The sequence below is a fragment of the Chenopodium album genome, chromosome 15, assembly GCF_948465745.1.
Source record: "Chenopodium album chromosome 15, dcCheAlbu1.1, whole genome shotgun sequence".
NCBI lineage: Eukaryota > Viridiplantae > Streptophyta > Magnoliopsida > Caryophyllales > Amaranthaceae > Chenopodium > Chenopodium album.
In genome coordinates, this window is record NC_137848.1 from 34,534,329 (window position 1) to 34,678,507 (window position 144,179).

Here is a 144,179-nt window from a genome sequence, read left to right on the forward strand (position 1 = left end):
ACTCACAACTCATGGTGAGTAACATGCAAAGTAACAAGTTAGGGTTCTAAGTAGCTCTAAAATTGGGGAATAATGATTTATGAAAGATACAACTAACATGCAACATCAAATTAACAAGATCAATAGAGATTCAGAAAGCTTGCAATAACAAAATAAAAGCAGAAAATGAATAGAGAAAAGTGAAAGAAGTTACTAAGTTCAAGCTTCAATGTTGAGTACAATTGCTGAAAGTTAGAGAATAAACTTTGAATTCACTTCCACAATGTTTAAAATTGAGAGTTTCTACACTAAATCATCAACTAATTTAATGAACTAAGTTGCTAACTAAGAGAAATGTTGCTGAAACCTATTCTAAAACTGTTGTCTCTAATATGAACAAAAGAGATAGTATTTATACTCCCCGAATTACATAGGTTAATCCGTAAAAAAAGAAGTCAGTTTCCTGGTTAGGAGCGCCCGCTCAAAAAACAGGAGCACCTGCTACAGATAAATTGCGCGCCCGCTCCTGTGTCTTTAAATGGTGGCAAATTCAGCACAGGGGAAGAGCGCTCGATCCTAGGAAGGTGCTCGCCCGCTCCTCAGAGAGGATCAAATTGTAGGAGCTTATGTAGGAGTGCCCGCTCCCTCGTGAGTGCATGCCCGCTTATAGTAAAATCAATCATTTTAAGAGGTTGACCTTGTGTGGAAGATCCTTTTATGAAAAAGGTGGCACAAAAGGACTTTATATGAAGATTGGGTTGTGAGGAGGGTCCGTTGACCGAATTCCGGCGTTGACCAAAGTTTTCTGGCCACTTAAAATCACGTGCGACTACTTAAGTGACCTAATTTTTTTTTTCTTTTTTTCCTTTCCCCTCTTTTTTCCTTCCCTTTCGTCACTTCAACTCCTCTGATGTGACTTGCTGCTACCCATTAATGGCGAATTAATGGTGAAAATGAATGTGGTTGGCGATTAACCCCATTAGGTAAGGCTTTAACTCTCTTCCTCTTTTGTCTCTTTCATAGTAGTAAAAAGTGTCAATATTTTTTTCCAAAAGAAGCTTATTTTGTTCTGTAAAAATGGTGAAGAGCAATCCGAAACGAAATAGCAAGGCAAAAGGGAAGAGCAAGTGTCACATCTTTTCATTCAAGCGTATAACCAGGTTCAGGTACATTTGTTCCAATTTTTAATTCTGTATTTTTTTGGCAAATTGCGTATTAAAATACTCAATGTTGGGAAAAAGCCAAACAATTAGGGTTAATTACCTAATTAAATAGTTGAATTAGTCTTTTATACTGTTTTAAGTGGTTGGATGTTGTTATTTTGTTGAAAATGTTCCCTTTTTTTTTGTGTATTTTCATAAAATTCGAAACCCTAGAATTGCTTTGTTGATTTTGTTGTGGTTAATTGTGTTGAAATGAGTACTTTGATGCTTGTTTATGTGATTGGTTGTTCAGGTTTAACTGCTCAGTTGAAGTGTTGAAAATGTGAAATCCAATTAATATAAGACTATATTGTGTTGGTAATTTTGTGACTAGAAAGGGGAAAAGAACTTATGAGTATGGTGATAGTGAGTATTATGGTTGGCATTGCACCCTAATGTCGAGGAAGTGTGTTACTTTGAATTTGTGGACAGGGTTAAGAAGGAATTAGGGTACATAGAAATGGGTGAGTTATGGTTTAGGAAGCATGGGTATAGCCTTTTCACATGGAGGGAGAGGTTGAAAGATGATAATGACATACCAAAATTCTTGTGTGCACCTGAGAAAGATGGCTGGTATCACCTTTATTTGGTACATGTGGCTGAATATGTAGACCCCAGGTTGCTTTTGTATGGTCCAGGTGTAGGATTCTACACTAATTTGAGGGTGGGTCCACATCATTAGGTAGTTATATATTAGGGTTGTCAAACGGGTCGTGTCGTGTCGGGTTCGTGTTCGTGTCGATATTAAACGGGTTGAAAAACCCTTAACCCAAACCTAACCCGTTTATTAAACGGGTTGAAAACCCTGACCCAAACCTAACCCGCTTATTAAACAGATTACCCGTGTAACCTTTTACCCACATAGTATGTAATAAACTAATTAATATTCAATTAAAAAAAAAAAAAAAACAGACATCATTAGTTCATTAAAGATACTACAACAATTTTAAGTTAGTAATTTTAACAATATATACCACAAGGGTTTAAAGTTAGTAGTTTTAACTATAACCATACATAAGAATTGTTTCAAATTAACCGCAAAATTAGATTTAATTTACAAAAGATGAAAATTATAATTTTTTTGCCAAATTAACCGCCAAAAGATTACCAAAATATATAAATGGTGTCAAGGTAATTTACAAAATCACAAGTTTTGAATAAAAATTTTCAGTTTTTTTTTACTACTCAATTAATAGATTAAGCGTGTCGAGTTCGGGTTGTCGTTCAACCCATTTATATAATCGGGTTATGCGTGTCAGTTTCGGGTTGAAAATTTCAACCCAAACCTAACCCGTTTGCTTTCATGTTGTGTCCGTGTCGACCCAATTATGTAAATGGGTTGAGAATTCTTGACCCAAATCCGCTAATTTCGGTTCGGGTTATCGTGTCGTGTCACCTTTTGACAGCCCTATTTTATATGTGCTGACTCACTTGCCACATCATTAGATAAGGATAGGGTATCTGTTGGGGGTGGGGGTGAGGGTGAGTCACAGTCAGGTCAAATTGATGACATAGGCCAGAAACAGAGTGCTTTAAATGAGGGAGCACATGGTAGTGACTGCAGGAACCCTAGATCTGGAAATATAAGCACACCCATTCCCACTTCTTCTCACAACCCTGTCATGAACAACAATGAAACTGCTGCCCCTCATTTGATAAACACACCCAGCCAACAGCCACCTCTTTCAACCCAGAAAAAAAAAAAAAAAAAAAAAGGAAGTTAGTCATCAATACACTCAACATCCACCTCTTTCTCTTGAATCCATTCCAAAACTAGGTGAAGAGAACCCTGGTATTCACAGTGATGAAGATGAGGATTCTGATGTGGTTTTGAGTGATCTTGATTTTGAAGATGAAAGTGATGATGACTTGTTTGCTGCCAATGTTGATGAGGAGATTACTGAAGATGTGAATAGAAGTTTAGGGAGTATTCAAACTAGGCAGCACATTCATAGAGGTGATGAGGGTGAAGCAGAAGTTGAAGATGATGATGAGTTAAATGATAGTCAGGATGAATTGGATAATCTAGTGGGTTTAAATGATGAAGAAGTAAGGTACCCTGTTTTTAACTTTGATGTGGAGTTCAAGAGTAAGATTAACCTTACTGTTGGGTTGAAGTTTGCTTCAAATGAGGTGTTTAGAAAGGCACTCAGACACCATGCAATAGAGAATGAATATAATTACATGTTTTTGCACAACAAGAGTAAGAGGATAACTGTGTTATGTGCCAAAAGGTGTGCATGTTATTTTGTTTCTGGAAAAATTTATGCTTGTAATTGTCCAACTAGAAGGAAGTGTTTGTTTAGGATACATGCTAAGAAATTGAAAGAGGAGGAGACTTTTCAAATTAAAAGTCTTATGCCGGAACATAAATGTGGGCATCAACACATAAATCCACAAATTACTAGTGAGTATTTGGCTGAGAGATACTTGGAGGATTGGAGGGATGACCCCACATATAAAATGAGTTCTTTTATGAAGAGAGTTAGAAGAGAATTAGGTGTAGAAGTTGGGTACTACAAGTGTTATTATGCAAAAAAGTTGGCATTGCAAATGATTCATGGGAATGCAAATTATGTTGAAGCAATAAAGAGGTTTAATCTAGGTAGTACTGCAGTTGTGAAAGTTCAAAACATAGACAACCCTCCACCCATATTTCAAAGAATGTACATTTGCTTGCAACCATGTAAAGAGGGATTCATGGCTGGTTACAGGCCAATTTTAGGTGTAGATGGATGTCACTTAAAAGGACCTTGGCCTGGTATTTTGCTTACTGCTGTAGCCAAAGATGGTAACAACAATATTTTCCCAGTTACCTGGGCTGTTGTAGAGACAGAGAGCTCAGAAACCTGGACTTGGTTTCTTGAGTTGCTAGTCAATGACATAAGCTATGTTGCTGCATTAGTGACCTGGGTGCATGAGGTAAGATCCGGTTACATTCATGAGTGACAGACAAAAGGTAACTTAAATGCTTTACTAAAATTGCTACCCAAGTGTGTAAATCCAATTTGTAACTTGATGAATGTTGCTTGCAGGGGCTGATTGATGCTTTCAAAACAGTTCTCCCAAATGCAGAAACAAGGTTTTGTTGCAGACATATTTGGCAAACTTTAAGCTCAAATTCCCAGCCAGATATACAAAGAGAGCTTCTGGAAGGCTGCAAGGAGTTCTACTAAGGTTTGTCTCTCTTACTAGTTTGATTCCTTATGCTTGACAAAGAATCAATTCATACATGTATTGATGTGTAGTTCTACTTCCATTCAGCATCAATTTGACAAACATATGCAAGAGATTAGGAAATTGAGTGAGGATGCTTTTCAATATCTTTCTGAGATACCAGTTTGTCACTGGTCTAGGCATGGCTTTAGTCCTAGGGAAAAGTCAGGGATGTTGCTGAACAATTGTTGTGAAAGTTTCAACAATGTCCTCAAGGAAGCTAGGACAAAGCCAATCTTGTCTTTAATGGAGTGGATCAGAAGTTATGTCATGAATAGAAGCTGTGCTAAGAGAGAAGGCTTTAAAGATTTTGAAGGCTTCATCATTCCATCAATTGTGAAGATGATTGAGAGAGGTTAGAAGCAGATTTGGAACATGAGAATTATTCAAGCAGACTTGCATGAACTTGAGGTGGATGATGAACAAGAGACATTTGTTGTTAATCTTCAAAACAAAACTTGTGGCTGCTACAGATGGACTTTGATGGGTATCCCATGTTGGCATGCCTTAGCTTGCATAGCCAAAAGAAGACTCAACTATGAAGATTTTGTACACCCAGATTATCATATTGCCACTTATGCTGCTACATATGCTCCACCATTTCATGCAATGCCTGGACATAACCAATAGGGGGAATCTGCTATGCCTCAGCCTCTGCCCCATGTTTATAGAATCATGCCAGGTAGACCCTCTAAAAAGAAAAGAAAGAAAGAACAAGGAGAGGGAACAAGGAAGAATGTGAAGAGAGCAAGGAAGACACATACATGTGGCAGATGTGGTGGTAAAGGGAACAATGCCAAGAAATGTTTCAGGCGTGTGCAACCATCACCACCTCAAAACAAAAGTGGTAGGCCTAGGAAGGAAAAAGCCACATCAGTCAACAGCCACTGTCTCAAGGTCACAGCAGTCACAACCAATGTCTCAAGCTCCACCTCTATCTCAAACATCAACACAGCCTTCCCAGCTTACACTTACTCCATCTGCAGCAACTTAGGCAAGAGGCAAGCAGAAGAGTCAAGAAAAAGGCAAGCAGAAGGTTCTTCCTCCTAACCCCAAATCCAAGAAGCAGAAGACAACATCTATTAGTGCTATACAGAAGGGTCAGCCTCACAACCTTAGATGTTAGCATAAAAAAAGTTTCGTGTCTTGTATGTCACTCATGTTTAAGTGACTTTTGATGTTTATGTATGGAAGAATTTGATATCCTTTTGATGTTTTGTGCAAGGACAAGTTTGATAGCCTTTTGAAACTTTGTGTTGAATTTTGAATGCTTTTGGAATGAAGTAAGCATTAATATTAAAGCATAATATTTCCAAATATGTGTTTATTTCATTTCATTGATAATATCATCCAAATTGGTTCATTACACCTTTCAAATACATTGATAAAACCTAACCAACTAATACAACCTTAACCAAACACTTTTACAACAACACCACTAACTAAAACTGACACAATTGCACTAAACAGTAGCAAAATGAACAACTGATCATTACTAATCACACCATCTCTAGCACCCACAGTGTATGCAATTGCATTTCTAGGCATTTGTTGAACCTGCTCACTCAGTCTTATTTTCTCATGCTCCAAACATTTAATTCTAGCCTTAAGGACATTTTGATCGGTCACCATCCTTTGTTTCTTAGCCAATAACACATCTATCACATCCTTCTGCCAATCAACCATGTCACTGTCAATCCACTGAAAATAATCACAACCACTTTGCCCTGTTTCAAATTGAAAAACTTGCAAGACCAAAACCTCCTTCTTGGGTTTTCATGAGTCCACGATGTTCTCTTGGAAACTGGGAGACCGCAATTACACCTCTTCATCACTATGCGCAGCTATAATCTTCTACAAAAAACAATGATAAATTACAAAATTGCAAAACAAAATCTGAAATTGAGAAAGGATTCTCACCTTACCTGAATCGCCTTGTGTTTATAGGCTTTGATTGCCCTTCAATTGTGATTTGAATGATAAGAATTCAAGAATTCTGAGTTGTCTGGGCTAAAGTTAGGGTTTTAATTGGGAAAACACAAACTATTGGGTGCGGGCACCCGCACCCAAGTATTTGTGCGGCCAACCTCTTTTCCCTTCTCTTTCTTTCTCCTTCTTATTTTCCCTCTTTCTCTCTCCTTTGCTCCTCCTTTTTTCCAAGTAAAATCAAAATAAAAAAAATTCACAATTTTATAAAACAATCAAAATTGATCCAAGTTGATTTGCTATTGAATCGAAGATGATTTGCTCGGTCAGAAACAGGTGACGGATGCGTGGTTATGGCAGAAGAGGGGGTGTTTGCTGGTGGTGGAGGTGAGTGCGAATCGGTGGTGGTGGAGGCAAGTGCGCTCGCTGCTATTTTCGTGGTTGCGAACTCCGCCTGGGTGCAAATTGTTGGTGGTTTGCGTGGTTGGGCTGGGATTTGGCGTGGTTGCGATAGGAAGAAGAGAAAGTGGTAGTGCGTGGTTGTGTTGGTGGTTGGTGCGGAGTGTTGGTGCGGTGGCTGTTTTGTTTGGGTTAGTTGGTGGCGTGGAAGATGGGAGTAAAGGAGGAGGTTGGTGGTGATGTTGAGTATCATTGCCACGTGAGGCCCTCGAGGATATGTAATTGTTGTTCAATTGGGAGTTAAAAATTGCACGTTATTGCTAATATATTTTACGAGGTTAAGGGTGATCCTAATCTACTATTTTATTATCATCAAACACAAGCACGTACACAACCCCTTCTATAAAAGGATACTCCTCGTCTCTTCTTATCCATCATTAAAAAAAAATTAAAAAAAAAATAAAAAAAAACAGATAATTTGTTGAGTAAAAGATGGGAGCAAAGGAGGAGGTTGGTGGTGATGGGTGCGGATTGGTGGCGAGAAGAAGGTTACGAGGCTGAAGGGGTTATGCATGAGTTGGGTGTTTGATTTTTAGCATTTTGGGTAAAATGGGTTGACTGATACATTTGAAAGAGAGAGAAAGAAAGAGAGGAAGAGGAGAGATAAGAAAATAAAAATATTGTAGTATGTTGTTAATCATTTTAGCCAATAAATATATAAGTCAACAAAAGATGCATATTAGCTAATCAGAGCAGTATATCAGCCAATAAAAGGTACTTATCAGCCAACAGAAGGAGTATATAAGCCAACAAGAGGAGTATATAAGCCAACAAAAAATACATATAAGCCAACAAGAGAAGTATATCAGCCAACAAATTAAAAATACGTATAAGGCAACAAGAGAAGTATATCAGCCAACAAAAAATACATATAAGCCAACAGAAGAAACATATCAGCCAACAAATGAAGCATATCAGCCAACAAATGAAGCGTACCAACCAACAAATGAAGTGTATCAGCCAACAAAAGCAACAGGTAAGCCAACAAAATAAATATATCAGCTTAATGAAACATATAAGTCAACAATTAAAATATACATATCAACTAACTAAATAAATATATCGGCCAACTAAAGAAAAAAATATAAGCCAAATTATGTCTGATATCAGGCAACAAAAGGAAAAAAAAAAGTATCCAACAAAAGAAATATATTAGTCAAACCAAAAACTATATCAGCCAAGAAATGAAACATATCAACCAACGAGTAAAATATATCAGCCAAGCTTCCCGCACCAAACAGTTCGTGCGTCCGTACGCACGCAATACCTTCTCTTGGGGAACAGGGGGAAATCGAGGGGAAATAGAGGGAATAAGAGGGAAAAGGAAAGAAAAGAAAAAAAAAATTAGGTCGCTTAAGTAGTCGCACGTGATTTTAAGTGGCCGGAAAATTTTGGTCAACGCCGGAGTTCGGTCAACGGACCCTCCTCACAACCCAATCTTTATATAAGGTCCTTTTGTGCCACCTTTTTCATAAAAGGACCCTCCACACAAGGTCGATCTCTTAAAAGGACCTTCCTTTTTCATTTTTTTATTTTTTTTATTTTTTTTATGTCAATATGGTTTGATGCAGGACCAAGTAGTCATAAGCTTTTATACTCTTTCAACACTTGTTGCTTTATATATCTATCCATGATTAGTGGTAGAATTCTTTGTGTATATGAATAGTGAATCAATAAATTCTAGGGTTGTTTGGCTGATATTCAATAATCGATTTCATTAATAAATTATGTCGAGGTTTTGGGTATTTGATTCCTAAAAATAGCAAAAACTTCATTTTACTATTTACACGAGTAAATATACATACCACACTCTTTCACCATGACATTTTTTTATACAATACAAGACCAAAAAAATACACTCGCCAATTAAATAGTCGCATTAGGTTTATTTTTATATCAAATACAAATTAATCTTACGAAAAAAAAAACGTGATTGATTGTACTTAGTTCTTTCAAAGATTCACCAATTCACTTTTTTCTTTGGTGGTTGATTTGAAGATGAGATGAGATTTGCTTGTGAACCTTCCTCAATTAGCCTTTCTGATAAGTCGTTCTTGTTGAAAGGCTTAGCATTTCTGTAGATAGCGTAGAGGACTAGCTGTAAAACTCCAAGAAAACATCCAATTCCATTTGGCACCTGTTGAATAACAATTTTTTTGTGTCAAAAAATAATGAAATATCACTCAATGTGATGTATGTGTTGACTTCATGCAACTTACTAATTTAAAGAGACTAGCTAGCCATAACGAAATGCTTGAACTCTTAATACCAAGGCTTATTCGATAGTTGCTTTTAAGTAACCATTAGGTATTGAATAGCTTGAGTGTTTAGTCGTAGATTAGTCTCAATTTACAATTTCTTAACATTAAAATTTTGTATATTTTGCTTAATAAAAACATACAAAATAAGTGATTGATATCTTTCATTGACAAGCATAAAATGAGAAATAAATGTTACTGGAAATAAAAGGGGGTAGATTGTAGCAAATGATCTAATAGCATGTACTTCTTGAAAAAGAGATAAGGGTACATAGGCTTACCATAAGGTAAAAATCCCGTCGAAGCACAGCATAGAATGTCCAAGTTGCTCCATTCAAGAAGAGGAAGAATGATAGAAGGAATGGCATGTACTCTACACTTTTGGTTGTCACCACTGTTTTCTGAATACAAATCACACAAGAAATGAGCTTTCTTACTTAAAATGGTACGAAATGAAAATCCAATATGTAAGAGGGTGTTAATCTTTTTAAAAAAAAAAAAAAAAAAATTTAAATATGTATATGTAAGTATGATATGATATTTTTTAAAATTAATTTTATTATTATTTTTTTCATCACATGAACGATACATTGTAAAAGGTTTTCTTTTTTATAGGAAAAATACACCGATGTTAATTATTACTTCCTCTGTTTTTTAAATATTGCACCACTTGTCTTTTAAGGAAGAAGTTTCACAAATATTGCACCATATCCATTTTAGGAAAGAAAATATTTATGTTTACACTACAAATACCTTATATACCCTTACATTTAAACATTTGATTCTCTACTTTATGTTTATAATCACATAGGCACTTTTGCACTTTTACCTTTCTCTCTCTTCCTTATTCCCACTAACAAAATTTGTGTCCAACCCTTATGGTGCAATATTAAAAGAATGGAGGAAGTAAAAAAAAAATAAATAAAAAATAAAAAAAACTAGTGGTTAATTTGGTTATCCTATATTCCTAGTTTCCTATCTCGGAGAAGAAAAATATCTGTATAAATTATCTCTGTTGATTTATACTCCCTCCGTTTTTAAATACTTGCTGCATTTCTCCCTGCGCGGAGTTTTAGGAGAAATTGAAAAAAGTAATAAAATATAGAGGTAGTGGGGTAGGTGGAAGAATAAAAAATTGTAAAAAGTAAAAGTAGTGGAGAGAATTGGAGAAGAGAGAACATGAAATTAATAAAATATGATTAATAATGGGTCCACTAGGTGGGAGAAATCAATTAAATATTGTAAAAGCTTTCTAAATAAGGAAATGAAGCAAGTATTTAAAAACGGCCGAAAAAGGATAGTGGAGCAAGTATTTAAAAACGGAGGGAGTAAGTAACAAAAGTAGTAAGGGGTCGTTTGGTTCGCACGAGGTAATCAGAATGGAATGAACAGAGGGAAAGGAAGGGAATTCAATGAAAAACCCTCAAATTTGTTATGTTGTTTGTTTTGAATAACAAAGGAAAAAAAAACTACCACTTCCACCACCACACCACCACCACACAAGACCTATTATCTACTTTCTCCAGCCACCATACCACTCACCGCCCCTCCCCCACCACTCGCCACCCCTTCCCCGCCACCTATCGCCGAAGCTCCTCCAGCCCTCGCCGAAAATCCCCTTCCCCGAAAAACTCCCCCACTCCCGCAAAACCCTAAAAACTCACCCCTTTCCCCGTAAAACAGCCGGTCGACCCTCTTTCCACCCTCGAAACCCTAGCTTCTAGGGTTTTAAGGGTGGGAGGACGACCGTTTGGCTGTTTTACGGGGAAGGGGAGGTGAGTGTTTAGGGGTTTTGTGGGAGTGAGGGAATTTTTCGAGAGAGGGGATCGCCGGCGAGGGATGGGGAAGCTCCGGCGATCGGCGGGGGAGATCCGAGGAGGGACGACGAAGGTGCGGCAATGGTGGCTGGGTGGTGGGGATAGGGTAGGATGGCGGTGCCTGGTTTGGATATGTTGGTGTTGTGGTGGCTAAGGAAAGGGAATGGAAAAGTCTAGGGGGTGGGGAATGAAGTTGGAAGGATTTGGGGTAATGGAGGGGGTAAAGGAAATGGGAAAAAATGCCAAACAAAAACAACAAAGGGAATCAGGGTAGTTGATTCTCATTCTCTTTGATAAATACCCCCAACCAAACGACCCCTAAATACAGTTTTTAAGAATTTAATACGAAGTATAAGACTTTGTCAATGCTACTTACCTTAAGAAAAACTAAAATTCCATATTGCCCACCAAACCAATCAAACCAATTTGACTGATTACATATAAGTATTTACATTTAGGTAATGGCCATAATGCTACTTTTTCTCTCCCTACAATACTTCAATTTTATTAATCATTGAACATTTCTATCTCTTGGAGTGTTGTGCACACGCTGGGTTACAATCCAATGACAGAAAAATTTGGATAAGAACAAAATCGGACAGCTGCATTGCCAATTTTTATATTATATATACGTGAAACATGTGATTATGTGAATGATTAATTAAGAAAGAAAGAAGTACAAAGTAATAAAAATAGTAAATTAAAAATGAATTAAGAAATTAATTAAATCAGGGATTTAACCAAAACCTACCAACCACAAAGTAAATGAATTTCTTACATAATATTATTAAACCAACTCAACCACCAACAAAATCTGTAATTTGGCACAAAATGTTATTTCTAACTAATAGAGAATAAGAAAATCTACAATAAAATACTCGTAAATTAGTATAACAAATCTTATATATATATATATATATATATATATATATATATATATATAAGGGGAGTTTTTTCCCGAGTTTTTAGAGAGTCACGTAAGATTTAATTTTTTCAGCGCGCCATGTAGGGTAATAAATTTTAGTGGTAGCCAATTAAATACGAGATTATTAATTTTTTTTAGAATTAAATAATTTAAATGACATGTAAGTAAAATTGGCGAATGAGATTTCCCAGTTTAAATTAATTAAATATAAAATATTATCTTTTGATATCTGGAATTTTATCTAAATATATAACAAATTTTAGCACATAAATATATATATTAAAAAAATTATTTAAAAAATTCAAACAAACCGTACATCGCACGGGTTTCATTTAGTACCTATTATTTGTATGTTAAAGATTTTTTTTTTTTTTTAAGCTAGATTTTTCGTTCTACAGTTATAATTTTCTTTCAAATTTCTTACTTACATGTTAAATATTTTACAATGCTAAATTTTTTTACCAATTGCTCTAAAAATACACCTTTGTTTCCTAACATTGACATTTCTATTTTACAATGTTTCATAATATATAAAGGATTTATTGAGTAAAAACAAATGGAGTACTATACTACCTCCATTTCAGATTATTTGTAACAGTTGAATTTTTTTTAGATACAAAAAATTCAATTATTGTACTACCTCCGTTTTTTATGATATGCAATAAAGGGGCATTACTTTTAAGACATAAAGTATTCCTTTATAGTGTAGTATAAGAAATAGAGGTAGTACATAATATGAAACATCGGTAATTTTAAATTGATGCGCATTTGCACTTTAAAAATAATGAAATAACGAGTGATAAACGTACCATTGCAGCAAGAGGAGAGCCATACATGACGACATTAAGGCCGGCACATAAAAAACCTAAAGCATCAATTTGATATTTCTGTTGTAATGCCAGCTTTGGTACTATTATTGCTGCTGCCAAAAATCCCAAATCTAATAGACCCGCAAGTATCCAAGTCTTTACCTGCAATTATTAATTATAATACAATTTATATTAAATTACGCACGCACCATAATTAAAATGCCTACTGTTCATGATAATGACATTTATGAACCATTCTCAATTTCTCATCATACAAATTTTAAATATCTAGCAAGTTATCACAAATCATATTGCAAGTGTTGGGGCCAATATTTTCTTTTCACATTGTTGTTTAGTAACACAACAATAATTTATAATGTGTAGCTTACTATCTCCAATGGATAATATGTGGTGCTAAATCTTTGTTGTCAAACTTTAAGGAAAAAAAAAAAAAAAACAACTTTGGTTAGTTTTTGCAATCTCATTATATCTGGTATTCTCGTATTGCAACATTTACATTTTTCTCTACTCATTTCTAGGTTCATGTATTTATAATACGTGGAAAGAACATTACAGATGTAAGGGGAGGTTGGAAATTCGGGTTTTTGGTATAATTTGATTGATGAGAATGTTTACCATTCCCCCTATGTGAGGCACACACGAATACACGTAATCATTGTTCATGCCAATAGATTTCAAATCAATCATATTGATCCATAAACATTCAAGACAGTGCTTATAGAGTTATAGATAATAATCCAAGTTTCATAAACTTTGCAAAAGTACAATTTAATAAAAATTTGGGAGGTTAACTTATTCCCACTAATATGAGCATGCAAAACACAAATTCTTATACCACATGATTCACGAAACAAATATAATTTAAATTAGTAACTACTTTTATAAAGCAATTATGAATCTAACAAAAAGAAATCAACATTACTAGAGAGATATACATCAAAATCGAAATGTTTTGTTTAGTATAATCTAGCTTACATCATTTGATAAACTACACATAATAATCTTGATCAAACTTACATCAATTGTAGTATATATTTTCAAAAAAAGAAAAAAGCTACAAATATATATAATAAATTTGAATAAACTAGATTAGAAAACAAAAATGAAAAGTCAATGGATAACAAAAGCATGTTTTTAACTTTATGATAAGCAAATTAAGATGACAAGGGTGGCATATTTATGCACATAGATCAAACTAATAAAACAATATGCTTATAAATCTTAAACTGAGAGTGAGGGATAGATCAAGTGGTTAGAGCTTCCTTCTCGGTTCCATGAGATCCTGTGATCAATTCTTACCCTGTCCTTTTGACTCTCTAAACACTAAAAAATAAATCTTAATCTACCTTTATCCCACTAAGATTGCATCAATTGACCTAATAACCTCTTACAAAAAATAATTAAATGAAGTAATCTTAGTGCAACGGAGTAAGTATGTTTAGATAGCTTCTTACCTTCAATCTGCGAGGGGCAAAAATGAGGAACACAATAACGTAGATGATCTCGACAACGACACCGAACCCGTTAATGGTAGATACAAGATATTCAGGCTTGATAAGGCCATAGTAAGTCCATAAGGAAGCATTCAAAAGTGTACATATGTATGGAATACTTTCAAAGTTTTCTGTGGATCGATGCTCTATTATCCTCTTGAACGTTGACCTGCATGAAATTAAATTAATCACAATAATTTTCATCAATATCTCTGTTTATTATTTATGATCAAATAATCAAGCAATAATAAATGAAAATCTAAAGCACTTACACTGGAGAAAGAAACATGAGTAATGAAATTACATTGCCTTCAAAAAAATAAAAATAAATATGTTAATTATGAATATAATTGACCCTTCAAAAAAAAATTATGAATATAATTAACATTTTTTAGGATTAAGCTAATTATTGCTATATTGTTACCAATGACTCCAACATAGAAGCTTAAATCTGCCATTTCACTTATTTTTTTTTTTATTATTTTGTTTTTTGGGAAAAAAAACGTTGAAATAATTTGGTAGAACTATGGTTTGGACTTTGGAAGGTGGTGATGATGATCAGGTGAAAAGAGAAAGAAAAAGAGAAAGGGATTGTTTTAATTAAAGGGGAAAAGGCAACTAGCCACTAGGCTTTGTGTTTGTAAAATAAAATCATTTATAAAAAGTATTGTAGTGCAAGTATAATACTTATAAATTAAATGTGGACCGCACCATATCAAATAACATTAATAAAATGGAACGTAGCTTTCGTGCAGAATTTTTTTGTGTTGTTTTATTACTTATGCTTGACCAAGTTGATTTTGTTATTATTTTAGTTATTTGATTTTGGTGGATAGACGGTGAGCTTTTATCATAATTTACGAGGCTTTTTTTTAAATAGCTATGTATACATATGTACAATTTAATAAGATTTCCCACTGTCCTACATGTTACAATTAAAGGATAGCATGATTTTTTTTTTCCCCCTCTAGTAGAGTGAACCTATTTTTGGACGGGGTTTAATAATAATAATAATTATAATAATAATAAATATTACTTCCTCCATCCCATAATACATGAGATGTTAGACTTTTTCACTATTCATGCATTAACTTGGCTTTCACAAGAAAGCATCTCGAAAGTTCCAAAATCTATGGTTGGATGTCTCACTTGAACTCTATCCCCTGCTAGCATAAAAAGTAGTGCTTTTCGGGCAGCGAGTCAGATTTTGGAATGTCTTGACCATAATTTTTTTTACTAACATAATAAAAAACATATTTTATTATAAAATATGTTGTTAGATAGGTATTAATATAAAGAAAATTTTGATTTTTAACACCTCCAAAAAACCACTTATTTGCTGCTTTTACCGCCTCCAAAAAAAAAAAAAAAAAAAAAAAAAAAAAAAAAAAAAAAAATTTACCACCAACAAAATTTTCAAAAATTGGATTTCACCACCAACTAACGGCTTCCGTCCATGAATCCGTTAGTAGGGCCCACATTTTTTTACGTTTCCTCTTCATCTTCCCTAATCTTCCATGTCGTCGAAATTAGGTGGTGGCTAGGGTTTTAGTAGTGCGGAATTTTATGGTGACTAGGATTTTAGGAGCGGTCGGAATTCGGTAGGAGGGGGCTTTATGGGTGGTCGGAATTCGAAGGCTAGGGTTTTGAGGTCGGAAATTGGAGGAATGGGGTCGGAATCCGATAGGGGGGGTCGAAATCTGTTGGTGGTGCATTGTGTGGTGCGGTGGTTGTGGCTGTGGTTGTGCGATGGTTGTGGCTGTGCGGTGGCGAGTTGGTGGTGGGGCTAGTAGCCAGTCCAGCGGTGGGGTTGGTAACCGGTCCGACGGTGGCGCTGGTGTCGGTCTGGTGGTGGGGCTAGTAATCGGTTGGTGGTTGGGTTTTATTTTATTTTATTATTTTTTTAAAAAAAAAAAATTTACCCAATAATATACTGGCACGTGTACATGGTAGGTTCCACTAACGGATTTATGGACAAAATCCGTTAGTTTGAGGTGATTGGTGGTAAAAGCCAGCTTTCCTTTTTTTTTTTTCTATGATGGTAAAATAAAACTTTTTTTTATGGAGGTGGTAAAAACAAATAAGTGGTTTTTTGGAGGTGGTAAAAATCAAAATTTCCTAATATAAATTTTCATAATATAGTTTTAAACATAATTTTAATTAATATTTAATTATGTTAAAATAAAGTCAAACTAATGCATTAGCATGTGTGTAATATTTACTATGTCATGTATTGTGGGACAGAGGGAGTATATTTATAGGAAGTCGATTTTCATTCAAGGTTTGGAAAGTCGGTAAAAGTTAAAAAGTCACTCCTAAATTATTGTACCTCAAATAATGGGTGACTCGCTAAACAAAGACTCTTCACCTTATAAAGTAAGTATCAGGTTTAATAAGTTAAGATAAGTTACAATAAGGTCCAATAAGTTTTAATAAGCTCTAATATATAAGTTCAATAAGATTTAATAAGTTCTAATGAATAAGGTTTAATAAGTTCTAATTAAGTCTAATAATAAGGTCCAATAAGTTTAAATAAGGTCTAATAAGTTTTAATAAGTTCAATCAGGTCTAATAAGTTCCAATAAATTCAATCAAGTCTAATAAGTATAATAACGTCTAAAAAGTTAGAAAAATTGCCCGCAATAATCCCACCTTTGGACCGTCCACTAAAAATAATCCAAGAATAATCCCACATTGGATTATTTTTAAATAATCCGATCTTTATACCCAATCCCGCTCAAATTGGCCCAACTAATTATTTAACTTGTTATAACAAGTTACCAGACACTACCCAACCTGTGATTGGTAAAAAAAATACTAATTTCAAATAAATAAAATAAACAAAAAACTAAAAAAAAATTGAAAAATAAAAAAAGCCCAACCACCACCTACTAGTTACTTTCCAGACCTCTCCCTCCCTACCAGCAGCTGTCGACCGACGATCACCTCCCTCTCGCGTCGCCGGCGACCTTATCCCCTCCGTTTCCCCGTTCCCGTCTCTAAACCCAACCACCTAATTAAACGACACCCAAACTTGTTGGAAACTTGGCTTAGTGTCTCTTAGATATGCTTGATGGTTTCAGGTGGAACTTTTTTATTAATATCTTCAACTTTCTCCATTCGATTGGTGATTTGAGTCCTTTGATGAGCTTGGCAAGACCTTCCATGGTCTTTTGGAGTTTTTCAACATCTTCTTGTTTGGCCGACATTGGTTTCCTTTTCCTTCGAACCATGTTGTATAGAAGATCTCTTGTATATAGGAGTTATCTCGAACTAATTAAGCGCCCTTCTTTCCTTGACCAAAAGCTGTGAAAAGTGAAACCATGGACACTTCTTGTTAATCACATGACTCGATCTCAATTTAACGTGCATAGATGGGGAAAGATATATATGGGAAAAGCATGTAAGAGGAAAGTATACAGGAAAGGTATATTTTTATAGGGTAATTATGTGAATGTGGAAAGTGTTTAAGAAGGAAAGTGTAAAGTATGTAATGTATGAAAGTATGTAGGAATGTTTATGTGAAAAGATATGGAAAACATTTAGGAATAGGAAGGACCCTCAACTCAAATGACAGAAAGGATAAGAAATTCATGGACCTAAGACTTAGTCATGGTGTGAAAAAAAGCTATGTATAAAGTATTTGCAAAGACTCGTGAGCGGAAGTGATACTTATAAGACTCGTGTCATGACCGTGTGACTAGACATGTGATTAGAATACAGTTCATTTGATATCGATGTATACTTAATTTTACTGCATACATCGTATAATTAGTATTTTGTAAACTTAAATGTAATATAATTTTTATGTTTCTTAATTGCTCAGTTTCAAACCCACTGTCCTAAAATTAGAATATTGTTCATTTGATATCGATGTATACTTGCGGATTGACATACCAGAAACATAAGATGAGTTTGAGATAACTCGAATAACATTCAAGAAGAATTAATTTCATCTACTGTTGTCTTCAAATTTAAAGCCAAATTACTAGGGGCGGATCTAAGTTATTAATTACAAATATTTTAAAAATGGATAAATAATGATTTATTTAACATTGAATTATTTAACAAGAAAAAAATATATGAAAATTATGAGTACTCTATTGATAAACTTAATTATGTGTGTCAATATAATGTATATATACAATTTCACGTAATTTCTTAATAAATAAATAATAAAATAATTTGTTTCATGTTGATTGAATCCATCAATAAAATTGTCGGATTCGCCATTTTCATTTATAGAAGTTTGTAGAAAAATTTGGACAATTATAAAAGGTGTTAAGGAAGAGGTTGTGTTATGTAGCCATTAGTTCACAAACTTCTTTCTATGTTGTCTGAACAGGAAAAATTAGGTCATTACTAATCCCCTAATCCAAAATGAATTTATAACTTAAACGATTAGACACTAAAGCAAGTCTAGCGGCAACTAGGGGTGAGCAATACCAGGTACCCGATGTAAAAGTAAAGACCCGGTCCCGGAACCGGTTAGTACCGGGTCCAAGATTTTGGAACCGGTTAATACCGGGTCCAAGATTTTGGAACTGGTTCCGAAACCGGTTAGTACCGGGCCCATAATTTTCAGATCCGGAACTGGAACTAGTAGAAACCGGTTCCAGAATCGGGTACCCGGTTGGCTAATACAAAGTAAAAAAAATCAATGTTGTCCCTCTAACAAAAATGAAAAGGAAAAAAAAAAAAAAAAAAAAACGAAACCAAACCCAAACGTAATTTATACAAAAATTGCAAACAGCAAAGATGGAAACAATAGATTTAAACATTTAAAGAATATACATTGCAAACAAGTCCTATTATAAATTTTTTTTTTTTTTTTTTTTTTTTTGTAATTACATTAGAAAAACACAAATTATTGGAGCTTGATTTATCTTTAAAGAATAAAAAAATTCATCTTCCTCCACTATTTTTGATATCTTCTTCGTCATCTTGTCTTTTGCCTCTTATCATTGCAAAAATTAAATTAATGATGAAAATAAATGAGTTTAGATCTAATAATTTGAAAATGGATAAGGTTATAGTGATTTATTGAAGCTGGATGGGTGAAATTTTTGAAAAAAATCATCAAAATGGAGTTGAAGGAGGCGGATGAAATAATATATCCCTTATGTAGAGTTGCTGGTAGGTTTAAGACAAAGATTGGGCCATGTAATATAAGGGCCCAATGAAATAATATATCCCTTATGTTTATAATGGGCTACGAAATATACATTTATATGGTAATGTAATTGGTTCCGGGTACCGACCAGGTACCGGGTCCTAAAAATCAAGAATTGGAACCGGTATCGATTATAACCGGTTCTTGATTTCTGGACCCGAAACCGGAACCGGTTGTACCAGTTCCAGTTCTGGACCCAGTGGGTTCTAACCGGTTTCGGGACCGAGTACCTAATATTTTTGCTCACCCCTAGCGGCAACTAAAGGGTCGAATGAAATAAATGGAACAATTAAACACTACAATTGCTACCACCAATTAAGCTAGTTCTTAATAAGAAGAAATGATTAAGCTATAGCACTAAAAGCAATTATAATACGAGGGAAAGTCTATAAAGAAAATGCTAAGGAGAATGGTTAGACATAGAATCCACTTAAACATACATAGAAATAGAACCGAATTGATCGTAAACTAATTACACTTGAATGTCGAAATAAAGCTCAATCCAATCACCTATCGGGATCAAAAGGTTTCTCCTAAAATAGAAGCTATGCTATCACACTAGAATCATATATGAAAAGGTAACATTAAGCACAAATGGACAATATTGAGCTTAGCAAGGTCAGTTATCGCATCATCAAGCATCCACTCAACTTCAATTCACAAATTACGTGCACTTTGCAAGTAAATTGAATAACATCAAACATACAAAGACTATCTAATCAAATTCCATAGCTAAAACATGATCAAACTTCACTTACATCATCCCCACACCCTTAGCAAAGAAAACTACTCACTAATCATTGCAAAGAACATGCTAATCATCAATCACCGAGTTCAAGCATGATCAACAAGTAAAAAAAGAAGATTAAATTAAAGTAGAACAAGATCAAAATCAAATGACAAAGTAAATAGAAAAGAGTAAGAAAATGATCATTTATTGATGATGAATGTCTGCAACCAAGATGATTGATCTTCCTCTTCAATATCCAAGCTAAACAATGATAAGACCTCACTTTCTCTCTCTAAAGCTAAGCTAAATATGAAGATAATCTGGAAATTAAGCTGATAATATTTTCTAAGTATATTTCCAAAAGGAATTACAAGAGTATGTATAGAGAAAGAACAAAAACTAATCGTGCACGCCCTTTCCTTAAAATGGCGCGCCCGCATAAAACCGAGTACAGAATAAGATAATGGTGGTTGTCACACCCTATCTGAGGATCGGTGTGCCCGCGCACAGCTTGGAGCGCGATCAAAGCGCGCTGATCCCCCTGTTTTGATGAAGAAATGGTGGATCAGGGGTGCGTGTCCGATTTTAAATACTACGCGCCCATGGAAGAAACCAACACGTCCGCGCACATGGCACTCTGCATGTGCGCATTGATGAGTGCCTTCTTTGCTATTCTCTCACTTCCCATTTTGTTTGGCTTGTTTTGTAGGTGTTTTGGGATTTCCTGAGGCTCAAATGTTGAGGAGGAAGCCCAACACGAGCTTTGGATGTCAACAAAACCGAGTATGGGAAGTTAGAGCGCAAGCAAATCAAGTTGGAAGTCAAAGCATAGTGATTTGGGCAAGTTGCGTGGGCAAGGTCATATTCTTGCCCAAGCAATTGAAGAAGAGTTCAATCAATTCATCCTCAAGCATCTCCTCGCACGAGCTTTGCACCCAAGCAGCCCAAGTAGCAGCAGCATAACGCAGCATTCTAGCATTGTCATGGCATGACAGGTGGCGCCATGACGCGACAGAAGATGTCATGGCACAGCAGGTGGCACAGTGGCACGACATTTTCCACCGTGGCACGGCAACTGCCACCGTGGCGCGACATCTTTTACTGTGGCGCGGCGCGGTGTTGCTGCCGTGGCTCGTCAATTCTCTGGCGCAGCAGCAGCTCAACTAGGGCACGCATCTTCGCTCGCCCAGCTGCCCGAGCCAATAATGATTTTGCTCGAACAGGCTGCTTTTCTTGCCCGAGCAGATCATCCTGCCTGAGCTGCTTTGTTTTACGGTTTTTCCGCATTCTTTCTTTTTCTTATAAATAGCACGGTGCTTCCCTTTGTAAAATGAACTTAGACTTCATTTTTACTTCCTCTTTCATATTTTAGCATAGGATGAGAGCTTCTCTCTCTAGAATAGGTTAGCTTAGGAGTAGTTTTAAAGAGAGAAAGTGAGAAAAATAAATGGTGATTTGAGAGATTGAAGATTCAAGGTAACAATTGTATTGAAGATCTACATAATCCATCAATGAGCATTTCTCACTCTCTCTCCTCTTTATTTCTTTGTTTAATTTCATGTTTGTTTGATTTAGTTTTGATGATTGAATCTTTATTAATGTAGTTGTTCTTCAATATTTGTTAATTCTTAATTGATTTTATTCACTTGCTTGTTGATTAGATGATGATTCTTGAGTAGTTGCTTTGCTAGGAATAGGGTGAAGCTTGTATGATTGATTGATTAAGATTGATTTGGGAATTTGAGTAGTTCTTGTGTTGTAATTAAATTTATTAATAGAGGTTTGCATGTTTTCTAGTTTGATTAGAGTAGCTAACCATGATGCTTAACTTGATTGCATGATTGAATTGATTGACATGACCACTTGATATCAGTTTGATCATAATTGGTTGAGAATTTGATTATGTTTCTTCTTATTGTTGAGCACTAGAGAAATCTATGTTAGAGAGTATGAGGATGATTAATTGAATGCTCCTAATTGCTCCTACTATTTTTCTTTACATTGCTTGATTCCATAATTAGCTTGATTATCAAGAATGCAGGTTGATCCCCATTCCCCAGTGTTTCATTTGTTTGCTTCTTTATTTTGGTAGTTGCATAGTGTTATTTTTTCACCTTTGACTTCGACTTAGCTTAGGCATTAATTGAAAGCGCTTGAACATAATCGTTCCCAGTGGTTCGACCCTTGAGTTACCTCTTTACTTGTATTTAGGTTTGTTAAGTGATTATAAATTTTGTTTGGCTCTAGGGAGGATTAGTCAACGACCTAGTTTTCCCTATGTCACGCATCTATTCTTCCTCGAATCACCAACTCTCCTCAAAAATAACAGCGCACCCTCTCTAATTGCTGCACGCCCGGTCAAAGATATGCACGCCCGCGTTGCCGACATGGTGCAAGTGCGGCAACTTTCGGCCTCAAAAGTTGCTAAGTTGCTCTCAGGTCCGAAGCGCCCGCGGTGTGAACTTGTGAGCCCGCAGTGTAATGCGTGCTCTCTCCAATGGTGCACGGGAATGTCTTTGCTCCTTCTCCTTGCTTTTCTTGATTCCTTTCTAAAGCATACTCCATTATTGGATACATGCAAAAGATATCAAGGAGGGAAGATAGAGGGAGTAAAACCACACGAAAGAAAGCAAAGGAAAGCTCTACATGAAAAGTGCATTTATCCATGCAAATGGAACAACGAGACTAAAGAGTAAAATTTAGCTAAAACATGCCAAAAAGGACTAAAAAGATATTGAAACTAAATGAAAACCTACCCTACGAGTGTCATAAAATAACACTCATCACTATCCTCAAGAATGGTTGTTTCTGGATTTTTTTTCTGAAGAAAAAATTGAAATTAATAATCCCACCTTTGAATAATTTGAAAATAATCCACCTTTACCTCTCATCGGCTCAAAATGATCCTATTCACTTATGACTTGTTTAACAGGTTTTTGTTTTAATATATCTTTCTTTTTATTTTAATGTCTTAATTCTTTTTCCTCCCTCCCATCTCCCAACCCTTTAAAGATAACTCCAGTACTCCACATAATCACCACCACCAGACCTCCATAATATGACCACCGCCAAACCACAATCCATAACCCCAACCACACCACTTCTTTCACCTGACCACAAACTCCCAACCACACTACCTCTCTCACTTGACCACGAACTCCCAACCACACCACCTCTTTCACTTGACCACGAAACCCCCTAAATCTAACCACCCTAAAATATACTGAACACGACATCCTAGCCACCCACAAAATCCTCCCCCTGTTCTCGCGTCAATTTATGGATGGAATTGAGTGAATTGCTACCACCGGAGTTGTAGGAGCTCTTAATTGGGCACGAATTGGCTTGCTAAAATTAATACTTTTGGTGTCTATTTGGTTCTTATTTATTGGTTGTTTAGGAATTGCTAAGAGCTACTGTTATTGTCGTTATTTGGGAGTGGTGGATGTGAAGTTGTTACTGGGGATTAATGGTTGCTCTATGTGCGAATTTGGAAGTGGAACTGGTGGTTGATTGGGACTGAGTTAAGCAGGATATTGATATTATGGGTGCATGTATGGTGGTGTTTGGTTAGGTTGTTGTTGGTGGGTGAAGGTGGGGAGCAAAAAAGTGACGGGAAAGGGGGTTGGTGTCTTCTCTAATGGGAAGGGGGTTTTTTATTATTATTTTTTTTAAAAAAAAAAATTAAGACCAATCATAAGGGGACACATGAAAAGTCACCTTCTAAAACTGGTTACCAATTTCACAAATCGGTCAAAGGACTATTTTGAGCAGAAAGGGCAAAAGGTGAGATTGTATTTAGGATTCGCAAAGGTGGGCTTATTTTGAGCATAAATGACAAAGGTGGAATTATTCGTTTTAATTTAGCCTATTCTAGATATAATAGAGCTTCCAACATTATATTCTCTCAAAGGAATTCAAAGTATGTTTCTTTTTTATCTACCTTCCCAAATCTAATATCATATCACAATTAAATAAAATTAAGTCTCGCAATCAGGCCACGAGACAACGACATTTGGCATTCCAGTTTTTCGCCAAGTTTCGAGTCACGTAAGCGACAAATAGATATTATTGTGATTAGATTAGATGTCACGTTAGATTAGTTTGGATAGATTTGTTTAGGATAAAAAACTATACATAAAATAATTTATAATTCTTTTGAAAAAAACTATCTTTTTGTTGACAAAAGAATTTTACTTATAACAAAACACCACATATTACAATTAATATGAATATCCAATTAACTATAGGATTTTACTCCTATACGAATAACCATGTAATTATAATTGTTTTGGGTAAAATTAGCCAAGCCACATGGCCCTATCAGAAGGTGACACGTGTCACCCTAAGAAAGGTTTCAAGTGGAACTATCCCCCTTTGACACGTGTCCCTCCCAGTCATTTGGGAGAAAGACGCCCTTCATGGTCCAAATCCCAAGAGCCCATTAGTCCTAGGTTTCCGTAATTTGGGTAGGGGCACAAATCCCGATGACCCTATAAATAGGGAGATTCTCCCTATTTCTGGGGCACTTTCATTTATTACAACATACCTGAATTCTCTAACATCAGAGAAATCACTAAATCTCGGAATCCGAGAAGATCTCACTTTTACCTTTTCCGCACCTTTTTACATTCTTTGACTGGTTCTAACTTGATCGTTAGAGGCAGAACTCCAACCAATCGGGGCCTCCGTGGTTTTGCAGGTACAGATAGCGAGAATCTAATCTTGGTGACGTAACTCTCCCAGGGGACCAGAAAAACCCTAAAACATTTGGCGCCAATGTGGGGAGAGTACTTCAAAGATGATTTTACAAGGTTTTGTACCGCCTCCGGAACCCAATCGGCCTCCGGTCGATGGGGAGTTCTATTCAGACCATGATACAGAAAACAACTTTGATGTCGAAACCCATTTGGCCCCTGATGGGTCACTCATAAGATAGATTGGAACGGGATGAAAATTAGGCGGGTCCAAGCAAATCCTCTTGACAACCGGATGGGGAAACTCAGGCGACAAGAGGGAACACTCCCGTCACCAGAGACAAACTCATGAAATGCATGACTAGTTTCAAAGGGGAGATCAATGACCTCATCAATAAGAGGTCGGTTGGCTCAAGTAAAGGTTAGTCAGCCAAAAAATTTCCTCATATCAAGAGGAGAAAGCCAGTCAGGGACCGGCAGCCTACTCCACACCCAGCCACAAAGGAGAAGGTCGTGACCTTAAATAGACTGGTCCAAGGTTCTTCTGCCCTAGACAGGCACGAGGAAAGTCATCTGGAACGTCTAGTCGGATGGCTTGGCAGAAAAAAATCATTCTATGGTGCCCGACACATCATCAAGCAGAAGAGGAACCAACAACTGTCTTTGCATGAGAGCTTCCCAAACAGCTTCAGGAATACCTCGGCAAGGTGTTCCCAGTCATTGCATAAGAGCCAGACCGGCAGTCAGTCCGTCCATATAGGCCCTTAAATGATTGGTTTAGTCCCGTTTGTGCCTCACATGCCATACTGGAAATATGCCCAACCCTACATGCAGTCGGCCCTCTTAAGAGGTCAGGCGGCATTCAACGTCCAACCTCTAGACTGGCAGTTTCGTCTGCTGAAACTTGGTGAACAACGCTCTGCATTTACCGAGGAGCTAACCAAGGAGGCACAGCCGGCAAAGGTTAAGAATGTCTTGGTTGGTACCTACGATAGTACCACCAATCCTGAAGACCACCTTATGGCCTACACCAACCTCACGTACCTACAGGGGTTGGATGATGCCACTTAGTGCAGGTGCTTCTCGGCTACATTGAAGGGCATCGCCCAACAATGGTTTGGCAACTTGCCAGTTGGATGCATTGACAGCTTCAAGAGGCTTGCCTTCTTGTTTGCTTCCAACTTAATGAACATCCCTGCCAAGAAAACAAATCTCGACTTGAGTACCATCCGGCAGGGAGAGAGAAAAGGACTTCGCTCCTATGCCAGGCGGTTTAATCTGGTGAGAATCCTGATTCAAGGATTGTATGACGAGGTTGCATACACAGACTCCTTCAAGGGTCTGAAGGACGAGTAAACTTTTAAGTTCGACCTCGTCAGAAAGAGAGTCTTCACTCTCCAAGAGGCGTTGATGGAGGCGGAAGCCTATATATAAGCGACCGACCTTTGTTCGCCCAGCAATCACTCATACTCCAAGAAGTCTGACAAGTAAAAGGAGAGGCGGCCTGCTCATCCGGCTCACAAAGCTAAAGAGAGCAAGAAAAGAAAGAAGTCTGGACGGTTGACGACTCTGATCAGCCGTCCTAGAAGAACAAGAAAGAGTTTAAACCGTACGTCCCCAAGTACGAGTTTAATAAGGACTGCTACTCCATCCTCACGGAGATCAAAGACCGGGTGACCATTGAGAAGCTCGCTGCTATGAAAGGTTCCGCCAAAAATCGGAACAAAAACAAGTACTGCCATTTCCATGAGGACATTGGCCATGACACCAACGACTGTTATAGCCTCAAGCGGTTGTTGGATCATCTGGCTGATCAGGGGTTGTTGAAGTCTTACATCCTCAAGTCCAAGGTTACCTTGAAGACAAACCTAGGGCAGTTGTCTAAAAAGACTACCCAGCCTACTAGTAGTTCGGACACTAACAAAGAGCCGATCTACACAATAGCAGGCGATTTTACCGGAGGGGGCCCTACAATCCGGGGCGCTAAGGACCTCTTGAGGAAAATGGATGTCAAATCTATTGACGAAGGTTAAGCATCTACCAATACATTTCCTGAGGTCATCATCACTGAAAAGGACCAGGGCACAATTCGTCGGTCGCATGATGACCCGGTCATCATCGAATGCAAGGTTGCCAACCAGCTGGTTGGCCGGATCTTGATAGACGCTGGTAGCTCATCTGACATCATCAGCTATAAGTGCTTGTCCAAGCTGAAGTACAAGCCCGGCAGCATGCGCAGTGTAACTCACCCCCTGGTTGTCTTTGGGGGAGGATTCGTGCCCCCAGTCGAACGAACTGATTCACCCATGTGGCTGTGAGAGAAAGGAAAGGGACGCCACATGGTAGTCTGGTTCTTGGTTGTGGAGGAGCTGACCGCCTACAACCTCATCTTGGGCTGTCCAACTCTAAACGAGTCCAAGGCCGTCATTATCGCTCCTCTCATGCTCTTGAAGTTCAAAAGGGATGATGGTTCCGTTAGCTCCTTGAATGGGGATCTGAAGACTGCTAGAGAGAGCTACCTCTTAGACGTTAAACCCACGGCAACACCAGCCGGCTAGGGGGAGGAGTCAATAGACCTTGACGATGTCAAGGATCCCGAGCCCGCCCCACCAACAGTCGAAAAGAACAGGAAAGCTGATCAGTTGGTGGCAGTAAAGAAGAAGAATTAATAGCAATAACTAACCAGGGAACGGTCAGATGAACTCCCTCCCTAACTAGCTGGTGATCACATTGATATTTCTCTGGACGACATCCGTCTGAAGCATACTGTTAAAGTGAGGATGGCTGCTTTTGCGAAGTTGGGTGCAGACTTGCACCACTTGCTGAAAGCATACTGTTAAAGTGTGGATCTTGTTGTCCACAAACTTGCTGTGGATCCAAAAAAGAAGCCTATCAGGCAAAAGAAAAGAAATCACGGCGAGGAGAGAAGTCAGACGGCAGCTGCCGAGGTTAAAAAGTTGTTAGACGCTGGGTTCATTCGGCCATGTAACTTCCCTAATTGGGTTGCGAACGTTGTACTCGTAAAGAAACCGAAAGGTACCTGGCGCATGTGTGTTGATTACACTGACTTGAATAAGGCATGTGACAGGCTAAAGTCGTATCACCTAATCAAAAGTAATTCCTAAAACCACTAACTAAAATAGATAGGGAAGTAGGGTCGAATCCACAAGGAAACAATGTTCTTTTATTCCTAATAAATTATTATAGTCTAAATTATTAAGAAACAAATAAGAATTGTGAGAATTATACTACGATAATAATTAAACTAAGGGAAATAAGCAATAATAAAAGACCTAGGGTCATAGGTTCACCAATGAATAATATTCCGGGATGAAAGACAACAATCAATTATCAATACATAAATTAACCAGATTATAAAGGGCTTTCGCTACATATTATAATTACATAATTAATCTATCGGCATTCAATCGCTTCACTTGAATCTTGATTTAACCATTTATAAATTAACCTGTCTATTGAAACTAAGCCTTAATATCAACTCTCATCTCTCGAATCTCGAATTAATATTGCATAACTCATACAATTAAACCTGCGCAAATCTAATTGAATAAGCATTATAACAAACAATTGGAAATTAACCCAAAACATTAACAATCAATAATCATAAATCATCCCTTCATATTATTCATGGATCTCCACAACCCTAGAATAAAACTATTCACGCATAATTAAATCTAAACTAATCAAAGCAATTAAACAAAGAATAAATAAACAATAATAATAAAAATAGTATGAAAGCAATAATAGTGAAAGGTTAAATAAGAACTGTAAAATAAAACTAATAACTAAAAGTCACGAATATTAATGAAAATAAAAAGCTTCGTAAAAACAATAACAATATTAAAAATAAGGGAAGTAAATAAAACTAAAGAAACACTGAGCAAAACTTCCGTAAAAAAATAAATTCAACTAAAAAACTAATCAATCATGAAATCTAACGGTTCGTTTGGCATTGCTGTGGTTTTCTGTTTTTTAGTTTTTTGTTTTTTAAAAGTATATGATAAATGTCCTATAATGAATCAAAAATTATTTGAACTTACTAAAATCATGATAATTTTGAAAACTGACAACAGTAAAGTGGAAACACCTTTTTCTTGTTTCCTGTTTTTGGTTTTTGGTTTTCAAAAAAACTGAAAACTAAACCCAAAAATGATGCCAAACAAGCCCTAAGTTATCTAACTAAACTAAAATTAAAGAAAGTGAAAGCTAACCTCCGTAAAACTAATACTACCTCCTTTAAATAAGAAAAGAAAAAGGTCCCTCACCTCAGTAATTTATAGCTCTCTTAAGCCAAGCTTGGAACTATTAATGAATGGGGCTCATAAAGCTTGTAATGCGGCAAAATCAATAAAAATATAAAAAGAAACAGGTAGGCAACAACATAGGTAGCAAGCTAGGAAAGATCAAATGTATTTTAAATAATCTTAAAGCTTCCTAAAAGAACAAATGGTTTCGTCTTTCTCAATGTACCTATATATGAGCCATACAAAATTATTAATAGTCGCAAACCAAAATTCAAATTCAACGACATGAGAACTAACACACAATTCCTAACCAAATCAAGTAATGTAGTTGGACAAAATTGACGCATATCAGGGCTTCAAAGCAATAAGCATCAAATCATGGCTTACAAATCGTCAATATTCATCATCAATTACAAACAATCAAAATTATTTAAACAATTTTCATTAAGAGGAACAGGGAAGCATGATTCATAATTAATTGGAAACGTATATTTAGTTTTTTTTTTTTTCTTTTATTAAAAGCATATCCTATGAAAGCTATGAAATATATTCTAAAAAAGTAATAAATCTCGCCTAAGCTAATAAAGCATAAATCTAAACTAAGCATACTTAAGAAAATAAAAAGAAGAGGACAAAGTCTCTATAAACAAGAAATCCCCCCAAACTAGATCAGACAACGTCCTCATAGGCTTGAAGGGAAGTTAGCAGTTTAGATGAACCCCTCATCAACAAACTCGTAGCCACCACTATCCCAAGTATTGCAAAGTATCATTTTGATACCATTTTGGTTAAGAATGAAACAAAGTTTTAGTGCGAAAAAGACCAAAATTGAGTCATATACACTATTTTGTAGGGATGGTAGTGGGTCGGGGCAAATGCAAGACCTGCCCCATCCCCGCCCAGTGGGGAAGGGATGGGGTATGAGTTTTAGAGTAAAGTTGCCCATACTCTGCTTCGGCCCATTTCCCACCTCCGTCTTTTCCCCCCTTCTGCAGCCAAGGAAATAGGATGTCAAGTTAGTTACCAAGTCGTGGATTTGGCACACTGCTCCTAAATTGGTGTCACAATCTAATCATTTATCAAGTTTAAGATTTAAAAAGCAATTGAGGCCATCAAAGATGCAAGTCATGCAACAATGCAATAATCAAACAGAAAAGTTACGTTCATTGTTGAAATCACTAACTTGCTAATGGAGCCACGATAGACCTCTGCATTTAATCAACATTCAAGAATCTGGAAATACAATAAAGCATCGAGCTCAACAACTATCCAGCGAGAAATAGCTAACAATTAAATATTAGTCCGGTTTTTCAAATCCTAGTCAAGAATAAACAAAGGCATGATTCAGGGAGTAAAATGTACAAGCATAAGGATGTTTTCCTAAGACACTTCATGCTAGGGTTTCAATGGTAATACATAAAGGAGCTCGTCAACATATATAACACAGCGCCATGATGTCACAGATCTTCATCTAATAGCATCACCCTCAAAGGAAATCCTTGGCGTCATCAACCAGATTTGAATAACAATACAGCCTTCTGATCCAGATAGAAGTAAATAAAATGGTTCGTCTCATGAGTAACATATGAACCTGTTTCAAAAGTAAAAGACAAACATTACAAAACTGATATAGAAGATAAACATAGAAAATTTTGCAGCAAAATCCCATGTTCCCCAACAATACCACTATGCTAGTTGGTACATGCCAATTATCACCAGATTTAATGAGAGCTCCCCCACTCTAGATTTGATGAGAATAGTTTGCATGCAGATATCACAAAATAACATCATAATATTCATCAAACTGATTTGCACAAACAAAAAGAGCAATATATCTTGATGAATTTTGTAGAATAACCACAATTTCTGTTCATTTAAGGATTTCTCCTAAAATTTAACAAGACAGTAGGTTCCAGGACACCCCAAGAAATTGAGATTAAAATTCACGTTTCTGACCTAGTGAGGATTATCAGAGGCTGTAAACTAGGGTCAGTTCTACAGCCGGCAATGTTACCGCAAGTCCTTAAGGCTTATAGATATTCAACAACATACTCCCACCCCCAACACACACACACACCAGATATTATTGTTTTGGCTATGTTTCCTTCATCTTATTCCCATTGTACCAAATAAATTGAAACCAGACTAGACAAAACTCAGACATTAAATAAAAAACAAACCAGAATTTCAAAATTTCAGACCAGGACACCTTAAATAAAGTGAAGAGAATCAAGCCTTTGTACTAAAACAAAAACAAGGTGAGAGAGCCACAAAAGTCACCAAATGGCCAGATTTTGACCTATTAATATGTCTTTTCTTCATTCGGCATTCGAACCCACTCATGAGGCTCACAAAATGGAAGCAAGATGTTCCTTAAGTACTAGATTAGAAACACTTTGTGCTAGAGGAATTTGTGTACTTTTGCTGCCTTCCTATTGTAACAATACTCACACTTCTCAAGCTGCAATGGACGATACTCCCTAAAAGTTGCATATTAAGATGTTGAGATCATTAAAAGGAAGCAACAAAGACCGTAAGATATAGATTATATCCGCTATCTTGTATCGTCGAAAGCCCTTATTACAGAGCATATATTTTGACAATTCACAGCACCAGAAAATATAAAAGTTGCATATTAAGATGTTGAGATCAATAAAAGGAAGTAACAAAGTCCCTAAGATATAGATTATATCCGCCATTTTGTATCGTCGAAAGCCCTTTCAGCCAATTACAGAGCATATATTTTGACACTTCACAGCACCAGAAAATATTTATCTTCCCATCCAAAAAGAAAAGAGAAAATAAGAGAAAAAGAAACTGATATAAGGGGGAGAAAGGATAAAGTAAAAAAATAAAAATTAAGTAGTTTCTGTAAAACAAGAAGAAAAGTTTAATTCAAGCAGAAAGCTCACAAAAGTACGAAGTAGGTCAAAGTATGAGTTGTAGAAAAGTCTTCTAGGTTGCAATTTTTCTTTGTGATTATGCGATCTGATATTGTTGTTGATGGTTATTTTCCTTTTGCAGCCACAACGATTCTGTCTAGAAGTCAGAAAGGCACAAAAGAAATTTCATGTTTTTATTCTCAATATCGTCATGCAAGCATCCATAAACATATATCTTTCAAGTCTATATGACATTACTTTTTATAGAAGAAAACTAGAGATGCAATTGGCAAGAAGATAATATGGGGTCAGATATCACCATTCTGGTACAGTCAATTTAATTCTTGGCTTCAGATTAATAGTTTATTATAGTGGTGATGAGAAAATAAGCAAAGTTCTCAATGACTGAACTACTATCCAAATAAGATATTGAAAAGTTTTCCATCCCAGTCATACATATGTCCATTTCTATAGCTCCCATGAGTAGATGACTAAAAACTTAACATATTTTACCAAAAGAACATCTAAATTAATTCCATTTTAATTAATAACATGGCAAGAGCTAAGAACTAGGTAGGATGTGTCAATGTCTAACCAGGCTATGATTACCAAAACTTGGGTTAAAGATTGTCATTGATCAGACTTGCTAATTTCAGGGATGTCACAGATATCATTAAACGTAAAGTTACTAAAAGATAAACCAAATAATGTATCCAGGACTGATACTAGGTTGGAATGAAAATTTGTAGTAACACAGCTCACCACATTTTCCACAGAATACCAGAAGCCAACAATGCCCATTTCAAATACCACTATATTAAGCCAGCCACTTTAGTCCAACATGGGTAGACATACTAAATCACAGCCATATGAGTCATATGAGTGTTATAATCTTTAATATTGTTGTTTATTCCTCCAACACAAAAGGCCAAAGAATAGTTTGCTAAAATTAAACCTTGGCCCCTAACCGTGCACCTTAAACCACAAAAAAAAAGGAGGGGAAAATCCCGATCTAATGTTCGAAACTTAACCCGGCATAATAAACTCAGAAACACTAACACTTTGATTGGAAAGAAAGAAATGGAAGGAAAAGAAGAGAAGTGAAAGGAAGGGCGACAAATTCTCTTGTTTGGGTAAAGGATTGGGGGAAGGAAGGGGAAGGAGAGGGAGGGATCCATTTTCCCTCTCTCTTTAATAAGCTTAATCCCTCAAAAATTGAAGAGATTTGGAGGGAAAATGGAGCTCACCTCCCTTTCCCTTTCTTTTCTCTTCCCTTCCTCCTTTTTCCCTTCCCTTCCTTTCCTTCCTTCTTTGCTATCCAAACAAAGCGTAAACCATGGTTTATTAAAGATTTAGATGTACACACTAAATCATGGTTTATTAAAATTTAGAGAAATTGTACACCTATGAACCTAGCATTCCAGAAAGCATATTGAAGAAAGTTCAATAAATGTCTCCACACCAGATTAATTGTTTAATATCATGCCCCCATCTTATATTGTGCACTCCTAATTACCAAGAATATCCAAGGCTGAGTTGAGAACATCCGGTCAATTGATAGTCTAATTGGCATGGCACAAAATTGGTAGTCAGGAGAAAAGGCAGTTCAGAAAGCCAGTCTACTGCACACTACAATAAACGATTAAATTTCACCAGAGTAGTATTCAGGTAAATAATGGATTTATCTAACTGAAAAAAGGAAGGGGGTTTTGGGGGGGGGGGGGGGGGGGGGGGTGGGAGGGTGGGAGGAACAAGCCATCATTGTTGGAAATTGAAGGTGACCAACACCTCACGATCTATGTTTTCAGATTATGAGCAAGGCTGGAATACAGCATACACAATTCTGAAGATCCAATGCAGCCATTTCCAAGGATTCTCAATGTACCTTATAAGTTAAAGTGTGATGCAAGTGAGACAACGATTTTAAAATGTTAGGGTTTTGAGTGCATAGCGAAAACAAAGATGTAAATATCAAGAAGAATTAAATGGGAATAAATGAGACAGCTCAAACTAAAGAAGTGATCAAGGACACACAATTTATGTGGGAAAAATCCTCAAATTAAGGCCAAAAACTCACGGACGACAAGCACTCGAAAATCAACTATATGAAAATTGGAGAGAACAAGAACCCTAAAATATCAGGGTAAGTACACTAATAACTCTCACTGTTATAAAAATAACCTTATGCAGGTGAAGTAAAAAGAAAGAATAGTGGACTAGTAAAATACGTGGATTGTATACGTGGCTAAAATGAAGGAAGGCTCATAGTATGAGTTTGATTTTTTGTGTGCAAGATCATAGTGTGTGTGTGTAAATATAGTATCACTTAAGCATTCTTACAGCTATAAGAGCAAAGCCAATTTGAAAGAGAGAAAGTAAATATAGTATCATTAACCGATTGGCTTGGTTATGGGGAGAGAGAAAGTGAAAAAGTATTAAAAAAATGAAGAGAGAGAAATTTTTGGGAACAAAAAGCAATAACCTGGTTGTGGAAATAACCAGGTTATAAAGCTTGGTTATTGAGTGAAATAGTAGGGCCAATTTGCTTGGTCATTGAGTGAAAGAGGGAGATTGTGTGGTGGGATTGGGTAAAAATAAGAGAGGATAAGATGTGTAACCATGGTCAACCATTGGGCTACATTGGTTATTAAGTGGGTATAAGAGTGGTTATAAATGAGGTGGAAGATAGAGAAATTAATTAAATAAGTGATAACCACAATGGTTGTGGGCAACCATTGTGTTTACTCTAACATCGAAGAAATCTCAGGAGTCATTGCTTCTGAATTTAAGTAACCTCTAGAAAGTTCTAGCTTGCATGGTACAAGCTTGTAGATAATTTTAGAGAGCTAGAGTGATAGCTTTTAAGATTACATATATACATACACTGCACAAGACATTAGGCTTACAAAATTAGGGCAATACCCAACAGTCTAAACTTTGGACAAAATTTTATGTGTACTCGTCAAATGAAACACCAAATATTTGCAACTTTTTTCATAATTTTATGAGCACCATTGAAGACTTTAAGTACTCCACCTGAGTCAAAATATTTGCAACTTTTAAAATCAAGAGTGCTGAAAGAGATGATGGTCTGCTTCAAATCAAAACATGTTAGATAAAGTCCTGATTTTAACATCATGTGTTTTGATCCGAACTAAAACAATGTCATGAACTTTGCAACATGACTTGTTGCCCATTGAGTAAATCTATTTTTTACAGACACATAATCAATAAGTAATCCTTCTGAGAATAAATATGGAAAATCATATTCTATGTCACCATAATCAGTTTCTAGAATTCTCTTACATTTCTTCTTGTTTTTTCTTCAAACAATTGGGAACAATGTGCATTTGTGCCCATACCTGTTACAATATTTGCATAAATATTTTGATCGATTCCATTAGATATGAACCAATTTTTGGCAGTTCTTTTATTGTTTGATCTCCCTACTACATTTAATCCTTCACCTTTATAATTGGAATGACCTTGGTCCTTTTGAGAGTTAAACAAACATACAACCTTTGTAGTAACTTCCATAATTTAGAATTATCCAACAACATTAAAATAATTAATTAGTCTTAATGGAATTTGAACCACACTATCCTAACAATGGTGTGGCCAAAATTTTATAGGCTTGTGTAGGTTTAATTAACTAGAGTGTATGTTTTCTATAAATCAAGCAAGATTATTGATTGCACCTAATTTCTCAAATATTATCTACAAGCTTTTATTACGCAAGCTTCTTGATCTTTCTAGAGACTACTTGCATTGGAAGCAACTAGAAGCAACCTGCGAAGCTCGGACTCGGCCAAACACCCAGCCGTACCCGTGTCGACACGACGCGACCCGGGTGCGGACACGAAATCTGGGTCGGACCCTTGCGTGAAAAAGTGGACTCGCCAATTGTGAACCCTAGATCTAAAATAGGAGGACAGATTCACCAAACCAAGAGCCTAACCTTAGGGTTTTTGATCGAAAGTGAAAAACGAGCAGTTTGACACCCAGAAGTTGCTGGATTTCTTTGCCGGCGACTGAAAACTGGTTCTTTGAGTCTCGAGTTCTCGACCATTCAACTTCAACTGCAATTTCTGTTTTCTTTTATTTTATTTTTTTTTAACGTGGGTGGGGTAGGCAGTCTTGAAAATTGAAATAGTGAATGTGGAGGTGGGTGGAAAACTCACGTGATTTATAATCTTATTTACTGTTTCTTTCTTTTCTTTTTTACAGTACTACTTTTATATTTTTTTTAAAAGCTGAACAATAAGTACTACTCTAAACTTCTACTTTGACCTATTTTTACTTACCTTCAACTCTAATATTTTTTAAATTGTCGTGTCCCTGAGTCCAAATTTAAAATATGGACTCTTTTAAAACGTGTCCGCGGATCCTTAATTTTATAATATTCTGAGTCTGACACTTGGACCCATACCCGAGTCCGACACCCGTACCCGAGTCCGAGCTTCCTAGGAAGCAACAGCTCATGAGAATTCTAGAACATTATTTCTACAAGAATGATGAAAGAAGTTTTAACAATTTTCTAGCTAATTTTTTCTGCACCATTTACAACTTTAAATATTGGTGTTTGACTTTCAATCACAAGCATGCACAAAAGAACCCATACTTATACTACATGTCACCCTACATATTAGCCCGCCCTCTTTGTGTAGTTTTCACCTAATTTACTTAACCACTATCCTTTCTTATATTTATCCTAGGTGAGTTTAATGATGAGAGTTGTTAATATATTACTCACCTTAGTATTTTAGGGATCTTATACTCTCCTAGTTTACCACTATATGTAGATTTTTTCCTGATAAATTGTTTGTCTTTCTTGATTTACTCTCTTACCTCATTTATCCCCAATTTATTCTAATTAGTCTCTATCTTGTTGCTTCTACTACACATTCACAACCATAATGTTGTATCATTAAAGATTTCTTTGATGAAGAATCTCAAGAATGTCATGTATGATGGATTCATCATTCAACTTGGATTTCGCGTTACATACTCATTAAAAGAGTTCAAGTCACTTTTTTTACCCCCAAATAGGGAGGGGGAGGGGGGGGGGGGGGGGGGTTGCACCCTTAAGTTTCATACGAAGAATGCATAAGCAATTTGTCTCGAAGTATAAATTACTAAGACAGTGTGACTAAGTGAACAAAAGGAATTATTTTTCCCCAAGGTTGTTAGATAATTCTAACATGGTAACAAAAAATAGGAAAGCTACCGAGAATGGTGTATGCTCATGAGACTTCCTTAGGGATGCAACAACTTAAAGAGCGTGTGTAGATTTTTTTACACATCTCATCCACCGCCATACAAAACTACATATATGAGAGATGTTGGGCATTGTTTGAGAATCATACACACCCCTCCAGTGTTTATACTACACACAGTCTCTCTTTCCACTTGTATTAGTGAGTTTAGTCATAGTTCCTACAGCAAATTATAATTGTAGTATTCACCCCTAATAATTTAGAGTTCTTGTAATCTCCTGATTATCAGACAATGGACATACATGGCTTGTCGTCCTTCGGTTTTTTGCCTTTTAACAAAGAATACCTCCCACATAAAATAGTGCTATTCTTGACCACTTTTCTTCTCACAGTTATTTCCAATTAATTATCTCAATCTCTACATATGTGCCTTGCTACACACTCACAAACTAAACAAAGAATATCAATCAAAGCCTTAATCCCATAAGTGGGGTCAACTAAACAAAGAATATAATGAAGAAAAAAATAATATTGCTCTAAAAAAGCAATTTAAACCTCAAAGTTTGGGTGCATGAAATTTTGCAATTTCATGTATTAAATATTTTTTTATTTGGAATTTTACATGGTGGCTATTAGTTTTAGCATTTTACATTAGGTGGAACTTTTTTTACCATAATATACAATGATCTCCTAGTTTGCTTAACCACCCCATTTTTTACTCAACCACCGTCCAGCCACCATCACCAATTGTCTAGCTTACACTACCCCCTTCTCACCACCCTCAAAAACCACCTCCATCCCATGAAACCAAGCCTCAACACCCGGATAAACCAACCCCTTTCAGTCAAAATCAATCATAACACTGTGAATGACAATAGGATCAAGAGCATAATGATGTTTTCCATGGCAGAGATTCGCCCTAAAAATCTAAAACTGATGTTCACGGTCTTCCTATGATGAATACCTCTTGATAAACTTTGATTTTAGAAAGAGAGAAATGATGATGGGCGCTTAAGAGGTCATCCAGTAGACTTCCCAAATGATGATATCTTCATCAACAACGGTTTTAACTAAGTAGAGAGAGAATGGGGTGGTGGCTTGAGGGACGATAAATAGGTTTTGTTAAGGGTAGGAATCTTTTTAATCATTAAAGTTAGATAGAAGCATGAATAGCCCATTAAATGACAATTAATGCACTAAGTAGAGTTAAGAAAACTAGGAGGTCACTATATATTATGGGAAAAAAAAAAATTCACTAAACAAAAATTAAGGGGCACCTTGTAGAATTTACCTCTTTTTTCTTTTAAAAGGCTATTAGAAGTTAAAAGACATCACTTCATAAGGGAGGAACCAAGGAAAAGATCCCAATGAGATTTTTAGACAAATGAAATCTCGACTACCTTAGCAGATGTAGATTTTGCAAAGATGAGAGTAAGTTATTCACCTCCTTGTTTTTTGTTCTTTCTTTATAACAATTAACTTCTCCCGTGTTTCAAACTTTAGCTCCAAAGACCAGTTGAATGCCATTTAAAAAGAGGATGGAAAAAGTTATAATATCTCATGTGAGAACTGCCCATGTATAGGATGATAGGCAGTCACATTCCTAAAAATAATACTGGTATATGCACATTTTTTCTTCTCATATCCACAATCCAAATCTGTTGGGAATTAGGTTAGAGCTTGGGTCATTAAATTTACCTAATTTGACCATGATCCTTGACCAAAATTCATCAATGATTGCATGTTTCAGGTTGATGATATGAATAAGCCTCTCAATCTACGGATCAACTAAACTAGGGAACCAAAGTGCTAAGCGACCAATTTGAGGAGAATAAACTCATGAACATGCATTTCACAAGATTACATGTCTTTATGAAAACTCAATTTACTCTACTAACAATAAATCATTACAACCTAAGTCCCCTTTTATATAGGCAATATAAATTCTAGAATAATCTAACAAAGAATCCTAATTACCATAAAAAAATAACCTGGTAATTAGACTAAGACTCCTAACAATAATAAAATATAATTTTTTTTTCCTACACGTAAAATTAAATCTTTAAGGGACTAGTATAATCGTGTAGGACTCCTAATAAAACATTAGAAACATATGTCTGATCCTAATTGGACTAAGATTAAGCCTACAAGCTTCCTTGCACGTCAAGCGTCCTTTACCATCCAATTACCCTCGTACCAAAATAGCCAATAACCAACTTAAAATAAGAACATACAGATATCTTAATGATAATCTCGCATTATTTTATTTAATACGCAGCTTCAAATCAGGTTTTTGCTTTAGGTCTTCCTATTGTCTTCCATTTGGTCAATTATTCAGAATCTTAAACTTCATAAAGCTGTTTAGTCAGTTTCTATTCCAATTATAGACCGATAGAGAACAGCACCATACTAGACCTTCAGGTGAAACTGTCTAAGATCCCAAGAGCCATAAAGATTGAAGGACTGGGATAGGTCAACAAATAAAGCACAGTAACTTGTATACTGTCAATTTTTACGCCAAGAGGATAGAAAACACAATTACAGTCTTCTTTTAGACAACTAAACAAGAGAAAACACAATCAAAGCCTTCTTTAAGAAAACTAAACAAGGCAGTATTCTGATTGCATATAGTAATCTAATCACCTTCATACATTTTGAGAACATCCGTATCTAATAGCCATATTGATTTCACATAATTTATGCTATAAATAGAATGTGGAATTTTTCATGAAATATCTCTCCACTCTGGCCTAGAGTAACAGGAGGGTGATAATATGCTAAATACTGGAGGAAACAAAATACACTCCATATGTTAATGCGTCTAGTTTGTCTACCAATGTAATTCAAAATTGTTTAATTCCAACCTTTCAAGCAGTACGGTACTTCCAACAGTGATAAAACCTTAACTTTTTTAAGTGAATTAGGAACGCCCCATCAAAGTCCCATATTTAAAGAAGAGTAGACACATAATGTTCAATGACACATTTGATGACGCAATTTCATAAGGTTGCTAAATAAGGATCAAAATGTACCACAATTTGAGATGCCAATTTACATGCCAACCATCTATTACGCCCAATCACCCCTACCCAGCCCCTCTAATCGTTGCTCTAGTGACAACGCACCAAACAGCATCATGTAACCAACCTCTAACCAGGTAATGTGAGTAAACAATTGTCAATTACCACCACTCCACCACTAGTCCAGATTAACAACATTTGATGCAGTTGAAAAATCAAAGCTAGTAAGGACATACTATACTCTCATCTATAATGTGAATATCGTTACAAGGTCTCCTACAATCAAAGTCCAACCATAAACCCAGACAATCATGTTCAAAAGCTTGCAATCATATTCAAAAAGAAAATAATAATATAAAATAAATAAGGCTAAGAAAGAGAAATTTACCAAAATTGCGACCAACAATGCAGTGCCAAGTAGGTCCATGTTTCTTATCAAACTCCTTCTTAATACTCTCCGCTACATCTTTCTCAACATTAACCTTCTCAAATGCCTACAAATCAAAATCACAACAAACAAAAATCCCACAAAATTCAAAATTACCAACTTAAAATCATCAAAACCTAAACCAAAAAAACAAAACAAGTCAACACAAAATTCCACAAAATTTGCTCATCCAAAGATCGGAAGCGACATTATACAAAATATACAAATTCCAACAGAGGAGAGTGAGATAGTACAGCAATTGCAATGTCGAGAGCTTCTTTCTGCATGTCATCAGCCATATCCGCGTTTTTAATAATGATCCGCTTACCAGCCCCCATCAAAGGCGGTTTCCGATCTTCGGCTGCAGGTTTTCCAGTGCCTATTGGTGGTTTAATTTCCTCACTCATTTATCTTTTCCGAAAGTGAAATTAAATAAATTGTAGAATAAATTGTGATTGTGAATTGTTTGAATGTTGATGGTAGTTGAAGAAGAAGGTTGTTTGTTGTTTTGTTGGTTGTTGAGTGATTTTCAAGGTTGGGAAAAAGTGAAGTAGAAGAGAAGAGGGAGGGAGAAAATACAGTCAGTCCCTCAGTCCCTCTTCTTCTTTCTCCAGTTTTGAGCGTAGTCAGTGGTGTGATTGGACTCTGACTGGAAATTTACTTCGGTTTTTGCCGTTTTTCTACTTGGAAACTAGTATTAAGCCCACGCGATGCACGGGTTAATTTTATTCGTTAAATACAAAGTATATGTTTTTCAATTAATGAATTTTACTATTATGTATTTAAGTTGTTCTTATTTTTTTTTTTTTAAATCTTATATATAATTGTAGAGTTGTTTTTCCAACTTTCATTCACAGCCCTTCAAATTCTCATCCTTGCAATTCTAGCCCTTTTATTTATTATTTTTTTTTTTGAAAAAAATAACCAATAACCACCATTTTTACTCATAACTACCCATATCACTCAATTAAAATCTAGCCCTCTATTTTTTCTTTAAAAAAGAAAAAGAAAAAAAAAACCAATAGCCACCCTTTAATAACTATCACTTCTACCATTTTTTTCTCTTAAATATATATACTACATATATCTCGTGCATGAGCACGGGTACACTCTAGTATAAACAAATATGGAGTCTACCTTATGTGCAACCCAACATTTTGAACATTAAAAAGAGACACTTGTAATTTTATCATATAATAAATGTACAATGTAGCATCAAGGAAAGAATACAAATAACTACTTTGACACATGAAAAGCATCATGTCATAATAAGTGGAAATAACAATTTAAAAACGTAATTTAAGTTAGATCAAATAAAAAAATTATTTTGTATATCTAGTTCCAATTTACAAAAACAGTATTAAATACACAATAAACGAAAATTATAGACAAAATCGAAGTAAAAAAAATAATTTAAATTGAGATCTTAAAAATAGAATTTTCTGCCGTCTCTCCAAATAGATAGATGTGATCAAGTGCCTTTGTTTGGTCCATATTTAACAACATAAAAAATATTGAAAATATAACTTTAAAAAAAATCATTCTTTAAACATTGTTAACGAAAATTAATTATGCAAATCCATCCAAACGAAATTTTGATACACAATTCTTCTTAAAAAAAATAACTATTAAACACCAATCACCCAAAAATTCTAAAACAATTTTCAAAAAAAAAACTGAAAATAATAAATTCCTACATAAACTTAATAAAAATCAAGATCAGAAAAAAGTAACACATGATAAAACTAAAATATATTAAAATTAATAGAAAAAAATTATCTTTAAACATTGAAAAAGGGGAAAAAAATTATATAAATATTTATAAAAAAAACCTAGAAAAAATTCTAAAGCGCAATTTGTTAAAAAAAAAAAAAAAAAAAAAAAAAAAAAAAAAAAAAAAAAAAAAAAAACCGTAAATAAATTACAGAAAATACACCTCTGATTGCTCCCTTAAATTTAATGTCGCCATTATTTTTTGAAGTTTGTATACATCTTGACAATAATTTTTTTATTAATTACTTCATATAAATTATAGATTAAGGGTGAAGGAGGGAAAAGGTAGAGTTAGAGAAAATAGAGAAAGAGTAAACCATTATTATTTTGTTTTTTTTTTTTTTTTTGTGTAATTGACTATTTATATAATGAAGTTTAGTACCCAAGTGACACAAATGAAAATTGGTATCTTTTTGAGGGATTAAACGGTTTAGAAGTTTATAATTTTTTTTTTTTTTGTGGGTTGGTTTCAACTGAAATGTAAATTTTTTTTAAATAAAAAAAATAATATAAAATAAAAAGCAAAATTTAGGAAAATCAGGAAGAGCACAAGTGTCCTTTAAGTTTCGTGTTTTAGTGTTTTAAAATAAAAGTATAGATGTTTTACTCTTTCCTCTATTTTTGAGTGAATTTATTTTAGGGGAAAGTAGCTTATTTAAAACGAAAAATTGTCACCATTAATCCTAACTTTGCTCAAGATATTAATCTCAACTTCAGTTTATTCTCTATCACTCCCAACTTTGTACCCTATTAATTTTTATCAACCCAACCGATCATCCAACTTGATGTAGGAGGTTACATACCATACACGTGTCATCGCGTGATAGATTCGAATTTTAAAAAAAAAATAAATAAATAAATTTTAAAAAAAAAATTAAAACCTTAACCCCTTCCCCAATAGGTGGCAGCCCTGCCTCCTCTGGCCCCCTTCCCTTCTCCCTCCCCTATCCATTTCCGACCACCATTCTCCGCTCCTTCTACTGCCTCAAGTGTGTGGGCGGTTGCACTACTAGAAATAGGCCTATTTCCGACGAATAGGTTCCGATGGACACCTAATTCCGTTGGAAACATAGGAAATTCCGACGGATTTTTATTCCGTCGGACATTTACGACGGATTTTAAAGATCCGACGGAATATAAATCCGTCGAAATATATGGGCTTTCCGACCGAATTTTCCGTTGGAAATGTAATTTTCCGACAGAATTAAAATCCGTCGGAAATTTCCGACGGAATATTCCGTTGGAATATATTTTTTTAAAAAAAAAATTCAAACCCTAATATTCAGCCCCCATTTTATTTCACCCTCAACCATTTTTTTTCACTTCCCCCTTTTTATTCTCTCTCCTTTCTTCTGATGTTTCTTTCTCTTCTTTCCTATCCTTCTCCTTCCTCTTTCTCTCTCCTTCTCCCTCCTCTTTCTCTTCTTTCTCCGTCATCTCACCCACAACCGCCGTCGTCTCACGCCGCTGCCACCCCTATGAATCCCCTTGCCGCGCCAATTGTCTTACGTTTTTTATTTTATACGGTTTTTAAGGTTAAATTCGATAGTCAAAACTCTAGATGTAGAGTTTTTATTGTCGAATTAAGCCTTATTAACCTAAATTCGGTGAAATTCGAAGCTAATTTTAAAATTAAAGGTATGTTCTGATGTTTTTGATGTTCTTTCTTTAGTTTTAAAGTTTTTTTTTTAAAAAAAAAATTTGGGTTTTGGTGGCTCGTTGGTGGTTTTAGGGTCAGTTTAAGGGTAGGTCGAGGGAGGTGGCGTTGGGTGCCTCCAGGGCCAAGGGTTAGGGTTAGGGTGGGGTGGGTTAGGGTGGTGAGAGAAGGTTGGTTTGGTTAGGGTTCAGTCAGGTTTGGGTTAGGGGTTTAGGTCTGGGTTAGGTCGGGTCTGGGTTAGGGGTTTGGGTGTTTTAGGTCGGGTCTGGGTTAGGGTTTGGGTCTGGGTTAGGTTTGGTTTTGTGGGGTGGGTTAATTTAGTGGGTGGCGGTTAGGGTTGAATGGGTTAAGGTGTTGGTAGATCTGGGTTATTGGGTTAGGGTCGTGGTGGGTCTGGTTGGTGGGTTTGTTCGGGTTAGGTGGGTTAGGGTTGAATGGGTTAAGGTGGTGGTGGCGGCTTTGGGTCTGGTTGGTTTAGATGGTGCGGTGCGTGGTGGCGGCTTGTAGGGTAGCAGTGGGGGTTGGACGTGGTGGTGGGTGGGGTGGGTTTTTTTTTTATTTTTTTTGGTAGAAGTTTTCGACGGAAATTTCGTCGTAATTTTCCGACAGATTTGTTTTCCGTCGGAAACCCTATTTTCGACGGAAAACAGGAAGTTTCAGAGGGATTTTTTCCGTCGGAAATCGGCACTTTTCTAGTAGTGTTGATGCGGCCGCTGCTGGTTGGTGCCGGATTTGATATCACGGCTGCGACCACCACTCTAGTGATTACACATCCCCTCTCCGGCTCTCCCTGACCCCGAACAACGCAACCCATCCCCTCTCCCCAGCCCTGACCATCGGAACCCACCCACCTCCAATTCCCGCAGCCCTAAACCGTCTAAAATGAAACCCCTTTCCCTTCAACAACCACGAAATCGGTCACTAACGGCCGAAATCGGCCGTTAAAGGGTTGAAATCAACCATTCAACCCCAAAACCGACCAATTTCGGCCATTTATGACGAATTTTGATGGTCGTTTTTGGGGAGAGGGTGTTGTTTTTAGTGGTGAAACGACCATTGAGGACTGGGGTAGGTTTTTCGGTAGTCGTGGGCTAGTGCGTCGCAGGTGGGGCAGGGGCTGGACTGTGATGCGTTGCTGATGGTTGGGGTGTGGTGGCTTGGTTAGTTTTAGGGATTTTAATATTTTTTTACATTTTTCTTTTTTTTAACCAGTTAAATATTGACACACGTGCACAGAAAAAAAAAAAAAAAAAAAACAAAACCAACACACAAATGTTACCCTGTTTAACCAATTGCTAGTCATTTGGGTGCAATGGGAGCTGATTGGGTACAAAGTTGAGATTAATAAAAAATAAACGAAAGTTGGGACTAATATTGACGAATGGAGCAAAGTTGGATTAATCATGACAATTTTTCCTATTTAAAAAGTTCTCCTTACGCCCTTGTGGTTTTGCAAGTCCTGCTGTCTTTTTAAGTGTTACTCCGTACATTTTAACCATCACATAGTAATAGATAACTAGTGTTAGGCCCAGGCGATGCCCTGAGTTACTGCGTTATATTTATGATAAAAATCTTTATTCATATTTAATTTTTATTGAATGACATGTAATATGGTAATAGCTTAGTGGCTAACACGTTGGAATTTAAACTTGAGGTTGTTAGTTCAACTCTTGTAAGAACCATATTTTTAGACATGGAGTGAAAATCGGATTAAATGAGGAAAGCGCCACTTGGCACCTAAATTTCTTAAGGAACGCCTTGAGGAGATCGGCACGTGCCACCTAAATTTTGTAGGAATGCCTTTTAATATATAGTATAGATTTAATTTAAAAAACAATTATCCTATTTTATATATAAAGTGAAAGGGGGGTTTTGGGTGATGAATTTTACTTTCCCAAAATAACCCTCTAATATTTTTCCTTTTTTTCAAAAAAAAAAAAAATCATATCATATCATATCACTAATAAATAATGCTGGTCTCGTAGCCAGGCCACGAGACAACGACACTTGGCATTCTAGTTTTTCGCCAAGTGTCATTCAACGTAGGCAACAAACAGGTATTATTGTGACATATATGATGCTAATTAAGCAAAGTTTGGATAATTTTAAAAAATAAAAATCTTGTATAGAGTTTTATTATTGATATACTTCTTATATTCCATATATACAAAATTAATCATAACTTTTAATAAATATCTTATAACTTGGTATTATTTCCACATAAAATTCTTTTTAGAAAATTCTTTAAAATAAGATCCATTTATAATATATTTAATTTAGTTTAAAAAAATAATAGAGAATCAATAAAAATAAGTTTTAATCATTAAAAATAATTTTGGTTTGGTAAAAATACTTCCGATTCAGTAAAAATAATTTAAGTTCAATAACTATTATTTCAAGTCAATAATAACAAAGATATTTACATACAAACAAAACTACAAAAAGTACACTATACTATAAGTAAGCAATAAGATATACTATGTCCAAATATCGTGCATTATCAAAAGAGATTACATGACCGCATTAATGAACATTTAAACCAAAAAGTTTATCCTAAAATTTTATCAATAATTCAGGCATCACCTGGGCACATAATTAGTACACCCTTTAAAATGGTATCCGGGGCAACGCCCAGAGCACGTACTAGTTACTAACACTACTAAAATTTGGTCGAATTACGACCATTTTTCTACGACCGTCATGAAAACGGTCGCAAAAAATGATATTTGCGACCGTTTTTAAAGCGGTCGCACATTTGCGACCGTTTTTGGGTTATAAAACGGTCGCAAAGGTGCTTTAATATATTTTAAAATAAAATGCATGTGAAAATTTATTCAAAATTAAATTAATTCGGTTACGACCGTTAGTAGCGATCGCAAAATACGTTAATTACGACCGTTTGAGAAACGGTCGCAAAATTACGACCGCCATACCGGTCGCAAAATGCGTTAATTACGACCGTTTGAGAAACGGTCGCAAAATTACGACCGTCATATCGGTCGCAGAAGTGCTTTTTTAATTAAAAAAAGGGTATTAAAGGAGATCACCCAAACCCTAGTATTAGAAGCAGCCGTCTGCATCTACTCTCTATCCTCTCTCTCTCCTCACGCATCCTCTTCTCCTCTCTCTTTTCTCACACCCTTCTTTCTCTCTCTTCTCTTTCCTTTTTCCACCTCCCAGTGAAAGACCCTCATCTTTTTCTCTTTCTCTCGCATCTCCTTCCTTCACCAACCCGAAATAGAGCAGCCACCGTCACAAGCAAAGCCCACCGTTAAAAGAAACACACGAAGTTCGGTGTTTATGGTCAAATTCGACCTTAAAAATTCCAGATCTGGAGTTTTCTTGGTCGAATTTGACCATATTAACCTAAAGAGGAAGATATATTGTGAAAGGTATGTTTATTTTTCTGAAAATTTTGTTTATTTTCGAATTTTGTGGTTGAATTTCATTTTCCGTTCGAATTTCCATGTTTGTTTGATTTTGTGATCGATTTTTGTTTGCGTTTCTGTTCGAATTCCTTTGATTTTGGTTTTATTTTGAGTTTTTGTTAATTCTGTTCGAATTTATTCTTTATTTGTTCGAATTTCATAGATTTTTGGTTTGATTTTGAGCTCGAACTTGTCGAATTTAGGTTCGAATTTGTGGGTTTAATTGTCGAATTTAGGTTCGATTTATGAGGGTTTTATTTCGTTTTTGTTTGATTTTTTGTCGAATTTTTTGTTCTAATTTGTGGGTTTAATTGTTGTGGGTTTATTTTTTTTGGGTATAATTATTGAGTTGAATTTTTGGGCGATTTTTTTTATTTAATTTTTGTTCGTTTTTTGGTTTAATTTTTGTGCATTTTATTTGTGGGTTAAATTGTTTTGATAAATTTGTTCGAATTATGTCGTTTTTTGATTTTTGTTCGAAATTGTTTGATTGTTTGATGTTGTTTTATTTCGTTTTTGTTTGCTTTTTGTTCGAGTTTATTTAGGTGATTTTTTTTTACTGGGTTAAGGGTAGGTGGGTGGTGGTGGGTATTGGTGGTTGAAGGTGATGGTGGGTAGAGGGCGGCGGAGGCGGCTAGTGGTTGTTTAGGGTGGGCAGTGGTGGTGGTTTGGGTGGGATCTGGTTTGGGTGGATCTGCGTTAAGGGTGGGTAGGTGGGTCTTTTTCTTTTTTTTTGTTTTTTTTAATACTTTTAGCGACCGCTTATGACGGTCGCTAATTTCAGTATTTGCGACCGTTTCATAAGGCGGTCGCAATTTTTAATATTTGCGACCGTTATTTTAACGGTCGTTGAAAATAGTTAAAACGGTCGTTAAAAATCTGCCACCGTCAAACTGTCGTAATTTTTTTTTTTTGCGACCAAGATAATAACGACCGCCATGTTACGACCATTGACGGTCGCAATTATGTTTTGCGACCGTTTTCACTATTTTTTGCGACCGTTTGCAGCGGTCGCAATTTGGCCTATTTTTAGTAGTGTAATAAATAAAGCTGGTCTCGCAGCCAAGCGACGAGACATCGAAACTTGGCATTCCAGTTTTTCGCCAAGTGTCACGCCACGTAGGTCATAAATAGGTATTATTCTGACACATGTGATACTAAGTAATCGAAGTTTGGATAGACTTTTGAAGATAAAAATGTTGTATAGAGTTTTATTATCGATATACTTCTTATATATCATATATACAAAATTCATCATAACTTTTAATAAATACCTTATAACTCGGTTCCACTTCCAGCATAAAATTCGTTATAAAAAGTTCTTTAAAATAAGATCCATTTATGATCATATATTTAATTTATTTATAAAAATAATAGAGAATCAGTGAAAGTAAGTTTAATCAGGAAAAATAGTTACAGTTTTGAACTGCAAAACAACACTCCCAATTTACAGGGCATCGCTCCTTTTTGACATGGAAGAACGATATTGCCTTTTTTGACATAGAAGGATTTTTTTTAAAAAAAAAATTTATGAAGCTTTAGCAACGGATTTTGGACGATGGACGACAACAACGATCGTACACTGGAGGCATCGTCGGAGGATTCCGTAAGTCCTTGTACTTTTTTTTTGAAATAAAAACATCCGCGTTAAATTTCCGGATCTACCTAGGTGGATCCGGAAATTTTAAGCAGATCCACCTTGGTGGATCCGGAAATTCTAGACGGATCCTTTTTTTTTTTAATTGATTAACTAATCAAATTTATTAATGTAATCTTTGTATTATTATTATAATTTTTATTGTGATTATTATTAATTTTGTGATAAATTGAGTAATTAGTATTAGTATTATTATTGTTGTTGTGATTAATGTTTTAATTATTTGTTGATATTAGTTATTGTTGGTTTTTTTAATTATTTGCTTATGTGATTAATGTTTTAAATATATTACACTTATTAATATTATTATTTAACTTGTGATTAGTGATATTATTAGTATTATTATTGTTTTAAAAATATTGTTATTAATATTATAACAAAAAAATGTTATTGGAGAATTTGTGTGTTTTTTATTTTTAAAGGATTTGGAGTCTGAAGACGGTGGTGATAGTGTGAATTATAGTCTGAAGACCTCAGGTTAGTCATGAAATTAAACTTATTACGCTTGTTGTGAGTTACATGTATTTCATCTTGTAATGTACTAATAAATGACCATTTATTTTTTGCAGAAGATCAATGTGACATCAGCCAATACAGGTTAGTTTTTGTTGCAAAATCCGTCGCGCACTACTTTTAGCGACATAATCATACAAATTAGCAATGGTTTTGATCTGTTTCTAAATGGCTATTTTTTGTAGCGTTCCAACCAAGGGTATTCCTATTGATCCTTGTTATGCCTTTTGTAACTAGTCCACTAAAACTATGGCTCATCTCTTTCGAGACTACCTTTTGGTTCTTCGCATTTTGGTTTGTGGTCTGCTAGTTCTTCATCTAGACCTTGTCCATCTTCCCTTTTTTGAGGTTTGGTGTGTGGAGTTGATATCTCGGTTTGCTTCATCCAAAGACTAGTTTGCTTTGAATTTCTTTCTTAGTTTGTTGTTGACCATTTGGCTGTCTAGGATTAATTTGCGTTTCTGTGATGGATTTTTTCCCCCATATTCTCTTTTTGCCCTTGCTTTTGGTTGGTTTTCCAGGAGTGTTAAGGCTCGCAGGTTGGTTGATTTACACATATCACTTCCACCTGGATTACTAGCTGCCTTTTCTTTTCATAAATCTTTGTGGAAAGGATTCGAATTTGATTGATGTGTGCCTAAAAATCCTAGAGACTCTAGTGCATGTATCGGGTTATTGGAGGAGAAGCCCAAGTTTGTTGGGCCAACTCTGCTTTGCAGGCTGAATTGATGGCTTGTGTTTTTGCCTTGTGTGTCGCCACAAACCGAGCTGAGGTTTCTAGCACCTTCTGATCCATACTGATTGTGAGGCTATTGTAACTACGTTACGAAGACAGGGTTCAATGGATATTAAGTTTACTTTATTTGGGTCCTCTAGGAGACTCATTCCATTATCCTTCATTTTCTAATATGTCGAATTATGAAGGTTCCGTGGTGTTTGGGCAAATCTTAGTAGGATGATCTAGGAATTTGCTTAGGAATTAAGGGGTAATAACGGTCAAACCATAAACATCAAATTCGATAACCAAGAACAATAATAAGACAATAAGTAAACTATTATATTAAAAGAGATAGAGTTTAGAGACACAATACTGAGAAAGGATAGGCTCCTTGTTCAAAAAGACTCAATTCCGAGAGAATAAGCAAGATATTTCGTTTGTATTAATGTATGAGTGAGCGTACATGCCTGTCACAATGTTTAATTATACTATTTATACCTAGGAACAACTAGGGTTACGGAGATATCAGAATATCTTCAAACGGGGGAGATCTCCTTGATTTTATTCTCCTTTCCTCGTTCAGCAGGTGTATTCTTGGAAAATATCTTCCTAATTGATTTTCTGATCTTCTTTGCTATACTTGTGTTAATCAAGCCGATGCTTGCTTCTTGGTGTATTCTTGAGTTGTTTGGGTGTGCCCTAGGTTTATTGGGTTTGCTTAGTGGAACGGGCCCAACAATTGCCCCTAATTTCTATGTTCAAGCATTGAAGATGGAAATTATCAGAGGGTGCCGTTGGAATATTTTCGAATTTTCGGAAGTTTTTCAACGGTTAACAAAACTAAGGGAGTGGGGTGGCAGTTTTAAGGCAAGTATTTTGATAACTGTGAAGGGCGGTTTATTTCCCTTGATGTATTTATTGGGTGTGCAAGCTTCCGTCAAATGACTTCACTCTTTGCCCCAATTTTGAACTTCCTTCTTTAGGTATTTTCTCTCTCTTCTCTGTTTTTATTTCTTCTGTCTTCCTCGTACTTTGCGATGGGTGAAATGGTGAAAGTGGTGTTTGCTGGGGCTGAGGAGAGTGTGAAAAAGTCGACTCTTGTCGCGCAAAATGTCTTCCCTTTTAAAGATGTCTACCCTTCTCACATGACGAAGGATGATGTTAAGAAGGTCGCCACTATTGCGCAATTTCCTGACGGAGTGGTGGTGAAAATTCCGTCATTTAAGGAGAGAGCAGACTGGACTGCCCCTGGTTGGGTGTGTTTCTTTGAGTAACCTTTTGTAATTGGGCACACTTTCCCCTTTTCTTTTCTTGTTCGTCAAATTCTGTCCCAAGTTAGGGTTTCACGTTTCCAATTGTTGCCCCAGACTTGGAGAATTTTGCGAATTCTCGATTTGCTAAGTGCGAAGCTAGGTGTCTCTTTGGATGTGAGGGATCTGTGCTATCCTTACACTATTAGAACTAGTGGTAAGGGTCGGGTTGGTCTTCGCTTGAAGGGATGGTGTTGATCCCTTGGTGACGGATTTGGAGAAAGTGTTTGATAAGAAGTGGTATCACAGGTTTTTCTTTTGTGAAGATTGATTCGTTGGGTGATGATACTGACTTCTTGATTGACACTGTTGAGGCCGAAGGTATTTATTTTCTTATTTCTTTGTGTTGCTTTCCTTCTTTGTTGATTTTGGCTTATTTGCGTGATGATTACAGTGAGAAAGTTGAAGCAGAGTCCTCAATCTCAGTCTTTAGTTGACAAGTTGTACGAGTTGAGTACGGACGAGAGATCTTTCATCAAGTTAATGCAGCCTGAAGCGGTTGTTCAGATTGAGACCTTGGACGATTCTGATTCTGAAGAAAAAGTTGCTCATGCTATGTCTCAAGGTCTGTCTTTCTTGTCACATGAAACTTGTCCTTGTTTTAATGCTGCTGCTTTTAGTTGTTCTGTTGTTGTATGTTGGTTTCTCTGTGTGTTTTTGAATTTCCCTGTTGAGATTCCGTTGTTAAATTTGTTTTGTTGAAACTACTTTGTTGAGTCTGTCTTGTTGTGATTGCCTTGTTGAATTTGCTTCGTTTTCTATGTGTCTTGTAGATACTTCTAGATCGTTAAGGTCCCATGACTTGCTTAGCTCTTCCTCCATTATAGACCGTATTAGACAACGGGCCTCTTCTAGGACTCCTGAGGATGTTCCAAAAAGGATGATAGTACTAAGGAATGCTCCTCCTCCTCCTCCGCCTCGTACTGGTCTTAAGAGGAAGTTGGAGATGCATGTTGACTTGGACGCTGCAACCTTTTCCTATGAAGCTCTGGCTCCTTATACGAACACCTTGCTTTTTCCCTCCTTTAAGGAGCGCCAGTCTTCACAGACTTTTGTCGATCTTTCTCAAGAGGCTGCTGTGCAGTCTTTCCAGGTATGGTATACTCCCAAAAAAAAATTTAACAAAATGGGAATGAAAGATTATTTGTCCTGATACAGTTATGTGTTTGTGCAGAGTCTTCAATCGTGCTTAGGTATGTTGAACAAAGTGCTATAGTTTACTCGGGCCTTTAATGCTATGAAGAAGGAACGTGATACTCTTGCTGACAAATACAAGGCTGCTTCTGAGGCTTTGAAGGCTGAGAGGACCAAGCATAAGGAGTGTCGTACTGAACTGGATGGGTTGAAGAGTACTCTGAAGGATGCTGCGAATGAGTCTCTTGACATGGCAAGCTACTACTTTGGGAAGGCACGCTTGGAGATGATGGAGGACTACGAGAAGGGAAGCATGAAGCGTGGGATTACGCTGTTGAGAAGGATGCCTTTGAGAAGACTTTTCTTGAAGGGGTTGTTGCTCCTGGTTCACTGCTACTGAGCTATGCTGATGTGGAGGTCAATTCTCCCATGAACGAGGATGCGAAGGATGGTCCCGGAGATGTGAAAACTGCTGCTGAAGAAGAGGTCCCTGCTGACAATACTGGAGAAAATTAGTTTCTGTGGTGCTGTGTCACCTAGCATTTCTGAACAATCTTTTTTCTATGTTTTAAGTGTGTTTGTTTGTTGCTGCCTAAGTGTAGTTGGATAATTTTTATTTTTGTGCTGCCTTGTTGCAGCTAGATGCTTTGTCTGTTTTGTTGCTTTATGCAACTAAGTAATTCTAGTATGTTTGCTATGCTATATTGTTTTTTATGTTTAGTAGTATTTACAGTTGTATGACAGTTGTATTACGGTTGTATTGCAATTGGGATGTAGTGTTACTTACATGTATGTGTTTTTGCATTCTTTGTTCTGCAGGGACGGTGTATTGCTTTCAGTTGCATTGTGCTCCATTGCGTTTTTTGTTGTGCTGTTTTCCTTGCAAAACAGGGCAGGGTTAGGGGTGGCCGTGGGTTTCCCCAACGGCCCTCCGATGCTTAAGTCAGTACTCGTAGTGAAAATAAACTAAATTGACTAAGTTTTTAGAGTAAAGAAGAGTACCTTTCGTGTTGTATCTGGCTGTTGAAGAGTTTTTTCTTTTTGTTGTTTTTTCTTTTTTTTTTTTGTAAAGACGAAAAGGGGTTGGAGTAACGATTATGTACCTTTCTCCACTACTTACAAATGATAAAGCTTTAGGTGCACTGCATTCCAGCTTCTCTGTACCTCTTTCCCTTCTGTACCCTTAATCTGTATGCTCCATTGCCTACTACTTTGATGATCTCATAGGGTCCCTCCCAGTTGGGTGCTAGCTTTCCTGCATTTACTTCTCTTGTGTTCTCGTACACCTTTTTAAGGACCCAATATCCTACCTTGAAGACCCTTGCTCTCACGTTCTTGTTGAAACTCCTTGCTACTTCTTGTTGGTATGCTGCCATTCTCATTTTCGCGTCTTCTCAAATTTCCTCTACAGTATCCAAGTTGTGTACCAGTTCGGCTTGATTTCTGCCTTCAGTCATTAGCCCATATAGGATTAACACTTCGCATCCGTACACTAGTGAGAAGGAAGTGTGACCTGTGGCGCCTTTTGGAGTCATTTTATCTGCCCATAGTATATTAGGTAGTTCGTCTGCCCATTTCTCTTTAGCGCCTTCCAACCTCTTCTTCATGTTGTTGATGAGAACCTTGTTGCTTGACTCTGCTTGTCCGTTTGCCTGTGGTTACCTTGGTGTAGATGTGATAAGGGAAATGTTCCACTCTTTACATAATTTCCTTGTTTTGTTGCTGATGAACTGAGATCCGTTGTCAGTGATGATTTATGCTGGTACGCCAAATTTGCTCAAGATGTTCCTTTTGATGAATGAAATGACGTCCTTGTCTTTGATGTCCTTGTATGCCTTAGCTTTTATCCATTTTGAAAAGTAATCTGTCATTGCCAAGAAGTAGACTCTTTGTCCTGATGAGGGGGGTAGCTTTACTATATCCATTCCCCATTTCATGAATGGCCAAGGTGTTAGTGTTGGATGTAGCTCTTTTGATGGTTGATGAGTCAATGGTGCATGTTTCTGGCATGCTAAGCATTTCTTGGAAAATTTTGCGGCGTCCTTCCTCATGCTGGACCAATAGTACCCCATTCTGAGGGCTCTGTTGGCAAGATTTCTTCCTCTTGAATGGTTTCCACACTCACCACTGTGTAGTGATTGTAAGACTTGCTGTGCTTCTTGCTTTTCTAAACACCATAGGAATGGCCCTGCTGCTGACTTCTTGAAGAGTACGTTACTAATTAAGCAATACTTGGATGCCTTTAAGGTGAGTGCTTGAGCTGCGACTTTCCCTGTTGGTGTGACTTTGTCTGTGAGATAGTCTTTGAGATGCTTTTGTCCAGCTACCTTCTTTTTCAGCAGGATCTGTTTGTATTTCATAGACGTTCATGGTTGAATCTTTCTCTATAGCTGGTGACAAAACGTGCACTAGTGGTATGGCTCCAAACTCGTCAGGGTTGATGTTTGATCCAAGATTTGCCAAAGCGTCTGCTTCAGTATTTAAGTTCCTAGGTACTTGTGCTATCTTGAACTCCTTGAATTCCTTGATGAGTTTCCTTGTTACCTCCAGATATGCTACCATCTTTGTATCCTTTGCTGCATATTCCCCGTTGATTTGATTCACAATGAGTAAGGAATAGGATATTACTTCTAGATGTTGTATCTTCATGTCTCTGGCTATAGTTAGTCATGTGATCAGTGCTTTGTACTCTGCTTCATTGTTGGTTGCTTTAAAATTACACCTTACTGCCTGTGCGATCTTGTCTCCTTGTGGGGATGTGAGCACTACTCCCAAGCCTACACCTCGTATGTTTGCTGCACCATCTGTATGGAGTATCCACTTCTGTGCGGCCTTAGGTTCTGACAGGCTAAAGTCGTAGTCACCCAATAAAAAAAATACCTAAATACACTAACTATGCAGATAAGGAAGAAGGGTCGAACCACAAGGAAACGAGTTAATTTATTCCTAATTGATCAATATAATCTAAATTATCAAGTAACCAATTTGTTATTATAAAAGGGAACTAAACTACTAAGAGTATAAGTGGAAAGGAATAAAAGTAGGAGGAAAATCAAGGAATAAAAGACCTAGGGCATAGGTTCACCAATAAATAATATTTCAGGGTAAAACATAATAATCAATCATCAATGCATCAATTAATCAAATCATAAAGGGCTTTCTCTACGTATTACAATCACAGAATTAATCTACCGGTATTAAATCTCATCTCTCGAATCTCGACTTAACCATTTATAAATTAACCTGCCTATTGAAACTAGACCTAAACATCAATTCTCATCTCTCGAATCTCGAATCAATATTGTCAAACTCATGCATAAAAGATCAGGCATAATCTAGTCACAAAGCATTAAATCAATCAATAGGAAATTAATCAAGCATTGACAATCAACAACACTAAATTACCCCTTCATATTTCTTATGGATCCCCATGAACCCTAGAAAGAAAACTACTCAGACATAATCGAACATAAACTAAACAAAGCAATTAAACAAGTCATGATGGAAAAAATAAAATAAATAGCTGAGATTAAAGAAGAAGAAATCGTTACCAAAATCAATGGAACTACAAAGTTGAGCAAGAACAAAGTTGAGAGAATTTTAGAGAGAGAAAATAATCTAAGTAGAGAGAGAAAGTCTAAAAGAGAAGGTAAAAAAAAAAGAGTCTAAAAAAAGATACTAAACTTGCTTAATGGAAAAGTATTTATATTAAGCAAGAATCCTAAACTAAACAAACTTAAACGACGATTAAAAATCTACTAATGCTAACACGCGCCCGATCGGGCGAGGCCCCGCCCGATCGGGCCCGCCTTTTTCTTCGCAACTCTCCTGGGTAGCTGCACCCGATCGGGATAATGCTCACCCGATCGGGCGCGCCTTTCCTGATGACTCTGACTACGCGCCCGCCCGATCGGGCGTAAGCTTGCCCAATCGGGCCCGGTCTCTTCCTCGAGGCTTGGACTTCGATTGGGCTTGATTCTTCGGCCCAATCCGGATTTCCTCTCCGGGTCTTGAATACTTGGTCCAAATACCCCGGTATCACACACCGAGCCCTTAATCACCGGCTCTAACCAGTCCTGGGCTTCAAAGATGGTCGTGTCCTCCTAATGTCTGTAGTTGCTCCATGAAAACCCGGAAAACGCTCCAAAGATGCAATTTCCTACAAAACTCAAGCAAAACTACAAAAACACTAGAAAACACCAATTAGTAATAAAAGTGGCTCTATAGAGCCAAAAACACTACTGATGATGACCAAGGGATGGGGGTAAAATACTATATAAATTGGACACATCAAACTCCCCCAAGCCAAACCTTTGCTTGTCCCTAAGAAAAGATATCATCAATGAATATATAAAACACGCTTCATCCCAAGTAAACAGAATCAAGCACAAACAATTCAAGGTAAATCTAATAAACATGCTTCAACATCAACCAATCTCATCCATCCAATTACTCTTCCTCCCTAACAATTGTCAAATAGAGCAAACCACAAGAGCATATAGAATTCAAGACTAGTGCTCGCACACTCAACTCTCATTTATGTGGCGAGTAAAAGATGTACTCGATCGCTCTCCAACCAACCCCTTTAATGTGAACAATGCCCTCCCAACTCACACTCTCGTGTGTTTAAAAAGATGTACACTCAACCTACTAGTCGACTCGGAATATGTCAAATCATAACTTGCATTGATAAACAACTACTTTCACATTCACACAACTCTACGCACAAAGGTCGAAAGGTTTTTAAAGCTTGTAATGTAAGGCTAGGGTAAAAGGGTAGGAAACATTTGGGAAAATGCGAGCTTAAAGCCATGCTTAAGGGAGCAAATCCTAATAAAACCAAGGTCAAAAATAAATAATGACCAAATCATCTCCAACATACTCAACTCCAACAAAAGTTCACCGAATATAACTCCAAACATATCACATAATCCCAACACTTACAAATTTCACTCATAAAGATATGATGATATAGAACTAGAGTGAATAAACAAACTTTGAACTCAATTTTGATACTTTTTTTTCTTTCTTTTCTTTTGAGTAACCCTCACATAGAACACTTTATCATTAAAACATTTTTTTTTTCTTTTTCTCTTTTTTTTTTCTTTTTGTCTCACATTGGAATTTAACTTTGAAACACAAATTCTTATTTTTTCAATCACAAAATCAAAAGAACAAGCACTCTTCTTTTATTCCCACATTTTGCTAATAATATACACACCACAACTCCCTTACCTCACCAACTAATAGCTCCCCCAAGCCAAGCTTGGGACTAGTAACCAATGGGGCTAAATAGGCTTGTAATGTGGCTAATAAACAACAAAAGGGCACAAGCAACAACATGGATAGCAAGAAGGGAACAAATGTATCTAATATCGTCTGAAGGCTACCTAAAAGAATGAACGCCTTCGTCCTCCACAATGTGCATAATGGTGAGCCATATAAACATTACTCATAGTCACCAGTCAATACTCAGATTCATTGACATACCAGGAACTATCACACAGTTCCTAACCTAATCAACTAGTCAAGCACTATATTCACAAGTAGTTGGATAAAATTGATGCATGTTTAGATATCTAAGCAATCAAACTTCAAATCATGATCAACAAATCCACAATGGTCATCATCATATACCAAGAATCAAAACAATATTTTCCAAATATGGGACACAGGGAAGAATGATTTACAATTCATTGGAACGTATTTTTGAATTTTTTTCCATTTTTTTGTATTTTTTGAAAGCAATAAATCTAACCTAAGAAAGAAATAAAAACTATACTAAGCACACCAAAAGGAAATAAATAAATAAATAAAACAAAAAGAGAGTGAAAGATATACCATAAGAACACGAGAAACCTCCCCCCAAGCTAAATCAGACAATGTCCTCATTGTCTTAGAGGGAAGCTAGTAGTCAAGGTGACTACTCCTCAAGATCACCACAATAATTTCACCAAAGCCTCGAGGATTGCAATGCATCTCTATGGAACAAATTTGGGCAAGAAAGAAAAAGAGTGTTAGTGGGAAAAATATAAAAATTGAGTCAGGTGCACTATTCTGATCATAACTTTTGATGTATAAGTGATAATGCAGTGATTCCAATTGCATTGGAAAGTAGACTTGAGCTTTCCAATGATAGGTCATACGCCAAAATCCGATAAGAAACGCAAAAGTTATGGCCTGTCGAAGTTGACGAATTCTGCTGCCGCGTACCCGCGCCCGATCGGGCGCGAACTCGAACAAAAATTCGCCCTTTGTTTGCCCGATCGGGTGAGCCTCGCCCGACAAATCTTTTTTTTTTCTTCACTCAATTTCTCCAAAAATCCGCCCGATCGGGCGAATTTCCCTTGATTTTCTTCCTTACTTGCGCGCCCAATCGGGCGAGCCTCGCCCGATCGGGCGAAATAAAGCTTCGACAAATCTTCATTTGCGCGCCCGATCAAGACTCCTTGCCCGATCGGGCACATTTTCGCTCGATTTCGACCCTTAGGTGCGAGCCGGGCGAGCCTCGCCCGATCGGGCCCGTACCCAAATCGGAATGCTTATTCTTCTAACTTTTTTTCTTTAAAAATCCTTACTTATTGATCTAATACCTGTACAAAAACACCTTGGAAAGGTAAAATTGCACTCTCCTCACCTCTCTAGAACAATAAAAATAAAAAGAAGGAAAAACTAGTCTAGAAAGCAAGAAATACGGGTTGCCTCCCGCAAAGCGCTGGTTTATCTAGGTCCCGCACGACCCTCTTACCACAAGACTAAAAGTTAGGACCCTTGGCCTACCGCTTGATCGGGTGGTTTCTCACCCAGTCGAGCGGTATTTAGACCACGACGCGGCTTCCTGACATGCCCTGTGGGTCGCCAATTCACCTTATCTGGTGGATCCTCCTTGTCGTAAACTGGGGGTTCTTTACTACTACTCACAAGAGACCTCTTCTTGACCGATGGTTGCTTCAAATTATCACTGGATTGATCTATTGCAACTCGATCTGGTGGAACACTTACTATAGGTTCAGTTTCCACAACTTGCTTGTTTATTTCTACCTTCTCATCTTCAAAGCCAAAACCGACAGTGTAGAGGGCTCTTTCTATTGCATCAACTTCCTTTTGCCATTTGTCTATTTCATCTGTAGAAGATGCAACACAAGATACCGCCTCCAAGGGATCTTTTACAAGAGCTTGGGGCTTATTAGAACAATTATGAACCACATTAACACTAAAACACTTCTCCTCTGTCATGGGGATTTTAGGGGTATTATTCAAATTGAAAGTAATTTTAACATCCCCTACTGATAGTGTTAATTTGCCACATTTCACGTCTATAATTGCTCCTGTAGTGTTAAGGAATGGTCTGCCCAAAATAATTGGGGTTTGCATATCCTCAGCCATATCAAGAACAACAAAATAAACAGGTATATAAAATTTACCTACTCTAACAGGAACATCCTCTAAAACACCTAAGGGGTATTTAAAAGAACGGTCGGCCATTTGTAGAGTAATATTAGTAGCTTTTAATTTACCCATATTTAGCTTGGAACACACCGACAATGGCATGACACTAACGCTAGCACCCAAATCACATAATGCATTATCAGTCATTAGATTGCCAATATGACAAGGGATAGAAAAACTACCCGGATCTTTCAGTTTAGGTGGAGATTTATTTTGTAGTACGGCACTACATTCTGCAGTAAAAACGACTGTCTCTACCTCACTAATAGATCTCTTCCTAGTCAATATTTCCTTCATGAATTTTGCATATGCAGGAATTTGTGTAATTAGTTCTGTGAAGGGGACTGTTACCTGTAAATCATTAACCATCTCCAGAAACTTACCAAACTGCTTATCCAAATTTGTTTTTAAGTGACGATTGGGGAATGGAAGTTTGATAACCGGCTTTGGAGTATTACTGCTCTTATCTGGAGCTGCTACTTTCCCTGGAGTTGTACCCTGCAATGTATTATTAGAAATATTAGTACTACTCTTTAGCCCTGTAGGGCTATTAGCAACATTGTTAGGTTTAATGGAATCAAGATTAGCATTGTTCATTAAAACAGGTTCATCATTTCTGGGCATAGGGGGCCCATCATAGTGTAAACCACTCCTTAGAGTAATTGCGAAGGCTTGATCCGTAGGCCTGGTTGGCTGTGCTGGCAGGGCTCCCTGTTGACGGGCTTGTAGAGTAGAAGAAATCTGCGCAATTTGATTATCTACAATTTTATTATGTGCTATGATCGAGTCAATTTGGGCATCTCTACTCTCCATGTGCTTTTGCATACTAGCCAGCATCGCTCTAATTTCTACCAAAGCGGGGTCGGAAGATGAGGAGGGTTGTTGTGGTTGGTTCTTCTGGCCAGCATTGGGATGGTAGTATTTCTGTTGTGGTTGTTGTGGCGCCTGTGATTGTTGTGGAGGTGGCGGATTTTGAACATTGGTGCTCCGGTAGGAAAGATATGGATGATTCTGAAACCCGGGATTGTAGGTGTTGGAGTATGGGTCATTCTGCCTATAAGCTTGAAAGGCATGACTTGCTCCACGGAACTCCTACAATCTTGCTCCCTATGACCTACAATTCCACAATTTTCACAGAAAGCCTCATTAGAATTATTATTAATTGCATAAACATTAGCTATATTTGCAGTTTTAAGATTATCTAATTTTTGACAAATAGAGGTTAATTGAGCTTGTAAAAAAGGACACAGAGTCAACACTATGTTTCCCTTTGTTAGCAAACCCTCTAGGATTCCCATATTGGGAATTGTAGATTGCCATATCTTCGATAACTTGACCTGCATCATCAACATTAAGGTTCATAAACCTCCCACTAGCTGCAGAATCCAATATTGTTCTAGATAAATTTCCATTCCCATTATAAAAGGCTTGGATTAACTGTCATTGTGCTAAATTATGGTGGGAACACTCCCTCTGCAAATCCTTGAATCTTTCCCAAGCCTCATACAAAGTCTCATCTGGCTCTTGGGCAAAGTTTTGAATTGCGCTTCTTAGCAAAGTTGTCCTCTCTGCAGGATAATATTTATTATAGAAATTTAAAACAAGAGTCTCCCAGTTAGTTATACCAAGTGTATTTCTATTTAATCCATTATACCATAATTTGGCTTTTCCACATAAAGAAAAAGGAAAGAGAATCTCCCTGATTTGGTCCTGTGTGACTCCAGCTTGCTTGATGGTATTGCAATATTGACAATAGTCTGCAATATGAAGATTTGGGTCTTCACCCTTAGCTCCACTGAATTGCTTCCTTTCTATCATCGTGATAAATTGGGGTTTAATCTCGAATTGCACCCCATCAAGAGCCAGAGTGGGAGTAAGGTGTGGAAAATCTGTCAGTGTTGGCTGCGAATAATCACTGAACTTCTTAGGTGCCGTCATCTCTGATTCTGAATCTGAAGGATCTTCTGAATCACTTGAATCAGATAGAGGGTCTCGGCGATTATTATTGTCCCCAGAACCCGCCAGGATTTGCCTGTAAAGATTCTTTTGTCTATGAAAAGAGCGTTCGATCTCAGGGTCGAATGAGATATAACCTGATCTGGAACACCTGGGCATACACAAAGAACTAGACGACAAAAATGAGAACTGTCCCAGAGAGCGTTTCCCCGGCAACGGCGCCAAATTTTTGACAGGCTAAAGTCGTAGTCACCCAATCAAAAATAATACCTAAATCCACTAACTATGCAGATAGGGAAGAAGGGTCGTACCACAGGGAAACGAGTTAATTTATTCCTAATTAATCAATATAATCTAAATTATCAAGTAAACAATTTGTTATTATAAAAGGGAACTAAACTACTAAGAGTATAACTGGAAAGGAATAAAAGTAGGAGGAAAATCAAGGAATAAAAGACCTAGGGCATAGGTTCACCAATAAATAATATTTCAGGGTAAAACATAATAATTAATCATCAATGCATCAATTAATCAAATCATAAAGGGCTTTCGCTACGTATTACAATCACAGAATTAATCTACCGGTATTAAATCTCATCTCTCGAATCTCGACTTAACCATTTATAAATTAACCTGCCTATTGAAACTAGACCTAAACATCAATTCTCATCTCTCGAATCTCGAATCAATATTGTCAAACTCATGCATAAAAGATCAGGCCTAATCTAGTCACAGAGCATTAGATCCATCAATAGGAAATTAATCCAGCATTGACAATCAACAACACGAAATTACCCCTTCATATTATTTATGGATCCCCATGAACCCTAGAAAGAAAACTACTCAGACATAATCGAACATAAACTAAACAAAGCAATTAAACAAGTCATGATGGAAGAAATAAAATAAATAGCTGAGATTAAAGAAGAAGAAATTGTTACCAAAATCAATGGAACTACAAAGTTGAGCAAGAACAAAGTTGAGAGAATTTTAGAGAGAGAAAATAATCTAAGTAGAGAGAGAAAGTCTAAAAGAGAAGGTAAAAAAAAAAGAGTCTAAAAAAAAGATACTAAACTTGCTTAACGGAAAAGTATTTATATTAAGCAAGAATCCTAAACTAAACAAACTTAAATGACGATTAAAAATCTACTAATGCTAACACGCGCCCGATCGGGCGAGGCACCGCCCGATCGGGCCCGCCTTTTTCTTCGCAACTCTCCTGGGTAGCCGCGCCCGATCGAGCTAATGCTCACCCGATAACCCGATTGGGCGCGCCTTTCCTGATGACTCTGACTACGCGCCCGCCCGATCGGGCGTAAGCTTGCCCGATCGGGCCCGGTCTCTTCCTCGAGGCTTGGACTTCGATTGCGCTTGATTCTTCGGCCCAATCCGGATTTCCTCTCCGGGTCTTGAATACTTGGTCTAAATACCCCGGTATCACACACTGAGCCCTTAATCACCGGCTCTAACCGGTCCTGGGATTCAAAGATGGTCGTGTCCTCCTAATGTCCGTAGTTGCTCCATGAAAAACCCGGAAAACACTCCAAAGATGCAATTTCCTACAAAACTCAAGCAAAACTACAAAAACACTAGAAAACACCAATTAGTAATAAAAGTGGCTCTTAAGAGCCAAAAACACTATTGATTATGACCAAGGGACGGGGGTAAAATACTATATAAATTGGACACATCAGGTTCCTGTAGGGCTAATTCTTTTTGTGCTTCCTCTTCGAGAGCTAGACTGAAGTTAGCTACGAAATCTGCCAAGGCTTGTGACTTGATTGTAGTTCTGGGTTCGTACTGAATGTCGTACCACTAAGATGTAATGCCCACTTCTCCATCCTTCCTGACATTTCTAGCTTCCTCATGATAGCCTTAATGGGACAGTTTGTTCGTACACGTATAAAATGGCTCTCAAAGTATGGGCGCAATTTTATTGAAGTAGTGACTAAGGCTAAAATGATTTTTTCCAAAGAAGCGTACCTTGTCTCCGCACTGAGTAGGGTTTTGCTTATGTAGTAAATAGAAAAATGCTCCTTTTCTTCTTCCCGAGCGAGGATTGCGCTGATCGTTCCTTCTGACACTGCAAGATATAGTTGGAGCGGTTCTCCTTCCTTTGGCTTGGAGAGAATCAAAGGATTAGCTAAGTACTCCTTTAACTTCTGGAATGCTTCCTCGTGTTCTTGTTCCCACTTGAATTCTTTTTTCTTCTTCAGCACGTTATAGAAGGCTTTATTCTTGTCGGAAGACTTGGAGATGAACCTGTTCAATGTTGCTATTCTTCTTGTAAGGCTTTGTACATCTTTCTTCGACTTCGGCCGTTCTAAATCCAGGATGGCTTTGACTTGATCTGGGCTGGCTTCTATTCCTCTTTGTGTTACCATGTAACCCAGGAATTTTCCGAATGTGCACTTTGTAGGGTTTAGCTTCATGACGTACCGCTTCAAGATGGTAAAGGATTCCTCTAGGTCTTTAACGTGATCAGCTGCCTTCTTGGACTTGACTACCATATCGTCTATGTAGACTTCCATTGTGTTTCCAATTTGTTCTGCAAACATCTTGTTCACCAGTCTCTGGTATGTTGCTCCTGCATTCTTCAATCCGAAAGGCATTACTTTGTAGCAGTAAATCCCTTGGCTGGTGATGAAGGCGGTTTTCTCCTGGTCGTCCTTGTGCATGAGGATCTGATTGTACCCACTGTATGCATCCATGAAGGAGAGTAACTCATGTCCTGCTGTGGCGTCTACCATGGCATCAATATGAGGTAGTGGGAACGGATCTTTTGGACAGGCCTTGTTGATGTCTGCAAAGTCGATGCATAATCTCCACTTCCCATTTTTCTTCTTGACTACTAAAACGTTGGCAAGCCATTCCGGGTACTTTACTTCTTTAATCTTTCCTGTCTTGAGCAAATTCTGAACCTCTTCATTAATGATTTTGTTCCTTTCTGGCGCGAACTTTCTTCTTTTCTGTTTTACTAGTGCATGCCTTGGGTCTACGTTCAGCTTGTGGGTAATTACATCTGGAGAGATTCCTTTCATATCTTCATGTGTCTATGCAAACGTGTCCTTTTCTGTCTCTAAAAACTATGAGATTTGTTGACGAAGATCTGTACTCAACTTTGATCCTATTCTTAGTTTTTGATCTGGATGGTTTGGGTTCAGCTGGACCTCTATTGCTTCTTGTTCTTCTGCTATACTGAGTTTCTCTTGGCCTAATTGACCCTCTGGTTGCTATGCTGAACTTTTCTCTGTAGATGTTGCTTTCAAGGCTATCTTGTAAAATTCTTTGCTTCTTTTGGATCCCCTTTTATCTCCTGGATTCCCCACCTTGTAGGGAACTTGATAACTTGATGATAAGTAGAAGGGATAGCTTTCATTTCATTTATCCATGGTCTGCCTAGAATCATGTTGTATGATGATAGAGTATCGATCACTAAGAACTTGACTTGCAGATTGATCCCTTTTGCATAAGTAGCTAATGTAACTTCTCCAATCATTTTCTTAGTCTCTCCATTGAAACCCATTAGCATTGTTTACTTGTTGATAATGCTTTTCTCATCATTGTTCATATGTTTCAATGTATCGAGCATAATGATGTTTGCTGAACTTCCATTGTCTACAAGGATTCTTTTGATCATGCAATTTCCTACTGGAAGTGATATCACTAGACTGTCATGATGACCTTCCACTACATCGCTTTCTTCAAACATGATAGGGATGTCTCTTTTTTATCGTGTCATTCTGTCGGGTTGGTCCATATTGCTTTCCTTAGCATGACGCTTTGCTGCTGAGTACGTCAATCCGCACACTTCTGATCCTCCTGATATAAAGCAAATGGTCTTGATTTTGGAGGAGGAGGTGGGGGGCCACCTCGCTTGGACTCTTTCTCTTTTCCTGAAGCTTTGGACCTGTCCGTCAAGAGTTCTTTGAGATAGCATTTCTGCAACATGTATGCAACTTCCTTCTTGAGCGCGACGCATTCATCGGTTGCACGGCCAATGTCTGAATGGAAATCGCACCATCTTGACGGATCTTTCTTCTCTCATGGCCTATCACTCTTTCTGGGCCACTGCACAGTATCTCCCATCTTGTTCAAGGTCCTAATCACACTTGCAGGGTTAACATTGAAACAATATTCATGCAATTTAGGTGGGAGTTCAGGATCTTCCCTCCAATATGATAATTCTTCCTCAACAGCATTGACTGATCCTTCGTCGAAGCAGGACCGCTGATAGGGCTTGTATCGATGATCTTTCCTGGGGAAGTTGTTGTTCCTTCTTGACAAATGATCTGGCTCGGGAGTCTTTCTTGCATACACGTCCTCCTCGAATCTGACCTGAGCCATTGCCTTGGCTTGCACGTCTTCAAAGATTACGCAGGGGTACTTTGTTAACTCCTTATAGAGCTTGCTATGGTCTAGTAAGCCCCTTTTGAATGCCTCAATAGTTGTAAGAGCATCGCACTTATGTATCCCGATCTTCTTCCCGTTGAACCTGTTGAGGTAATCTCTAAAGGATTCTCCATGCCTTTGTTCAAAACGGTACATGTCTAAAGATTGCTTCTCGATCTTCCTGCTGCTAGCGAACTGGATCTTGAATAGGTTCACCATTCCTGCAAAAGATCGAATAGTCCAATTATCTAAATTAATGAACCAAGTTAGGGCTGGATCTGACAGGGTGGCTCCAAAGCCCTTGCACATGATAGCCTCCCTGATGTCTCTTGGGATTGAACTGGTCATCATCTTCTATTTGTAGAGGGACACGTGCTCATTAGGATCTGTTGTTCCATCGTACATGGCCATATTGGGCGTGCTGAACCTCTTAGGCACTTCCATCATAACAATCTCTTCTAAGAAGGGTGACTCTATATAGCCGTCTGCAGCCTCCTCCTCCACGGGCTTTGGCACTCCTGGGATTTTTGCGATCTTGGCCTCGAGAGCTTTGAGGTACTCTTTGACTACCTTCTCTATCTTTCCCTCCTCAGTTTCTTCCTGCTTGTTTTTCTTAAAAGTTCCCGCGTCAATAAAGTCTACATCTAGGGGATCATCCCTGCTGTTAGAACCTTTTTCCCCGTTAGTTAGGGTATGAAAAGCTCCAGACATATCAAGCTGCATGGCTATGCTTTCGGTGCTTTTTCTGGTGTTAACGATTTTGGACGCAACCGATTGTATTTGGCTATGGAGGGCTTTATTTTGTCTAGTTAGGCTGGTAAGCTTGGCTTCAGTTTGGACTTTTTCGGCTAGTAGTGTTTCGATCTGGCTTTTCTGTTGGTCTAGGGTCTGACGGAATGCATTCATTGTCCATTCATGATGATTGTCTTGGTTTTGGTGGATTTGGCAGGTTCATTGATTATCAGCCCCACGGTGGGCGCCAAATTGTTTAGGTAAATCTTAGTAGGATGATCTAGGAATTTGCTTAGGAATTAAGGGGTAATAACGATCAAACCATAAACATCAAATTCGATAACCAAGAACAATAATAAGACAATAAGTAAATGATTATATTAAAAGAGATAGAGTTTAGAGACACAATACTGAGAAAGAATAGGCTCCTTGTTCAGAAACGACTCAATTCCGAGAGAATAAGCAATATATTTCGTTTGTATTGATGTATGAGTGAGCGTACATGTCTGTCACAATGTTTAATTATACTATTTATACCTAGGAACAACTAGGGTTACAAGGATATCATAATATCTTCAAACAAGGGAGATCTCCTTGATTTTATTCTCCTTTCCTCGTTCAGCAGGTGTATTCTTGGCAAGTATCTTCCTAATTGATTTTCTGATCTTCTTTGCTATACTTGTGTTAATCAAGTCGTTGCTTGCTTCTTTGTGTATTCTTGAGTTGTTTGGGTGTGCCCTAGATTTATTGGGTTGCTTAGTGGAACAGGCCCAACACGTGGGTTTCTACTTCTCTTGCTCTAGAGCTTACCAGTTACCACTTTTGCTCGTAAACGTCATCTTCTTAGTTTCCTATTTTAATTTTTCGATTTGATGATTTGGTGTTTTTTAGATTTATTGTTTGCTCTTAGTAAACTATTGAAAAAACCAAAAAAAAAAAACTATCCTTTGCATAAATTAACATCGTTGTCTTTTGTTATACTGCCTTGGATCAAGCTTATCACCAAACTGCTTTAAAAAGCGTAATAATGAAATCATCAGATATACATGTACCACTATTTCCTAACTTACGTGGCTTGATAATAAATTATCACCAACTATATTACAACCGAATTCATCATCAAATCAATTCAGATAATACTAATTTTAAATTTCTTTTAAATTAAAAAATCGATTTTCTGTAATAATTTTACCAAATAAAGATATTTTGCTATCATATAAAACGCAGCGTCATTTTTGCATTTTTGCATTTCCGCACACGACACCTCCATTAAAACACACATCTGAATCCTCAACTAACTCCATTAATCTCATCTTATTATACTCTTCAATTAGACGTGACTGAAAGATTTTTGAGGAGAGAGAAAATTGTGTAAAGGAAAATCATGAAGGGTAGAACAACCATGGAAGTTGGAGCTGATGGTGTTGCTGTAATCACCATTATCAATCCTCCTGTTAATTCTCTTTCTCTTGATGGTATTTTTTCTTTCTTTCTCCTCGGATCTTCGTTGTAATTTGAATTTTTTTTTATTGTTTTTGAGGTTTGTTGATGATGGGAAATTTGATTGATTTTGCTTTGATTTTGATCGCCTGATTTATTTTGTGTTCGTATATGTATTTTTTTGTAATATTTTTTTTGTGATTGTTAGGGTTTAAGTGATTGAATTGGAGTTTGTCTAAAAAAGGGGTTAATGAAATGTTCCTATATGATTTTACTTCCTTCGTTTTTTTTAAGTTGTTATGTAATGATTTATGCACTATTTACATAATCTGTAATCAAATATAAACATTACGGAGTAAATAATATAGGCATATGGAATCTTGTTAGATTCGTTTTATTGTAAATGTTTAAATATCAAAAATTTTTTTACGAAGTATAAATTTTAAGTATATATGTAGCTAAAGTTGTTATTGGCTAAATTATAGAGATGCATTGACAAATGTGTCAAGTGAATATTGTAAAAAGGAAAAGATAGAAGAAGTAGCATAAAGAGTGTATACATTTGTTGAAATTATAGGCATTCAATTCAGTGAATCTAAATAATTTTTTAATGGAAAAATTGCCTGGAATAATCCGACCTTAACCTTTCAAATTTGGCGATTACAAGGCTAAGCAGTTTAGCTAATTTTTGTCATAACTGAGTATATCCGTTGATCAAATTTAATTCCTAAGTTTCCCATTGCAATTTTTGGTACGGCATTTAGTGGTTGGAAAATTTGGAAATTTTAGAGAAGTATGAGGCCAAGTATTTTAGCTGACTAAAAGGATTGTTCCTACTATATAATGGTGGAAAACATGGCTGAGAGTCTGAGACCTTGAACTGTTTTCAACATTGTCATGTTTATGCTGGGTACCAAACAAAAATCTTTAGGTTTTGTTTGTTTTGATAGGAAAATGATTCTCCATTGAAAATAATTAATCAAGGGAAAACACCAATTTGAAAATGGTTCTCTGTTATTTGTTTCCTTACAATAATACTTATAAAGGAAGAGGAAAATGGGTCTGGAAAGAAGATGTATGAGAGGAGAGGAAATGGATGTTAATAGTATGGAGGAAATGTGGCATAGCTTCATTTTAAGTAATAAATGTTTACGATTCTTGGGAGAACTAGTTTCCTCCTTTTGGAAATTTGCTTTACCCTTTACTAACCAAACAATGCAAAATGAGAAATTCGTTTTCCTAGAAAATGTTTTCTATCAAAACAAACTGAGCTTTAATGAAAAATTTCTCGTGTATATTTGTGTGCGACATAAATAAACTGAAAGATTGGTTAGATCCTGTGGGCTTAGGACATCTGAATTCTCAACTAACTTATTCTTATCTCAATATCTCATTACACTCTTCAATTAAGCTTTTTGAGGAGAGAGAAAATTGTGTGAACCAAAATCATGAAGGGTAGAACAACAATGGAAGTTGGAGCTGATGGTGTTGCTGTAAATAGGGAATATGTGGATGTCCATAGCGCTACTTGAAATGCTGTGAGAATGTATAACAATGCCTGTTCCTATAGCTTTGTTTTCACAAACCAAATATATTTGATGACCTCACTAAATAAAGCACTGTGCAGAATGTGACTAATATGGGCTTTAGTGAAAATGTCCTCCACAATGCTAAAGATTAATATCTGAGAGAGCAATAGAGCATCTTCACCTTGGAGAAAATATAGAGAGCCGAATTAGCACCAATTTATTTGTTCTTCCCTCCACTCCTATAGAAGACAAAGAGATGAGAATGGAGTCTGTAGTCTTTACTCTTTTGCCTAATCTTTATCTACTTGACAAAGAGTATGAAGAGGCTTTTGTTTGTCATCATCACAACCCTGGTTCCGACAACTTCCATTGTCTAACTGCTTCAATCAAGTTTTTAAACCTCTTGAAACCACTTCATATGGTGTTAGTGTTGGAGAAAGGTTATGAATATTTCCTAAAGTTGTTTCACATTACTTGTACGTTTGTTAACACACAACTTTGAATATTAATATATTTAATCAATTTTAAATGTATACATACAAAGTTTATATTGTGAAGTTTACATTGAGAAAAAGTTATATGATAGTGTTGTGAATAGTGTTAAAAGTCAAATTTGAATAACTAATAAATTACAGAGTAAATATGTTGATCTCATTTCCATTAAGTATAGGTTATCGACAATGATTGTAACTTCTGCAAAAAAATATAGATATTCTTTGGTTTCAAACATAAAATGTATTGATCATAAACTCTTCTTTGAGATTAGAAACGAGATGGTTAGCTAGTTGCTAACCATTGATATCTTTAGTTACACATTAGTATAAAATATAACAATAATTTATTCATTGAGACGAATCAAATATAACCCAACATGAATATGTTATGTTTTATATATTGAGAGTTGTTTAGAAGATCCTCTCATCTTATGAATAGTACAAAAGATTTCAAATGGTAAGAACAAAAAAGGACGAAGGGAGAAATTTATTATTAAACAACCAACATTACCTAAATTTTTTGTTAATCAACTACGATGATACCGTAGGGCTGGTTGTTTGAGAGAAAACTCTGTTCAAGGGTTGTTTGATTAAATAAAGGCTTTATTTAAGGTTGAAGTCTTGGGTGGTTGTGTGAAAATAAAGTAAAAGTTGGGGTTGATTTAATTGATTTTTTAAAATTGGAGTGGTTAGCAGAACAGACTGTTCACATCGAGGGTGCATTTTGATAAATTTTCGTACATGTTTATCTGTAGTAATATGCTTAAGACTCAATTATTTGTTATTCTGCATCCAGATTGGTCTTGTTGAATTGCTGTATCTGTGGCAGTAAATTTGTGTTTGAGCTCTCTAAAGAACTTATCAATTGTTTGATGTAAGAACTTGCATATTATTTTCTTATTGTGATATCATCACTATTTTGACAGTGTTACAAAGCTTGAGAGCGAGCTTTGATGAGGCATTAAGAAGAAATGATGTCAAGGCAATTGTAGTTACAGGTAAAGCCATAATGCCACTCTTCATTTCACAAATTAGTTGTTGGAGTTCTGACACAATGTACAAAAATTTTAATTTCTTTTCTGTGGCAGGTGCTAAGGGAAAATTTTCTGGTGGTTTTGATATCACTGCTTTTGGTGGAATCCAAAAAGGAAAGAGTATGTCATATTTTTCATGCTCATGTTGAAGGATCTGAGATTTGTTTCCTATATTAATAATTAGCTCTTTTAACTTAATTTGTAAATGTTGGCAGCTGAATCACCAAAGCGTGGTTATGTGGCAGTGGAGGTTCTCACTGACATAGTGGAAGGTGTACTCATAGTTTTTAATTATTTTAGGAGCATTCAGCTTGAAACAATCTGGGGTAATTTTATTTATGTATTGAATTTTTTTTTTTGGTGGTGAACAGCTGCAAGAAAACCTTCAGTTGCTGCTATTGACGGCTTAGCCTTAGGTGGAGGTCTAGAGGTTGCTATGGTATGAGACACGATTTTACCTCTTGTAAGATTATTATTAGAAATACTATTGTGCACATGTTTGTTATGTTGCCTTGCGAGGGCTCACTAGTTTTAAATTTTTTACAGGCTTGCCATGCTCGGATATCCACCTCTAATGCACAACTGGGTTTGCCTGAACTTCAGCTTGGAATAATTCCTGGATTTGGAGGTAAATTATCTCCATTATTGCTTGCAAAATGGTATGTTTTGTTCTAGATACTCATACTTGAAGACCAAGCTGAAACCACTGCCCCTTCTATTTTGTATACTATAGAATGCCACAATGTCCTCATATCTATCCAATGCTGAAATAATTTAATGTTCATGACTAATTGTTTTGTGCGTTTTAACTGTTAGCATCTCGAAAAAATTGCATTGTACATACATATTTACAAATATAGATACAACTAGATAAAGCATGAACGCACCAGCAAATATGCACCACAATCATAACCAAGCTGCTAAATTGCTTATGTGGTACACTAGAGACAAGGGAATATGGGACTGTGATGTAATCATGCAGTGTACCTTTCTGGTTGAGAGAGAGAGAGAGTACCTTTCTGGTAGAGAGAGAGAGAGAGAGAGAGAGAGAAGGGGGGTGGGACAGAGAGAGAGAGAGCCGAAGCCTATTTCTAAGCACGTGTACCGAAGCCTATTCCTGAGCACATGTAATGCACATTTTTCCCTTCTTTTACATATTGTTCTGCAGTTATGTGGTTTAAGATAAGTGAAATGGTCTGAGTATGCATTAGGCTTGTCACTTTGTCAAATTAAGTGTCCGACATGGGTACGGAACAAATAATGAAGAGTTGATGTAACATAGTGGACCCTGATGAGTTTAACTTAGGGTCTACTGACAACCTGTGGATTGTCGGTGGCGACAACAGGGGAATGCAAGGTGGCTGATAGGGATTTGGGTAACATATTTGCTGCAATATGGAGCCACCTGTTGGTTTTGTCTTTTTCTATATTCTCTCGAACTTTGTAAAGTACTTGGGGTATTTCTGATTTTTTCAATTAAATTAGTGCGCCCGAAACAATAACTGGCATTAAAATGAAATGGTCTTTAAAGTAACTATGTCAATAACAATATGATGGCATGTTTATATATAAGTCATTTAAACTTGCAAATGCAAATCCTCATGCTGCATGTGATATTAGATCAACGTAACAATATATCTGGCTCTAATATTATTGAACGGTGGGCAAATTGGTCCAAAATTTATGCTTTAGATTTTGATACTTTGTGCTACTTTACATATCTCAATGATCTCAGGGACCCAGCGTCTTCCTCGGCTAGTCGGACTCTCTAAAGCTCTTGAAATGATGCTGGTAATTTATTTATTTTATTATATAATTTTATTTGTCGAAAAGATTTTGGTATGTGGTTTACTTGAAATATACCAGACATTCAATTTCTTAAATCAAAATTCATTGTATCCTCTGCAGACTTCTAAGGCAGTCAGAGGTTCAGAAGCCCATGAGTTAGGACTTGTTGATGCAGTAGTCCCAGCCAATGAATTGCTTAGTGCTGCTCGTCGCTGGGCCCTTGAAATTGTAGAGCGTAGAAAACCTTGGGTTTCAAGTCTTTATAAGACAGACAAGTTAGAGCCACTTGGAGAGGCAAGGGAAATTTTAAAATTTGCTAGGGCACAGGCCCGAAAGCAGGCTCCAAACCTCAGGCACCCTCAGGTTTGTATAGATGTTATTGAAGAAGGCATAGCTTCTGGACCTCGTGCTGGCTTGTGGAAGGTTTGTATATCCTCATTGATCATTCCTCCAGGTTTTCTATGCACATTTGTTGTACTGAGACAGTATTTTTAACATTAATCTCTGTCAGGAGGCTGATGCTTTTGAAGAACTTCTCCGCTCTGACACTTGCAAGAGTTTGGTCCATATTTTTTTTGCTCAACGAGGAACATCAAAGGTTCATCTTTTATTTTTTTCTCACTAATCACCAAGTGAATTTTTCTTCTGTTCCTACTTTCTCTTCTTGTTCCTTTTAGTCTTCACCTCTGTTCTTTTCTAATAACTTAAGACTTGATAACGAAAAAATATTACGGGGAGGATAAATTGGCCTCACAAACATGGAAGATGTGATAATTTTTTATTTTCCAAATATCTGTATGCGTTCCAGTCTGATGCTTCAGTCCAAAGCATCCCTGAATTTAAATCAAGGTTTTCAACTCTGGCTAAACACACATTAAACAAACAGAATTTTATATCATCCAGCAGGCTATAAATAACAAAACCGTCAGGTTGCATTTCATAAGCGCCATATAGCCCACCCTACAGGCCTCTACACTTGCGAGATATACAAAATACTTGAGTTTCATGTATTTATGTGAACTGTGATTAGAGTTGATGAGTAACTGTTCATAATTCTACCTTTTTGTGACTCAAACATTAGGAGGATATCTTAGCCTTCAAATGGAAGTTATTATGTTGGCTTGTCGTATCTTTATATATTTTATGGGGTATAAAACGTCAGCCTGACTAGGCTGTCAAGAGTAGAATGTAGGTAGTTTTGATTCAGTGAAGTTTCTCACACGTTTAGTAAGTATAAAAAGTTTGCCTAACTAGGTGTCAAGAGTTGAATGTAGATAGTTTTGGTTGAGTGAAGTTTCTCACACATTTAGTAAACTGTCATAGAAAACAGCAATTATAATTTATAAAAATATCATGCTCATCCACCAATAAATGTTTGAATTATTTGTCATCAGTCATATATAATGCCTAGAGTAGTGTGTTTCTTAAGTTGGTGGAGAGTGAGACTGACACAAAGATCGGATCCCTAGGTGTTGTGGGCATGGAAAAAAAACTCGGTTGCGGTCGCGTTTGTGGTAATGGTCGCGTTGTCGCGGAAACGGCTTGTAACGGTTAAATAGAACGGATTGCGGATTTCGCGGTGTGAATTTTTTTAAAAAAAACACATCAGTATAATTTTAGCTTGTTTACTAATTATTTATACCATATTATGCTAAAGCTATGACAATTACACGTAGTATTATTTTTTTTTTTGAAGCACTTATTTATTTGGTTTTGAATTCTTACTAATTTGGGTTTTTTTTTTTTAAAAAAAAGAAAAAGGGTAAAGATGACTACTTAATAAGTAAGTTAGTAACTTACCAGTTACCACAAAGGATAAGTAAAAGGGGTAAAAATGTGATGGGACACAACTGTTACAATAAAAAGGATTTAAAAAAAAGAACCAGTAAAAGGGGGAAAAGGGAGACAGCTATAAAGCATCATGTGACTTTTATTACTTTCAGTTTCTTTTTGTACTTCCTTCTTCAACCTCCCGTCAAAAAAAAAAATTCTGACTTCTCCATAGCCATGGCAACATTGGTTCACAGAGATGATTCCGAGCATCTCAGCATGCCCAAAACAATTACTCGCGAATGTAACGGATACAGAACGGCGTTCTACCGTTACGTAACGGCCAACTCGGCAATTTGGGTGTGAATTTCAATTCGGCGTTATATAATGGCCTTTTTCGGATCGGCAACTTTGAAACCCGTTACAAAGCGGTCGTTATACAACGGAACGGCCGAGTTTTTTTTCCATGGTTGTGGGTCTAGGAACCTAGTCAAATTATACCCTAAACTTTACACTAAAGAGTAGTATAGTGGAGTAGGGATCGTATCCACTAGGAAGTAGGTGAAAAGAATTAGCTAAAGTCAAATTTGCTTATCGAGGGTCATTTTTTTTTGGTTTTTGTGTTTAAAGCCAACTACAATCTATAAACTAGCAAATAGAATGCCTGAAAAGAAGATAACACAAGAAGTAAAGTCACTAGGGAAAGGGGATTAAGGAATTAACAAGACAAACACAAACATAACACTAAACATGGCATTATCAATCAATTAGAGGGGGGTATTGCCTAACCATCTAGGTCTCTCCCAAGCACCCAATCCCAGCCAAGGGCTCGTCATCAACTCAAGAAGGCTCACATCTACCTATTTAGATCTTTTCCAAGCAACTAAAAAGAGTAGCAATATTAGATCATACATTCAATTAGCTAAAGTGAAAGCAAGCATTGAGCACACCTCAATGAGCACATCCAAATCACCAAGAAGTACCCAATACACTATCACAGTAGCACTAATCAATCGCAAACAAAGAACCATAAATAATCCAATTGATTAAGCCAAAAGAATGGAGAAAATGTCTTAACAACCTAGGTCACTCCCGCACACTCAAGGTAGTAGTCAAACTCTCGACCACGCCTATATAATGTTGGTGAGTGGTTAGTGTGGTGTAGGTTAATAAATTGGTGTGGTGATGGATAATGTTGAGGTGAGCAGCAGCTGCTGCAGCTTTGTTGGCATTTATTTGATTCGGACATGAAATTTCAATCCAAGCCAATTGACCTTGAAATATGTGCCTTGACCCAAACACTCCTACAAACAAAACCAAACACGAGGGAGAATCAATCAATCAATCAATCAATCAATCAATCAAAGCCTTAATCCCAAAAGTGGGGTCGGCTAACATGAACCAAATTTGATTATTCCGTGTAGTCATCAACATAAATCTTTCTCCTCCATCCCTTACGATCCAAAACTTCATCCTCACGTAAATCCATGCACTTCATATCCTTCCTCACTCCTTCCAACCAAGTCATCTTTGGTCTCCCTCTTCCTCGTTTAATCCCTCCATGGTCCCACTCTTCCACTCTTCGCACCGGTGCACCCTCGGGTCTCCGTCTTACATGTCCAAACCAACGCAGACGATTTTCCCTTAATTTATCTACAATGCCCGCCACACCTACTTTCTTGCGAATAACCTCATTTCTGATTCTATCTCTTAAAGTGTTTCCACACATCCACCTTAACATGCGCATTTCCGTAACCTCCATCTTTTTAATATGCTCTTTCTTAGAAGCCCAACATTCTGTACCATAGAGCAACACTGGTCTTATGGCAGTCCTGTAGAATTTTCCCTTCAACTTTAAGGGAATGCTGCGGTCGCATAGCACTCCCGTGGCCGCTCTCCATTTAAGCCACCCTGACTTAATCCTGTGGGTCACGTCTTGATCAATGTCACCATTCTTCTGGATGATCGACCCTAGGTACTTAAAACATTCACTCATGGTCAAATCCTTTCCATCCAAACTCACCACTTCATTGCTTGTCCCCCTCTGAGTGCCAAAACGACATACCAAATATTCAGTCTTACTCCGACTTAGCTTAAACCCTCTAGATTCCAACCTTTGCCTCCATTGCTCCAACTTGACATTAACCCCATCCTTAGTCTCATCCACCAAAACGATATCATCTGCGAACAGCATACACCATGGAACCTCATCTTGAATTGGTCTAGTTAATTCGTCTAGAACCGTTGCAAAAAGAAAAGGGCTTAATGCAGACCCTTGATGCAATCCGATTGTAATAGGGAAATCTTTTGTCAACCCTCCGCATGTCCTCACATTTGTTGACACATCCCGATACATATCCTTAACTAGGTCTACATACCTTCGTGGGATACCTTTCTTCAACATTGCCCACCAAAGTATCTCTCTTGGCACCTTGTCATATGCCTTCTCTAAATCAATAAAGACCATATGAAGATCTTTCTTCTTTACCCTATAAAACTCCATCATTTGTCTTATCAAATGGATTGCGTCCATAGTAGATCTCCCAGGCATAAAACCAAATTGGTTATCTGAAATGCTTGTGCATGCCCTCAACCTTTGTTCAATCACCCTTTCCCACAACTTCATAGTATGGCTCATAAGCTTAATTCCTCGATAGTTAGAACAATCTTGAGCGTCTCCTTTGTTTTTATAAACCGGGACCAAGGTGCTCTTCCTCCAATCTTGTGGGATCCTTGTAGCCGTCCATATCTTGTTGAAAAGGTTTGTTAACCAATCAATACCAATCTTACCCAAACACCTCCACACCTCTATCGGTACCCCATCAGGGCCAACCGCCTTCTTAGGTTTCATCTTCCTCAGTGCAATCTCCACCTCTACTCTCCTAATCCTTCGCACATACTCCATGTTGATTTCTTCATCACTCATAGAGGTATCTCCTATCACAACTCCATTACTTCCATTAAATAATTCATCGAAGTACCCCTTCCACCTGTCCTTGATGCCCTCCTCTTGCACTAGGACCATTTGGTTCTTATCTTTGACACACTTCACCATGCCAATATCCTTCCTTGCCTCTTGTCTTCTCTTTGCCATCTTATAAATGATCCTTTCTCCCTCCTTGGAATCAAGCTTTTCATAAACCTCCTGATATGCCTTTTCTTTTGCTTGGCGAACAGCTGCCTTTGCCTTACTCTTAGCCTCCTTATACGCTGCAAAGGTTTCATCACTCCTACATTTTCCTAAGGCTTGATAGCATACGAGGGAGAATCGAGAATAAAATAAAACGAAGTAAAATAAAGTGCTAAACTAAATTAAATAAGAAAAGGAGAGAATGAGGAATTCTTAATTATTAATTAATAACTACCAAAATACTCAAATTAAGAGACAAAAGACGAGAATAAGAAACAAAGTGGAAATAAATGTTAAAGTGAGGGAAGTTATTGGAAAAATAACAAGCAAATGACACTAAAAAAAACTCTTAAAAGTGACAGAAATGTCACTTATAACATAGTAAGAAAATCATTTTTAAACAGCTAGCCAGCTACACAATATATTCATGTAACTGGTTCCAATTCTTATGTTGGAGTATTTAGCTTCTCCAACCTCTCTATGGCATGATTCACTTGAAATCTAAGTTGGAAATAAATAATCTACGTCTCTATGTTTGTGCATGCAAAATCCCAGGAGGGGGGGGGGGGGGGAGGTTTCGGATTTCTGGGTACTATTAAGTGAGTTGTATTATCTGCTTAAGAAATGCTGTGCTGGTGTTTCCCTTAGTTCCCTATCTGATTATGCATCTTTCTTGCCTGTGATTGGGTTTACCAAGTATTTCTGAATCCCAAAACAGGTCCCTGGTGTGACTGACTTGGGTCTTTCACCAAGACGGATAAAAAAGGTTGCTGTTATTGGTGGTGGTCTGATGGGTTCTGGAATAGCTACAGCATTGATTCTTAGTAGCTATCCTGTTGTATTAAAAGAAGTGAACAATAAGCTTTTAGAAGCGGGTATTGGCAGAGTGAAAGGTATACCCTAGATCCTGGAATTACATATTGAGTTTGATTTGTTATTGTTGAAACTTTTTTCTTGGAATAACACATTTTTTTTTTTTTTATTTAGCCAACTTGCAAAGCCGGGTCAAGAAAGGGAAAATGACCGAGGAGAAGTTTGGAAAGACCATGTCGCTTATTCAAGGATCTCTGGACTATGACAACTTTAGAGATGTGGATATTGTCATAGAGGTTAGGTGTGCTTTTTTCTGTTCTGCTGATAAGTGTAGTCAATTCTTGGTTGAATTAAATATTATTTAAATGTTTGGAACCAAATTCATCTTCTTACAGGCTGTCATTGAGAATGTTTCCTTGAAGCAACAAATTTTTGCTGATCTAGAGAAGTATTGTCCTCCGCATTGCATACTTGCAAGTAATACCTCTACTATTGATCTTAACCTTATTGGTGAAAAGACTCGGTCCCAAGATCGAATTGTTGGAGCTCATTTCTTTAGGTGATTATTATGCATTCTTGCCCTGTATCTTTTATAAGACCATTCTTGGCTGTACTTGGTGGACACTCTTGATGTGCCTTTTACCCCTCATCTGTACCTTCATTTTTAATTCAAGTACATGATAATTTTGATAATGCTTGAATTGCAGTCCTGCTCATATCATGCCCCTATTGGAGATTGTCCGTACTCAAAAGACTTCTCCCCAAGTAATAGTTGATGTGCTGGATCTTGGAAAAAAGATAAAGAAGACACCCGTCATTGTTGGAAACTGTACGGGGTTTGCTGTCAATAGAATGTTCTTCCCTTATACACAAGCAGCTATGCTACTTGTTGAGCATGGCACAGATATATATAAGATTGACAGAGCAATTACAAAGTTTGGAATGCCAATGGGTCCATTTAGGTAAAATAGCGTAAAACCTTTTGCACCTTTTTGTTTTTTTTTTTTTTTTTTTCTCTGTTTTTTCAACTGGCCATCATTATATGATTTACATTGTTTCAAAAATTTATCTTTTACACTTTATTACAGATTGGTTGACCTTGTTGGGTTTGGAGTAGGCGTTGCAACTGCCATGCAATACATTGAGCATTTCCCTGACAGAACTTACAAATCTATGATTATCCCTCTTATGCAAGAAGATAAAAGAGCAGGTAGCAGAATCTTCAATATAGAAAATTTTCATTGTTGGATATTGATCTCATGTATGCTGAATGGCTTGGATTCTTTTGTTACCACTCTCTCAGGTGAATCAACTCGTAAAGGGTTCTATCTGTACGATGATAAGCGCAAGGCTAGCCCAGATCCTGAATTAAAGAAATATATTGAGAAAGCAAGGGAAATTTCTGGGATTAGTGTTGATCCTAAGGTTTGAATTTTGTGTTGTTTCAAAAAAAAAAAAAAAAAAAAAAAAAACAGGTTTGAATTTTGTGATTTTTTTACCATCTGAATTACTAACTATGAATGTTTGGGATATTTCTAACATGTTTCCCTCTCTTTGTAGTTCCACTTTTTTGGTAGGAATATTAAAGTAAACTTGTATATAGATGTATATTGAATTATAAAAAAAGTAATGCATGTAATGTAAGTGACATGTATGTTGTGCTTTTCATTATTGTCTGTGCATCTTCTCTATGCATGACTGCATTCTCGTCCGATTAGGTTGCTACTGTCAGTCAATCGGTATCAACTTTGAATTTCAAGAGTGTATGAAATTTAAAGCTAATATTTATTGACTGACAATTTAAAGCCAATATTTATTGACTGACTGGCAACCTATTCGGAAGAACAAGAATCATTGATTGTTATGTAAACAAAAAAATTTGTTGACAGAGTAAATTCGTTTAGCTGCTATACTGGGCTTTTGGATATCTTTCGTCATTGGCATGTTTTGTAAAAATAATAGCTACATTCTTTTTGCTGTTGACTATTTGATGCTTTCCCTGTTATTATTGAATGCCATTTATTTCTGTCTTTCACTGAGTTACAAATTACTAAGCCAATTTATAAACTCTCTCTCACTGAACTCTGATCACAGATAGCGAACTTACCTGAGAAGGACATAATAGAGATGATCTTTTTCCCTGTGGTCAATGAAGCTTGCCGAGTCCTGGCAGAAGGAATTGCAGTGAAAGCGTCAGATCTGGATATTGCTGGTGTCATGGGCATGGGGTTTCCTCCTTACAGGTCTTGTCTTTAGTTTTCATAAAAATGAAATGTTTATAAGTTCTAAAGTTTGATTCTGTATGCATTTTGAGTATATCTATACTAAAATGAAATGTTTTTAAGTGATGAAGTTTGATTCTCTAAAATGTTTGAGAGACTTGGGAAAATGGAAACTAATATCATGTTTAATGACTTCAGAGGTGGAATCTTGTTCTGGGCTGACATGCTGGGATCTAAGTACATTTATTCTAGGCTGGAGCAATGGTCTAAGCAATATGGAGGGTTCTTCAAGCCTTGTGCCTACATGGCTGAGAAGGCAGCCAAGGGGGCTCCACTGGTAAGAAACTTCTCATTTTCTGTTACCAAGTATTTCCTTCTTTAATTGCAAATTGGTGATGTGCTGTTTTGTAACTGTTTGATGGTGGTTTGCACATATCTATTGTTTGAAGTACTTCCTCCTTTTTTTAGATGCATCACTTTTGAATTTACAGACTCCTAGGCATTTTTAAGAGCAGAGAGAGAAAAAAAATGTTGGAGCCCCATGTGAAATGAGAAAGACAGAGATAATTATCAACTAAAAAAGAAATTGATGCATCTAAATTTAAAGTTCCATTTATTGAAAGTAGTGCATCTGAAAAAAAGAAGTAATATATACTACCTTTCTTTTGATTTTAGCTGTGACATGTATTGTTCTTTGTCAATTGAGCTGAGATGTTACACTCTTTCCGTTTTTGGTAATATCTTCTAATTCGTTATACTGTTATATACTCCTGCAGTCCTGCTGCTGTGAATAATTTATGGAATCTTTTTTTTCAGAGACTAGTTTATATAATTAATGGGTGATAACATATTCTGCTCTTGTTATTTTCTGTAGAGTTTTGGACCAATGGAACAAGCTAAATCGCGGATGTAAGGAAGAACAAATTTGGACATTGCTGATTGGATTCTCTCTGTTTGGCATACCGCACTTCAGCATCCATACATAAGGTTGTTTGGACCATTAAGAAACAAGATAATAATCTTTTCGGAGGTTTTTTGGGAATAAGAATTAGCTAGAGATGCATATTAATCAAGATTGTGAGGCTAAAGAGTCCTTATGATACAAAAGCTTTTATTATATGCTTTATAAAACTTAATATATTAGATATCTATTTAAGTCATTATATTGTATATTTGTAAGAAGCATATGACTTGGTTAAGAATGCATTTCAAAGATTTTAGTTTCAGATAGAATTCATGAAGTTGGACTCTTTGTGCTCAATTGTTGTTCCGGTGTACTTAAGATGAAAATTATTATTAGTGGTTGTAATAAGATAATCATATCCACTTAATTATTATTGTTATTGTTATTGTTTTATTGTTTTATTGTTTTATTGTTATTGTTATTGTTTCTTTATTGTTATTGTTATTATTATTATTGATTTATTGATTTTTTTATTGAATCGACATCCACTTAAAATTATGAACTACAACGTTATACTATATACTAAAGTAATCACCAGAGTTATTCCTAAAGTACACATGTTCCATTTACAACAAAAAAGAATTCCCGCTAATTTTTTTTTTCTTAAAAAATAAAAAGTTACAATAATTTATAAAAATATATTAAATTATCTATCTAACAAAATAGTTTTAACGGTAGATTCAAATTCTAAAAAAAAAATGTTGTATAACTCATTCCATTTAAGCTAACTTTATTTTAATTGACTTTAATTTTATGATTTACAAATCTTATTATTATAAAACCGTGCATGGCACGGGACAAAAACTGGTCATATTAGAAAATGGAAAAGATAAATGCTTAGAGACTAGGTTTGCATATTTTACTACACTAGTGAACTTGATAAGCAAAACTAGCTTTCAATTACTACAATACACGATTTTATCATGTAACTAGGTTAGGTCCCGTGCCATGCACGGTAATTTTCAATAACTAATTTTTAAATTAACATTTTATTAAATATTCAACTTTCATATGTTATATTCATATAAATTGAATAATGCTGTAAAACAACAAAAAAATGGTAAGAAAAATCAAACTAAGAATAATCAACCTGTATCGTTCTTGTCAAGTATTATTGAAGTGCCCATAGTTAATTATACTACATAGATTATTAATTGATTAGAATTTTAATCATAAATTATTTAAGTAAATAACAAAAGTATCATTTGTTGATTTGATATTCGCATTTCATTGTGAAAATTTGTAGCTTCTATTTCATATTAAGCATATTCAAGTATATTATACATATATATATATATATATACATATACATATACATATACATATATATATATACATATACATATACATATACATATATATATACATATACATATACATATACATATATATATACATATACATATATATACATATATATATATATATATATATATATATATATATATATATATATATATATATATATATATATATATATACATATATACATACATATATATATATATGTATATACATGATTTTGTTGTAATGAACATAGTATATAATATGTCTTTCCGAAATAAACTCCATATTTCACAAATGTTTTTTTTGGAAGGATGCATCAAACCTTCTATTTTACTCCATAAATAATCATTATTATATATGTGTAAAGATTTGTTCCTCAAATATAATTTGTTTTCCAAAAAAAAAAAAAAAAAAACCATAAGGACACACCAGGAGATGACATGTGTTATTGCTGGTGTGTCTTTTAATATATAATTATTTATTTATTATTTCTCATGTAATACTAAATCCTACTCCCTTTATCCCAAAATTCGTGTTTGATTTTACCATATTTCACTAATAATTTGGTAAATTATTTTTGTTGAATTGAAATTATTTTTACTGATTCTCCAATATATTTCTTCATTAAAATTATTGATTTTTACTGAATTAAAATTGTTTTTTTTTTGCTGAACTATACTTATTTTTATAAAATTAAAATTATATTATTGAATATTATTTTTCTAAGATGGAGTGAATAGCACTTTAAATTTTTACCTTATCCATATAAAATACAATACAGAGTCGTTTATTAGATAAAATAATATGGAGTAACAAATAAACTTGAAAATGATTGCCATTAAATAAAAATTACAAAAACTAAAAAAAGACATCCGTCTACTTGAAACAAGCAATTATAATAGCCATAAAAAAGGTGATCCGTAAATTTTTGTAAATTTCCAGCAAGTATCCTTCTGTTAAATTTCTTAAAACCTCATTTCTTTACTTGAAATTTATTTTTCATCATACTTACTCCTATATTCAAGTTTCTTTATTTTGTTTTTTTGCGGCTACCATCTTTTTCCTCATCCAAATTTCCCTTTTAAAACCAACAAACTTTTTTATGTGTGTTGTTTTTTTCCTTAAAACATTCAACTTAAACCCAAATAAATTTCCTCCCAAATAATGGATTCTTGGGTAGTTTCACTCTTTGGGAGCCTAGGTGAGAACATAACTCTACAAACTCTATTTCCTCCTTGCTCTTAATTTATTTCTCACATTACCAGTTCAAATTACGCTATCATCTATCAAATGCATGTAACAACTTATTCGAATCAAACAAATGGTGGAAGAACCCTCTTTTTTTCTTTTTTTCCTAAATGTTTGTTGGAATGAGTACATTGATATGTCTCTAAGCAACATTTTCTCTTATTTGCAAGAAACTTGTGTAAAATGATATGTAATCATTTAACAGAACTATTCTCTTATTTTCGTTTTGTTTTAGGATCTATTTTGTCAGTTTTGCAGTACGTCTCTCCTGTGTAAGCTCTTTAATAATTTATTTATTCATATAAAATTAGTTTTTATATATAACCGTTGGTAAATGTAATTAACAATGTTTTGTGTATTTTTGCAGACCAACGTTTTATAGGATAGTGAAGAACAAATCAACAGAAGAATTTGAAAGCCTACCATACATATGCACAGTCTTAAACTCGTGCTTATGGACTTACATTGTCAATGGATTTGGAGCTGCCCTCGAAGCCATTTATGTGCTCCTTTTCATCCATTATGCACCACCTAAAAAGAAAGTATGTACTACTTTTATTTCCTAAATCTTTCAGAATAATTTTTTTTTATTTATTATTTTATTTTTTATTTTTTTGGTTTAAAAAAGACATTTGATTTTCTCATCGGTACAATTTTCACTTAAAACTTGAGTGTTTCTAGGAAGAATATGTAATTTCTTTTCCTTATTTACATTTGTGAAATGAGCTCATATTTCAAAAGGGTTGGTTAGTTAGTCATGGGAGTTAGCTAGGCTAATCTCTCAACTAATTCTTGCAATATGCATGGTGAATTGTTTTTTACTATTACTTTCATTCCATCACATTAACGTTTTTATATTCATACTTTGACCATATTTCATACGCCATATATATAGGTAAAAATATACTTTCTTTGTTTTTGTATATTTGCAACATACTTCGTTAGCTTGTTTTATTTAGTTCACATCTTTTTATTATCACGCTTGCCAATGCTTGTTTTTGACGATTAATATCTTTAATTATCAACATTGTAAAATTATAAAAAATGGATATTAACAAAATATATATTGAAACGATTCAAATAAGATCCCACATGAATATGTTTTATCGAATCTATAAACCACAAAACGAGTCAAAGCGTATTGTGTGAATAGTGTAAAAGTCAAACGATGTCAATTAAAAAAAATGGAGGAAATATCTTTTAGACACGCTATTTTAGGACGTGGTTAGAAAAGTTAAACAGACGAGTTAAGCTATATTAAACTATAGCAACTTATCACTTCTTATCGGCGGTAAAATTTGTCAATTAATTTGTTCATTTAACTACTCTAATGTCTTTCTTAAAGTGCGTGTCAAAGTGGTGTGTTGCAAGTAAATAAAAGCAGAAGAAGTATAATATAAAGATGTTTTCACATTTTGGTTTCCTACAAAGTGTGCACGTGAAATAGAGCATTATATATCTTGTTTCCCCTACAAATTCCAATCTGAATTGAACTTATAACGTTGATTGTTGCAGGCAAGAACAGCCGTTATTACTATCATATTAAACGTAGACATATTCGGCGGGGCGGTTCTAGCAACATACTACGGAGTGGACGATCGATTTCGTGCCCAAGTAGTAGGGATGCTGTGTTTAACCCCAATGGTTGCTATGTATGCTTCTCCTCTTGCTGTTTTGGTAAGTTTATGTCAAAAAATATTGATCCTTTTTAACATTTGCATTAATTTTCCATCTTTTATTCTCTCGATAATTTTATTTTCCACTTGATCATATGTAGGCCATTCAATTCATAGCCGCTCTCATTAGTTGGTCCAAATTTTGTGGACCTTAATTGATGTATATTACTATGTCATGCGCAACTAATTTGCAAAAAAAAATTCAACTCCCACCAACTAATAGGCACATGTTTTAAATCATGAGTAACAGTATATAAACTTTGTTGATCAATTGGTTAAACAATTTTATATCCATAATACCATTATGTTTAAATTTTTCCATCATTAATTTAATACAAAGTAATAAAAAAAAATAAAATTGCGATTGACTCATTAAACCTCATGTTTAATTATTATATAATCACATATCGTAGCCAAAGTTAGTTAATCTTTCACTATTAAGGACATGACCTTTTTTGGGTCGTGTTAAATGGTCCAAACAGTTTTTCAACTTGGTGAGATTAGATAGACCGATCCGTTAGTTTATAAAATATTAATCAGTTTCAACTTTTAATTACCCAACGAATGAAAGGCAAATTCCTACTTTTTTCTTTTTCTTTTAATTCTAATTCCCTGCTACAAAGTCAAGTTAAACAGCTAACAATCTAAACGTATTCGATATCTGATTTGGTAACACACTGACACCTAATAGAAAAATATCCCGGACTAGATTTTATTTTTCCCCACTTTTTTGTTCCTACTTAAGTTGGATGCAAATTTACAAATAAATCACCAAGTGTTAGAGTATAAGGTAGTCCTTTAAAGTTTAAACTTGGATGTGGGTTTTTTGGGTTTAAATGGAATTATGCATGGCCAAATGGTCCAATATATACCTCCTGATACATACGTTGTTTAGGATTTTTTTTAGCTCTACGTCAATATCCTACGTTGAATCATGATTATGATATAATATTGACGACATAAAACATCAATAATTGAGGTAAGATTAATAATGTTGCAATTATTGGAAGGGGCTACCAATGTAACCAATCGATTATTGGCAAATTGCTTGCAACTTACTAATAATGACAAGATGTAGTGACTGGAATATGAATGGGATTAGATTAGATAGGTCTCCATCTTTTTACTCCTTAGCCACTTACGTTGTTCTAGTTGTACGTTTTTAGAGTTAGAGTCAAGTTGACCCATCAATATCATAGGAAAATGGATGTAACAATTTAAGGCATGCATCAACTTGCTTAATAAAGAAAAATGATTGCCAACTTGTCTACTTGTGCAAATAAACTATTTTTGACAACTTTACCATGGGGCTTAACTTGTCTTAGGAAGCCCCACTTTATTATCACATTGATAAACTTATAAACAAATCTAGTATATCAAGTGGCGAAATCATAAATAAATCAACAAAATTGCTCATTCAACGTGATATTTTTCGTAATTATAACAATACATGTGGAGTCCATTCGATCTTAATAAAAAAAATAATTGATATAATTACAGGTTTGCCACAAAATTGTGTTTCTTTAACTTGTTTAGGAAGGGGTGTCAACGATCAAACATTATATTTAAGTAGATTGTAAAATAAAATTACCTTTATTTCGTAACACACACTTTTATCAATGCAATATTTACCTCCAATAAATTAATAGTTTAAATTAACAAAAATTAATTAGTATAAGAAAGTAATTATTATATAGGAATTTTTCACCAAATAACTCTGAGTAATTCGTTAATTCACCATTTAATTCATGAAACTTTTCGAATTCACCATAAATCGCCAAGTTTAACAATAGTTCCACCAAATGTCCAAATGACTAATGAATGTGGCATCATGTGGTTGGTTTCTTTTCAAATTTACTTAACTAGTGAGTAGCCCAAGTGTTGCCCCGGGTTAGTACTATTGTAGACGTGCAATTGATAAATTATTTTGAAAGCTTTTTTAAATTGTAATTATTATTGTCAAACTAAAATTGAGGTTTATTTTTAGTATATTTTATTTTAATTGAACTTTGTGGTTTGCACTTATATAAATTTTTTTATATAGTAATAACATACTTGATAATTGGCTTAGATGGTGAAATGGCTATTGCATGTTATTATATATAAGAGTTTGAGGGTTTGATCCTCATTATCCTTATGTTTGTATATTCAATAATCTTAGTTGCTTGGGTGATGTGGGATTGTTTGAGTGATGACGTGGCATCACGACATATTGATAAGATGACGTGGCGCAACAAAAAAGGAACTACGTGGCACATCGACGTTCTTAGGAACACCTTTTAATATATAGTATAGATTTATTATGAAAAATTTAAAAAAAATTTAAAAAATATAAAAAAAATTAGATTTTTTAAAAAATTGAATAAAAAATAGTCGGCCTACCTCCCCACCCACCACCACCGCCTAGCCCTTGCCCCCGCCCCCACACCTCCATCCTTGAGACTTCCCTCCCTCGCACCGGCGGGTCGATGCTCCCCTGCCATCAACGCTTTAACCACCACACAACCACCGGTTAAACCCCCCTTAAAAAGTCCAAAATCCTTTAAAAAAAACCTTCCCCGAAACCCTAACGGCTAAAGTTTTTAGGGTGGTGGAGGGTGATTGGGGTTTTTTATTGGTGATTTCGAATTTATATGGTTTTTTTGGAAGGGTGGTGTGATACTGTGGTGTTTGGGGGAAAGGGGAGGGGCGACGTCAAGGGGAGTATCGGCGTTGGCCCTCCTCGGGGGAAAGGAGTCTCGGCGTCGGCGGTGTGGGGGCAGGGGCTGAGCGGCGTTGGTTGATGGGGAGGTAGGCTGGCTGGGGCTTTTTTTAAAAAAAAATTTAATTTAATTTATAATTTATAATTTTTGTTTTTTTTGTTTTTTTTTTATTTTTATTTTTTCAGTTAATTAAAATAATTTTGAAAAAGGAAGCAATTAGAATATGCCATATGGCACATTTAACCCTTAATGAGTAGGAGTTGACGTCCGTTAGTCATTTGGGTATTGAATGCCATTGTTGCTAAACTCAGGGGTATATGGTGAATTTGAAAAGTTTATGGGTATATAGTGAATTGATGAATTATTGAGGGATATTTGGTTAAAAAACCATATTATCTAAATTCTAAGTCCATTTTTTTTAAAAAAAATTCACCACTCACCTAGCTAGGTGAGTGTGTATTTTATAAATAAATCACTTTCGACAACTTTAATTTATACCATATTTTATTATTTCGTTCTTACCCAACCAAAGATATTTAATCATTTGTCTATCCTTTATGGTAAATGATTAAAAATAATTATTCCATATACATGCTATCTCTTTCGTGGTCCAATATTATACTTTTTATCAGAGTAAATAAAATGTTGCCATTGATGATAATTTTTTGAATATAATAATAATAAAAATATGTAGTGACTATGTCCAACACTATGAAATATCTCTTGTATGCATTGCTAAAATATACAATCTTTTTGTAGAGACAACAAATAATTGATTGTTTTTAATTGGATTCTTACATCAACTAATCACAAATGCAATGGAGCTTACTTTACAATTGTGTATGATTTAATTGATATATTAATACGATGAAATTTATTTTAGCCCGTGTAATGCTTCAAACAAATATATTTAAGCTTGTGTAATAGTAAATTCAAGGACTTCTTTTTTTTTTTTAAAAAAAAAAGTTTTCGGTAATAGCCGATCCCTTAATTGGATTCTTATATGGACTAATTATAAAAAACACATAGTAATAGATTATGTCAATATGCTGCCATTTATATGCAAATATGTAAAGTATAGTAGATAACTTTATGTAAGAAGTATAAATAACTATATAAGTAAATTTGGAGGGAATTGTCATGCACACATTGTGTGCGCCTCTAAACTTGTTGAAGGTAAGGAAAACGTGCCTTATGCTTTCGATTTTCCACCTTATATCAAAATTCAACGCAATAATCAAATCCCTAATAATTTATTTTGTAGACCGTAAGTTGCCGAGCATGCTTATAATTTAGGAAAACTTTTATCATACAATCAATATAAAGGAGTATATATGGTATCTATAAACTTATACTATACGTAAATAATAAATGACACTTGTCATTACATTGCGATAATATTTTTTGCGTTTTCTCTTTCCTTGTTTTTCTTACAAAATCTTCACGATAACTATTTATAATTACATTGTCTTTTGGTGTGGCTAACCACACCTTGCGGCAAGCTGACACACATCAAAACACTAATCAAGTAACCCTTGGCCATCCAAGTAACCCCTGACCAATCGAGTAACCCTAACCACACAATCCATGACCGAGTAACCCCTTATTGACAAAGTAACCCCAACCACACCGTGTGGCCAACTACATATGAAAACTTGTGCTAACCCACATATGACATATTCTTTCAAGTTTTACAATCATATTTATTTCATTTATAATCAATTGAAATATTTCTATAAATCTTCTATATATTTCACAATCTTTATTTTTTTTAAAAATGAACATATATTAAACAATTATTGAAATCTCTTCAAATAAGAAAGTAGTTTATAATTTAACTATATACTAAAGGCAAAATTAAATATGACACATTTCATCTTGTGGCTAAAAATATTCCAGCCAAAATTATTTCTGGTCTAGTAAATCTTCTTAGAAAATATTTAATATACATAATATAATACTCCCTCCGTGTTTTTTTAAGTGACACACTTTCTTTAAACGGCCGTTTTTTTTTAAGTGACACACTTCCTCTTTTAGAAATTCCTTACATTTTAATAATATATCTTTACCCCACTATCTCTTAGTTTATCATTTCTCACTCTTTTCATGGTCCTCACTTCCTCTCACATTTTTTTACTTTATCATTTCTCACTCCTCCAACCTACCCCACTAACATCTTATTTTATTAAAGTTAATAAAATCTCCTAAAACTATGTGTCGGTCAAAGTGTATCACTTAAAAAAACACGGAAGGAGTATATACTTTCCTTTCAATTTGGTCATTATGTTTCTTGATTTTCTTACATATTATACTGAAGTAACAGTATATTTAAGTCAAATTTATCATGTTCTTATTTTACTTTTTGACAATTTTTAATATTGTAATTAATACTAATTATTGTGTTATACTAACGATAGAAACAAATTATTGTGTTATAACAATAATAATTTAAAAATTACCGTGCGTGAGAACTAACCTGGTAGGATAAATGCGATTTTATGCCTATGTGTTCCTAAGATACGAGCGCATGAACAAAATAAAGATGGTCTTGATTAATCAGACTAAATTTGTATAATTTGGGTTCAAGCTCAATCAAAGTAATAAAAGTCATGTTAAGATAAGTTGACACTCCAAGTTACTCCCTCCGTCCCCAAATGATAGTCCCTTATGGCCTATTTTTAGTCCCAAATTGATAGTCCCATTTGCTTTTTTCAAGTACCATTAATATCAATTTTTTATCAAAATTCTCTCCAATTGCAACAATATTTGTGCAAATTTAACTTTTCAATGTAAATTTTGTTTTTCAATGTACTTTTATTACTTTCTCTCTCTACTATTTTACATACCCAATGTAAATTTATATTTCCAATGTAATTTTACTACTTTTATTTAAGTTTTTTAATTCTTGTGATTTTTGCCCATAAGGGACTATCATTTGGGGACGGAGGTAATATTTTATTTTATTTTTTTTTCAGGAAAGTTGACGCTCCAAGTTTGTTACAAGAAAGTTCAATGCTTTCTTTGTTAATTAGAACATGTACGGCAATTTTTCTAAAAGCCTCCGAATAGAATTTTTTATGTCTCACAAATAATACCCTTTTGTTGTAAATAATAAGAAATTAAAATAAAATTTAGAGAAGAATGTATAAAATATATATCCTACAAATTATTGGTTCTCGTGTTAGTTTGTATTTAAGTCGTTGGTTTGCAAGCTTTATATGGGATCTAAATACCCAAGAAGGAGTTATCCCAGAAAGGATGAATAATGCTCTCTGCCGCCCTTACTCAAAGGATGAGGTTCTTTCGGTCTTATCTCAGATGTGTCCATGTAAAGCTCCAGGTCCGGATGGTCTTCATGTTATATTCTACCAGAAATTTTGGCACGTAGTAGGTAATGATGTCACTACTTTTGTGAATAAAATTATTGATGGTAGTATCTCTCCGGGTTCAGTCAACAGAACTAATGTGGCCCTCATCCCAAAAATAAAAGAACCAGAGAGTATCACTCAATATAGACCCATCTCCCTTTGTAATTTTCAAGCTTGCTTCCAAATCTATTGCTAATAGATTAAAACCCTTGCTGCATGATATTGTGACTAAAAATCAGAGTGCCTTTGTCCCAAAAAGGTTAATTACAGATAATGCTTTGATTGTCCTGAAATTGTTTCATACGATGAAGAAGAGATCGAGAGGAAAGAAGGGGTCTATTGCTATGAAACTTGATATGAGTAAAGCCTATGATAGAGTAGAATGGGTTTTTCTGCGAAAACTGCTTGTTAAACTTGGCTTTGCAGGGGCTTACTTGGGTGGATACAGTCATGGCTTTTGTGACATCGGTCCGTTATTCTTTCTTGATAAATGGTTCACCTTCTGAGACCTTAATCCCGTCTAGAGGCCTTCGGCAAGGTGACCCTTTATCCCCTTTTTTTTTCATTCTGGTAGCTGACGTTCTTTCGAGAATGTTACATTTGGCAGTTAGTAAGGGTGTGATTCATGGTGCTCGTGCCAGTGAGGAGGGCCAGAGATTACTCACCTTTTCTTTGCAAATGACAGTTTGTTATTCACTAGAGCTATCCGACAGGAATGTTTAGTCATTGTTGATATACTCAACAAATATGAAGCAACTTGCGAGCAAAAAATCAATTTGGAGAAGTCGGATGTTTCTTTTAGCAAAGGGGTTGACAACATGTCAAAAAGTAATCTCAGTTCAATTCCCGGCATGTCGGTTGTGGAAAATTTTTTGAAATACCTTGGTCTTCCTACTGTGGTAGGAAGGTAAAAAATGGCCGTCTTTGCTTTCGTAATGGGCCGTATCTGGAAGAAGATTCAAGGGTGGAAAGAGAAGCTTTTGTCTAGAGCTGGTAAGGAGGTGTTATTGAAGTCGGTTAGCCAAGCCATCCCCACTTATTTAATGGGGGTGTACAAGTTTCCGGCTTCTCTAATTCATGACATTCACATGATGATGGCTCGCTTTTGGCGGGGTTCAAATGTTAAGGAGAGAAAATTGCATTGGAAGAGTTAGGTTTACTTGTGCCAACCGAAATGGCTTGGTGGCATGGGGTTTCGTAACCTTGGGGTCTTTAATGATGCACTACTTGGTAAGCAAATTTGGAGACTCATCACTAATGAAGATTCTCTTCTCAGTAAATTTCTAAAAGCAAAATATTATCCTCATTCATCGATTCTTGAGGCAGCTTTAGGTCCGAATTCTAGCTTCTCGTGGAGAAGCATTTGGAGTTCAAAGGCTCTTGTGAAGGAAGGTATGTTGTGGAGGGCGGGAAATGGTAAGCAAATTAATGTTTGGCATGATCCTTGGCTCAAGGATGATTTGGGTTTCTTTGCCACATCTGTCTAGCAGGATTCGGATATTATAAGAGTCAATGACTTAATTGTGGAAGATGAGCTTCGGTGGGACTATGACAAGGTTGAGTGAAATTTCAATGATCGAGATAAAATCTTAATCTTGGCTCTTCCTATAAGTGAGAGACTCCCTGATGATTGCATCACTTGGGCGTGGTCGAAAAAGGGGGAGTATGAGGTAAGCTATGCTTATGTTCTGGGAATGTCTTATGATTTGAAAATTTTTGATCATTGTTGGATGCATCTCTGGAAATCGAAGACAACTCCCAAAGTTAGGCATTTCCTCTGGAAGTGCTGCTCGAATTCCCTACCTACTCGAGGAGTTTTACATGCTAGGCATCTCACTGACATTCCTCTTTGCCCATGTTGTGGTTTGGAACCTGAGACAATCTCTCATGCTCTCATTTTTTGCCCTAGTATTCGAGGAATGTGGATCAAGAGTGGGTGCGAGGAAGCATGTAGGGTGAGTAGTTCAGAGCCCTTTGGTGCCATAATGGTGAACTGGTATGAGCAACTCAGCAATGATGTTAGACAACGGTGCCTTTTCCTTGCTTGGTTCATTTGGTTTCGCCGGAACAAGTGGGTTTTTGACAATGTTGCTGAAAGGGATGACATTACCCTAGACAGACATCGTAGGCTAGTTGCAGATTTTGGCATCTACTCTGAAAATATCTATGGTGGTCTTGCTTCCCCCTCCCTTGCTGCGGGTTGTGTGGTCTGGAATCCCCCCCTCCTAGGATTACTAAGGTAAATGTTGATGCCTCTCTTTGTGTGGATGGTTGGGTGGGTTTAGGGGTGGTTGCTCGTGATAACAATGGGACTGTTTTATTTGCTGTTGTGCGCTGAATGCGAGCTCGTTGGGATCCATTAGTGGCTGAATGCAAAGCTGCCCTCTACGGTTTGAAGAAAGCAAAAGACTTTGGCTTGTCACAGGTTTTGCTAGAATCTGATTCCCTCTCAATGGTGTCGAGGTTGCGTAAAAACTCAATGAGTCTTACGCATGATATTATCTTTGCTAGTAGTAGTTTTATTTTTGTTGATTGGTTGCATGTTAAGAGGGATGGCAATTATGTTGCTAATCACCTTGCAAAGTTAGTTCCGGTTGGCGTTGAACAATGTTGGGAACATCATTCTCCGGATGAGGTTTCCCCCTATGTACTCTTAGGTAATCTTTCTAATTAATATATGAATGCTCTAGCTTTCTTCAAAAAAAAAAAAAAAAAAAAAAAAAAAAAAAAACCATGAAAAAACCATGAAGTTTAATTTGTAAACTTTGGTTAATTTATGCAATAATATGATCTTTAAAAATGTATTTGTGGTAACAAAACTAGTATATGAGACTATGAGAGTATTTCCAGTCATTTTAATTTGAAATTGAAAAACTTTAATTATACTATCCTCATTTTATTTCAGGATACAGTGATAACAGCAAAAGTGTGGAGTACATGCCCTTTGGCTTATCATTTGTTCTCTTTCTAACCGGAGGTGTTTGGACAATTTATGCTGTTCTTGTGCATGATTATTTCCTTGGGGTAAATCAGACTTCCATCTCTATAAATTTTATTTTCAAATTATCTGTTGCAAATTTATCTCTATTTCGCTAACTAATACCTAATGATTGCTCAAATTACACCATGAATGTGACCTAGACGAATTTGAGTGACAGTGATTCTAGACATACTCCAATAAATTTAAAAACTTTGAAATTATTAATGATGAATTTATTTCTATCAAATTAATGTTGATTATTTTTAGTTTATTCAAATACTCCCTCCGTTTCAATTTGTTAGTCCCATATCATTTTTTGGGCGTTTAAAAAAAATCTACCCATATTGAACGTATTCCACTTTTAATTTAGTTTTTATTTCCTATTTTATACATATTAAGTTCTGATTGGTTAAATTAATTGATTGTGAATTGATGACATGACTCTAAGTAAATAATTACTCCCTTGATTTATGCAATCATGGGTAATGCTTTCCTAAAAAAAATCAAAAAAAATTAATAAGGCAAAACTATTTATGAATTGTTTTTTACTTTATTGTTAGATTCCAAATATTCTCCTTTTCTTATTTTATGAGATTGATTCCATATGTGACTATCATATTGAAACAGAGGGAGTAATAAGTATTATATTCTTGTGGCCTTGTACAGGTACCAAATGGCATAGGGTTTATATTCGGGGCAATACAACTTGTTGTGTATTGCATATACAGAAATTATAAAGGTTTACCGAAGATTTTGGAAGAATCAATTGAGGAAGGAACAACACACGAGCCTCTACTTCACTAAATTGAGACAAAGGACAAAAGATGATATTTTTACTATATAAATCAATTTCTATATAGTCACGAGGAATGCTTTGTATTTCCCTACATTTTTCTGCATTTTATAGATTAATTAAAGTATTTATAAAATATACTCGTAATTTTTTGTTAAACCCTAACCTCCTCTCTCTCTTCTCTCTCCTAAACTCTAGCCTTTATTGTCAATTTTGAAGGAGCTTCCATCGGATTTCATCGGTGAAAAGCCCTAATCTTTATTTTCTTTTAAGCTTTTTGTTTCTTAGGTTACAACAATGTCTTCCTCGAAAGAAAGGATTTATCTCCTTCGAAAGACAAGGTTTTTTCGATCTCCTTCAAAAGACAAGGTTTTTCAGACTCCTTCTAAATACAAGGTTTTATTTGTATTTAATTTGGTCTTTGGTTGTGCCGGGCTACGATTGATTATGACTCGGATTCGGGTTACGGAATCAGCACAAGAATTTACTTTCTCACAAAATTGCGAAGCGACGACGGATCCACTAAAAAAGTTGTATGAGACAATGAATCGAGAATGTGCCGAATTATTATATTTATGTATTTGGATTCTTAGCCCTTCCCCGACTAATTCTTGTTTGATTTTGTTAAATTCGTTTTCATTATCGTTAATTGTCAATTGTAGATGCCGTATGACTTTAATTAATAAAATTTAGTGTCCTTTAGGACTTCTTTAAAAAAAAGAAAAAAAGTATTTATAAAATACTCCTTCCGTTTCTTTTTATTTGCATCATTTTCCTTTTTGGGGTGTTTTTTTTAAATGCACCACTTCTATATTTGGTAAGTTTATACTATATTTTATCATTTCTCTCTCTTACTTTAAACCCCACTCAACTTACTTTATCATTTCTCTCTCTTCCATGGTCCCCACTAAATAATAAAAATATCTATTGTTTCTCACATACTTTCTCTTTCATAGTCCCCTATCGTACTTTTATTACAATAACTTATTCACTCACTCACAATATTATATTACCCTCCTAAAACTTTGTGCAAGCCAAAGTGATGCAAAAAAAAAAAAAAAAAAAAAAAAAAAAAACGGAAGGAGTATATGTTAGGAATTTAAAGTATTTCATTTTATTTAAAAGAGGTAAAACTGTTTTACTTAAGAGTTTCTAATTAAAGTAGTTTGATTTTGGAAAGAACATAAGTGTAAACCCCTTCACTAGCCTAATGATTTTAAAACAAGGGAAAGGGAGCAATTTCCAGCATTAATGATTTTTGGTAAAAATATCCCAAATCTGATTTTTATAAAGCCTATAAGGTTCATGCATGATCAAGAGGGCTTAACTTTTTCTCTCTCCCTTCTGGCCTTCTTGTTTGTCGACCATCATCCACGCCGTTGACTATCACCGGGGAAACAATAACAACCACCACCAGAAGCAACAAACGACAAAAAAGGTCATGTTAACTTTTTGAAAATAAATTCAAGTAGGTGAAAGAAATAATGCAATTTAAAGTAGTCTTGTAAGGCTGATCAAGTGATTCAAGGGTTTCCTCAAAAAAAAAAAAAAAAAGAAAAAAAAGAAAAAGAAAAAAAAAGTGTGATTCAAGGTGACTTAAATTTAGTATTACAAATTTATTTTAGAATTTTCACTACAAGAAAAATGTCTTTTCGTAGCGATTATTTCGTAGCGATTGTACATTCGCTACAATATGCAAGTATGTTTGTGAAATCATTAAGGAAGTCGTATTATTTTACAATCGCCATGGTTTTCCCAAATAAAATCGATACGGAAAACATAATAATATCTATCCACACTATATTTACACATTTATATAATTTTGAGAAATCGTATCATTTACAATCGCCACTAAATCCCAAAAATCGATAAGTAAAGTCTTTTCAACACTAGATATATAAATATTGTTTGACAAAGAATACATAAAATATATCATAGCTTATTGGTGAAACATTTACTATAAGAGTTTGAGGTTGCATGTTCGAATCTTATAAAGATCACGTGCATGTTTTTTTTTTTTTTTTTGAAGAAAATGAGTTCAACATTATTGTAATCGCTACAATAATCACCACGATTGGATGTAGTTTTTCGTATCGATTATTAAGGCCAACCCCAACGATATTGAAAACCACTACTAAAGGCTAAGGCAACGGGGGATATTGTATCGAATGATCATTCGTTGGGAAAGCTTTTTGTTGCAATTACAATCGATACTAAAGGTTAAAATAATCGCTACGAAAAAGTTATTTTCTTGTAGTGTTTTGACGTTACTTGGTCGCTAAATTAACAAGAAGATAAGACCACAGTACAATGCATGAGAGGAATTAGCATTGTTGGCTAGACTGAGTGATGTTGACCATGGTTTCTTGGTGCTTGTTAGTTCTAAGGACGTGGCTTGAACATGCTATTCAAATAATAAGAAAAGGTTTCATCAGATCCATTATAAAAAGATAGTACAAATTCCATAATTAGTAGTGGCAAAAAAAAAAATAATAAAAAAAAAAATAAAAAAACCTACAATTCTCACAATGCAACTCTTACAATAATTGTACAAACTAGTAATATATCATACAATAATACTAATACAACTCTTGGAATTTCACAAACTATACTATATACATACATACAAAAATTCATTATTTCACTAACCCACGTAAAATCTCTTGGCATCATATTGCATTTATGTCATCCAAAGTAGCAAACTAGCAATACCTAAAATACAAACAATGTATAATAAATTCAATAAAAAAAAAAAACTATCCAATAAACATAGACATACTGCAGTATTGAAATTTATATTAATAAACCACGTGAAATATAATTAAAGCCTTAATATATGATAATCCAATTAAGTTGAGCATGGGTGATTGTTGGGATAGTGGGTAACGTTCAAGTTCTAAAATCGCTACCCACTTAGCTATATTTAGTTGAGTATGTAATTATGATGACTTTTTAGTTCAAGAGACATCTTAAGCAAATTTAATTAAGGAGATTACTGAAAATTCGCACATCAACAAAAAAACCATATTTACTGTAAGAAATATTTCAAGCATCCCACACTTGAGCCCTACTGTGATCATACACTTAAGCATGATGGCGTCCAAAGGGAAGGAAGCTAGAGCAAAAGAGTCGCCAATAAGTTTTAGAAACTTGTAAACCGGTCACAGGGTGAAGGTTACACTCCTTCACGATCCATGAAATCGCTAACTCCATAGTGGTCTGGAACCATGACTGGATATTCGGGGATGAAGGTACAAATCCAACCTAAAAGAGATTGAACCTGCCCTAATAATAGGCCTATACTTTATTCTTCTCATATTCATGTGGGCTGTCTGACTAACATACAATCAATATATTAAACCTAAACATGTTTAATCTATGTTGGTTAAATATTAAAGCACAAACAAATCTATTATTGGCAATTACTTGAATTAAAATCACATTAGCCTAAACAAGATTATTAATTATCTTATTAAGCGTGATTACTAGTACAAATTCCCTTTAATCCTGCAAAAGAGGGCGTGATCAAGCAATAACAATAGTATAATATCAAGCAACATGATATTGATACAACAAATCATCATCATCATATTCTCAATCAAGCATAATAATATTAGCAAGATCATAGGCATGATACTAACAAGATTAAAAAACAAATCCTAGCATGTCACTAAACAATAAAAATCAAAGCTTTATCCCTAACATGATACTAAATGATAGAAGAAAATGGAACAACCTAAACATGATACTAGGAATTGATATACTATAAGGAACATGATTTCTAAAGAAATAAAGCAATTAAATTATTTACTTGGTTGCCTCGTATCTCTTTCTATCAAAATAATACACACGTTAGTAACTTCAAGGAAAATATTAAATCAAACAATTAATTAATTGAAATAGGGATTTGGGACCAAATCCTCAGAAATTATCAACCTTTCATGTCTAGGGCGAAGACAACTTCAAGCTTGGCTAGGTGTGTCTAGAATTCGTGAATGTGGTATTTTATTTGAAAAGGGAAAGCTTAGAAAGAGGGAGAAAGAAAATCTATTAACTTTAGAGAGAAGAAAAAGATGATTGTTGATAATTGTGAATGATAGTTGATGATTAAAAACGGGGAAATACGACCCTATTTATAGAGAAAATAACCCGAAAACGATATGAAAAGACCGAATCCCATTAGGAGTAAAACTGCCTCTGTCGCAGAACGACAGAGTCCAGCGCGATGCGACAGATTTGTCGTTGTGTGACAGGCTTGTCGTTCAGCGCCAGCTTTGTCGTTTCGCGCTGATTCACGTATTTTCTAAAAACTTGTACGGAATCCTTAATATATTTAAATTCGACTAACAATGTCCGTACTTATCTTTAAAAATCAGATTTAATCTTTTGAAAAACACTTGTTTTAATCCAAATAGAATTCTTTATTTTCATAAAAGATATAATTATTATTCCTCATCTCCTTAGAACTCAAAACAACCTTCAATTCTAGATTATTCTAGAGGATTAAAATAAATCTTAATAATTTGAGGAATATTAATTAATGGGCCCTCGACTAAACCATTTCAGGCCCAATTTAGTATTTTGGCTATAACTTCCTCATTATTCATCGGAATTGGGATTATAATATATCGTTGGAAAACTCTTTTCGAACCCAATCCAACTACACTATTAATAGACCCTTATCATGGACAAAACCAAATTGGACTGGACATTTTCATAAATAAAGTACATTTTCGAAAACAGAAAGAAGAGTTATTTTTATTAAAATAACCGCATCACAAGACTTTTCACACTTTCACCTCGTTCGATAATCAAATGACGTGAAAGGTACTCATCACTGGGTTTGGTTTTGGGGAGACACAATTAGGTTTCTACACTTACCATCCATTTGTTTTTATAGTTTCATCCTTTATTATGGATCTAGCATCTCTGCCTTTGTTGGTTCCTCTTTCTCCTCTTCGTTCTCCTTGTACTATTATCTTCCTTGCGTAAAATTTTCATGACCAGTTTATGAAGATGTTTGCAGTACCATTCCCTATATCTTTTGATGTAAAGGATAGGCCCTACAAATATGGTTATCCCTACAGAAAATCCAACTTCAGCACCCCTAAGCATCCAATCTACCTGGCTCTTCAAATTCCAATGTGATCCTTGTGAGGAGGTCGATGGGGTCATTCCTTCATCAGGTTTGTTTCTTCTTATTGGTGCCAATGGTGGTCCATGCAACCCTTGATTGCCTTCATATGAAGATGCATTGAATAGCTGAAGTTGGGAGCCTATTGGGATCTCTCCTGAGTCCAGACAACTTGTTGAAGGATAGATTTAAGTATTCGAGGAAATATAATCCTGCTAGGTGCACAGGTATATTCCCATTAAAGTTATTACAAGAGGGATCTAACGATTCAATTTGGCTCAAATTCCCGATAGATGAAGGAATATGGCCAAAAAAGGAGTTATGAGAGAGGTTCAAGAAATAAGACTCTAGCGGAGATGGGCTTCAAGAAACCAAATACCTCAAAGAAGACTACAACACGGGGTAGCACGGGAAGATGCAGCGATGGCAACCCAAAAATGAAACAAGCAGTTGAAAAAAAGAACAATAAAGTAAAGCTAAAGAGCAAAGGCAAGATGAATAGGGGAAAACAAATTGAAATCAACATTAATGGCAAGGATACATGAGGTAAAAGGGACACGACATTGGGTAAAAGAGTCAAGGTAACAATCACATGTTTTGTTCACACCTAATTTTTTTATTATGTACCTTATCAATTTGATAGTGATCTACAATTTTAATGTGTGTTGTGTCCTTATTATATAGGCTACGAAGCTGAAATTACTTGATGATTTGGTGCCGTTAGTATCTTTAAAAACCCAGGTAACATATGAGCCTAAGAAAGATCTCAACCATGTTCCAATTCTTTTACTAACACGCCTATTCATTTTAGTCTCACAGAAGAAGCGAAAGTCAACAAAACCCATTAACATCGGTCATGGGTCAAAGGCATCATCTAAAGGATCCACGAAAAGGAGAATGTGAACTTCTTTGATTATTGTATACTCTATATATGGATAACTATATATGGGGATGTTAGTTTATTTTGGTCTATCTTTAGTTGTTTCTACAATAATTAGGTCTTTGTCATCTTGTCTTAGATTTGATGCTATCAGTTATCAGTTTATGTATGTAGTTGTATTACGACAAACAAGTAATCCTTGTCAAGTTAGTTGAGTAATGTGGTTTGTGGTCTCGTTTGGTATCGAATCCTCCCCCTTACATATTTCCACTTATTATATAACATTCTTCAAAGTGGGCTTTGACATTCTTCAAAGTAAACCTTGTCAAGTTGGTTGAATAATGTGGTTTATTCTATGATGATGCATGCACAACCTCTAGAACCAAATAGGGTTCTGGGATAAAGGTACAAATCCAACCTAAAAGAGATTGAACATGCCCTAATAATAGGCCTCTACTTTATTCTATTCGTATTCATGTGTGCTTTCTGACTAACATGCAATCAATAGATTAACCCTAAACCTGTTTATCTATGTTGGTTGAATATTAATGCACAAATAAATCTATTATTGGCGATCACTTGAATTATAATCATATTAGCCCTAAACAAGATTATTAATTATCTTACTAAGCGTGATTACAAGAACAAATTCCCTTTAAACATACATAAAATACGTGATCAAGCAATAACAATAAATATAATATCAAGCAACATGATAATCACAATAATCATAACAGTTATAATCATGTTAATAATAAAGCTTAAATATAATAGCAAGATCCTAGGCATGATACTAACAAGATTAATAATAAATCCTAACATGTCACTAAACAATAAAGATCAAAGCTTTAGCCCTAACATGATACCAACATGATATTAGAAAAGAGTAAAAGACACCCTAAACATGATACTAGAAAGCAATAATAACATCCTAACATGATGCTAGGAATTAAACAAATTTAAACATGCTTTCTACAAGAATAGAGCAATAAGATTACATACTTTGATGCCTCGTACCTCTTTCTAATAACAAAATACACGCGTTAGTAACTTCAAGGAAAATATAAAATCAAACAATTAAATTAAATAATTGAAATAGAGATTTGGGACCAAACCCTCATAAATTATAACCTTTCATGTCTAGGGCGAAGGCAACTTCGAACTTGGCTAGGTGTGTCTAGATCTCGTGTATGCAGAATTGTGTTTGTGAAAAGCTAAAGAGATGAGAGCTTAGAGAATATTTAGGAAATAATTGATGATTGTTAATGATTGTGGATTGTTGATAGTGATTGTGGATTGTTGATCGTAGATGATTAAAAACGGAGGTTCAGGACCCTATTTATAAGAAAACAGTCCGGAAATAGGTAGAATTTGATAAGGAATAAAACTCCACTCTGTCGCCGCAAAACCAACCTTGTCGCTTGGCGAGAAGCTCTATCGCGTGGCGACAGGCCTGTCGTTTGGCGACAGCTTGGATTCTTACGCGCTTTCAAACACGGAGTCCACTTATCAATTAAAATTGATTTGTAAAGTCCGTATGAAAATTGAAATCGTATTTTTCATAAAATAATATTTTATTCCAAGTAAAACTTATCAAAATATAATTATTAATTCTAATTTTATTAGGACTAAAGAGAACCTTCTAGAGAATTCTAGAAGACTATAATTAATTCTAATAACTTTAGGAATAATAATTAACATTGGGCCCTCCCCTAGATCATTGGGCCGCATGTAAAGATCAAACCGGGCCCAGTTTAGTATTTTGGCCATAACTTCCTCATAATTTATCGGAATTGGGCTTATAATATATCGTTGGAAAGCTTTTTGCAAGCCCCATCCAACTACACTATTATTGGACCCTTGTCGTGGACCAAACTAAACTGGATTGACTATTTTCATAAAATAGAGTTGTTTTTTGAAAACAGAAAGAAAGAATTTTAATAAAAACTAACCGCAACACGTGACCTTTCACACTTTCACCTTATTCGATTATCATTCGACGCAAAAGGTATTCATCATTGGGTTTGGTTTGGGGAGACACATTTGGGTGTCTACAACCACGATACATAAATATGATATAGAATTATAGATGAATTTAACTCTGTTATGTATAGATTATTCCCGAAGATATCAAGGATATGCTCCAAAACATGAACTACTATATAGTAACGGGTAACAGTGATATCCCGTATCCGGTTACCGTTAGACTTGTTAAAAGAGCACACCGTTGGAGATGTTTCCTTGTAGAAGGATGGAAACAATTCCTTTTACAAAATGGCGTCAGAGAATGCGATGTTGTTGAGATGTCCTTCACGTCTTATTATGGATATTGTATTTTCGGGCAAGAATATATCGTCATAGGTTTGAGTTGAGACATGATGACTATGTGCGTCAAAGTGAATCATCAGATGACGACTTCGACCATTTTATTATTAAAAAGAACGATCCACCCTCATTCAGTACTAAATTCACCAAGCATTACATAAAGGCCGGGCGAATGGTAAGATTACTGCATTTTGAGTAAGCACATTTGATTAAATAATTTTTTGTAGTTGGAGCAAGTAGTGTTGGGTGTGTTTTCGATGTGAAGGGAGTTAATTTATGTAACTAATGTACTTGTTTTTTTCAGTATGTTCCTGTCAATTACGCAAGACAATACATGATTGGATTCCCGGAGGAATCAATTGTGCAGTTGCTCCATGGACCTAAGTTTTGGCTTGCAACCATAATAATCAAGTATGACAACGACAACAACATCGTGGAGTGTTTATTGAAATTGGGTGTGACTGATATGATCAGAGATGAAAAAATTCTTCCCGGGCAAATCGTTAGCGCGTATTTTATGGCGAAGGAATGCCCCCTTTCTTCTGGATTTCGTACAATGTGTAATAGTCTTTGCTAATTTCGTATTATGGTAGTACTAGTTATCGCAGCAATATTAATTAAGTATGCACTCCGACAAATTGATTATTAGCTATGAACCTTTTGTTAATGAATGTCTGAGATAATGACAACTCAGTGTACCTGTGATAAGTACTAAATAGACTTGGAGCTATAATATAAGTGGTCTAATTTTATACATGCTTATTTCCATAATGGATTTATAATTCTGGTTGAACTGGATTTATGTCTGTGAGCTAGCTAAATTTTAGAAAATAATACACCATATCATATTTTGTATCTAAATGGTTCTTTTACAATAATTTTAAAATATTAAAAATTTAAAAAAATACACACACTAATTTGAAGTGAATCCAAATCAATACATACCCAACTATTTTTATCTTGTTAAAAACATAATATTACCTTGAAATATATTATAGTATGTCGCAAATTAAGGTAATGTTTTCTACTATAAGCGATAACTGTTTGTTAGGTATCAAATCAATTTTATTTAATATAACTGTGTGTGTTAACTTATATAAAAATATAGTATAAGATCTTAATCTATAATTATATTTATTAGTAAGAAAAAGAGGGAAAAAATCTATATAATAACAAACAAAATCCTATGAACACACTAAGAAACTTATTAATGCTTTATGGCAGCTAAAGCAACCACACCAGAGGTTCGAACCTTGACATTGAACTTCACTAAATCATATGTCATTCTTTTAAAAAGTATAATAATTGTATTACGTATATCCCATACATCCATTTGATTTTGACAAAGATACAATCTGAGATTGTATGCTAAATTAAACATATACTAACAATTTCAAATGTGGTGCATAATATAACGATCATACTGCTATATATCTATTAATACTAAGGGTAAGTTTATCCTCAGACCGAGACTCTTAATTCAAACTCTCCTATGTCAGATTTCCACAGGTTAAATAATTTTTTTACTTTTAAGACTCATACGAGACTTTCTTCAATTTTTACACATTATCACAAGACTCACTCCAGATTCACTATTTATATATCTATTTCTTTTGTAAAAATCAACAACTTTTTTGATCTGATTAGTTGGCAGCTCCTTATTAGCCAAATAAAAAAAAAAACAAACTGATTACTTTTTGTAAATTTGTATAGTCTTAAGATGAGTTGTAGAATCGATCCAAAACACATCTCATGACTCCCTTTAGTCTTGCACCACTGTATTGCAACAATTATATATTCTTGTATGTGAGTATTGAGTCAAGACTCCGCTCAAGACTCACCAATAATTTAATAATCCACATAGTGTTACTAAGTATTAAACTAATATTAGTATAATAAATTATATTAATATTGTGTGAATAATCCATATAGTGTTACTTTTTCTCTTCATCTCCGGAGTAGAAATCTTCATTAGAGTCTGTATCATCTTCACTTGAATCCGTATACATGTATGGCATTCTAATGCCCTTCCCTGGCCCTAAACCTCCATGGTTATGGCCATACCAACTATTAATAGCCGAAGTGTGCCTCCAATGTGGAATTATTCTTCCCCATTCCCTACACACTGACATGCACCTTGCAAGATCAAATTCACGCAATCTCATCCATACGTGGTGCATGACAGATTCAAGTCCTAAGAAGACCGATACTTTTGTATTATCATTCGCCTTAATAGTGTGGTAGTCGCACAATTGGAAATATAGCCCCTTAGGCTTAATATGTCCGTCCCAAGCAGTCTTTTTCTTCTCCTTCTTGATTCTTTAGTGGCAAGAACATACTACTAGTTTTCTTTTAGAACATTCTCCAACAAAATATTCTCCCCCTTTTACAGAACAATATTCCACCTAAATAAACAACAACGCGTGGTTAAGATTGATAAAAAAAAGTAAGAATTGGATCACATATGTAATATGATTCCTTCCTAATTTAAACCATAAACAACTAGTACGTTATAAATTATTATAATCTTACTACGTTACAAATGGTTTAGAACTTACCTTTTGTATTTTCGGTGTCCTATGCAAATTCGGATCACCCTTGTCAGATGTTTGCACTTCGGTAATAGGCCTCTTTCCTTTATTTTTCTTAGAGTTTTCAGATTGAGATTCATTTCCTTTGTCACCACCATCCATTTTGTTTCTGTTTTTTTTTTTCAGATATTGTGTTATAACCAAATCTGAAGTTATTTATAGAGGTTATAAAACGGTTAATATATAAGAACCGCTTCAAATTGGTACCCCTTGTAGTTGACTTTATATTTGCAATTAAAAGTAGCGTTTTTAGTAACATCTTCTTGTTATTTTCATTTTTATGACACAATTTACTATAGATACTTTCTCGAATGTGTTACTAAATAATATACTAACCGGTACCAATGAACCATTTTGCTCAAAATTACCAAGTTGCAAAATGATGCAACATTAAGTTGTCTGTAGTCACTAAAAGAGTGTCATTACGAATTTAGTAAACATGTAAGCGTGTAGGTGTATGATAAAGTCTTTCAGTTCAACGATTTGTGGTAAAATAAATTTAAATTAAACTGATCTGTATCAAACAAGAAAAACAGGAATAAAAAAAACTTCGTTGTAGGTGGTAATTATGGGTAATTTTCCTAAAATGAATGTAAAAGTCGGCGGGAATTATCAAGTAATCAATTCTTACATTAACAAAAAATATATTGCTGCAATGTTTTTACTAAGTTTACCATGAAGTAGTAACTTATAAAGTATCAAATAAAAATACATATATAAAACTTAAAGGATACTAATATATTAAGTAATTTATGCCAACACCCGATTAAAATTCAAGTTCAAATGTAACGATTGCAGTTTTAAAAGGAAGAATGACTGTTTTAGTAATGTACCATAAACTTAAATAAAATTATAATATTAAACAATAAAATTAAATCTTCACCAGTTTGCATAATGGGCAACCATAAAGTAAGCAACCTGTACATTGAAATAACAAACAACCACCATGTACATAGTTGATTAATTATCCATTATTTACTAATACTAATATAAGTACTTCATGCCAAAGAGGTACATGAATCAAACAACAAGGTAACTTGTCTCCAAATATAAAAACCAATATCCAACCCTTCTTAAGCACCCTTCACAAATTCTGCTAAATCCCCACTAAGCTCGTTCACATCATCCAGCAAAATGTTAATGCATAGTGTCTTCCTGTAGAGCTCTTCATTCCCCTTGTAAGACTGCATTCAATTGTTTGCTAACAAGTCTTAGATTACAAACATAAAAACATACTGCGACCAAAGTACATACTTTGTTAAATTGCATAAAATACCAAAGCTTGGTTGAAAACTACTTACATACTTAGTTTGTTAAATTGCATAAAACATCATGGTAACAAAATATATCCTATAATATTCCCAAAATAGATCAAAGTATATCCCAAAATATAGTTGGAAACTACTTACATGCATCCACTCGTTCACATCGCTGAAGATGTTGTATAAAAACAGTAGGCAAAGCATCCCTGAATCATGAGCTGTCTTTTCCTTGGGTATGTTATTGAAATTTGTCACTCCAAACGACTCTAACTCACTAGATATGCTTGTTACTATTAAGGACAAAACACCTTGTGCAAATTCCAGCTGAATATATTTTATCACTAATTAGTTACACAAACACTACACAATGACTACTTTTCAATTATGAAAGTAATTTTAAGCTGACAAGATACAAAATGTATTAGTAATACTAATCATTGGTAGGATATAGTGAATTACCACCATCGTGAGTACTTTCGAATGAGTTGGGTGTGGATATGTGTGTTTGGTGTCAAAGACAACAATTTTTTTTTGAAATTTAACTTATCAAGTACAACTTCCATCTTCCATTGTGTAACACCGGAAAGAAGACCTGCCAAATTGATTTAATTAGTTAATGAAATGAAATCACCATGTTTCATATTTAATTAGTACCCTACTCAATTTTATTAATAACCACAAAATAGATATATGTGAAAAATAAACAACCAAAATAAAACCGAATTATTAATAATCGACCATGATTATCTTACCCTTTTATGCTTTTCCAATCTTTCACAAACTGCCATATCCTGTGCAATGGCCTCCACACATCGCTTCACAATGTCCCCAACATTGCCTTTGGCACTTAGTTTCTTTATAGCCTCATCCTACATGGACATGGGACACAATTTGTTTAGCATAATATACTAATTGCTACCTACTTCTCAACAACATATGATACTAAGTTTGAAAGTAAATACCATGTACGTTGCTGGCATCATGTAAACATGCCTGCCATTCTTTGGATCTTCACTAGTGAATTCATTCAACATCTTCCCAAAGGCTTCCATAATAAGCTCAGATATTGACCCGTTCTTCTTAAACGAATCGTGTATCATGCCGCGAGTCAAAGACAATGTTTGAAACTTAAACATCACTGAATTTCTCAACCTTATTATTACAAGTAAAAAATGTTTATCAAAAATATAATTCACTCATTGACAAAGTAATGGTCAATTATAACAATGCATGTAATATTGTCTTTGATAATGAAACTTACGATTCATCGCCTTTTTTCTACAGTATGTTTTCAGCAAGTCTTGTAGCGGTTGGGGACATACTAGGTGGTTTTCTAGATCGAGGTCGATCGAGGTCATGATCAGGATCTGCTATACGTCCTACCTCATCATCCTAAAAAGGCTAACAACAAAAAATTATGACTAAACACTTGTAGCATATTAGGATGTAGCAAATGTATAAAATGTAACTCTTCTAGAATCACCTCATCTTGAGGACCATCCTCCTCATCAGGTCCATCATCCTCAAAAGGTCGATCTTGATCAGGTTCATCTTCCTCAGGAGGTCCATTGTCACTATCAGTTTCATCTTCTACACCAGATTCAATATCCTCCTTAGACTTCCCTCCCCCTTCATCATCATCTTCCTCCCTAGGTCCATCTTCTCTTTGGGAGCCCTCGCTGTCAGTGCTTTCATCCTCGTCATCTTTCTCTTTGGTTTCCTTGTCTGATTCAGTATCGTCGCTTTCATACTTTTTTAATTTAGTAACCATTATAAAAATAATTCTAGATTAACTGTCACAGTGACATTCATATTAATTGTGATTAAATTAATAACCATGATAAACATAATTATAGATTAGCTACACATGTGTACTACAAGTATATTATAATATTCATTGTAAAAATATATAGATCACCTCATCCTCATCCTCAGGATCTGAAGATTTCTCCTGATTTCTTTTCTTCTTACCCAACTTGCCTCCTTTCTTTTGTCTTTTGGCCTGCGACATTGATAAAAATATTAATTGTTATTAATTTAGTAACCATGATAAACAAATTATAGAAACATAAATGTAGATGAACTAGAAATGTTTACTACAAGTATTAAATTTATTTTGTAAATTGTCCTACCACATTCATAAATATATTAAGAATAATTAAATTGGGATCAATGAGAAACATATTTCTGTATTAACTACACCTTTGTAATTCTATATTAATAGTGATTAACTTAGTAACCATGAAAAACATAATCCAAGAAGATCTAATCATGTGTACTATTAGAATAGTTACCAGATCAAACATGGATATACGTGCTACTCTTCACGAAAAACAATACCTGTGGGTACTATTAGAATAGTTACTAGATCAAACATGGATATACGTGCTACTCTTCACGAAAAACAATACCTGCTCATCTCTTGAAGATGAACCTGCCTTTGATCTTTTCTTCCCAACTGAAATGCCCTTTAGTGGCAGTCCTTGTCCCTCCTAAAGAATTTAAACCGATAAACGTTTGTTAAAGTAACAACGTTGTCAATTAAAATTAATTGAATTCCATAATCCATGATCATATAATGTATTGTTTGGGTTCAAATCCAAAATCATGGAAAACATGAAATTATAAAAAACACCACCTCTGAACTACTATCATCCTTCGATTTCTTACTTCTAATAGATTTTCCCTTCTAGGCATAAAAATAAGCATACAATTTAGTATTTTAATTAGGAACTCATTCTACAAACACCTACATTTAACTATACTAACAACTGAAACAATAAGTCAATAATCATTCCACACCAAACAATGTTAGTAATTAACACAACTATCACCTCTTTTGTACTTGCATTCTTCGACCTTCTTTTATTAGCAACCACTGTACCCGTTCTCTTACTATTGTGATCCTGACTCGTAGTTCGAAACAATGTTAGTAAGTAACTTAGTAACTCAATGAACTAGATAAAAAATAATTGACCAAATGGAGATAGCACCTCATCATCATTCTTACTCTCCACCTCTTTGGCCTTTCCTTTTCTTGGTGGCCTTTTTCTGATATTCTCCACTCTCATCTCACGTAATTTTTCGATTTCACCTTCTTGCAAGACAGATTTGATGTCAAGCATGGTAAATTTGGAACAAATGCAATACATATGATTATAAAACTTACACTGCCACTAACTTCTGAACCAGAACTGAAATCCGTAAGCCATACTGGAGACACGAATAACTCCCCGATCGGATAGTTTTTTCCATAAACAACATCACGAACTACCTAAAATTATGACATGATGTATTAACTTTTATGAACACACCTACTATAGTTGTTTTTTCTCATTGTTTGCTTAAAAATTAGGTAAATTATTTGTTGTATGGTACATAATCAAATAAACTATCTTGTGTTATACCTCAGCTGCACCAAATTTTCCATCTTTTCCCTTATCAGCGGCAATAGCAGCATCAACACACCTTTGTTCCCAAGCCCCTACCCTTGGTACATTTTTGTCCCAAAGCATCCCTCTACCATCTATGTTAAGACGATCAAGGTATGCAATCTGCGACATAGTGTTAGTAACAATTTTCAGTTTGCATGAAGAGAAGTCATTTTGAACTTAAAATACAAAGGTTAGCACTATTAGGGTACATTTAAAATATAATTGTATTAAAGAACTTCACCTACCAGAAGAACCAAAGGAGATCCCTTAAATCCCTTGGCAGGATCACTTCCTCCATACTTGATCATCCAATCAAGTATGTATTTGGACCAGTTGTACGTCCTTGCTTCATTAATGTACTTGTCTTTCAGCAGCCGACAAAGGCAAGGGCTAATGTTGTTGCTTGTTGTAGTGCATAAAACATTTCCTAAAACACAAAGGACAAAGTGTTTAAGAAAGTCTTTTTTCTCCACACTTCTATCCATGCACTTGTTGTGGACAACTGCAAAGCAGATCCCCCCTGAATTATCGTAATTGCTCTTCAAGTCTTGGAATTTTTTGTCAGTGACATCCATCTCAGGAATGCTCAAAGTCAGAGGTCCATATGGAAGTCCAGTGATCCAACCCACCATCTCCTCGTTTATTGTTATTTCATAGTCTTCTGTGATTCGTAACACTTTTCTTTGTGGATCCCATCGACTGTATAAATATGCCAAAAAGTCCCTGTCAAATTGCTTCATTTTGATCTTGAGAAATGTCCTGAAAACTGTTTTCTTCACAAACTTCTTCCGCGTTTCAGTCATGGATTTGATAACAATTCGCACATGTTTGGGATAACCCCGTACAATTGGATATTGTAAGACGAAAATTAATAAAAAAATCAAAATTATTTCTTAATAACTACACAATGTCAAAATAAAAAATTAATGGAAACTGTAAATTGAAATTTGTTCTTACGTTCTTAGGTTCCTCTGACACTTTCGGTCTTCTACGCGGCCTCTTTTGTACTTCCCCAGCTTCAGTAGCCCCCTAACAACTCACCATCTTTGATTCAGCAAATATGTTTACTCAATGTAGTTCATTTATCATAACAATTACCATGTTGGATCCAAACACAGTTAACATTAACACTACAAAACTATTAATAGGTTACTATAAATACAACAGGTCGTTACCAAACAATAAACAAAATATATAATATATAAAGTACTATCATTAAGTAATGTGTATATTTATCACAATCCGGGTTCCATAAATCAATCAATCTTAATACTAACAGCGAAACCAGTGATGGCACATGTCATTCACTTTAAATAATTTCCCTCCATTTTTTCTTTCCTTTTTTTTTTTTGTCTTTTTTTTATTTTTTCAATTATTCATGAAAATTATTTATAGCCTATATATTCACCTAATGAAATTTTCTTATATGTATGTATTTTTTGCATTAAGTAATTTTTGTAATTAGATTAGAATTATAGTCTTCTAGAATTCTCTAGAGGGTTCTCTTTAGTCCTAATAAGATTAGAATTAATAATTAGATTTTGATAAAGTTTTATTTGAAATAAAATATTATTTTATGAAAAATACGATTTCAGTTTTCATACGGACTTTACAAATCGATTTTGATTGATAAGTGGACTCCGTGTTTGAAAGCGCGTAGGAATCTAGGCTGTCGCCAAACGACAGGCTTGTCGCCACGCGACAGACCCTGTCGCCAAACGACAGGCCTATCGCCCCACGACAAGCCTTGTCGCCACGCGACAGAGCTTGTCGCCAGGCGACAAGGTCAATTTTGCAGCGACAGAGTGGAATTTTATTCCTTATCAAATTCTACCTATTTCCGGACTGTTTTCTTATAAATAGGGTCCTGAACCTCCGTTTTTAATCATTCACAATCAGCCATCTACAATTCACAAGAATCTACAATCATCATCTCTCTCTAAAGCTAGGAAGCTTTCTCTCTCTATTCTTTTTCTAAGCCTTCCCTCTAACAAAATTCTGCATTCACGAGATCTAGAAACACCTAGCCGCGTTCGAAGTTGCCTTCGCCTTAGACGTGAAAGGTTATAATTTGTGAGGGTTTGGTCCCTAATCTCTATTTCAATTATTTAATTTAATTGTTTGATTTTATATTTTCCTTGAAGTTACTAACGTGTGTATTTTGTTATTAGAAAGAGGTACGAGACATCAAAGTATGTAATCTTATTGCTTTATTCTTGTAGAAAGCATGTTTAAATTTGTTTAATTCCTAGTATCATGTTTTCTAGTATCATGTTTAGGGTGCCTTTTACTCTTTTCTAATATCATGTTAGTATCATGTTAGGGCTAAAGCTTTGATTTTTATTGCTTAGTGACATGCTAGGGTTTGTTATTAATCTTATTAGTATCATGCCTAGGATCTTGCTATTAATATTATGCTTTAACATGATTATGATTATAATTATGATGATTGTTATTATGTTGCTTGATGCTTGTTTATTGTTATTGCTTGATCACGCCTTTTATGCATGCCTAAAGGGAATTTGTACTTGTAATCACGCTTAATAAGATAATTAATAATCTTGTTTAGGGCTAATATGATTATAATTCAAGTGATCGCCGATAATAGTTTTATTTGTGCATTAATATTCAACCAACATAGATAAACAGGTTTAGGGTTAATCTGTTGTTTGCATGTTAGTCAGAAAGCGCACATGAATATGAGAAGAATAAAGTAGAGGCCTATTTAGGGCAGGTTCAATCTCTTTTAGGTTGGATTTGTACCTTCATCCCCAAACCCTATTTGGTTCAAGACCTTTTGGAGTTGACGATCTCCTGGATCGTTAAGGGGTGTAATCTTCACCTTTTGAACGGTTTACAAGTTCCTAAAACTTGTTGGCGACTCTTTTGCTCTAGCTTCTTTCCCTTTGGACGCCACCATGCTTAAGTGTATAATCACAGTGGGGTTCAAGCTTGGGGTTAATGGCTTAAAATATTCCCTACAATCTCATGCTAATAGTTTTTTATAGCAGTATTTAATGTTTCATTATTTTCCTGACCTTACTTATATATCATAATAAAAACCTATGACTCACTCATTTTTAAGAATTTGATTTTTACATATAGAAAACTAAAGTTAAAGTTGACTAAACTTGTATAAACCAATATGTCTGTCAAACTACGTCAACAAAATAAGGACATGATAGGGTATATAGCATGGGTTCTAAATAAACCCTAAACCTTAGAAATTTACATGAATCAATAGCCTTAGAAATTTACATGCATCATTGTCAAAAAAATAATGTCAATATAGCTATTGTTTTTTACGTTTATAAATGTAATTCTTTGTTTATATATAATTGTTAACTTAATGTTATAGTTTGTTAAATAATTTTATAAAATCTGTGTATTGCACGGGGCTTTAACTAGTTCATTAATTGAACACCATTTTAATAGTAGAGCTTGGAACCTTACTTCTGTTCTAGGCTTCATCTTTGGTCTGCCAGGTTTCCTTTTTTGTTTATTAGTTGTTGCAGATACATCATCATCAATCTGCGACGAACTAGATTTGTGAAAGGGAACAACATACAGGGAAACAATTTCCTGTGTAATAAATGAATGAAATTTTGCTCTGAGCTTAATAAATGCAACATGTCATCCCAACGTTACACACAATTAATCTTGTTGTGTACTATGATACACACATTTAATCTTGCTCTCTACTATGTTACTAAACAAATTACTCTGTTACTAAAAAGGTTACTACTATCAAATAAAATCACACCTCTTACAGTGTAGAATTCTTGTATAATGTGAATGATATCATTTACAATATTATCGTTACTAAATAAAAGAATAATTATTATGACAATAAGCATTTTACTACCTGAGGTCGTTTATTTTTCCTCCCTTCCTGACTTGCACCATCATCATCAATCTGCGACGAACAAGATTTTTCAAAGGGAACAACATGCAGGGAAACAATTTCCTGTGTAACAAATGAATGAAATTTTGCTCAGAGCTTAATAAATGCAACATGAGATCCCAATAGAGATGGCAATGGATCGGAGGTGGGTCGGGTGATGCTTTATCCGCCTCCATCCACCAACGATCTATCCATCACCCGACCCATCCATCACCTAATTTTTTTTCATCCACATCCGACCCATCCGTCCTCCATGGATGAATCGGGTGGATCGGGTGATAATTCGGGTGAAATAAATATACAAAAAAATAAAAATTTTCATTTTCATTATTAAAATCAAGATTTGAAAAAAAAAAAGTGATCAATTTTATTAAAACTTTGATACATCTTTCTAATACTTGTTCCTTTTTTTACTAAATTAAAACAAATGTCAATTCCTAACACTACAATAGACATTAAATTATTAAAAAAGGTATTTATTTTTATTTTTTTATATATAAATTTAACGGATGGATGGATGGGTCGGGTGATGGATCGGGTGATGGGTTGGATGTATCATCATCCGTATCCGACCCGATCCGTCACTCGATCCATCCATCATCCATCCGTCATCCGCTTAAGTTCGGGTTTTCATCCATATATTTGGATCGGGTGGATGGTTATCCATCGGGTTTGGATGATATTGCCACCCCTATATCCCAACATTACACACAATTAACCTTGCTCTCTACTATGTTAACAAACAGATGATTGTGTTACTAAAGAACTTACTATTATCAAATAAAGTCACACCGCTTACAGTGTAGAATTCTTGTATTTACTATGTTAAAAACAGATGATTGTGTTACTAAAGAACTTACTATTATCAAATAAAGTCACACCGCTTACAGTGTAGAATTCTTGTATAATGTGACTGATATTATTTACAATATACTCGTGACTAAAAAAAACACTAATTATTATGACAACAAGCATTTTACTACCTGAGGTCGTTTATTTTTCCTCCCTTCCTGTCTTGCACCTACTGGTTGCTTGTTCATGGCCATTTCCTTCTCTCCAGTCAGATCAACAACTAATGTAGCTGTTGCGCTTTCATTTGTGTCGCCCCCAACATGCTCAGGCTACAAAAATATTTCAGCAATTAGCACACAAATTAACATATCCATATCACTATTTAGTCTTTAGAAAAGACATCCAAATACGGCAACCAACAGTTTCTCCAAATCATTTAGTATTATCATACGTTGCAATAAAATGTCAAAACAAAGAAATCATGGTAGAATAAAAGTTTAAAACTATTAATGTATAGCTAAAAGGCCATACTCGCATGGTCATAACAGTTGGTTGGGGGGTTGCATTATCCTTTCCTGCACCACCATCCTTCTCTTCAGCACCATCCTTTCCTGCACCATCATCTTTCTCTACATCACCATCCTTTGGACCATCCTTTTCTGCACCATCATCCTTCTCTGGATTACCTCCCTTTGCACCTCTTGCCATCCCATCTGGCATGTCTTTATTTGGCTGACGTTGCTCTCCCCCCTCATTGGTTGTAGGAATGTTGTCATGAACCTGTAGTAGTTTGAATATGAAAAAAGGTTCAAAGTTTTAATTTACGTAAAAAAATAATCTTTACAATAGACATCCACAACATATAATATTCTTTTATTGCTTTTAAAAATCCAACATACATCAACCATCCAACATAACATTTTAAAAAGTATTACTGTAAAGATGAAAGACCATACCTGCATGGTCATATCAACTCTTTGGGAGGGCACATTATCCTGTTGTGCATATTTCGCCTTATGCGATGCTTGACGTTCTTCTCCCCCCTCCTCATTGGCTTTTGGAATGTTGTCATGACCCTGTGTAATAGTTGGAATATGATATTTTAATTTACATACAAAATGAATATTTAGCATATGCATCCAACATTCAACAACAATCATTTGCATTTAACCCCTATGTTTTATTGTATGAGGCAAATAATTCTCAAAAGAAATGTGATACTAAACAAATAGTTACAGAATACAATTTAATAACTATTAATCTAAAGCAAAATTACCATACCTGCATGGCCATAACCATTGCTTGGGAGGGCTCATCATCCTTTGGTGGGTCAATTGGCTGTGAACCTCTTGCCACCCCACCTCCACTGGCTTCATCTTCCATTGGACCACCAGTGTCATCCCCAATTCCTTCCACAATACCCTTCTCTGTCTCCATACCCTTCTCTTTCCCTTCCTCAACACCCGTCTCTATCCCTTCTACAATACCCTTTTCTGTCTCCATACCCTTCTTTTTCCCTTCCTCAACACCCTTCCCTTCACCATCAATCTGGCCTACTCCACTTAATGGCATTTCAATTGATTCAGGAACAACCTATACCATAATAGTACCAATTACCCTGTTCAATATGTAATGAATTGATAGATAATTTGTTTCTAAACAATTACCATTAATAAAACCCAAAGTACTTAATTGACTTTAAAATTCATTTCAATATACGAAAATACATTATATATCCAGATTTTTATAGTCATCACAAAATCCCTAAAAGACAAGTACTTAAACAAAAACGTTTGTGAGCAAACCTTGTAAGACGAGTCACCGATGGTGCTGTCTACATCTTGTGTTGATGGTGTTGCTTGCGAAACTTGCCCTGTTCCACTTTCATCTATTACTCTTTCGTTCCCTGACCCTCCTACATTAATACTTTGTGCATTTTCCGTAAAACTTTGCTGGTTTTCTTCCTCTACTTTTGCATCCCCTATGGCCTTTGTAGCATCATCAGCTACCCCGACATTATCATGTGGCGGGGCAACTATTTCCTTTTCTAGTGAATTGTAGGCCGTAACAAAACAAATTAAACTTTTAATTTCATTGGATTTCCAAGATATTACTGGTTATGATATACGAGACAAAGTGATATATAATTTAATTTAACTAGATAATTTTTTTCAAATCAAGCAAAATTTATGTTCAAACCCACGGCAAACACTATACAACAAGATTTATTTGGAGGTTCTTCTTGAATTTGTAAACAGTATTAATTAAACTCAGATTTTCATAAGTAATTACAAAACTGAGAAACGAATTAGCATTTTAAATCAATGAAAATTGTGTAAAATTCGACTTACCATGACGATGATTCTTCCATGCTCTCCAACTATTGAAATGCTTCACTAAAAAACTACTCTTGAAGTTGAAAAAAGATAGAATACTAGAGATTTTTCTTAGTTGAAAATATATTGTGGTTTAAGTAGTTTTGTTTATTTACTTTTTTTTTTTACAGAAATTTTTAAAAATGTTGCTAGGTATAGTTTTCTTGATTTGAGAAGGAACAATTTTTTTTTTTTTGTTCTTTGATGGGGATGGTCATAATTATCTCTCCTTGGTTTTAATTTTAATTAAAAATTTTTTTTTTTTTTTAATTTCAAGTAATTATTGCCATTTACTAGCATTTGTACTAATACTTACCAAAACAATTGAATCCACCACTAATAATTTAAATAACAAAAAATGAAATTCATTTTCATCCTAGGGCTCCGTGAAGACGTCAACACTAGGTACAATGGGTTCTCTAAAGTTACACTCTTCCTTTACCATCTATCAAATCAAAATTTTAAAGCCTTTTTAAGATTTTTTTTAGTTTCCCAACTAAAATGAATTAAAAATTATTTTCTTGGATTTACTTGAATATTTAAGTTAATTTTTTCTTTTCTAAAAAGTACACAAACTGATTTTGGTTAGGAAATAGTATATTGATAAAGGTGTACAAAATTTACTAATTAAGTCTATAAAATTAAGAATTATTTTTTTTTCAAACAATTATTCATATGAAAGAATTTTTTCAACACTTGGGGAATTAAAATTGTTTAGCAAATATAAATACCACTTGCTACCAAGATGGCACGACACGGGAGTAACACTAAATTGTGGTTTATAAAATGAAATCAGACTATAGCTTGAGGGTGGTCAGACCAATCTTAGAGGGAAAAGGTATGGAGGAGTGTGAAATGGATTCATGTACTACCCTATACATGACAATGTTCTTTTTTTTTTAAGTGTTCCACAAGATTCATCAATTGGCATATTCCGTATTTACAATGTATCGTATGGGTCCATAATTTACAATTAAATTGTCAATATTGACCCTTATTGAAAAAGGAAACAATTAACGTTTGTACTTTTGTATCAAGATAATGTCAATGGTTGTTACTTTTGTACAATTATACCACATTAAAAATTTGATGACTGTTACCAAATATTAAAGTAAGTACATGTAACTAAACATTATGAGGTAATTTAAAAAAAATTGTTATTATCGATAGAAACCCAAAATATTCATACAAACGTTATGGAGATCATCTTTTATTTCCTTTTTCTTTTAAAATGAAAATATTTTTTACTAACCCAAAATACCCCTCACATTGTTATTAATAATGGCTTTACATAAAACACATAGTGATTAATACAATACATTTTTTTTAAAAAAAGCGTAAAATAAATAAACAAAAAAAAAAGATTTGATGGGGATAGTGGAACGTCATAATTATCTCTCCTTGGTTCTAATTTTATTTAAAAACATTATTTTTTATTTAATCAAGTCATAATTGCCATTTACTAGTTTGTACTAATACTTACCAAAACAATTGAATCCACCACTAATAATTTAAATAAAAAAAATGAAATTCATTTTCAACCTAGGGCTTCATGAAGACGACAACACTATTGTAGGGAATATTTCAAGCCATCCCAAACTTGAACCCCACTGTAATCATACACTTAAGCACGGTGGCGTCCAAAGGGAAGGAAGCTAGAGCAAAAGAGTCGCCAACAAGTTTTAGGAACTTGTAAACCGTTCACAAGGTGAAGATTACACCCCTTAACGATCCATGAGATCGTCAACTCCAAAAGGTCTTGAACCAAATAGGGTTCGGGGATAAAGGTACAAATCCAACCTAAAAGAGACTAAACCTGCCCTAAATAGGCCTCTACTTTATTCTTCTCGTATTCATGTGCGCTTTCTGACTAACATGCAAACAATAGGTTAACCCTAAACCTGTTTATCTATGTTGGTTGAATTTAATGCACAAATAAAACTATTATTGGCGATCACTTGAATTATAATCATATTAGCCCTAAACAAGATTATTAATTATCTTATTAAGCGTGATTACAAGTATAAATTTCCTTTAAACATGCATAAAAGGCGTGATTAAGCAATAACAATAATAATCATCAAGCAACATAATAATCATAAATCATAATAATTATAAAAACAATAATTATAACAATAATAATCATGTTAAAGCATAATAATAGCAAGATCCTAGGCATGATACTAACAAGATTAATAACAAATCCTAGCATGTCACTAAGCAATAAAAATCAAAGCTTTAGCCCTAACATGATACTAACATGATATTGATATGATATTAGAAAGCATAGGAAGCACCCTAAACATGATACTAGAAAGCAATAATAACATTCTAACGTGATGTTAGGAATTAAACAAATAAAAACATGCTTTCCACAAGAATAGAGCAATAAGATTACATACTTTGATGCCTCGTATCTCTTTCTAATAACAAAATACACGCGTTAGTAACTTCAAGGAAAATAATAAATCAAACAATTAAATTAAATAATTAAAATAGAGATTTGGGACCAAACCCTCAGAAATTATAACCTTTCACGTCTAGGGCGAAGGCAACTTTGAACTTGGCTAGGTGTGTCTAGATCTCGTGAATTCGGAATTTTGTTTGTAAAAAGCTAGAGAGATGAGAGCATAGAGAGAATAGAATTGATGGATGTGGATGATGATTGTGAATGAATAAAAACGGAGGTTTAGGACCCTATTTATAAGAAAACAGTCCGAAAATAGGTAGAATTTGATAAGGAATAAAACTCCACGCTGTCGCCGCAAAACCAACCTTGTCGCCAGGCGACAGGGTCTGTCGCGTGGCGACAAGGCGTGTCGCGTGGCGACAGGCCTGTCGTTTGGCGACAGCCTGGATTCCTACGCGCTTTCAAAAACGGAGTCCACTTATCAATCAAAATCGATTTGTAAAGTCCGCATGAAAATCGAAATCGTATTTTCCATAAAATAATATTTTATTCCAAATAAAACTTATCAAAATATAATTATTAATTCTAATTCTATTAGAACTAAATAGAACCTTGTAAAGAATTCTAGAAGACTATAATTAATTCTAATAACTCTAGGAATAATAATTAACATTGGGCCCTCCCCTAGATCATTGGGCCGCATGTAAAGATCAAACCGGGCCCAATTTAGTATTTTGGCCACAACTTCCTCATTACTCATCGGAATTGGGCTTATAATATATCGTTGGAAATCTCTTTGCAAGCCCCATCCAACTACACTATTATTGGACCCTTGTCGTGGACCAAACTAAACTGGATTGGCTGTTTTCATAAAATAAAGTTGTTTTTCGAAAACAAAAAGAAAGAATTTTTAAATAAAAACCAACCGCAACACCTGACCTTTCACACTTTCACCTCATTCGATTATGATTCGACTCAAAAGGTATTCATCACCGGGTTTGGTTTTGGGGAGACACAAATGGGTGTCTATAGAAGCCCCCACTTTGACTGAGTTTGGAGAAACGTATGTTTCGAAAACGAAAGTCAAAGTATCGATAGGGACGGAGAATGATTCAAAACGTTCTGCGTTCCTAAATTACTCTTGTAACGCCGATACCTGCAAACTAGCGTTAGTTAAACAGATAAGAGAGTTAAGAAACGCGTATCTTGCACCGTCGAGCACACGTCTCTGAAGTAACCGATTTGTTGCATTTTGTTGAAGACAGCTCTGCTTGTAGCTGCCTCCTATTTCATCGAAGACGACTCTGCTTGTAGTCATTCTCCGTCTCTTGTGACCATCTTCCACATCCTAGGGAACACGATCGAAGATAACTCTGCTTGTAGCCATCTTCAGTTGTTTGTGACAACCCTCCACAAGCTAGGGAACGCTGTCGAAGATATCTTCGCCTGAAGTTATCCTCATTTGTTGCGACAATACTTCGAAGAATATCACCGAAGACCAATGCCTGTTGATCCTTTAAAGTTTGCTTGAACTTTGCTTCCGCTATGCCAGTACGTCGGCGCTTTTGCTTGCTTGTGAACCAGTGTGTCGGTGCCTTTGTAGTGAGCCAATGATTAGGCGCTTTAAGCTAAGTGAGACGATCTTTCATCAGGTCGATCACTTGATTTAATCGTAATCGAGACGATCATTAAATCATGTCAAGTTGCTTAGAGGGGCTAACTGGCGTACCAAGGAACCCAAACCGCTGCACGAGGTTCACATAACCATATTATGGAGCCCTGTACTCTGTCGCCGCTCCAGCGCTAGCCGGAACTGCTTGTCGCCAGGCGACAGGTTTTTTCGTCACGCGACAAACTTGTCGTTTGGCAACAGGGTTGGGTTTTTTAAATACCCTCCCTTTCTTCTTCATTTTCCGCTGCTGCTGTTCTGTTTTTTCGCATTTGCGCAAAACTTCAATTTTCTCGTTCTCGCTCAATTCTCAACCGAATTCTCTCAAACGTTTTGCAAATCAAAGCTTATTTCATCTATTTTCCCGATCCATGTAAGTTTTATTCAAACTCATCTCGGTTTTTGCTGAATTATGCGTTCTTTGTTTACGAATTTTCCGAAAATTCGAACATGTTCTCGCTTAATTTGCTTCTTTTGTAGAATTGTATGCTTTGAACTTGCTTGATCATGCTTATTCATTGCCTTGGGAGTGTTTTGAGACTTGTTTGACTCAATTTGGTGAAGAAATGAGCGATTCACCATTGTTGGACCTCTTGAGGTCGTGAAGAACAATGTGATCCGTTCTCTGTGTTTTTACTAGTTCTTCTTGTACAATTTGTCACAATATTTGTCATAGTATTGCAAGAAATTGTTTGGTTGCTTGAAAATGATGATTATTCTTAAATCGAATTTGTGCTCTGTTTTAGTCCTACGTACTCCATTTTTTGCGAACATAGTATCATTGCGGCTAGGCGAACCTTAGATACTATAGAACCTTAATCTTTATTATTTGCATAATATAGCATTGTTAGGAAACGCGGCTCTGGTTCTCAATCGAGGGACACACGCCGGGAGGACGAGCCTGTCGGCGAGGGTGAGGACCCCTCTACTAGACTTGGACCTTTTCCAGAGTGGGATGAGCACACTCTTTTCTTTTCTCCCGAGCACCATATTTCTGAGCGGGTACGTTGCGGGCTGATCAGTAGGAGAACTCGCAGTCACGGTTCTGGCAACAACGACATTGGTAAGCTATATAAAGCGTATTTCAGCAGAGAAGAGGCGTTGCGACAACTGTGGGAGTCCTGTGGGTTGACTCCCTTCTTTTGGGCTACTCAGGCCATGTACTCCTATGATGGGGGGTAACCTCGTCGTCCGAGCTTTGGTGGAGTTCTTTTGGGACACCACTAACACCTTTCACTTTCCCTAGGGTGAGATGACGGTCACTCCTGCCGACTTCAGTCTAATCACATGTTTGGAGTTTCATTCTTCTCCACTGCCATTTGACAGTGATATTACTGTCTACTCATCGATGGTTTCGGAGTTATTGGGTCCGATTGCTGTTCGGGCCCGTGCCGAGGCTCAGCCGGGACAGCTTAGTTCCCGGTGCATCCGTCGTTCCACCTTGGTAGCGGCTTTTGAGGATGATGCGACCACTCGTGAGCAGCGGGTGCGCATCTTTGTTCTTATTTTGCTGTCAGAGACCTTTTCCCCTGACAAGGGTAGTCGAGTGCTCCTCTACTACCTGAGAGCTGTTCGCGACCTTCACCTGGTCGGGACGTATGACTGGGCCAGCTTGGCCTATGCTGACTTTCTTCTGGGCCTGCGACGTTCTTGTCATCACAGGGCCTTGTCTGGAGAGGTCGAACTTTCCAGTTTCTGGAGGGTCGTAGAGGTATATTTCTATCCTTTTGAAATTAGCTCTAGACTCATGCAAGCATTTGCTGACTTTTCCTTATCTATGTAGATTTGGTTCTACGAGTACTTCCCCTCGCTTGCGCTGGTGAGACCTTCACCTCGCGAGCTTCTCGTCGGCGCTGGTTGGGGAGGTCACACTGGCCAGGTTGAGACTGCACGTATTCGAGATCTGATCCTCTCGGTAGATTCTCGTGAACACTTATTTTTTTATATTACTCTTTTGAGTGCATTTATCTTAAATAGCTGTTTTGTAGGAGCCTAACGTGGTATACCGACCATGGGCTGATTTAGCTATACCTGCGCTGGCCGCGCGGTATACTACCGAGCATTGTTATTTTCAGGGGACGTATAACGCTATAGTGTATCTTGGCGAGAGAGTAGCTATTCAGCACTCCTCGGATGTTTTCGTCGTCCCCGCTTGCCCGCCTCAACATATGTTTCACGAGGCGTTGATGCGTGACTGCGCGAGTCGGTCGTCTCCTGGCACTCCCTGGCGGTCTCAGGTCCATTTGGAGCATAGTTACGAGGATGACTTGCTGCCTTTTCTAGCGTCGGTCCCTGTTTTTTCTGAGGAGGCAGCGGTATGATTAGTTTTTATTTTTCTTTAGGTAACCCCCAAGTGAATTCTGATCATTTGAATTTTATCAGGCTGGGCCTAGGGAGTTCGTTCTTCCGGGGATGTCTATCTATTACCAGGGTACGTTCGGACCGATCGAGGAGATGATTCCTCCAGCCCCCGAGGATCAACGTTTTGTGGAGCGCTCCATTCCTCGTCACCAGACTCGGGTGAGTTTATCTGTTTTCTTGCTTTTGTATTTGTTCTGTATTATCACTGACTTTAATCCTTTGACAGTTTTCTCGCGAGGTGGTGACAGCTATGGCGAGGTGTATAGACGCCTTTCGCAGCCAGCTCGTGAGGTTACGGAACCGAGCTACCTGTCTGGGGAACGACGTTGAGGAGGTATCTCTCTTGTCTTTCTTTTGTATCACCTTTCATTATATTCTTTACTTGGTATCTAACTTGATTTACCTTTGTAGGGACAGCCTATTCCTTCACCTCGCACTCGGTCCAGACCCGAGGCTAGGAGAAAGCCGAGTAGATCTGGCTCAAGGTGTCGCCGCACTTCTGACAGCGGCCGAGGTGGCCGGTCTGAGGCTGCTCCAACCAAGGGCTCGGCTTCTTCACCTGAGGATGTCTTTGCTGGGCCGACGGGCCAAGGAGGCGTGACATCGGCTCCTTCGATGGGTGGTGGGACGTACGAGGTTGGCGTGACGTCGGCCCTTGCAGCCTCAGTCGTTGTCGATTGGTGAGCCTGGGTGGACTGCCCCTGCTGAGGTTTCCACCGACTGGTGGGTCAGGAGATGGTGAGGGGCATACACCCTGGACTACAGCGTTCTTTGATATGATGGGCGTACCTCATCATCTACGGCCTCCGGCACCATAGTTTGTACCTGTGCTCATTTATTTATTTTGACTTCATAGGACTTTGTCTTTTGTGTTATATGACTCACATATTGTATATACAAACTTTTTTATATTAAGCCTGTTTTATCTTTGCATTTTATTTTTCATTTTATGTGCATGTGAGTGTGTGCAATTGTGACTTAATTTTTGCGCAAAAATTTCCGTCATTTTTATTATTAATGGAGGGTATCCGACTTTCTCCCCCAAAAGGAAGAATGAAAAATAAAATGATTTCGACTAAAAATAAGCCTTAGCTTAATTTAATCAAAAGAAAAAGGCAATATGGAATGGATTTGTATATAGGGGTATTGAATATCGGGGTGGAATGTGCAAAATCAAAGTCGAATCGAAGTCAGAAAAACGCGGTTTGCATAATGCGTAATTGTCGTTGGCTCAGAAGCGTTATCGCCACGCGTATCCTTTTGTCGCCACGCGACAGGAGTTGTCGCCACGCAACAAGCTTGTCGTTTGGCGACAGACTTATTTTTCCAAATCCTTGCAGAATTCGGAATCTGCCAAAAAATTGCTTATAAATAGCCCCCAAATCTGACGATTTCTGTATAATTCGAACAGATTAACTCAAAAATTAATCATGGCTTTGATTAAGAAGAGTTTTTTTGATTTCACTCGTGAGTGGTGTCGTTCTTTAACTGCTAAGGAGAGAAAAGAACTTGATTTTTTCCATATGGGGGGTATTTATGGCATAAAGGGGGTAGATCTTGATATAGACTTTATTCATACCGCCTTAGAATATTGGGATCCTAATACTCATTGTTTTAGATTAGGCTATGATAAAATTTGCCCTTTGTCAGAAGAGTTTGGTGCCATTCTAGGCTTTCCTTCATTAAATCTTGTGGTAATGCCTACGGTGAGTGAGTATTATTACAAAGATTATGAGCGTTTCCTTGAGCTTAGGGGTAAAGATCTAAAAAACATAGTGCATGGTAATAATGTTGATTTAAAAGAATTTTCACGTTTTTATTTTGATACACCACGCTCTGAATCTTTTCATGTCTATAGGAGAAGAGCTTTCCTCTTTTGCATGCTTAGCCAATATTTTCTTACTAATGGTAAAAATAATGATGGTCAAGCAATTATAATATCCGTGCTAGAACAAATCGAATCTGGGAGAAATCCAATGCCATTAATCGTTGGAGAGACTATGATTAGTCTTGATGAATTGAAAAAGAATCCAGAAGCACCTCTTCGAGGCTCCCCAATTTTATTACAGGTAGAAAAATAATATTCTTAATTACAGAAATTAAAAATATATTTTTGTATAGCAATGCTGATTATGTGCATTGATTTTTACAGATGTGGCTCATGGAGAGACTAGAATTGATTATTCCTCCTGATAATATTGACAAATATACCCCCAATTGCTTTGTTCGGCGAAAGAAGCGTTTCTCCTTGAAGATGGGTCGCCGAGAGAAGGGCAAAGTTTTTGCCTGTTGTGACTTCTCCATTAAATGGGTCATTCCCTGGTGGAAGCTTGAAAAGATGATTGGTTGTAATGCCCAACCCTTTTGCCGTATTCCTAGTTTGTCAAAATTGACCTTTTATTTTCCCTATAGAGTAAAGAGGCAATATGGGATTGCACAAACTGTTCCTACGGGAGATCTTCGTCGCCCTTATGAATTCCCGGTTTCACAAGAAGTTGAAATATTTGACAAGTATTGGTGTGGTAGGCCTTTATGGGAAGTGATTACCTAAAGGGTTCCACCTTCTTTGTCCATTGATGTGAAGCAGTGGTTGACTGGTAGATCTCAAAAGGACCAAACCAAAGTAGAGAAGACCAATGTGAAGACTCGCCTTGGTGACAAGAAATTTCCTGTTAAGGAACGCCTAGGTGAAAGAGTTGAGTTTAAGGCTCCTGTGTTGCCTAAGAAGAAGAGTGCTAATAAAGACAAAGGGAAAAGAAAGGTGGACTCTACAGAAAAGAAGGTTTGGGTAGAGAAAAAGCATGGAGTTTTAGCTGTGGGAGAGACTATCCATACTAAAATCGAATGTAGAGCCTCTAATGGATGTCTCTTAGCAAAAGTAATGGATGAAGAGGAAGCTACTGACAAGAATTGGAAAAGGAGTAAGAAAGAAAAGAAAGATTAGAGCATTGCTTTTCCTTCAATTTATTAGACAATTTTAAGTTAATTTTAATTTTTTAAGCTTTATTTAAATTCCATCAATGATGTAATTCTGCAATTTCAGCTTTTTAATTAAATTAACTTTACATTTGTTCATTTAAAGCGGTGAAAACAACTTAAAATATTTTTTCCGAAAAAATTTCTTCAAGTACGAAAGTTGAAAAAATTTCCAGAATGCACCAAAGTTGTCCAGATGTTCGCAGAAAATTGGCACCACTCATAGGAGTCTGTCGCCAGACTTTTCATCTTGTCGCCTGGCGACACACTTTTCGTTTGGCGACAAATTTTTTTTTTTGGCGCTTATGTTTTTGTCGATGCTAGGACGCGAGATTCTTGATAATCAAAGTGGTCGCACCCTTTAAAGGGTTGCCTACGTATCCTTTCTTAAGGAATCTGGCCAAACGTAGCTCTCTTGAGTGTCTTACTCAAGTAATTATGGGTAGTACTTCTTAAGTTGGTCAAGATTGGTCATGTTTGAGAATTCATTGCCATCCATGTCAGTTAATTGAGCTGCACCTCCTGACAAGATTGTTTTGACAATGTATGGTCTGGACCAATTGGGCCTGAATTTGCCTCTTGGATCCAAAACATTTTTTCTTAGTGCTTTTAGTACCAAGTCTCCAACCTTGATGTTTCTTGTAATTTTCTGTCGTTTTCTCGATGATAGTTTTTAAATTTTTATTAGCTGCCTCAACTGCTCCATTTGCTTGAGGTCTATAAGGGGAAGAATGGTGATGTTGAATACCATACTTTTGTAACAATTCTTCACATTCGGCTTGAAAGTGAGTTGCATTGTCACTTATCATCTCATGTGGGACTCCGTATCGACAAATTATGTTGCTTTCGATAAAGAGTGCTACATGTTTTGTAGTGAGTTTAGCATATGATTGTGCTTCGACCCACTTTGTGAAGTAATCGATTGCTACCAAGATGTATTCGTGGCTTCCTGTTCCAGGAGGTGTGATTTTTCCGATTATATCGATTCCCCATGTTAAGAATGGCCATGGTGAGGTGTAGGTATAGAGAAGAGATGGAGGAATATGTTGCAAATTTGCATAAATTTGGCATTTAGGGCATCTTTTTACATATTGATGACAATCCCTATTCATGGTAGTCCAATAATATCCTTCTCGCATTATCTTTTGGGCTAGCATTTTGCCATTAACATGCGTTCCACATACTCCTTCGTGGACTATTCTCATAGTTCTTTGAGCGTCTTTCTTGCCTACACATAATAGGGCTCGACCTTTAGGTACCCTTTTGTGTAGCTCATCATTTATGAGTACGTATTGGGAAGCCAAAAGTCTTAAAGCTCGTTTTTCTCTTTTGTCAGCATGAGGAGGGTATTCTCCTTTGGTGACATAATTGAGATGTCGGTATACCATGGTTCTTCTTCTTCTTCTTCTTCTTTTTCTTGGATTGTTTCATCATCCTCTATAGCCTGACTGTATGCTGGTTTGTGTCTTTTCTCTATAGTTAGAGGCATTTGCTCAATTTCCTTAGGAATCCTAACCATTGAGGCTAGTCTTGCCAAGGCATCGGCAAATTGGTTTTCTTCTCTAGGTAGATATGTGTATTCTACCTTTTCCAGTTGATCGGTGAGAGTTTTCAGATAGGTTTGGTAAGGGGCTAGGCTTTCACTCCTTACTTTCCATCTTGTGGATATTTGGTTGATGATCAAAGAAGAATCTCCGAATATTCGAAGTTTCTTTATACCCAATGCTAAAGCTGTTTCGAGGCCTACCATGCATGCTTCGTATTCTGCAGCGTTGTTGGTAACGTCGAAATCTAACTTTATTGAAATTGGAACATGCTCCTCTTTAGGTGATACTAATAGGACTCCTACGCCACATCCCTTTTGGTTTGAGGCTCCTTCGAAGTATAAAGTCCAAGTATCATCTTCCGTGACCATCAAGTCTTCATCTGGAAATTCATTGTCGTGTATTGGTGTCGAATCTTCTATTGGAAAGTCCGCTAAGAAGTCCGAGACTACAGATCCTTTAATAGCCTTATGAGGCATGAATCTTACATCAAACTGGGCTAGGTTGACTATCCACCTTGAGATGCGTCTGTTAAGCGTGGATTTCTCGAATAAGTACTTTAGAGGATCCATTCGTGACACTACAAAGACTGTGTTAACAAGCATGTAGTGTCTTAACTTAGTTGTGGCCCACACCAATGCGAGGCACAATTTCTCAAGTGGTGTATAGCGTGCTTCATATTCGAGCATCTTTTTGCTTAGGTAGCAAATGGCGTTTTCTTTTCCTTCTACCTCTTGTGCGAGCATAGCTCCCATTGTTTCTTTGGTGACTGTTAAGTACAACCTTAGAGGGATTCCTAGAAGCGATGGGGCTAATACGGGAGGATTGGTGAGATAGGCTTTGATCTTCTCAAAGGCTTTTTGACAGTCGTCGTCCCATATTACTGGCACGTTTTTCTTAAGCTTCTTGAATATCGGTTCACATATTGTTGTTAGCTTAGACATGATTGCTTTGATCTTAGTTGGGTCTATCTCTATTCCTCTAGAGCTTATGACATATCCCAAGAGTTTGCCTGAGGTTACTCCAAAAGCACACTTGGATGGATTCAACTTCAAGTTGTATTTTCTTAGCCTCACGAAGAATTTTCTTAAGGCCACTTGATGTCCTGGACGGTCTTTAGATTTCACAATCATGTCGTCCACATATACTTCGACTTCTTTGTGCATCATGTCATGGAGTAGGGCAGTTGCTGCTCGTTGGTAAGTGGCACTCGCGTTTTTCAACCCGAATGGCATTACCATGTAACAGTAAGTACCCCAAGGTGTTATGAATGTTGTCTTCTCCATGTCTTCTTTAGCCATGACAATCTGGTTGTACCGTATCCATCCATAAATGAGAGAAGTGCGTGATTTGCTGTATTATCTACCAATATATCGATGTGTAGTAAAGGGAAGTCGTCCTTTGGACTTGCCTTATTTAGATCTCGATAGTCGACACACATTTGAACCCTACCATCCTTTTTTGGAACTGGGACTACATTTGCAACCATTCGGGGTATTTGGATACCCTGATAAAACCTGCAGTTATTTGCTTTTGTACTTCTTCTTTTATTTTAAGAGCCACGTCGGGTTTCATTCGACGCAACTTTTGTTTTACAGGTTTCATTCCTGGGATTAGTGGTATAGTGTGCTGAGCTATTTCTCTATTAATGCCTGGCATATCTTCATATGACCAAGCGAATACATCGATGAATTCTTTAAGTAGATTCATTAAATCGGTTTTTTCATCTTTGTTTAGCGTGAGTCCGATTTTAACTTCTCTTTTAATGGTTGGATCTTTTGAGATATCAACCGTTTCAATGTCCTCAATTATTGGTGTCTTATCTTTCAAGTGTTTCCATTAATTTAATAATTTCTTTGTCATTTTCATTGTTAGTTAAGCAATACTCGTCATCTTGGGTTAAAGAAAGACACGAGGAATAAGGGGAAGAAGACATATTATTAAACTCAGAAATCATTACATCGAATAAAGAAATGTCCGTTGGGACATGAATGCCAACTATCCTAGGAGTAGATGATGAAATAGAAAAATTAGAGGGAGGTGCTACAACTAGAGACTTAGAGGACTCGATAGGGGAAGACTCTGACTCAGACGATTCTTCAAACATTGGCCCTTGTCCTGTAGTTATTGAGATCTTCTTCCCATTTGCAGTAGTCACTTTCACTGTCTTGAGCCATCCTCGCACTAAATCCTCTGCTGGAGTGATGAACTTGGAAGGATCAAAGTTCTCGCTTTGTAGGACTGTTTGAATGAGTGAAGAGTTATCCTCTATATATCTTGGCTCATTCTTTTCTTGCCCAAAGAGAAGTCTCATGACATTAAAGTCAAAGCATGGGGGTGCTTTTTCTTTATAGATAGGAGTTGGGATCTCATCTAGAAAGCAACAATCCAGAAATATTTTGAACCTAGGTTGTCTTATGCCGTTTACAACAAAGGGTTCTGGAAATTCGTAACATGGATAATCTTCTCCCTCTCTTATGAATTGTCCATTTAAAGTAAGAGGGTATTGATCCATTGGGATTGCTTTCTTTTGTGCACGAGCATTTCTACGTGCTTTTGATTTTTCCTGGGCTCGCTTTAGATCTTCGAGAGTCGGTTCGAAACCAAGTCCGAAAGTATCTTATTTAGGGAGGCCAGGTAGTCCGATCTGTTTTGCTATCCCTTTCTTCTTTCCTAGAGTCATTCTAGGGAAGTGTCCATGTTTTCTCAAGATAGCATTGGTTATCATGTTGGAGTGGAGGTCGTAGCGAAGAAGGGTCCTTTCATCTTCCTCGATTAAGGAGACCTCTTCATTAAAGCCCCACAGATCTTCGTCATTCTCATCGTGCTCCACATTGATTAGTGGGGTTTCTACTGTTTTGATCCTCATGGGTGAAGCATCGATTGTAATTGGTACTCCTCCAACTATGGCTTTCACTTGTGAGTGAAGAGATGAAGGGATGGCCTTGAGGTCATGAAGCCAAGGGCGTCCCAACAGTAAGTTGAACAAGGCCTTAATATCTACCACTTGGAATGTGGTGGCATGTTCAATTACTCCCGTCGTTATGTTCATAGTAATTGTGCCTAATGCTTGGCGACGTGAGTTATCGTAGGCTCTTATTCCTTGTGTTGACGGAGATAAATCTTCATCTCTTATCCCCAACATCCTCGCAGTTCTAAGTGGGCAAACGTTAATTGCCGATCCATTATCTACAAGAGTCATGGGGACGTTCATTCTCTTGCAAATTACTGTGAGGTTGAGAGCTTTGTTGTGCTTGTCACCTTCCGGTGGTAGATCTTTGTCGGAAAAAGTGATCAAATTAGTAGGACTTGGGAGATCACTCGTGAGGAAGTTAGCCAACCCCTCAGGAGTGGTGTCCGATTCTATCCCTACTTTAGCTAAGGCATCCATGACCGCAACTATATGTTCTCGGGATGTAGCTAGAAGTTTCCATACGTTCATTTCGACCTTAGTCTTTTTCAATTGTTTGACAACATTGTTGTCTTCTATGATTGGTATGGGAACTTGCTGAGTAGTGGGAATAGGTTGTGTAGTAATGGGAGGTTGTATTCTCCCGGATCTGGTGAGGACATCTATAGGTGAATCCTCTTCATCCCAAATGTCACCTACTGGATATATTGTCGAAAGTGGAGTTTCTTCGACGTCCTTAAGGTAAACATCCTCGTCATCACTATCCCAAACCCCATTAATGGTAGCATCTCGTTCTTGTGGGATTTGAACTAGTTTCTTGTTATCAATCAATCTTTGGACCAAGTCTTTGAACTTGAAACAATTTTCTATAGTATGTCCTCCCGATTGATGATATGGACAGTAGTACCTATCTGTCCTTTTTAGTGATTCAAATGGTCTGGGTTCGAGAGGTTGAATTTTACCATTCTCGGAGAGCATTTTGAACATATTTGCATAAGAAGTCCCAATTGGAGTGTATGGCCTATTGCTCCTTTTGGGTGTGTCAATTACTTGGAGGGAGAACAATTTCTTTTCTTTAGGTAGAGGTCTACTTTTGAGTAGTTCGTTTCGTTCCTTTACAACCTCCATGGCCTCGGGTAACAATTCTCTTGCTTCCAATACAACCTGAATAAGAATACACACTTCTTGTTTAGTCGCAGGTTCTTGTCCACAAGGAAAATGATCTTTGGCATCCTCGAAGATTTCCTCCTCTTCTTCAATAGCTTCGACAGGTTTGATGAGGTTCGAGGGGTCAACCTGATTTTCCTCATCGGAAATAGCCAAAGAATCCGACAGTGGTGCATTATTGATACTTGGCTTCTTGCTTGTAGGGGGCAATGGAAGTTTGTTGTTATCTATTAAATCTTGGATTGCTTCCTTTAGCTTCTAACAATTTTCTGTGAGATGGCCCCTACCCTGATGATACTTACAATGTGCATGGGGTTCCAACTAGCCGTTCTCTTTTCGACAGGTGGGTCCCCAAATGGTCCTATAGGAGTTATAAAACCTTTTGCATGTAAGCAATTGAATGCGGTGTCATAACTCATACCAATAGGAGTAAAGTCCCTCCTAAATGGTTTCTTTTGTCCTTGATTATTCATAGCGAGGATTTCACTCAAATTAAAGGTGCTAACATTGTTCGAGTGGGTGGTTTTGGAAGAAGAAGGATTGTCGTTCTTCTTGCCTTTCCAGCCACTATTGGAGTTACTATTGTTAGTAGCTTTTTGTTTAGCTAGGTCGTCTTCAATATTGATACCAATGTCATAGACGGCCTTGAAGTGTGCAAGTTATTTTGGTATTTGAGATGCTTAGGATATTTTTCTTGGAGATTCTTGATGAACATTCTTACAGATTCTTTCTCACTAGGCACCTCAACCATCTTTGTAGAAGTTTCCCTCCATTTATTAAAGAAAGAAGTAAAGCCTTCATTCTCTTTCTGCTTAAGTATTTCAAGTTCCCTATGATCAGTTTCAACTAGAATATTGCATTTATATCTATCAATGAAAGCGTTTACAATTGACTCCCAACTAGAGGTTTTCTCTTTATCAAGAGAAAAGTACCATTGCTCACAAATGGTTTCTAAAGATAGAGAAAACACAGAATGAAAAGCTTTTTTGTCTATTCCCTTAATATTCATTACAGTTTTAAAAGCTCTTAAATGAAAATAAGGGTTATCCATTGCTTTGAATTTCGGGATGTCGTTGGCATTGAACTTCTGCGGAAGAAGATCCTTGTCCATCGAGACCCCTTGTGAGCTAATGCCTTGCAATCTATAGTCATTGGATAATCTGCTCAAACTTTCCTAGATGAGCTCCATTTGTTGTTGTCTCGCAGGGTCATTGATCTGAAGAGTCAGATTCTTCAACATTTCAGCCATGTTAGCCACCTGTCCCTTGAGTTCGTTGACTTCTTCCTGACTTGCCATTATCTTCTTAGCTTTCCTTTTTCGACCGATTGGCTTATCAAAAAGTGAGATTTGAACGAAAGTGTTGTCCTTGATTAAACGCCCTTCCTTTCTTAACCACGCGATGTAGATTAAACCATATTTGTTTTAATGACTTGACTCAGGTTGACTTTGATTTTATAGTTAAATAAAAAATAGGGTGCATATTTTTGGGAATGAGTTCAAACAAGTGGTTTAATTGGAGGATTAATATCTGACTTACCCCCCTAAAAAAAATGACGGAAAACACGCATTCAAGACTCTCTAGACATGGTCAAGGTGTAACATACATGTTAAGTGTGTGCTTTATAAGTGAGTGCAAGTGACATGCTTTGACCCTTGTGTATGACCATGGGACTAAGTGCCTAGACTCAATTAAGGACTAAAACATGGCTAAAGCCATTAACAAATTGGTTAAATTGATTAGCAGACTGGTTAATTAGACTCGTCGTGATGACTCGAGTAAGAATCTGGACTGTCGCCGGAACAACAGAACTGTCGCCACAGTTTAAAGCTTGTCGCCAAACGAAAAATCTGTCGCCAAGCGACAAGCAGTAAACTGCGGCGCCACAGCCCAAACTCCTGCGCCATTGCTGGAACATTAATCTGGGACTGTTTCCAGTAAGCTTACTTTAAGGGGACATGCATATAGTCGTACTAAGTCAGATTAATTACTTTATTAGTCTTTAATTAGTCAAATTAATTAATTAATTAATTACTTAGACAAAGTCCTTTTTAGTCATTAATTGGTTTATTTAGACTTAAACACAAGCTAAACAAACGGTTAACACATATATGATATGCACAAGCAAAGAATGCACAAATAGTTCAAATAGTCACAATATGATGCAATAAGTTTGCAACCTAACCATGGCTCTAGTTCTCTAATGTTCAGGATATGGGTTAGTCAAAGAGGGTCCATGGTTATGAGTCCGGATGCACCGCGCGGAAGCCTTACCTTTGGAAGGGTTGGCGCGAGTGGATGGGACCCCGCAAGTTAAAAAAACTTGCTTCCACGGTTTGGTGGATTCACAAACTCGGATGTACCCGTCGTTGCCAGGAGCGTTCGATTGGGTAGATGGAGCGTGAACCCCTAGAGGGTTATGTCCATATGTAGAACACATATGGGTTTCAGAAAAGTGAGAAAAACTCAATCAGGAAGTAGAATCGAGCCAACAGTGTTAGAAATGGTCAAAACAAGAAGGCAAAGTTCTGGCTCGGTATTGGAAGAACTTGGTGCCAGACTACAGGGACTGTCGCCGCAAAAGTACCCCTGTCGCCAGGCGACAGAAGCACTTTACAGGCGACAAGCTCTGTTTTCTAGGAGCTAGTTCCCACATGCCTCAGCAGGTATCTACGTTCTTAGAATTTTCCAGATTTCGCAGTATTATTTCGATTCTAGTTGTGAAAGATATTTCTAAAATTTCCTACGTGTAAAAATCCTATGTTTTTTACTCATTTCGGATGGTCTATCCAATGAGGACCTTTTTTATGCATATGACAATAATGCTAATCAAAATTACGCACATGAAATACTTAGAACTTTTCGAGTCTCATCCACTCATTCTAAATCATTGCCTAAATAAATTTCAGGAATTAAAATAGAAATTCTCCCCAGCGGAGTCGCCAAAAACTGTAGGGAATATTTCAAGTCATCCCTAACTTGAACCCCACTGTGATCATACAATTAAGCATGGTGGCGTCCAAAGGGAAGGAAGCTAGAGCAAAAGAGTCGCCAACAAGTTTTAGGAACTTGTAAACCGTTCACAAGGTGAAGATTACACCCCTTAACGATCCATGAGATCGTCAACTCCAAAAGGTCTTGAACCAAATAGGGTTCGGGGATGAAGGTACAAATCCAACCTAAAAGAGACTGAACCTACCCTAAATAGGCCTCTACTTTATTCTTCTCGTATTCATGTGCGCTTTCTGACTAACATGCAAACAATAGGTTAACCCTAAACCTGTTTATCTACGTTGGTTGAATTCACTAGTAGAAAATACTAAATGGCAAGCGGTTCAAACCCCCTAATGGCAAGCGGTTTTGAACCGCATGCTATTGGGGGGCTTGCCATTAGCCTTTTAAATGGCAAGCGGTTCAGAACCGCTTGCCATTTGTAGAGAATGGGAAGCGGTTTTGGCGCCAAACCGCTTCCCATTACGCCTTAAATTTTATTTTTATTTTTTTTTTTTTTTGGTTTTTTTCAGTTAAATCGATCCATAAACAAAACATATGTATTAACAACATTATTTTTCGTTAATCAATCCTGTAATTTTACAAATTTCTGTTTTTAAACAAAAATAAATAAATTAACAAAAAAATAAATTAATAAACAAACACCTGTTACCACCACCACCAGCCCACACCACCAGCCACCACCTCTTGCTTCTTTAACCCGTACCTTGCCACCAGAACCACCTTCACCCACCTAACCCACCCACCAACATACGCGTACCCAGCCACCAGAACCCCTACCCACCTAACCCGAACCCACCCACCACCCCACACCTCCAGCCTCCCTAACCCACCCACCCTAACCCAGATCTATCACCTAAACGGCTAAACACACCCCAAACAAAACCCACAACCCACCCGCCACAACCGCCTTTATCCCGTATCACCACCACCACCAAGCACCATATAACCCACCACGACCTTAAAAAAAACAACAAAAAAAAAAACAACAACTAACCTACCACGACCTCTACCCAAATCAGACCTGGGGCCATGAAAACGTCGATTTTCGCTTGAAACTATGGTTTTAAAGGTCAAATTCGACCATGAAAACTCTAGATCTAGAGTTTTCATAGTCGAATTTGACCCAAAAAACTTGAAAACCACACGCTTGAACCATCGCCTCCTAAAATTGGGGTTTTTGGTTTGAATTTGCTCGAAATTTTACTTGATTTTACTCGATTTTACTTGAGATCCGAGAGGGAGAGGAGGGAGACAGAGAGTGAGAAAGAGATCGCAAAAAAAAAGTGAGAAACTAATAGAGAAATGAAGAGAATGAGAAAGAGATAGAGGAGAGTAAGAAAGAGGAGATGAGAATGGAGAATCGTGAAGGAGGGAGGGGATGAGAGGAGAGAGAAAACTGAAAAGAGAATATGAGGATGAGAGAGGAGGCGTGAAAGAATGAAGGAGAGGAGGAATGAGGCCCGTATTTAGTTTTAGGGTTTTTTTTGGAATGGCAAGCGGTTTTGGCTTGAACCGCTTGCCATTATACATAATGGCAAGCGGTTCAACCCAAAACCGCTTGCCATTATACATAATGGCAAGCGGTTCAACCCAAAACCTCTTGCCATTATAAAGAATGGCAAGCGGTTCAACCTAAAACCGCTTGCCATTACATATCTGAGGTCTTTTTTTTTGGGTGGGTTTTTCGAAGCGGATTTTAAAAACCGCTTGCCATTTGAGGCTTCCCATTTAGTTTTTTCTACTAGTGATTTAATGCACAAATAAAACTATTATTGGCGATCACTTGAATTATAATCATATTAGCCCTAAACAAGATTATAAATTATCTTATTAAGCGTGATTACAAGTATAAATTCCCTTTAAACATGCATAAAAGGCGTGATCAAGCAATAACAATAATAATCATCAAGCAACATAATAATCATAAATCATAATAATTATAAAAACAATAATTATAACAATAATAATCATGTTAAAGCATAATAATAGCAAGATCCTAGGCATGATACTAACAAGATTAATAACAAATCCTAGCATGTCACTAAGCAATAAAAATCAAAGCTTTAGCCCTAACATGATACTAACATGATATTGATATGATATTAGAAAGCATAGGAAGCACCCTAAACATGATACTAGAAAGCAATAATAACATCCTAACGTGATGCTAGGAATTAAACAAATAAAAACATGCTTTCCAAAAGAATAGAGCAATAAGATTACATACTTTGATGCCTCGTATCTCTTTCTAATAACAAAATACACGCGTTAGTAACTTCAAGGAAAATAATAAATCAAACAATTAAATTAAATAATTAAAATAGAGATTTGGGACCAAACCCTCAGAAATTATAACCTTTCACGTCTAGGGCGAAGGCAACTTCGAACTTGGCTAGGTGTGTCTAGATCTCGTGAATGCGGAATTTTGTTTGTAAAAAGCTAGAGAGATGAGAGCATAGAGAGAATAGAATTGATGGATGTGGATGATGATTGTGAATGAATAAAAACAGAGGTTTAGGACCCTATTTATAAGAAAACAGTCCAGAAATAGGTAGAATTTGATAAGGAATAAAACTCCACGCTGTCGCCACAAAACCAACCTTGTCGCCAGGCGACAGGGTCTGTCGCGTGGCGACAGGGTCTGTCACGTGGCGACAGGCTTGTTGCGCGGCAACAGGCCTGTCGCGCGGCGACAGGCCCAAACGACAGGCCTGTTGTTTGGCGACAGCCTGGATTCCTACGCGCTTTCAAACACGGAGTCCACTTATCAATCAAAATCGATTTGTAAAGTCCGTATGAAAATCGAAATCGTAATTTTCATAAAATAATATTTTATTCCAAATAAAACTTATCAAAATATAATTATTAATTCTAATTCTATTAGAACTAAAGAGAACCTTCTAGAGAATTCTAGAAGACTATAATTAATTCTAATAACTCTAGGAATAATAATTAACATTGGGCCCTCCCCTAGATCATTGGGCCGCATGTAAAGATCAAACCGGGCCCAATTTAGTATTTTGGCCACAACTTCCTCATTACTCATCGGAATTGGGCTTATAATATATCGTTGGAAAGCTCTTTGCAAGCCCCATCCAACTACACTATTATTGGACCCTTGTCATGGACCAAACTAAACTGGAGCGGCTGTTTTCATAAAATAAAGTTGTTTTTCAAAAACAGAAAGAAAGAATTTTTAAATAAAAACCAACCGCAACACTTGACCTTTCACACTTTCACCTCATTCGATTATGATTCGATGCAAAAGGTATTCATCACCGGGTTTGGTTTTGGGAAGACACAAATGGGTGTCTACAACTATGTACAATGGGTTCTCTAAAGTTATACTCTTCCTTTACCATCTATCAAATCAAAATTTTAAAGCCATTTTAAGATATTTTTTTAGTTTCCCAACTGAAATGAACTAAAAAAAATTTTCTGGGATTTACTTGAATATTTTAGTTAATTTTTTCGTTTCTTAAAAGTACACAAACTGATTTTGGTTAGGAAATAGTATATTGATAAAAGTGTAAAAAATTTACTAACTAAGTCTAAAAAATTAGGAATTAATTTTTTTTTCAAACAATTAGTCATATAAAATAATTTTTTCAAAACTTGGGGTATTAAAACTGTTTAGCAAATATAAATACCACTTGCTACCAAGATGGCACGACACGGGAGTAACACTAAATTCTGGTTTATAAAATGAAATCAGATGATAGCTTCAGGGTGGTCAGACCCATCTTAGAGGGAAAAGCTATGGAGGAGTGTGAAATGGATTCATGTACTACCCTATACATGACAATGTTCTTTTTTTTTTAAGTGTTCCACAAGGTTCATCAATTGGCGTATTCAGTATTTACAATGTATCGTATGGGTCCATAATTTACAATTAAATTGCCAATATTGACCCTTCTTGAAAAAGGAAACATTTAACGTTTGTACTTTTGTATCAAGATAATGTCAATGGTTGTTACTTTTGTACAATTGTACCACATTAAAATTTTGATGACTGTTACCAAATATCAAAGTAAGTACATGTAACTAGGGATGGCAATGGGGCGGGTCGGATGCGGATGATGGTACCTCCATACCCATACCCGCCTAAAATTCTTATACCCATCCCTGCCCCACCACCCATGTTGGGTACAGTATCCACATCCATACCCGCCCCACCAGGTACAAGATAGGATCCATCCCCGCCCCATCACCCACTTGGATATTCATACCCACCTCATACCCGCCCCAAAATCGTCCCAAACCCTTTGCAATGATGCTCTATTGTATCACATTAATGACAATTATATCAAATTAGGTTAAGAAAATTGGGACTTTCACTATTAAAGCTTATTGGGTCTTAGGGGGTATCTATCGAGTTTCATAAATTTTCAACTCTTCTAAAAAAATATAGTGGGTATAAGGTGGGTACGGGGCGGGGCGGATATGGGGCTGGTCTACTCTAAAATCCATACCCGCCCCATCACCCATGGAGGGTACACATTCCTCCATCCCCGCCCCACTTGGGCGGGGATGGGGCGGGTCTCCCATTTAACCCGACCCACTGCCATCCCTACATGTAACTAAACATTATGAGGTAATATTTAAAAAAAAATGTTATTATATGACCACCTTGACTATATTGATAAGGAATCATTATATTTTTTAATAACCCAAAATACCCCTCTCATTGTTTAGTTCCTTTTCTGTTTAAATGAAGATATTTATAAAAATCTTTGATCTTTTTTAAGAAAACAAAAACTATGAATCACATTAAAAAGCAAAAATAGAGATTTACAAATTGAAGCTAAACGTGATTAATGGTAAAAGAGTAAATTAAAGTTAAACCACATTGTTATTAATAATGGCTTTAAAAAAAACACAGTGATTAGTAAAATACATTTTTTTAAAAAGTGTAAAAAAAATTAACAAAAAAAAAAAGATTTTATGGGGATAGTGGAACGTCATAATTATCTCTCCTTGGTTTTAATTTTATTTAAAAAAATTATTTTTTATGTAATCAAGTCATGATTGCCATTTACTAGTGTTTGTACTAATACTTACCAAAACAATTGAATCCACCACTAATAATTTAAATAACAAAAAATGAAATTCATTTTCAACCTAGGATGCCGTGAAGACATCAGCACTATGTATAATGGGTTCTCTAAAGTTATATACTCTTCCTTTACCATCTATCAAATCAAAAATTTTAAGCCTTTTTAAGATATTTTTTTTTATTTTCCCAATTGAAATGAACTAAAAAATATTTCTGGGGTTTACTTGAATATTTTAGTTAATTTTTTCGTTTCTTAAAAGTACGCATACTGAATTTGGTTAGGAAATAGTATATTGAAAAACATGTAAAAATGTACTAATTAAGTCTAAAAAATAAAAAAATTAACATGTCATATATATTTGTAATATGATTTCTACATTTTTTTTTCAAACAATTAGTCATATGAAATAATTTTTTCAAAACTTGGGGAATTAAAATTGTTTAGCAAGTAAAAATACCAGTTGCTACCAATGAGCATATCACAATTATAGCTTCTAAAAAATGACACGACACGGGGGTAACAATAAAATGTGGGTTATAAAATGAAAAGCTTCAGGGTGGTCATACCAATCTTAAAGGGAAAAGGTATGGAGGAGTGTGAAATGGATTCAAGTACTACCCTATACATTACTTCTTTTTTTTTTTTGTTTGTGTTCCACAAGGTTCATCAATTGGCATATTCCGGATTTACAATGTATCGTATGGGTCCATAATTTATAATTAAATTGTCAATAACAAAGAAAACAAAAACAATGAATGACATTAAAAAGCAGAAATAGAGATTCACAAATTGAAGCTAAACGTGATTAATAGTAAAAGAATAAATTAAAGTTAAACAACATAGTGATTAATAATGGTTTCAAAAAAAAGGAAAAAAACATAGTGATTAGAAAAATATACGTTATTTTAAAAATCGTAAAAAAATAAATACAAAAAATTTAAAATTTGTAACATAAAATTTTTTTTTTTTCGTTTTCTGAGTGCTAATTGTTTCACACTTATGTCAACTGATTTAAAAATAAATTTCAAATTTACAACAATAATTTAATAAATTAAAAAATTATTAAAATTAGTACATGGACTTGAAATCTTATTGATCGTTTTACATAAGTAATTGAAATTCAGATTCTCATTTGAAATAAAACAATTTTGAAACTGCATATCACTTTCCAATTTCATTCTTATCTCAATTTACCTCCTTATTTTTGTATTTCCAATTTCCTTTTACCTTTTTATCCTTACTCTTTAAATTTAATGGCAAAGTTAACCATGTGGTATGGTGGTGCACTTGAAACAAATCCGATTCTAAGGTATGTCGGCGGGTCGACGCATACATTTACCTTTGAAAAGGAAGAGTTCACAGTCGATAACTTCAAATAAAAGATTCACGAATTGGGTTCCCCAGGTATAAATTAAGGTTCGTTGCGTCAATTGAAGATTTACCAATTCACATATACCAAATTGATAAGATGAGGGACTTCAAGCAACTCAGACATATGGCGTTCGAAAGCGGACATGTGAATGTTTCCATTGAAGACAAATCTAAGAAAGCTAGACCAAATGAACCTCAAGTTAAACACCCCATTTCATCGTCACAACATGAACAAGTGGGGTCCATGTTGGGAAAACACGACAACATAGGTCAAACGGGGCAAAGTTTTACAAATCCTACTGGAAATCCAAATTCTGGAATAGATAACGATCAGGTTATTTTTATTTTAAAGTCATTTATGTTATATACGGGTTTTCTTGTGAGTTCATTGATAGTCTAATATTATTTTAGATTTTAAAAAAATTATTTGGTGATATAAAATAATATTCTTGTTAATTTTTGGGTAATTTTATTGATTAACTGAGTTTCCAATTGTTGCTATTTCTTCATTGTTACTAAATTACTTACTA

At 35.9% G+C, this 144,179-nt stretch overlaps 4 protein-coding genes and 2 long non-coding RNA genes across 7 annotated transcripts; 2 read left to right on the plus strand and 4 right to left on the minus strand.

Annotated features, from left to right (window-relative positions):
• Positions 1–5,704: 5,704 nt before the first annotated feature.
• LOC145582165 (uncharacterized) lies at positions 5,705–7,367 on the minus strand. Its single transcript, XR_014099805.1, has 2 exons — positions 6,323–7,367; positions 5,705–6,251 (listed from the first exon to the last, which is right to left on the minus strand). It is a non-coding gene; the product is annotated as an uncharacterized LOC145582165 (long non-coding RNA).
• A 1,160-nt stretch (positions 7,368–8,527) lies between these two features.
• LOC145582166 (bidirectional sugar transporter SWEET17-like) lies at positions 8,528–14,902 on the minus strand. 2 transcript variants are annotated; one of them, XM_081639175.1, is made up of 6 exons: positions 14,817–14,902; positions 14,378–14,414; positions 14,067–14,274; positions 12,592–12,753; positions 9,322–9,441; positions 8,528–8,919 (listed from the first exon to the last, which is right to left on the minus strand). In XM_081639175.1, the coding sequence occupies exons 2-6, from the start codon at positions 14,392–14,394 to the stop codon at positions 8,743–8,745; spliced, it is 684 nt and encodes a 227-aa protein (XP_081495301.1). In that variant the 5' UTR covers positions 14,395–14,414; positions 14,817–14,902; the 3' UTR covers positions 8,528–8,742. The 2 variants fall into 2 exon arrangements, with proteins under 2 accessions (XP_081495301.1, XP_081495300.1); XM_081639174.1 differs by lacking the exon at positions 14,817–14,902 and adding an exon at positions 14,530–14,658.
• A 15,334-nt stretch (positions 14,903–30,236) lies between these two features.
• LOC145582167 (uncharacterized) lies at positions 30,237–41,159 on the minus strand. Its single transcript, XM_081639176.1, has 3 exons — positions 40,770–41,159; positions 40,477–40,582; positions 30,237–30,561 (listed from the first exon to the last, which is right to left on the minus strand). The coding sequence occupies exons 1-3, from the start codon at positions 40,920–40,922 to the stop codon at positions 30,479–30,481; spliced, it is 342 nt and encodes a 113-aa protein (XP_081495302.1). The 5' UTR covers positions 40,923–41,159; the 3' UTR covers positions 30,237–30,478.
• A 27,254-nt stretch (positions 41,160–68,413) lies between these two features.
• Positions 68,414–82,819, plus strand: LOC145583103 (peroxisomal fatty acid beta-oxidation multifunctional protein MFP2-like). Its single transcript, XM_081640250.1, has 18 exons — positions 68,414–68,709; positions 71,624–71,695; positions 71,786–71,851; positions 71,947–72,003; positions 72,103–72,170; positions 72,278–72,359; positions 73,467–73,522; positions 73,640–73,942; positions 74,031–74,117; positions 79,138–79,312; positions 79,407–79,528; positions 79,628–79,791; positions 79,940–80,194; positions 80,321–80,442; positions 80,536–80,657; positions 81,327–81,475; positions 81,653–81,791; positions 82,329–82,819. Exons 1-18 carry the CDS (start codon positions 68,619–68,621, stop codon positions 82,365–82,367), a joined length of 2,169 nt encoding a protein of 722 aa, XP_081496376.1. The 5' UTR covers positions 68,414–68,618; the 3' UTR covers positions 82,368–82,819.
• A 2,050-nt stretch (positions 82,820–84,869) lies between these two features.
• Positions 84,870–96,550, plus strand: LOC145581086 (uncharacterized). Its single transcript, XM_081638154.1, has 11 exons — positions 84,870–84,906; positions 85,189–85,225; positions 85,321–85,495; positions 86,469–86,634; positions 92,970–93,167; positions 93,307–93,383; positions 94,190–94,255; positions 94,358–94,938; positions 95,037–95,356; positions 95,605–95,723; positions 96,346–96,550. The coding sequence occupies exons 1-11, from the start codon at positions 84,870–84,872 to the stop codon at positions 96,481–96,483; spliced, it is 1,914 nt and encodes a 637-aa protein (XP_081494280.1). The 3' UTR covers positions 96,484–96,550.
• A 14,524-nt stretch (positions 96,551–111,074) lies between these two features.
• Positions 111,075–111,762, minus strand: LOC145582168 (uncharacterized). Its single transcript, XR_014099806.1, has 3 exons — positions 111,658–111,762; positions 111,499–111,570; positions 111,075–111,156 (listed from the first exon to the last, which is right to left on the minus strand). It is a non-coding gene; the product is annotated as an uncharacterized LOC145582168 (long non-coding RNA).
• Between the last annotated feature and the right edge of the window lie 32,417 nt (positions 111,763–144,179).

What these genes read in the sequence shown, in the direction of transcription:
- LOC145582166 (XM_081639174.1), bottom strand. Translation starts at nt 14,563, where the DNA reads ATGGCAGATTTAAGCTTCTATGTTGGAGTCATTG. An exon ending in CTTCTATGTTGGAGTCATTG is followed by an intron (nt 14,415 to 14,529) that starts GTAACAATATAG and finishes ATTTTTTTGAAG; the next exon opens with GCAATGTAATTTCATTACTC. An exon ending in CTCATGTTTCTTTCTCCAGT is followed by an intron (nt 14,275 to 14,377) that starts GTAAGTGCTTTA and finishes AATTTCATGCAG; the next exon opens with GTCAACGTTCAAGAGGATAA.
- LOC145582167 (XM_081639176.1), bottom strand. Translation starts at nt 40,922, where the DNA reads ATGAGTGAGGAAATTAAACCACCAATAGGCACTGGAAAACCTGCAGCC. An exon ending in CTCTCGACATTGCAATTGCT is followed by an intron (nt 40,583 to 40,769) that starts GTACTATCTCAC and finishes TTTGATTTGTAG; the next exon opens with GCATTTGAGAAGGTTAATGT. An exon ending in CATTGTTGGTCGCAATTTTG is followed by an intron (nt 30,562 to 40,476) that starts GTAAATTTCTCT and finishes CTTTTGAAACAG; the next exon opens with GTTCATATGTTACTCATGAG.
- LOC145583103 (XM_081640250.1), top strand. Translation starts at nt 68,619, where the DNA reads ATGAAGGGTAGAACAACCATGGAAGTTGGAGCTGATGGTGTTGCTGTA. An exon ending in CTCAACGAGGAACATCAAAG is followed by an intron (nt 74,118 to 79,137) that starts GTTCATCTTTTA and finishes ATCCCAAAACAG; the next exon opens with GTCCCTGGTGTGACTGACTT. An exon ending in GCAAGAAGATAAAAGAGCAG is followed by an intron (nt 80,443 to 80,535) that starts GTAGCAGAATCT and finishes CCACTCTCTCAG; the next exon opens with GTGAATCAACTCGTAAAGGG.
- LOC145581086 (XM_081638154.1), top strand. Translation starts at nt 84,870, where the DNA reads ATGGATTCTTGGGTAGTTTCACTCTTTGGGAGCCTAG. An exon ending in CCTTTTCTTTGCAAATGACA is followed by an intron (nt 93,384 to 94,189) that starts GTTTGTTATTCA and finishes TCTGTCTAGCAG; the next exon opens with GATTCGGATATTATAAGAGT. An exon ending in CCCCTCCTAGGATTACTAAG is followed by an intron (nt 94,939 to 95,036) that starts GTAAATGTTGAT and finishes TGTTGTGCGCTG; the next exon opens with AATGCGAGCTCGTTGGGATC.